The sequence below is a fragment of the Xenopus laevis genome, chromosome 1L (assembly GCF_017654675.1).
Source record: "Xenopus laevis strain J_2021 chromosome 1L, Xenopus_laevis_v10.1, whole genome shotgun sequence".
In the NCBI taxonomy this organism is placed as follows: Eukaryota; Metazoa; Chordata; class Amphibia; order Anura; family Pipidae; genus Xenopus; species Xenopus laevis.
Window position 1 is genome coordinate 231,541,621 of NC_054371.1, and position 144,179 is coordinate 231,685,799.

A 144,179-nucleotide genomic window follows, 5' to 3' on the forward strand; every position below is an offset into this window, starting at 1 on the left:
GGATTCTCTCCACCTCGAATTCTTGTTGACCCTCCACAGAGACAGCAGGAGGAGGAGATTGGACACCAGAGAAACGGTTGGAGACGGTGGGCTTCACCAGGGAGACGTGGAACACGTTGGGGATTCTCATCTCTGGTGGGAGTTGAAGTCTGATGGCTACAGGGTTAATTATCTCCAAGATGGGGAACGGACCCAGGAACTTCGGACCCAACTTGGGAGATGGCACCTTCAAGCGAATATTCCTGGAAGAGAGCCAGACACAATCACCCACCTTGTAGGGAGGAGAGGGCCTTCTACGGCGATCCGCGAAAGTCTTGTGGACTAGAGCACACTTCTCTAGATTAGACTTGGTTGCAGCCCAAATAGCAAGCATATGGGCTGCCAGATCATCTGCAGCCGGGACGTCCGACAACACGAAGTCCTGAGGAAAGGCTTGAGGGTGCTGTCCATACACCACCATAAATGGGGACCTTCCTGTGGAGGAATGACATGCATTATTATGAGCAAACTCCGCCCACGGGAGGAGGTCAGACCAATCGTCCTGGCAAAGAGACACGTGGTTCCTCAGGAACTGTTCTAAGGCTTGGTTCACACGTTCAGCTGCCCCATTCGTCTGCGGGTGGTAGGCAGACGAAAATTTAAGTGTTATTCCCAAGTCTTTACATAGAGAACGCCAGAACTTGGCGGTAAACTGGGTGCCTCTGTCGGAGACGATCTCCACCGGGAAACCATGCAGGCGGAAGATGTACTTAATAAAGAGTTGGGATAATTCCACCGCAGAGGGTAACTTCTTCAAAGGGATGAAATGGGCCATTTTGCTGAAGCGGTCAATGACAACCCAGATCACAGTATTCCCACCGGAGGGAGGAAGTTCGACAATAAAGTCCATAGAGAGGTGCGTCCACGGACGAGAGGGAACCGGCAAAGGCTGTAACAACCCACTGGGGCGGGAATGGCTAGGCTTAGAAGTGGCACAGACATTACAAGCAGCCACAAAGTCCTTTACATCCTTGCGGATATCAGGCCACCAGACTAGGCGCCTCAAGAGTTCAAGGGTCTTGGCCGGACCAGGATGTCCAGCTTGCCTGGAGCAGTGGGTTTGTTGCAGGATGGCCAGGCGAAGTTCTGGAGGGACGAAGGCCATGCCAATCGGAGTATCTTGAGGAGCCGAAGACTGCCCAGCCAGAATCTGGTTGGCAAATTGGGGATACAGAGAGGCAATGATCTTGACTGGTGGAATGATTGGTTCCTGCCTCTCAGGGTCACGGTCCACCGGAGTGAAGCTACGAGACAAGGCATCGGCCTTCAGATTCTTGGAACCTGGGCGATAAGTCAAAACAAAGTTAAATCGGGAAAAGAAAAGGGCCCACCTGGCTTGTCTGGGATTTAGCCTCTTGAGGGACTGTATAAACTCCAGATTCTTGTGATCTGTGAAAAACTGGACAGGAATTTCAGAGCCCTCCAGGAGGTGACGCCATTCTTCAAGGGCAAGCTTGACTGCTAAGAGTTCTCGATTTCCGACATCATAGTTCTGCTCTGCGGATGAGAACTTCTTGGAGAAAAACGCACAGGGGTGCAATTTTCCATCAGTGGAGTGTCTCTGAGACAGGATAGCTCCGGCTCCGACTTCAGAAGCATCAACTTCGATGCAGAAGGGTAGTGCAGGATTGGGATGTCGGAGAACAGGAGCGGACGTGAAGGCCTCTTTCAAGGACTGAAAGGCTTCTATGGCAGATGGAGGCCACAGGCTGGGTTTACCCCCTTTCCGGATGAGGGCCAGGATAGGTGCAATGCGGGAAGAGAACCCCCGGATGAACTGTCGATAATAATTAGCAAATCCGATGAATCTCTGGATTGCCTTGGTACTCAGTGGGAGAGGCCACTCCTGGATGGCCGACACTTTCACGGGGTCCATCTCAAATCCCTCTGGAGAGATAATGTATCCTAGGAAGGGGATCTTGGATACCTCGAAGACACACTTCTCCAACTTGGCGAAGAGAGAGTTCTTCCTCAAACGAGAGAGTACCTCCTTCACCTGGGAGCGATGACTTTCAAGGTCCTTGGAAAAGATCAGGATGTCGTCCAAGTATACGACTACGAACCTTCCTAGGAGATCTCGGAACACATCATTAACAAACTCCTGGAAGACGGCAGGGGCATTGCAAAGGCCGAAGGGCATAACAAGATATTCATAGTGCCCATCCCGAGTGTTGAATGCCGTCTTCCATTCGTCACCCTCCCGGATGCGAATGAGGTTGTAGGCCCCCCGGAGATCCAACTTGGAGAAAATCTTTGCCCCTTTCAGCTGGTCAAAGAGCTCGGCAATCAAGGGCAGGGGGTACCTGTTTTTCACGGTGATATTATTCAGACCCCGATAGTCTATACAAGGCCGAAGGCCTCCGTCCTTCTTCTCCACGAAGAAGAACCCAGCCCCTGCAGGAGAGGTAGAAGGGCGGATAAACCCCCGCTGGAGATTTTCTTGGATGTACTCCTTCATAGCGGTAGTCTCTGCAGGAGAGAGAGGGTAGGTGCGCCCTCTGGGGGGCATAGCTCCTGGCAGGAGTTCAACCGGACAGTCGTAGGAGCGATGTGGGGGAAGGAACTCTGCAGACTTTTTACAAAACACATCAGAAAACCCCTGGTAAGTGGAGGGCAAAGTCTTTAGTTCCGCAGTGGAGACATTCACCTTCTCGAGGGGTTTTGGCGGAAGGCAATGTTGCAGGCAAAATAAACTCCAACGAGAGATCTGCCCAGTGGACCAGTCTATGGTGGGGTTATGCAGACGTAACCACGGAAGACCCAATATTACTGGAGTAGAAGGGCAGGGAATGATGAAGAAAGAAAGTTTTTCTTGATGCAGCGCCCCAACTTGTACGGATAGTTCCGCCGTGAACATTGTGACGAATTCAAACTCCAGGGGTTTGTCATCTATGGCGGTAATTCGCAGGGGTGAAGACAATGGAAGCAGGGGAATCTTCATGCGTTCGGCAAAGAAGGCGTCCATGAAATTGCCATCCGCTCCGGAGTCGAGGAAGGCCCTTTCGAAGATAGATTTACTTGCCAGGTGAATCTGCAAAGGAAGGAGAAGTCTGCGTGAATTTTCTTGATACTTCTCCTGAGGCCCTCGAGTGATGCCCCCTACATGAGAAACCTGAGACATACCTCGGGGTACAAAACTCTTGGCTTTGGCAGGACAGGCGTTGGCAAAATGGGAATGCCCACCACAGTACAAACAGAGACCTGCCATACGTCTTCGGAGTCTTTCCTGCTCGGAGAGGCGAGCCTTTCCTACTTGCATAGGTTCCTCCAGGGGAGACGTGGACACATGAGTCACAGGGACAGCGGATGCTTGCAGAATCGGCCTTTGAAAGCGAGGGGCCAACATGGGAGAAAATCGTCTGCTGCGCTCTCTCTCCACCTGGTGTTCTCTGAGACGGGTGTCAACCTTAATGGATAGAGCGATCAGCCCTTCCAGGGTGTCAGGAGTCTCTCTGGAGACGAGATCATCTTTGATGCGGATGGATAGGCCTTGGTAGTATACGGCCTTGTAAGCGTCATCACACCAGGAAGTCTCCGCCATCAGAGTTCGGAAGTCTATAGCGTACTCATTGACACTGCGGCTTCCCTGCCGGAGCTGCAAGAGACGAGCAGGGGCGTTCGTAACCCGACCTGGAGCATCAAAGACTATGCGAAAAGCTTGGAGAAATTCTTTAACATCATAAGTCACCGGGGAATTCTTCTCCCAAAGAGACGTTGCCCACTCCAGTGGCTTGCCTTCCAATCGAGACATCACATACCCCACCTTGGAACGCTCACTTGGAAACTGTGTGGGTTGGAACTCAAATTGAATTTGGCATTGTGTGGCAAATCCCCTGCAGGCTTGTGGGTCCCCACTGAAGCGAGGGGGAGGTGGAATGCGAGGCTCACCTGTCGGGTAGCTTGCGTTCGTAGAGGCTGCCGCCATGGGGGGATCTCCAGTAGGTGGAGCAGCGGAGGGCGCAGAAGGCACTTGAGCTAACAGGACATCGAGTGCTTGCCCAATGCGAACCTGCTGGTTTTCGTAGTCCTCCATGCGGGATGCCAGACCGCGGAGCGCTCGTCCGACATGAGGTGTGGCTTCCTCAGAAGGATCCATGGCCCGAAAATAATGTCAGGGAGCCGGGAGCCCCCTCTGGGGAGTAGTCCGGATCTAGGAGGAAGCCCCTCAGGAGGGATCAGGGTCGTGGTATCCAGGGGTTAGGCAAGAGAATAATCAAAGTCCAAGCACAGGTCAGAAGGCAGGCGGAATACAACAAAGTCCAGGGCAAGGCACGGGGTAAAAGGCAGGCAGAGTAACAGCGAAGTCCAAGTCCAGGCAAGGGGTCACAACAAGGAATCAGGCAGATATAAGCAGGGAAAAACAGCAAGGGAACCCAGGAATCTCTCAGGGAACAGGATCCTATTTTCGGGCGCCATCTTGGCGTCTCAGGCGTCCTTTTATCTTTGAATTTGGCGCCCTTGCGCCAGCGTCAGCGCGCCTGCGACCGTCGCGCCGTGCTGGCGTCACAACGCCGGCGTCGGAACCCACGTGGGTTCCCTGGGCGCCGCCATCTTGGATTCTTCGCCGCCGGGAGCGGACGCGACTCCTCGCGCTCCCGGCGGTCTTGACACCAACCACCCCAGCTATTGTCCATGACTGGGAGGGCACAGGGCAGGTGGAGGATGAGGTAGATGACCTACTGCATCTGGAGGGCAGTCAAGAAGAGGTTACCTATATGCAGACTTGCCTCCAGAGTGATCCTTGGACAAGGACCATGGTACAAGGTAAAGGTTGTGGAGTTCCTTGTACCCAGCCAGAGAGAGAAGAGGGTGGGTCAATTGAAGAGGGCTCAGTGCACAAAACTGTTGGAGGCCTTCCCCCAAGCTGACTCTTCTCAGGCCTCCACTACTCCATAAATCCAGCAGTAAAGGCGATGATCTCATGGGTGTGTGGAGGATGCCATGTGCACTGATAATGACCCTATGCATTTCTGGGTGTTGTGGTTCAACCAGTGGCCAGTACTGACACTGTACACGATGGAGGTGCTGGCTTGCCCCCTTGCCAGTGTCCTGTCAGAGCATGTCTTCAGTGCTGCAGGTGGGATGGTTACTGAGAAGCGGACATGGCTATCCACTGGTAGCGTGGATTTGCTAACATTTATAAAAACGAATGAGGCATGCAGCTAAACCAACCTGTGCTCTCCATTCCATCATTCCCAACCGAGCTAAAATGCATTGAAATGTTCAAATATCTGTGAGTGTGGGTCAGTGTGAACCCATATAGATAGAGAGTGTTAAACATAGATCCGGTGTTATAGCAGCTAGTTTCTAACTTCATGCACTGGTCGAACCTTCAACTCTACTTATTGGAACGTGTCAACCTCATAAAAATGGTGGTGCTTCCCAAGATATTATATTTATTTCATAACTCCTGAATCCTACTCCCAAACAGCCTATTTACCAGACTTGATTCCATGATATGCTCGTTTGTATGGAATAATAAACAACCCCATGGAAGCCTCCAGACCCTAACAGCCCCCAAAAAGAATGGTGGTTTGGCATTACCATACTTTTTCCTATATTACCTAGCTGCCCAACTCGTGTATGTAGCCTGGTGGTTCTCTCCCTTGGCTGAAAATGCTGCCTTCTCCATCTCAGCAGAAGCAGCAGGGTTAATTGAAGCATTAGCAAATACCTCATTAAACCGAGCCCTTCTCTTCCTTTCACCATTACTATTGATAGCATGACTATTAACCTGGTTAACTCAGCACATTGCTTAGGGGTCATCTTTGACTAGTCCCTCTCCTTCTCTAACCATATTAATAATACTGCCAAAACCTGTCGTTTCTTCCTCCAGAATATAGCCAAGATACGCCCATTTTCTTTCACAAACAACAGCCAAAACACTAATCCATGCCCTTATCTTATCACATTTAGGGGCACATTTACAAAGCTCGAGTGAAGGATTCGAATTAAAAAAACGTCTAATTTCGAAGTGTTTTTTTGGCTACTTCGACCATCGAATGGGCTACTTCGACCTTCGACTACTACTTCGAATTCGAATCGAACGATTCAAACTAAAAATCGTTTGACTATTCGACCATTCGATAATCGAAGTACTGTCTCTTTAAGAAAAACTTCGACCCCCTACTTCGGCAGCTAAAAGCTACCGAAGTCAATGTTAGCCTATGGGGAAGGTCCCCATAGGCTTGCCAGCGTTTTTTTGATCGAAAGATATTCCTTCGATCGTTGGATTAAAATCCTTCGAATCGAACGATTTGAAGGATTTAATCGTTCGATCGAACGAATAATCCTTCGATCGTTCGATCGTAGGATTAGCGCTAAATCGTTCGACTTCGATATTCGAAGTCGAACGATTTTGGTTCCTAGTCGAATATCGAGGGTTAATTAACCCTCGATATTCGACCCTTAGTAAATCTGCCCCTTAGACTATTGCAATCTCCTCCTAACTGGTCTTCCTGACTCCCATCTCTCTCCCCTTAAACTCTGCTACCAGGATCCTTCTGCTCTCTCCTAAAAGGGAACCTGCTCAACCCCAACTAAAATCCTTAGTGTGGCTACCTGTTAAGCAAAGGATAGCATATAAAACCCTTCTACTAACAAAGCCCTTCACTCCTCTGCTCCTCACTACATTTCTTCTCTTGTCTCACTATACAGTATGTTACTGGTCATCTTCTCTGCTCTTCTCAGAGCCCCTTCTCTTCACACAATCCATAATAATTATTCTAATAACACATGGTTGGCATATTTCTTCTGGTTGAGACCAAACAAGGCTTCTAATAATTTTAATTCTAATACTGATGCATTCTTGACAAATTTCATCTGGTTGAGGCCTACCTCTTCTAATTTTAATAATGTTGCTTCTAATACTGCCACATGGTTGGCAAATTTCTTCTGGTTTCGCCCTACCTCTTCTAAATTTTACTTCTAATTTTACTTCTAATACTGCCACATTTTCAGGTTGGGGCCTATCAAGACTAATGATAGTGTTACTTCTACTACTGCACCATGGTTGGCAATTGTAGTCATACTATTACCCAAAGTCCTGATAAGTGCTGCCTCTATGTAAGATGTCTGTAAGTATACAAATGAGGTCTCTAAAACGAGTACTTCCAAAAGTCCTGCTACCACAAACAAAGTAATAAGGGGAAGGTAAAGTGTAAGGAAGATCGAGACCTATAAGGTAGGTTAGTCTTAGCAACATGTTGGTGCTTAGTATACATTTTAGTAAAAGGATTACTGCAATTAACCTTGAAGTATGAATCATTTCTTCCATCAGTGCTGAACTTATCTAGCACTAGTGAGGCTGATTCATAATTAAAGGCATACTGTCATGGGAAAAAAAATTTTTCAAAATGAATCAGTTAATAGTGCTGCTCCAGCAGAATTATGTACTGAGTCCATTTTCAAAAGGGCAAACCAATTTTTTTATATTCAATTTTGAAATCTGACATGGGGCTAGACATTTTGTCAATTTCCCAGCTGCCCCAAGTCATGTGACTTGTGCCTGCACTTTAGGAGAGAAATGCTTTCTGGCAGGCTGCTGTTTTTCCTTCTCAATGTAACTGAATGTGTCTCAGTGGGACCTGGATTTTACTATTGAGTGTTGTTCTTAGATCTACCAGGCAGCTGTTATCTTGTGTTAGGGAGCTGCTATCTGGTTACCTTCCCATTGTTCTGTTGTTTGGCTGCTGGGGGGGGTGATATCACTCCAACTTGCAGTACAGCAGTAAAGAGTGATTGAAGTTTATCAGAACACAAGTCACATGACTGGGGGCAGCTGGGAAATTGACAAAATGTCTAGCCCCATGTCAGATTTCAAAATTGAATATAAAAAAATATGTTTGCTCTTTTGAGAAACGGATTCCAGTGCAGAATTCTGCTGGAGCAGCACTATTAACTGATTCATTTAGGAAAAATTGTTTTTTCCCATGACAGTATCCCTTTAAGGTCCCCTGGGTATACATAATTAGCTGAAATGTTGATGCAAAGGCCATCAGAACATAAGTGTACCGACTTACCAATATCCTTGGACGACACAGTTTTATTTAAACACCCTACTGGTGGTTTACTGAATCCTGAGATGGAATAAGTGTAGTGTTATACTGGAGAAGTATAACATTACCTTGTGGCATATTAACTATATCCTGAGGGCATAGAGGCTCTGCTATGTATGGCACACTGAGCTATGAAAGGAGAGTTTGTGCATATCCAACAATCAGTAATATTGAGTGTGGATGCTGCCATAACATGCATTTTAACAACAGCATTATCATTAGGCTCAAACAGTTGTGCATATGTCTCTTTTGACAACTTTAATGTGAGCTGTTGATGAAACATTAGCCCCAGGTATTGAAGCTACTGGTGAGGCTGCTGTCATGTTGACTTGTAACTTGTCATCAACTGCAGGCTTTATGAGTGCTGTAATCAGCACAGCAATGAAGATAAGGATGTGCAGCAGGAAGACACAGATGATGTCTGTCCGGCTTTGGGCCAAAACATCTGGTCAACAAAGACATGATGCTGCTGAACATTTGTCCTGGTGCTTGATCTTCACCCGATGGGGACCTACTTTCTTTAGCACTGGATGTTAGGGTCCCTGGGACTTAGGTGGTGGTGGGAAAGAGGCATTATTATGTCCTGCAATTCCCCCACTTACACAATAGGTGGAAGTTGAGTTTCCTTACAGTGAGATGTGTGGATCCAATTCGGTCTCCTTTCAACCTTTACAGCTGTGTCTGTGATGAGGAGTACCTGGAATGGTCCTTCCTAGCGATGCTGAAGAACTTTGGCAATGTGTCTCTTGAGGACCTTATCTCCTGGGATGAGAACATGTAATGCCGGAACATCCGCTGGATCTGGTAATGAAGAATAAACTCTAGAATGCAATTTGGTCAGTTCTTTATGTAACTGAGTAACATATTGAGTCATTCTTCCATAGTTCATGCAAAGAAGATCAGCAGGAGGAAAGTACTGAGCCATGCATGTTGGTCTCCCAAACAATATTTTATTTGGGGAGAGTTTAGGTAGACTTTGGGGATTGTGCCTGACAGACATAAGCGCTATACCAAGGGCATCTGGCCATGCAAGTTTAGTTTCTGCACATACTTTACTCTGTTTTTAATAACACCATTATGTCTTTCCACTTTCCCACTAGCTTGGGGATGGTAAGGTGTGTGAAACATTTGATGTATCCCAATGTCCTTGCAGATTAATTGCATTACCTGTCCTGTGAAATGTGCACCATGATTGGAGGATAATTCCTCAGGCAGTCCATATCTATAAACAATCTCTGCAATCAGATTTTTAGCTATAGCTTCAGCTGAAGCTTTTACAATGGGCCAGGCTTCCGGCCAACCAGAGAATTGGTCAACACAAACAAGTACATATTCATAAGTACGACATTTAGGTATGTAATCTGCAATCTGCAATATCTGAAATGGGTAGTGATAGGCGAATTCGCGAAACAATTTTTGACGCCGGCGCCCGTTTTTTCCACGGCGGCGCCCGTTTTGAACGCCGGGCCCGGTTTTGCCGCGAATTTTCGTGGGCGTTTCGTGAATTTATTCGCTGGCGACGAATCGCGCAAATTTGCCGCAAATTTGCGGCTGGCGAATAAATTCGCCCATCACTAGAAATGGGTACATTGCTTTAGGAAGGTGTTTGGTAGGTGTTGGAACCATTTTACCTGGATTGTGTTGTACACAAATGAGACAAGATTGTACATATTTGGCTGTGATAGACGAGAGCCTGGGGGCAAGCCACACTCTTGATACTGCATCACACCTCCCCCTTTTTAAATGTGGGTGAGACCATGTGAGGCAGCAACCAAATATGGTAACAGAGCATGGGGTGTGACAGGGCAATCGCCTAAACGCCAAACAGAAACATTACCATCTGGAGTTTGTGAACAACCGGCTTTAAGCCAATGTTCCTTCTCTTCAGGCTCCAGTTGGTCATGAAGGGCTGATAAAACAGCACTAGAGGGAACAGGTAGAGTTGGTTTTTTTTACAAAACCTGTTTTAAACATTATATTATACAACGCTGCCTGCTTTGCAGCTACATCAGCACAGGCATTACCTTGTGCTACAGAGTTAGAGGACCCGGTATGGGCTTGGTACTTACTTGGAACTGCCTGTATCAGAGCTGCTATTTTCAGCACTGAAAGATAAATTGCCTCTTAGATGTTTGACTTTTAGGTGTTATTTCTAACTATTCTCTATTTTCTGACGTATCTCTTCCTTTAGTAGCTTTTATTGTTCTTGTCTTTTTCTTTCTAGCTTCCTCTGATTCTATGGCACTTTCCTGATACTTGTCCTCACCTTTTCTGCTGCCTTCTCTGATTCCTGCTCTTCCTTGCATTTAGTTATTATGGGAAACATTCCAGACTATGGAGCTGATGGCTATATGTATGCCTTATGAGTTACTTAACTTAAACTACTTAAATCTGTAGGGCTAGAGCATTTGCTATATGAATGGTGTACTGTTTATTTATGTACTTAGATGCTTGTACCCCTGTCTTGTGATCTCATGTACCATTTGGAGGAATAGCAAAGGACTTTCCCTGTGTAAGTTACTCCACTTAGACAGGTAAGACACTATAGGGCAAATTTACTAAAGGGCAAATTGAAAATTCACCAGTGTGATGTCATTCTGGTACTTTGCCGATTTACTAACAGTCACTGGCATAACTTTGCAAGTGAAGGAGATAGACTCTATTGGCACTTCGCTCCCTAACACCTGGTGAATTTGCGCTCTGGCGAATGGATGTAACTACGCAAATAAACTAAGATGCAGATTTTACTGAACATTATCTCTTGCGCCAGACTTGCCTTCACCACCTCAGACCAGGCGAAGTGCAATAGAGTAGATAGGACTTCCTCAAAAAAAAGTTGAAAAGGTGATAGGCTGCAAAAGATCGTAAAATTTTTTGGGGGTAATCAGCTTCCCCCCTACATTTCCTAACATATGGCACCTAAACTATACATTGGGCTCATGTGTAGGACAATATAACAACTTTATTTTATTAAGGTTTCCCGGGCTTGTGTAGTGTAATGTATTTGCTGCAACATATACGTCCATTCAACTTTAACTTCCCGCCGTATGCAAATTAGCCAATGCTAGCGCAACTTCACTTCACTTGGCACAGTAATGCTAGCACAACTTTGCCAGCGTTCTGCGCCCTGGACGCAATTTTGGATTTGAGTGAATTAGCGTTGTCCTGGCGAATCTACACTTGGTGAAGTGTTGCAATGTCAGTGAAGCCGTCGCTGGTGAATTTCCAGAGGTTAGTGAATTTGCCCCTATGCCTTTACCATACTCATCTGCTATCACCTTCCCAGTGAATGCACAGAGGTGCGAGATGCTCCTAACAGAGGCTTACTCTCTTACTGGCTAACCACCTTAATGAGTTTAGAGCCCATCTTAAAAAATGGCCTCTTCCCTCAAGTCCTTAGACTAATGTTGGGGTGCATCTGTGGTACCACTGGTTTCTTACGAGGTGGGTTAGTACAAGTCTTATAAGCCGCACAAGTATGGAAGAGTTGGAACTATTTCTCTTGGCAATTAGTTCCCAGTCACACCCACATTCATACAGGATACATGGTTAAGACAAACACAGATACCTCAAATGATCTCCTTGGGTCAGGCTGCTTGCACAGCAACACCCAGTCTGTGTGGAACCGACTCAGCAGTTGAAACTGTTCACTCCACTAAGGGGGGCCAAGCATGACCTGCAAAACTTTTCCTCCACACAGCTGAATGGATCCAAGAAAATAATGCGGCTGCAGAAGGGCCAGAGGAAGAGGCAGTAAAAACTCCAGCATCTCTGCCTCCTTCTCCAAAATAGGCTTCCCAGCTATCAGGAGAGGTCATCGGCTTGGTAGCAGCTGTAGCAGCTTATGGTACAATGCAAAAAGAGTGCCACCACCACACTGCCCTGCTATCTAGCCTGGTCCTATAGGTAACTGAAATGAGGAAAGAGTTGCAGGATATTAAAAGAGATTCTGCTTATATTGGGGCATAACCAATTTCCTCCTCCAGTCTTATAATATTATTATTAAGAACTGTTGTGCTTTTCGTTTTTTTTTAATTAAAAAAACTTCAAAACCTGTATATTTGGAGTTTCTTTTTAATTTAACTGCTTCTTAGATGGTACTTGAAGTTGTAAATTACATAGTATCATATCATTTCCCTTTAGACTACTCTATTTTCCTTATTCATCTATAGGGTTGCCACCTTTTAAAAAACAAAATTACCGGAAAGTAGTGATGGGCGAATTTGCGCCGTTTCGCCGAAAAATTCGCGAATTTTTGCCGCGAATTTTCGCGGGCGTTTCGCGAATTTATTCGCTGGCGGCAAAACGCGCAAATTCGCCGCGAATTCGCGCCTGGCGAATAAATTCGCCCATCACTACCGGAAAGTGGTGGGGGCGGGATTTAAGGGGCGGACCGTGATGCAAAAAGGGGTGGAGCCGGTGGGCCATGAAGCAAAAAGGGGAGGAGCCATGTGGTATTGCTGCAAAAGGGGTGGGGCTACATCACCCAAAGCCGAAGAAAATTTAATTTTCCAACAGCAGGAAAGGGCTTTTGTAAATGGTATTACAAATAACGGCAGCTACATTGCCGGTAAATTTGTAATATCGGCCCCGGCCCTGGCAGGTGTTTTACCGGCTAGTCCAGTAAAATACCAGCCGGGTGGCAACCCTCTTCATCTATCTGCCCCTATTTTTCTATTTTCCATGTCTTCTCTCTTACCTTCCTTTCAACTGTCTTCTATTTTCTTCATCATGTTGAAGTTTATAGAAATACAGTATATATGCAACACTATTATCCATTATACAGATTAATTTGACTAATCCAAAGGAAGTTCCATCTTTTAATTTACAGGTTTTATGCATTTGTAATTCTGTTGTAAAATGAATATGAATATATTTCCATTTTCCAAATATCACCCTTATAGAATAGATTTGTATCCAAAAGAGAGCACATGGTCAATTACTATATATGATGAGCAGCAGTATTATAAAGTTCTTTGATTTTTTTGTAGGAAAAATGTATTCTACAACTTCTGTCAATACACCACCTTCATCTAAAATACACAGAAAAAGGAAAAACATTCATGTGATTGGGAAATTGACCTAACTAAAGTGAAAGAAACAGTACAGAACGTGGACAACAAAGTGGACTTTCTGCTTCAAAAAATTGATCTCTTATTTAAGTTTCTTTTGTAGCCCAGCAAGATATGGAGCAACAGTCACAAGTTTAGAAAAAATCTATTATTGTAGTTATTACATTTTATTTTTTTTAAGATAAAGGGATAGTGGCACATTCCATGTTTTAACTAGTGATGGGCAAATAAATTTGCCTGGCACAAATTTGCAGCGAATCTCTGTGTTTCGGCGCCAGCGAATAAATTCACAAAACTCCCACAAAAATTCGCCAGTGTCAATTTCCGTTTTTTTCCGTGAAAACATACGAATTGCTCGATTTTTCAATAAAAACGTTTGAATTGCTCGATTTTTTTTGTGAAAACATTCGAATTGGTCGATTTTTTTGTGAAAATGTTAGGTTGGAGGACAATGTGGAATGCGTCACTATTCCCATAGTGATATATGTTATATAATTTACACATTTGTGACACATTGCTTAAAGAATCATAAGCAGCCATAACCCTAATTTGGTTACTGCCTCTTTAAATAGCAATTTACCCTTGGAAATCCAGGGGCCCCGAGTCCCTTTTGCATATGAAAAGTATTGGGATCTGGGAATTACAGTGCAGTGCCTCCACCTAGGGAACACTGAGGAACACACCTCAGGGGGATTCCACTACGAATAATAAAACACACAAAGTTTGCAAATGAAACAAATATAAACTTTATTTAAACTGCAGTAAACTTGGGCAAACTAATACACCATGCACTTCTACACTGGGGACATGTGGGACACTACCTAAATCACTATTAGGTGCTTAACTGTTGCTCCAACACAGTCCCAATCCTCCAGATGGGGTTAATAACCACACAGTTCAAATGAAATGTCCCTTCCCCAGAGCTCTTATTCCCCAGGTAGCGCTACCATTTCCCAAAAGTACCTTTCCCTTTGGAAGCTAGCAGCAGCTTCCAAGTAGCAGGTAAATGCACAAGACTTGTCTTCACTTTGGGGCTCCACACTCGTATCTGTGCAAGTATCCTCCCTTGGGTGGCTCACTCACCGGGGGGCTCTCAGAGGCAGTCACACTGGAGATTATAGGCAGCTCTGGAACAGAATCAATCTCATCAGTGGCACTTTCTCCTTCTGAGTCTCTAGCAGCTTGGCAGGAGATAGGCTGGGTTCAATCTGTACCTCCACGGATTCCACAGATTTAACAGCTTCTCTGTACTTGACAGTCTTACAGCTACATATAATGCAAAAATTGTAGCTAGTTAGATAGCGATCAAGCTATCTCTCTGACAAAACTGTTTTATCTAGCTCTATGTTTTATGGAGCTACATAAATTTTGCAGATTCACTAAAGGGCAAATTGTTATCAGTGACTGCTTTGCATATCTTGCACCACTTCGCCAACACCATTCACAGTGTGAGCACAGTAAAGCCCATCCAAATGGCATCCATCTCAAGAAATCTCTCTCTCATCCTGGGCAGCATCTCTCATGAATATCATGGTCCAGTTATCCCTGAGCCCACACAGGGCACCACCAAGCCTGTGGTGTCTCTCCATAGCCTGAGGTCTGCCCTGCAGCATGCCAGCCTACAGTCATACCATTGTGCATCAAAGTGAATCTAGAAAATATCAATGTGTGCACATGGCTCTGTATATATCAAATGGTTGTGCAGAAGTGACACCTTGTGACACCCTCTGGTATCTGCCAGACACACTGCATAGGGACAAGGCTCCAGTCCCTCCCAACACACTAAGTTCAACCTATAGCTGGAGAAACAGGGGATTTCTACCATGTGGTTTCAGACCATAGGGGTCCCTACAAATGCTTTACCATACCTGAGTAAACAGCTCTAGAAACTCCCTCTGTTTGTTTAGGATAGCACCAGCCATATTAGCTTGGTGTGACATCACTTCCTGCCTGAGTCTCTCCCTGCTTACTCATAGCTCTGGGCTCAGATTACAACAGGGAGGGGAGGAGGGAGGGGGGAAAAGAGAGGGAGAGAGGGAGAGAGGAGCAAACTGAGCATGCTCAAGCCCTAGCCCTGGAGTTTTAAGCTGAAACAAGGAAGTCTGATACAGAAGCCCATATGTAGACAATAGAAGGAAAGTAATTTGTTGTTTCTTTTGACAGAGGACTCAGAGCAGCATTACTTTAAGGGTATACTGGTGTATTTATATAGACCTTTCTGATAAAGCTTACTTAGTTTTAACCTTTCCTTCTCCTTTAAAGAAATTCACAAGTAAAATAAGGACATTGATCAAGGTGACTCAAGGCCACAAGTATAGAACAAGTAGCCACAATGATCCTGGTAGTGAACACCTAATAGGGGAACTATTGCCTTAGCACTAGAACCTGAGGTCCCTAGGACTTAGGTGGTGCAGGGACAGGAGTCTTACCACACACTTGTGAAACAGATGAAAGCTTGGTGTTAGTGCAATGGAGGCTAGAATCCTCTTTAAATTTCGCTACAGTCTTCAGGGTTAGCAAAACTATGTAGTCCTTCCCAATATAATGGGAAGGTCATAGCAATATGCCATGCGACAAGGACTCAATCATCTGTAGAATAGGCATGAGTTCTTGTGGCATCTGGTGAATCCAGAATGGAAAAGTAAACTCAATCCTTTTTGACACCCCTTTGGTCATGTTACAATCCGTACCTGGTACTTACTAGTGCAGTGCCTCCACCTACTGGGATCCGGGAATGCAATATACAAAAAGGGGGGTTGTGGGAGCACTCAAAGGCTAAGTTAAAACATATTTAAGTATAATGGAAGTGCTACTGATTTGGCCAATCAATCAATGCACATTCCTTGGTCCCATCTCACAAGTAATTCAGTATATATGCAAGTGCGTGTGTTTACAAAAATAGGGGTTTTTAGTTACAAAGTTATGATTATAAAGTTGATAAGCAACCATACCATGTCAAGGTAAACCCATACGTAAACCCCATAACTTGTTTACCTCCAGGAATGCACCTCTGGGTATCCCCACTAGGAACACAATAATAAAACACACACAGTATTTAGTGAACTCAATAACTTTATCTAAAATAAATGGTGAAATAATACAGGCAGCACTCCTAACCAGCGGAAATATGCCCTTACTGTCTGACTAAGTAGGAGCTAACTATCTGCCTAACCAAAGGAATTCAAAGTACTTTAATGCATTCCCAACAACACACTCTCTGAATCTTCAAGCACTCCTTTAAGGTACTTTCCCTTTAAACAGGATGCAACTCCAAAAGTCTCTTTGGATGATTCACACAGATCCTTCAGGTGAGTCTAGCACTTGCAGCTCTGAAGTGTGACTACAAGTCCCATTGGATATTGAGATGGAAATCCCCTGCTGATGCTGGTTGCTACTCCAGTCTATATTCCTTTCATACTTTCTGTCCCTCTAGGCACAGTATCTGGCTTCCCTGTGCCAGCCTGATCCAAATGCCGCTTTTGGTGGAGCCTCTCATCTCTATACCAGCAGTTCCTTTTTCTCTCTCTCTGTCCACCAAGTGGTTCTTTCTGCCAGGCTTTTCTCTTCTGCCAGGTTCTACTACTTCCTCTTCCTGCCAGCCACTCACTGTGTAATTTCCTGCTACACAGGAACATCACTGAACAGCTGGTTGCTAGGTAACAGCTTAACACAGGCTCTATGCCAGCTTCCTTACAGGGATAAGTGCAGGGATTTATCACTACTTCCCTACACAATAATGCAGTTTGCTCAGTTCCTTATGTAACCAAAATAATATTGAGAGAAAGTTATATAGAGTCCATAGTCTATAGTTCATGTGTAGTATATCAGCAGGTAACAATAAGTAGAGCAGTTATAGATTATGCAGAGCACATTATCTTACATTGTGACTGTTGGCAAATACACAGGCACATATCAATACAATGCATTCCTCAATGTAAGCAGAAAAGTCTGCTGTTTGTACCACTGGCAAAACAATGGGAACATTTGCCTTCAATAATATTTTAGCTTAGTGATCTATGTAAGAGAGAACTTATTAACAGGAAGGTATTGAAATAAACCTTGAGCTTAATGGAACAAGAATAAAATAGTTATACTAACACAAACGTTTTATCATCAGTAAGGGATCTGCAAATGGAGGAAGGTTATAAATTGTTAAACACCCATTGTGATCAGTATTTGGCTCTGCCATGGGAGGATTTCAGTGATTTAGCAGTAAATGGCAGTGGCAATAACAGGAAGGTATTGCAACAAACCATGAACTTAAGGGTAGGGACACACTTGGCGATTTGGGGAGATTTAGTCGCCTGGCGACTAATCGCAGCGACTTTTCTCCCCGAATGCTTCCCCTCGATCTGCGCCTGGCTAAAATGAAAAATCGCCTGCGCTAATCACACGCGGCGATTCGTTTTCCGAAGTCACCCTAAGTTGCCTCACGAGGAAACTTCGGGCGACTTCGGAAAACGAATCGCCGCGTGTGATTAGCGCAGGCGATTTTTCATTTTAGCCAGGCGCAGAGCGAGGGGAAGCATTTGGGGAAGATTGGTCGTGGAAAGTCGCGGCGATTAGTCGCCAGGCGACTAAATCTCCCCAAATCGCCCAGTGTGTCCCAGCCCTAATGGAACAAGGATAAAAGAGTTAAACTAACACAAACCCATTACCATCAGTATTGGATCTGACAAGGGATGATTTCAGTGATTTAGAAGTAAATGGCAGCGGCAATAAAACATTGGCAGTATATCTATCTAGGTACAGTAGTCTGAGTTAATTATAGATACAGAGACCAAACGTTATAACTCCTACTGCTACATGATCAACACTGAGTTGGTGGTACAGGAGCCATCTTGGTTATATTAACACAATAGCACCTTCAACATTTATCAAATACATTTCCTTCATGTTGCTTCTCTCTCATCCAAGTTGAATATGCTTAACCTTTATCACTTGCAACAACTTATAACCGATTTTTTGTCAAGTTTAATGATGCCCATGGGAATGCACCCATTTGACGCCCATAGACTTCAATGCATTTCAGTGAGTTTTCACCATTCTGTGAAATAACTTTCAGTACAGGCAATAAAACAGGCAGTTTTCCCTCCTCGAAAAACAGATGAGCAAAATAAAGGGGGAATGGTGGGATATTGTCCCCTGTGCAACTTATACCAACAATGTGGCACCAGTTTACAAAACTTTCCCTTGACTCTTAGGTCAGGTTATGGCAGAGTTTTGGCACTAACAGCTCTCAGTGGGGCAAATTCACTAAACGCTGAAGCGCCTAACGCTAACGTGAATACATTTTCATGAATTCACTGATTCACTAACAGACACTGGCGTAAATTTGTTAGTGTTACGTCGCACACTTACGCCTGGCGAATTTGCGCAACGGAATTCACTAACGCGCGCAGTCTACTGAACGCTACCTTTTACGCCAGACTTCCTTTGCCACCTCAGACCAGGCGAAGTGCAATAGAGTAGATAGGGATTGCTTCAAAAAAAGTTAAACATTTTTCTAAGTCCCAAAAAACGCTGGCGTTTTTTCATTTTTTATGGGTGAGAGGCTGAAAAAGATCAAAACATTTTTTGGGGCTCCCCTCCTTCCCCCCCTACATTTCCTAGCTCATTGCAACTTAACTATACAGTGGGCACATGTGTAGGGCAAAAAAAAATTTTATTTGATGTTTTGAAGGTTTCCCAGGTTTGTGTAGTGCTGCTACATATTCCTCCATTGTAACTTCAATTTGGCGCCATATGCAAATTAAGCATTACTAGCATAGCGCAACTTCGCAACCTTATGCTTTCCCTGAGCGCAACTTCAGATTTTAGTGAATTTGCATAGCGCTGGTGAAAATATGCCTGGCGAAGTGCGGTGAAGCGCGGCGAAGTGGACGCTGGCGCAATAACGATTCTTAGTGAATGTCCCACACGTGTCTCTCTATCTCTCTCTCCTGATTAATCAACTTAGGCTTCTTCCTCTCTTACACATACACTCACACACATACTCACCCACTCACACTCTCAGTAATAAATATGGGAACTGGGGGTGACAGAATATACAGGTACCTACTCCCAGCTCCCAGTCCCCAATTAATATGAATCACTTAGTCCCAACTGCAGAATAGAGAAAAGTGGCTTCAGTACAATTGTTATACTGTAAGAAGGAAGGACAAGTGATTCTCTCCCAGGAGCCAAACTCTATGTAGAAGGGGCAGAAGAGATGAGAAGTGGTGGATGGTGCAATGTTTGCAGTTCTAGTAGGTACCCCTAGTCCTGCTCATTGCCCCCCTCCCCTTCATTTTACCAACGATTTATCCAATCCAATTTATCCAGTATGTTGCCAATACTGGAGCAACTTTAACGTTCTAACCTTGAGTTAAACTATGTACTGATAAAATGAGATCCAGAGGCTGAAAAGCAATTTCAGCTTTATGTTAATTTCTGGCTGTAGCATTTGCCCCTGGGGCAGGATTAGGGGCTGAACTGTTAAAGGGGAGGAACAGCAAGTTGTGTTTTTAAAAGTAACATTTACGCTGTGGAAAAAAACGACAGCATTGTAGATAGGAAATGTCTGGCTATTAAGTTGATCTCTAAAATATTATCTTTTGGGTTCCCACTTTAGGGCAATGACTGATCCATCTCCAATTTTCTGGCTAAAGACAGATATAAGATTAACAAGCTATTTTTATTTTCAACTTTTTCTACTGAGCAAAGGGCAGGAAAGCTGGAAGACAATTCTGATAGTGTATCTAGTCCCCTGTCCTGAGGCAAATTCCCCAGCAATTCCACCATTACTTTCACTCAAGTGGTGAAAAGGAGAAACGCATAAAAGATCAGATTGTGCATTAATCCTTTCAGTGTTACATAAATAGTTAAAACAGATGTCTACTCACAAATAAAGAGACACTATAAGCGGTGAGAATATCAATCAAAAAGACACTGACTGCTCCTGACTTCTAACGCTTTTTGTCAACCTCCGCCCCCACTTCCCCAGAGAATAGGAGTGTCAGCTCATACAGCGTCTTTAATATGCAAGTACATACAATAAACCTACTGTGCTGGTTACCAGGATCTCTCAACAGCAACCACAATACATAAATAACATCTTATCAAGGGCAATTTTTTTTATAAGGAAATCTCCACAAGTCTATTGTGCGTATATGAAATTGCCTATGTACAAATAAGCCATAAAGGTATAGTAAAATTTAGACGTACCAATTAGTATTATTAATAACATGTATTTTTAGAGCACCAACATATTGCGCAGTGCTGTAAAATAAATGTGTTTATACAAGAGATATAAGCTTTACCCAATATTTGTGCTGGATCAGACTCAAGACACAGAATACACAGAGATTCTCCCAAGTTTCATTCTTTACTAGTGATGGGCGAATTTATTCGCCAGGCGCGAATTTGCGGCGAATTTGCGTGATTCGTGGCAGACGAAAAAATTCGCCGGCGGCAAAAAAATTTTTTCCGAAAAAAGGGACGCCGGCGTCAAAAACGGGTGCCGGCGTCGAAAAAAACGGGCGCCGGCGTCAAAAACGAGACGCTGGCGCCGTTTCGCTAATTTTTCGCCGTTTCACGAATTTTGCGCGAAATTCGCGAATTTTTCGTCGAAGCGAAATGGCGCAAATTCGCCCATCACTATTCTTTACCCTAAGTTCAGCTCCTGGGGGTCTCCCTAAGCATCACATAATCATATATCATGCAGTTACCTGTAGTGATGGGCAAATTTATTCGCCAGCCGCGAATTCGCTGCAAATTTGCGCGGTTCGCTGCCAGCAAATAAATTCACGAAAACGGGCGCCGGCATCAAAAATTTTTCGGCGAAGTGAAACGGCGCAAATTCGCCCATCACTAGTTGCCTGTTACCTACACCTAATCCTCCCAAGTGTGCATCTTTGTGTGTGTATATATATATTTATATGAGTGTGGATGTATGAATATGTGTGTATATATGCAGTAGCGTAACTACCCTTTGTCAGGCCCCACTGCAAAAGAAAAACTTCAGTAGGGGCTGTGGGTGAGCAAAAAATTCACCTTAACATGACAAAGATGTGAGTAGACACTATTTGGAAACATCCCATGAGTAATGTCATTTCATTTACTGAATAATATTTATAAAGGATAATTAAACGAACAGCAGGATATGAGAGAACTAGAAGCTGTGCATAATATCTCCTCCTTACAGAGATCTAATAAAGAGGTTGGTGATTGTGGAACCTAAAATGTTACTTTCTTTACACAAGGGTGACTGTGCTGGAGTTAAAGTTGTGGAAGTTAAAAAGCTGCAGCAATAAGCCACCCCAGGTCATTTACAAGAACTGATGATTTTTTTAAACTTGAAATTCAACTATTTTACTAGCTAAATGGTACGCTCCAAACTGGCAAATTTGTCTGGAGGTAAGCGTATCAGGCAGCAGTAGACCCAGGTGCTAATCTGTGGCAACGAGGTAACTGTTTATATGGGAGATATAGTGAAGGGCATCTATGGGTGAAACATTGTTTTCCCTCGGCAGCAGCAGTGCAGGCTAATAGAATACACACAAGAGCTGGGAAATGAAATACCCACCACCAGCACTGGACCAACTGTAATGGAGTGAGCTCTCTTTAAGGTCAGGGCTCCACAGACAATTCCGCCAAGAGCCAACGAGCTGCACAAAAATGTAGGCGTCACGTCGGATGCAACGGAAATAATTCTATTGTCGGATTGTGTTGAAGAGTTGATGCGACGCAACACTATTGTCGGATGCAGACGCTGCAACACATTCCAACAATAGAATTACTTACCTTATTTCATTCGCATCCGACACGACGTATGTGTTTTTGTGCAGCGCGGCGGAATCAACCGTGGAGCCCTGCCCTAAATAACAGTATTGTTTCCCTGCAGTATTGTTGCACCTCCAGTGAGGAATCAGTGTATTACTGATAAATATCCTTGAAGGAGATATTTGATAACTTTGTATAATTACTATTACTTCTTCGTCTACAAAAAAAACTGATAACTTATTCACAGTAAATCTCCTTGATGATGTTTTTGGCCAAAATATGTCCACATGCCATGTCAAGGCCCCCTATTGTACGTGAGTCCTTAACTATACTAACATTCTAAGTTTGTAGTATATTTAAAATCAAGCCCCCCAGAAAACAATGTGTTATTTGTAATAATTATTTTTTAAGGCAAATTAAAGGCAAACCATGCACTGGTACTCTTTCTTCTTCCTCTTGTGTACAAATATTGGCTTTTTATCAGTTATAGCTGCTGGTGAACTGCTGGTGGGTTAGACCGAGCGCTGGTGATATCTTCCTTTGTTTTGTGTACAGTTTGTTTATTGTATCTCTGCGTGTATATGGCAGTTGCTTGGGAGGTGTCCTAACAACTGCTTGAATTCAAAGGAACTCTATCTGCTGACACTCCTATGCCCTGGGGAAGTAGGGGCAGAGCCTCATGGAATACGTTGGAAGCCAGGAGCATTCAGCAACATTTTGATTGATATTCTCAGAACTCTCTATTATCTCTATATTTGTAGACATCTGTTTTTAACCATTTATGCAATATTAAAGGATTAATGCACAATTGGATCTTTTATGCTTTTCTCCTTTACATCACTTGAGTGAAAGTAATGGTGGAATTGCTGTGAAAACAAACTTTTATTATTGTGTCTGTGAGTTTATAGGTGAGAGGGAACACAGTGGTAGACCCTTACTAGCAAAATGTTAATTAATTAATTAATTAATAACAGCTAACTGGGAATACTTTATCTAAGAACTTATTGATACACTATGGGAATTTATTTGTGCTCTCTCTTTTTTCTTTTTAAGATGTCATTGTTTTGCTTACTGTCAATTGGAAAATACATCATGTAAAAACCCAAAACCACATACATGTTGTTATACATTACATGTAATTTCATGTTGTTTCATTGGAGGAAAAGCCCTTACTCAATCAGTTGATTGGAAGGAGCACACCTATGGCCAATGCCTTTTTAATCTATTTATTGCAGCAGAAAAAACAGCACAAGCTTTCGGGGGATACTCCCTTCCTTAGGTGCAATCCACACTCAATGGAACCATATATATACTTAAATGCATTCCTTAAAATGTAATACCATCATGTGATCCATTACCCCTTAGTGTTTTAAATTGCATAACACATTGATATTTAACACATAGTCCATAGTTCAGTCCAAAATCAATCATCATGGTACTGTATATCCAGTAGATTATTCATTTTAGTCCATTATCTAAAAAAATACCATAATAATAAGTTATCTAAAACACTGCTTAATTAATTTTGCATAACAAATCCACTCCCATTAGTGATGTGCAGGCTGGCCCAATACCCGAGGGTCTATCAGGTTTGGGCCAACCTCACACCCCCTCCTTGTGGGTGGTGGATGGGTCTGAGTCAAGCTATTCCTGTCAGATTTCAAAATTGAATATAAAAATAAATCAGTTTGCTCTTTTGAGAAATGGATTTCAGGGCAGAATTCTGCTGGAGTAGCACTATTAACTGATGGGTTTTGAAAAAAACATGTTTTCTGATGACAGGATCCCTTTAAGGGAATGACCACCAATTAGCTGTCTGGATTAATTAACTCCTACCAATAAGGTAGTTAGTAGGGAGTTAATACATTATGATGCAGATTACATCATAGACACCATCTTGGTGCTCTCAGTTAATGTTAATAAAAAGTTAACTTTAATATCAAAGGAATTTTTAGTGTCTTATCAGAATATGTGAAAAGCTACTTATAATCAAACTGGAGGGGATTCAAAAATAACAGATAACATCATATTAGTTATTCATCCCCAGGTATAGATCCATTTTGTTTCTAGATGGAGCCTTTTCTTAATTATATCACTCCCTCTCTGATTGACATACACATATCCACATGGGCATTTTATCAAGTAAATAACCGCTGAACTATTGCATGTAAAATGTCCATTGATTTCAATTGGAGTGCCCTTGGTTGGGTGTACTGTAATGTCCCCATGAATGATACCATTGCAGTGTGAGCAATCACCACAACTAAAAATACCCAATTCCAATGGTGCCATTAAACCCGTTTTCTTTTTCTTTTGCACCCAGGACATTAGGCAGACCTCCTAGGACATAAAATTCCCTTTTCACTTTCAGCCAATCCTGTCTGGTGTTGGGAAAATTGATAAATAGATGACATCTTGTAGTCGTAGAACTTGAGTCAGTGACTGAGAGAAAGTGGACAGGCTACTGAAAAAGCTCTTCTGATGACTGAAAACTGCCAGATGCCAGAAAATGACAGGTTGCTAATAACTTGGTGAAGCCGGGAACTGCCCTATTTGTATGTCTCAGAGGATCAATAACATTTTGGATAAGCTCATAGAGATTCACATGGTACTGGCTATTAAGTTGATATTTATCTATGACTTCAGTCTCCTCTAAACCAGCCAGGAAGACCCCGAATCTATATATCCTTGGAGACATTGAGGGACAACAAGCAGAGATGCAGCAGCAACTACCAGGGGATCATCTGCTGAGTGGTGAGATGCAGCAAGAAAAGCAACAGCCCTTCCAACCTGCAATCTTAAGTGAAGTTTCCTCACTCTTCTTAGTTGTTTCCTCTGCATCTGAGTGAGAAAGTAGTCCCTAAATTCTCCATTGTAGTGAAGGGTTTTTATAGTTTTATCTGGCCAAATTTAGCACTAACACTTTCAGATCTGGGTCTTAAATACAACATTGAAAATGAGCTGTAAAGGAAATACCTGGTGGTCTATGGGGCACCCACCACATCATCTTCCACACACTGAATCCTCAGCGGGTGCCGTGATTGCCACTTATGGGTTATGTTGTGGTGTGGTGCATGCTTCATCGTGCACTGGCATGAAATTCAAATATTTAAAGTGCCCTTGTCTTCTAACTCATTGCCCAATGTAAGTTCTATTTCTTAGTTCCTGGGTATGTTTATATAGTATTTCTGATCTCTTGTGACCCTACCTGTCCTTGACTTTGTCCTGATTGCTGCCTTTCCTGAATTCAGCCTTGTTTGACTATTCTATTGGAGCCTGTTCTGTACTGTGTTTTGGTGTGAGTGACCTGGCCTGTGACCCCGACTATTCCTGTTATTGAAATGTATTGTCTGACTTTTACCGACCCAGCCTGGCTTTTAACTATGCTTATTGTTCCTCGTTCTATTACTTCACACTTGGTTCCCTTGCTTGCTCAGACCACTATCCTTGGGCCTCTCACAGTAAGACCTGCTGGCATCCAAGTAGCAGAGGGCTAATCCCAAATCCAAAGGCAGCTGTTATAGGCGGGTCCGTGGGGTCTGTTCTGAGTTTGGGCTACCCTGTGTTACATGAGCTTAGCACATTAAACTTGCAATGATGAAGGGTTAAAAGTCATGTGCAAACAATTGTAGATGATTAAATGGTTTACATGGTGTATTAGTGAACAGGTAATGACATTGGTTGAAAGGCCTATTTAGGATCTGTGCGGAGATGTTTTGGTTAATATATAAGATATACATTTTTGAATCAAATCAATATCTTTTGTCTTGATACCTTTAGAATATGACCAATAACCCAGAAAATGAAATATATTGCGGTGTGAGGTAGAAGATTATAATATTATTGAAAGCTAAATAGAAATTATAGTTGATGTGAGGCTCTTTCCAAAAGGGCAAAAAGGCTTTAGTGATAGGAGGAAGAGCATTTCACCAGATCAAACTGGCGTAATAGTAATAGTAACTAGTTAGTAAGTGTTAAGCACAGGGAATTGAATTGCAAACCTACGAAAAGTAGCACTTATCATACAAAAATGACTATATTGTATTAAATCAAACCCAAAAAATGATGACTATGATAAACTGGATAATGTAAAAAAGGGAGCAAAATTTAACATTGAAACCATGTTGATACAGCTAACCATGAAAAAATTCAGTCCAGTGGGATTTGTAAGTAAACCCTTTATTTGCTTAACTATAACTAAGGGGCAGATTTATCAAGGGTTGAATTGAAAATTCAAATTTCAAATTTGAATTTTTCTAGTTTTTTTATGGTCAAAACTGTCAAATTTGACTAGGGAATTGTTAAAATTCGACCTGAGTATTTTTAAAAATTCTAATTTGATTTTTGAGATTTATCATACACTGGCCTTTAAGAACTCGAATTCAACGATCCATCACCTAAAACCTGCCGAATTGCTGTTTTAGTCAATGGAAGACGTCCTTTGATCAATTTGGTTATTTGCAGCCTTCCTGACATTCAAGTTTTTCTTGAAGAAAAGACTCTAATCGAGTTTTTAAAACTTGAATTGAATTTCTTTAAATTTTTTGGGTCGATCCTATTCACTAGAGTTTTGGAAATTAGATTTTTTAAATAAATTTTGATTGGTCAAATTTTGACTTCATGTGAGTTTTTAAAAACTCACATGAATTTGAAATTCGACCTTCAATAAATGTGCCTTTAAGTGTTATTCTACTGTTTCTTCTTCTTTATAAGTGGCATTCATGTACTTAAAATGCTATGTTGACTATATTATATAAACCTTACTGGCTGGCAGTGAGATAGTCTAACATGGGGAGAGTTATTTACTAATCCAAATTCATAACATTTTTTAAATTAAAAAACACAATCAAACTCCAAAACCCGATTTTACCTTATTTATTATAAAAAAAGCATTATTTAATTGATTCGTGTAGAAACTCAATAAAATTGAGCAAAAAACCAAATTGTACAATTTTTCAGGGTTTTTTTCCTGAATCGCTCAATTTTTTTGGGCTTTTGCTGAAAACCCCAAAATAGATGGATTTTCAGGCTAATTCCAATGCAGACCATAGAACACAGAACATATAGTCACTCAACTATATAACTAGCTATAACTTGATCGATGTCTTTTTTCACCCTTATCTACTGTTACTATAAAAACCATCAGCAGTGGGGACTTTTGTGCAATATAAGAAACTTTTCTGAGGCCATTGCATTCATTGATTGAGTATTATCTTCCAGCTGACAAAAGAAAAATGCTTAACGGGTTTGCATATCGCAGGCTTGCAAAAGAAAAAGCTAGAAGGCAATACACTTCAAGCTATTTGTGTTATTGATTTCTGTATTCCCCAGTATATACATTGGTTACATTTGATATAATTGTCTATGTTTTAATATACAATTATTTCCAGTTTATTGTCTGTTTTTATTTGGGTTATGATTTGCTTCTGGGGGGGAGAGGGTGACACAGCAGCTGGGCCTAGGGAAGCACAAAAGTTAAATCTGGCCCTGCTAATCTGATGGGTCCTGTAAATGGGCAGATCCACCCAGAGTTAATAGGAATTAAAAGGTTAACAGAAAGCTAAAGTACAAAATAATCTTACCCCACCCTTTTTGATAGATAAAACAAGTCCAACTGTTATAGAGAGAGAAAAAGAGAGAGAGAGAGGAAGGTTGTTTCATTTCTTGTTCCTGATTTCAGTGATGGCGGCTGCTGATCTGAGAGACGAGCTGAGCTGCTCCATCTGTACGAGCATTTATACTGATCCTGTATCCCTGCCGTGTGGCCATAACTTCTGCCGGGACTGTATTGAGAGAACATGGGACACCCAGGAGGGATCTGGGGCTTATTCCTGCCCTGAATGTAGAGCAGAGAATCAGGAACGCCCTGCCCTATACAGGAACAGAGCTCTGGGTAACATAGCAGAGAGATTCCGTCCAACTGAGACAGAGCCGGGGAGACTATGTTCTCTGCACAATGAGCTTCTAAATTATTACTGCTGTGCTGTCCCTATTTGTGGAGCATGTGGCCTGAGAGGAGAGCACAGGGGCCACAGGGTGGAGCTGCTGAGTGAGGCCTTTGAAAATGAGATAGACAGACTGAGGAACATTCTGGAGAACCTGAGGCCAGAGAGAGAGGAGACTGAGAGAGGAACCCAGAGGTTACTGGAGTCCAGGAGAGAAGTGGCTGATAAAGCAGCCAATGAAGCACGGAGAGTCACTGCCCTGTTTAGAAACATCAGGGAACAGCTGGAAGCCCTAGAGAGGCGACTCCTGAGTGACATCTCCAGGCAGAGAGATAATCTCTCACTCCCATTCACTAATTTAATCCAAGAACTGGAAATATATGAGGCCGAGCTGTCCAGGAACATCAGTCACTTTGAGGAGCTGAGCAACATGGCAGATCCACTCACTGTCCTACAGGAACGGGAATTACATGGAGCTGCAGATAATGAGGGGGGCAGAGAGAGACATGATATAAATGTTCCTGCTGTAGGGGATCTGGATGTGGATCTGATCTCAGAGACATTACTCACAGGCTTAGCTGCCATTGTGACTGGGGTAAAGGGAAGGGTGATCCCTGGACAGGAGGCTACAGACCTGTTACTGGATATAAACACGGCTGGGAATCATGTATTTGTATCAGGGGACAGGAAATGTGCTTCCTACTCACTCACAGACCAGCATCATCTACAAACCCCAGAGGGATTTCAGGAATATCCTCAGGTTTTAAGCAGCAGGAGTTTCCCCTCAGGGCGACATTACTGGGAAGTGGAGGCCAGTGAATTAGGAGGCTGGAGGGTAGGGGTGGCCTATCCCAGTATAGAGAGGGGAGGGTGTCAGTCCTGCATCGGGTATAATAACAAGTCCTGGTGTTTGTGCAGGTGGGATAATAATAAATATTCAGTGACACATGACAGTATAGACACACAGTTACCCCACGTCCCTTCCTGCAGGAGAATCAGGATCTCATTGGATTATGAGGCCGGACGTCTGTCCTTTTATGAGCTGAGTGAGCCAATCAGACACTTACACACCTTCACTGCCTCATTCACTGAGCCCCTTTATATAGGATTTGGGATAGGGATGGATAATACCTGGGTGAGAATCATTAGTTAGGGTATTGCCCAACAGGAAACCATTTCCATGTCTGCCTTTAGCCCTTTGATGTCAGGAAAGGAAGGAAGTGCAGGAGACATATTGATGTTGGGCAGTCTCGAGCACCATTTTAAATGTGTGACTGATTTACAAACATAGGTGCTAAATTGCATTAGTGCAGTTGCCAATAGCAACCAGTAATGTTTTTTTTTTCATTTTTCAACTTTTAGCAGAATGCTGAAATTTAATTGCTGATTGGTTTGCTCTGGCAACTGTAATTTAGCACCTTGGATTGACATTTTTTTTTTACTGTTAACACTATTTAGGATCTTGATTCTTGAACTATTTAATCTTTATTAAAACATTGCCTTTCCCCTTCTTATACAGAAGAAGGGGAAAGGCAATCTTCTAATAAAAGTGAAATAGTTGCCTTTCAAGTAACAATTCCTTGTAACTCCCAGCACAGCATACTGTTATGTTAGCTAATGATTGCATTTATTGTTTTGAGAAATGTCTGTTTAAGTTTATCCTACTTTATCATTGTAAATACAGAAAATGATCAGTATCAGCACCACCGGTATATAGTTCCCAGCTAGAGAAGCAAATCTGCAGTAACCCTTCCCCATCCAGACTTGTAGCAGCAGCATTGGTAGCTATTATTGATCCTCAGCACTGTTTTGTGATACAGCTGGTTATTTTCTGTATCTTAACTTTGTACTATTTTATAATCTGCTTATATACCACTGTTTCATGGTACCTCTATATCTTGTGGTTATAGTTTCACACAGATACCTTTTACCTTATGCACATTTATGTATAACTTTATGAGTGAACCCTCCATAGTGTATTAATGCAAATTGTAGTATATAATATGATGTACAGTTTTAGTAAGTACTTTTGTTTTCCTATATTCCTAGTTTAACCTTCTCCTTTGTTAATAAAGCTAAAGCTCTTTAATTTTATCTGAGCATAGTATATAGACATGCTTATCATAGAGGTTTATCACATGAGAGTTACAGTTGCTCCTGCACACATCCACGACAATGATTGATCATCTGTATTTTCCATCACATTTTTCACAACCTGTTTGTTTGTTCTCCTGTGCATTATCTATTACATTTTTGCAACTAACCTGATTAATAAAGAAAACTTTGTAAACCAAACATTAATCTGTGCATTTCTATCATTTTTTTTTTCTTTCCTTCCAGGGAATGGGGGTACCTTGTAGTCATTTATATTTACATACAGTAGTTACATAGTTAAGTCTATGAAGCTCAATCACTCCAAATGAAACCCAGAGCCCATCCATACACACACTCACAATGAATATGGGCATCCACAGCAAATTTTCCAGGGAGGCAAGGAAGAAAACATATTACACAAATTACTTGTACCCATATTTTGTTTTCCACAAACCTAACAACAGCTTTTCTATAAACATATAAAGTAGTAACTGTTAAACATTACCATTCTATTAGTGACACAAACTCATTGTTTACCAGGACAGCACTTGGTCTTTTCTACTTACTTTGCAGAATTACTAGCCAGTAGTTTATTGAATGTTATTCCCTAGTTGCAGCTGATACATACAGTGACACCTCCATTTTACTTACCCTAATTTTTTTTCTCTATGTGTTGTACAATTTGTTGTGGTCCCACCAATTTATAATGCATAATACATTTTCCTGACTTTACACCATTTTTTATGGTCCCATGAAAAATATAAAATGGGGGTTCTATTGTACATAAAGTAGAGTAACAACAGCAGTAAGAGATGAACATGCCACAACATGTTACTAGCATAGAATCTATGTTTATACATTATTTTTTAATCTAGGGGAAAGCTGCTTTGTTCCCAAAATGGCAGAAGAGTTAAAAGATAAGAGTCATCCAAAAAGAAACAATGAGGTGGGTACAGGACAGGAGCAGGAGAGGGGGTGAGGTGCAAAAAAAATATTATAATATTAAACATATTTCTATCTATACAGATATGTAGAAGGGAAAGGGTAAAAGAGTACAGTAAATAGAGTAAGGCCATGGATAGGTGGGAGACCCAATGAAGCAGCAGGGCAAGAAACTGTAGGGGTTAATGTGTTTTACGGCAAATGCACTTGGAGAATGGTGATAGACAAAACCAACTGCCAACCTTACCTATAAGATTGAATAAAAAATGTAGTTACACAGCTATGCACAGGTTCATTATAGTCTCTATAACTCACACAGGACCTTCTTAAAACACAGTCACCCTTACACACATTAATACTAAGGGTTAGTTTTACACAGAAATATACACACAAACACAAACATTGGCATTGACACACACACATTGACTGTCATTCACAATCTAAGCTTAAAACAACAGTTTCATACTCATCTGCCCTGGGAAAGAATCTACTTCACCAGGAGAAGATACTCTACTGTGATTCTCTCAATCCTCACACAGTTGAGGAGCAGGAAGTGTCTCACAGAGAGAAGAATAGTAGTAAAGAAAAAGCTGGCTCTCGCACACCCAGAGTAGAGATGCGAAGTCTGGTGCTCAGTGGTAGAGGTTCGGCCACCTCACAGTAGAATCCAATAGGAAAGAAATCCACGGCACACAGGCTACTGCAAGCAAGGAACCCCTTGCACGTTTAATGCGGAAGTGAGCAACGTTTCGGGGTCACGCCCCTTTGTCAAGCCTGTCAAGCCTGCCCCTTTGTCAGGCTTGACAAAGGGGCGTGACCCCGAAACGTTGCTCACTTCCGCATTAAACGTGCAAGGGGTTCCTTGGTCACAGAGAGAAGAGGCAGAGCTAAATTGGACTGCTATTCTGAGCAGTAGACTAGGCATTGGGACGGTCCATTTTTTGAAGAGGTGCTGACCATAAGATGGAAGCCTTTTATAAGCTTATTGCAGGTTTTTAATGGTAATTTTAAGAAATGTGTTCATATACAAAAATAACAAAATAATATATATTCATATGGCAAGGGAATAGCCTTTATTATGAAGTACAAGTCTAGAGAGGGGCAAGTACCCCCCTTGCCCCTATCTGTGGATGCCTATGACACTAGCCCCTCCATACCCTCACATCAACTATACATACCCATATCTATATTTATTTTAGATTTTAATACCACTGAAGTCTTGGATATTCTGCTTGTCCAAGAAATCATCCAAACCCTTCTCTAACTGAACCAGCCATCACACCGTTATCACCCAGCAGTGCATTCCCCAACCTCACTGTTCTCATTGTGAAGAACTCCCTACTCTGTTCCTATAAATTAAACTTCTGTTCCTCTAGTCTGAAGGGGGTGGGGCAATGATCCTCTTTATGGGAGAAAAAGGTCCCCTGCTATTTGTCTATAATGTCCTCTAATGTCTACCCTCATCAATTAATCATTAAACATCTCTGCACTCTCTTCAGCTCATTTATATCCCTCTTAAGGAGTGGAGCTCAAAACTACCCCTATACTCCAAGTGAGGCCTTCCCAGGAACATATAAAGAAGCAAAATGATGCTTTATCCCTTGAGTTAATGCCCTTTTTTATACATGGCAGAACTTTATTTTTTTAGTAGCCACAGAATGACACTGCCTGGAATTAGACAACTTGTTATCTACAAAGACCCCAAGATCCTTCTCATTTAAGGAAACTCCCAACACACTGCCATTTAGTGTATAACTTGCATTATTTCTGCCAAAGTGCATAACCTGCATTTATCAACATTGAAACTCATTTTCCAGTTTGCTGCCCAGTTTTCTAATTCTTGACTTGACCTTCCTTCTGTTTTCTGTCTGGATTGACCCTTGCCTGACCTGACTCTGCCTCTGTTTATGCTCGTTGATACCTCACTTGTTCCCAGAAGTGGTTGTGGTTTTTCTGGCTTTCTGATCAACTTTCTCTGAATCCTTACAAGCATGTTTGCCTCTCTGCCACTGTTACAGCCCTGTCCCCATCTCAGGACCCTCTTTTTCATGGGAAATGCAGGAGAGACTTAACCTTCAACCTACGGCTCTAAGAAAAAGGTACTTGTACCATAACAGTATCACTTTGCCACATGGAATCTGCTGTTGAAGTATCTGCTTTCAAACAGCTTACTCAGCAGTTAGCCTCTCTGACTCAGGTGGTACAAGACCTCCAGGGGGGACACCAGCAGATACAGACTCGTATTCTGAGTTTGTCCCCATCTAGAACTTTATCTGTATCCCCAAACTGAGGCAGACTCATCTGCCTCAGTCTCTTGCTTGTGGTTTGTCCCTGAACTGAAGTTTCTAATGCCTGAATGCTTCTCAGGAGACAGGAAGCTATTCTGAATTTTTGCTAATAGCTGTTATCCTCTCTTCTCCCTCAATCCATGTACTTATGCGTCTGAGCAAGTAAGAGTGGGACTTATGATTTCATTGTTGTTCAGTGAACCTCAAACCTAGGCACACCATCTCCTAGTACAACAAAGCCCTCTTCTTAACAACATGCAATGCTTTCATTGGGCCATGGCAGAGCAGTATGATGGCCCTCGAAGAACTACTACCACAGAGGCAGAACTTAGAGGGCTCCAACAGGGTCATAAATTCTATCAAGGATTACATCTTTGAATTTCATGGTTCTGACACTAAGGGGCAGATTTATTAAAGGTCGAGGTGAATTTTTGAATTAAAAAAATTCAAATTTTGAGCTATTTTCTCTGACTAGGGAATATTCCCAATTCGATTCAAATTAAAAAATTCAAATATGAAAATTTATCATGTACTGTCTCTTTAAAAATTTGACTTTGACCATTTGCCATCTAAAACCTGCCGAATTGCTGTTTTAGCCTATGGAGGACCTCCTAAAACCTATTTTGGAGTCAACTGGTTTTTGCAGTCACCTGTCCGGGCGGGGCAAGGGACAGACATCCTAAATAACTATAGTGATATCCAGGGTAGAAACTAGCAACCACCGGAAACTCATAGACTTTAAATAGTAGAACGTAAAAATACCTTATCTCCAGGATTGTAGAGTTGACTTTGCATTGAAAAATCAGCTGTATCTAATTAGTAATCCAGTAGAAGGCCTTCTCAACTTCTTTTTTCCAGCTTCCAGAGGTAATTCCCCACATAAACACTAATACATTTCTGACACAGGAGATAAGTCTCGATGCCTTTTTTTCGAAAACTGCCTCTCAACATCCAATTCCATGTCGTATATCTGATGGCCAGAACGCCCAAAACAGGAAGCACTTTCTGACCATCAAGAGAACACAAGAGAGAGCTTAGTTTTGGGTGATATCAAATTGGTCAGCTAACGGCTCTTCCACAGACAATTGTGCTTTTTCTTGGAAAGTGTGGATTTCTGAATGGAGTGCCCAAAACATAAAATGCCCAAAACAAAAAGCACTTTCTTAATAATTGAAACACAAGAGAGGGCCTAGTTTTGGGTAATGTAAAATTGGCTTTGCGTTGAAAAATTAGTTGTATCTGTCACATTATCAATCCATTGGAAGGCTTTCACAACCTTTTCATCTTCCAGGATTCATTTCCCGTATTAACCCAAATGATACATTTGTAATCTGAACCAATTCCCCTTATAAAAACCTTTGATGTATTTCTGATACATAGATCACCCAAAACAGAAAGCACTTTCTCACCATCCCTGAAGGTCAAAAGAAGAGAGCCTTGTTCTGGGTGATGCATAATCAGCAAGTAGAAATCTTCATTCCCTTTTCAATGTTGGTTCTTCTATTTTGCAGAGGATTTTTTTGCAAGGCCCTTGAAGATTTGACTCCAAACCCATTGGAGTAATATTGGAGTGTACAAGAAACATCTTGCAGAGGTCACTTGAGGAGCTTCAGTGCTTTCTGCTGGAGACTGTGGATTGCCTTCCCTAGATCTGGCACTTATATCTGTAGATCCTAGAAGACCATTAGCCAATCAATTGCCAAGCGGTATGCATATAATTAAGACACTATTGTTTTTTTTTTTCACAAATGTTTTTTTATTAGTTTTCAAAAAGCATGTAAAATAGTTTGTGATAGAATTGCAATAAACAGAAAAGAAAAATAATATAAACAGTCAGTGTCAAGTACAGATTCCTATAACAAAAAGCAGAGATAACAATAATGATCCAAGGTTATGCCAAGTGATTGTAAAAGAGAGAATTGGGTAAGCATTCCCCGAATTGCAGATATTGAAAGCTACTCACGGTTAGATAATCCGAAGACGGCAGGGTAGAGCAGTAGAGGCTTATAATTACGGCAGAGTAGTAGTAAATAATTGGTTAAGATGATGACTCCTGGGGGGTCCCCTTTTGGTCGAATGTTGTAAGTTTTCCGCAGATCTGAACAGGTGGTCCGCCTCACAGACAAGATCAGTCCCCAGCAACAGCTCCCTTTCATACCACGTGGTGTTTTGAAAGGTTTGGATAGTAAGTGATTTCGTGAGTGTCGGAAGGGTGTTTATGTAAGTCATCCAAGTGTCAAAAAACAGTTCTGTGTTTTTTTCTTTATGTGTTAGGGTTTCTATCCAATCTAGGTGGAAAATACATTGTAATTTTTGTCGTACCAGAGAGAAAGGCGGAGGGATTCGAGATAGCCAAGTGTGTAGGATGGATTTCCTGGCTGCCGCCGCCAGTCTTTCTGCCAGGGCCCGCTCCGACTTGGAGATGGGTAAGGTAGAGTGCAATTTGCTAAATATAGCCCATGAGGCAGTAACGGGTAGCGTTTTACCAGACAGGTTTTCCCAATAGCTGGCGACCTCCTTCCAGAACTGCTGTATAAGTGGGCATGACCATAAGCAATGTATTAGGTCAGCTGTGGGTGTTTCGCATTTTAGGCAGTGATCTGAGTGTGCCGTACCTATGTGAAATCTCTTTAAAGGCGTCAGGTAAGTATGGTGTAGCAGTTGTATGGACATTTCCTGGTATATGCTAGCAGGTAAAATTTTCATCATGCGAGTGTGATATCGAAGGATGTCCACATTTTCAGCTTGTGGAATAATTGATTTCCATTTCGTAAAAGCCGTAGTGGCATTATCTGTATCAAGAGTTGTCCTAATTTGTTTGTAAATGTGTGCAGTAGATTTGATAATATCACGTTTTGGCCATAGTGAATCAAGTAGGTTATTTTTGTCCCTATCCGTTAGTTTGGTCAGTCGTTGTGCAACAAAATGTAAGAGCTGAGTCAGTGAAAACTGATGGAGTTTGCAAAAAACGGGTAGTTTTGAAGCAAGTTGAGATGGGTTGCAACGTGAAAGGTAGGGGTGACGACGTCTTTAATATTTTGTAAGCCATTTGTCTGCCAAGCTTTAAAAATCAGACTGTTCAAGCCCGGGGGGAATCCCTTGTTACCAAGCCAGGTGAGGTTTATCGAATTGAAAGGGGATAGGTTTGCTTTCTTTCGAATAGAATGCCAGGTTTTATATGTGTGGATAAATAGGGGATGTTCCTGCATTTGCTTAGGGATTTCCTGCAGTGGCGTGTGTAGTAATCAGGGATGGGCGAATTTGACCCGTTTCGCTTCGACAAAAATTCGTCGCCGGCGAAATGTCGCAGACGCCCATTTAAGTCTATGGGCGTCAAAAATATTTTGTCGCGCGGCGAAACTGTTTTGACGCGCGCCTTTTTCTTTTGACGCACGCTGCCATACGAGTCTATGGGCGTCATTTTTTCGGCGAAACGAGGCAAAAAAATTCGCCCATCCCTAGTAGTAATGAATTAAGTGATATCCCTTCTGATAGGGCAGCGTCTAGAGATAGTGTGGTGTATATGTTCCTGTGGTGGAGCCAGTCACCCGCATATCTAAGGAGAGCCGCATCGTTATATTCTAATATATTTGGGAGATTGAGTCCACCTTCATGTTTCTGGTGATGGAGTGTGGTAAATTTTATTCGTGGCTGTTTCCTATTCCATATAAAAGTCCATAAAATGTGTTGGAGTCTCTTGTTATCTGTCACGGAGATGCGGTAAGGCAGCATCTGCAGTTTATAAAGTAATTTAGGGAATATAGTCATTTTTATTAGATGGATCCTTCCTGAAAACGTTAAATTCGTGTTCATCCATTTTTGAGTGTCTCGTTCAATCTGGTCTATGGTACATCTAATATTAGATTTGTACATGTCCTTGTGGTGTTGTGTCAGGTGGATTCCCAGGAATTTGATGTGGTGTTTGGCAGACACTATTGTTTTGCAGTCACCTGTCTGGGCGGGGCAAGGGACAGACTTCCTAATTAACATTAGTGATATCCAGGGTAGAAACTAGCAACCAGAGGAAACTCTTAGATGTTAAATAGTAGAAAGTAATAATACCTTAAATAAAATTATCTGCAGCTTTGTAGAGTTGGCTTTTCATTGAAAAATCAGCTGTATCTGTCACATTATCAATCCAGTGGAAGGCCTTCTCAACTTTCTTTTTTTCCAGCTCCAGAGGTAATTCCCCACATAAACACCACTAATAAATTTCTGGACACGGATGGATAAGCCTCCATGCCTTTTTTTTTCACAAGCTGCCTCTCAACATCCAATTCCATGTCGTATATCTGATGGCCCAGAACGCGCCAAAACATAAAGCACTTTCTCATCGATAATTTAGTCACAAAGAGAGCCCTGTTTTGGGTGCTACATAATCAGTCTGAAACAAATATAAATCATCCCATTGCCCTCAGAAAGTTGAATTCTCCAATCGATAACGCCCAAACAGGCAGCACTTTCTGACCATCAAGAGAACACAAGAGAGAGCTTAGTTTTGGGTGATATCAAATTGGTCAGCTAACGGCTCTACCACAGACAATTGTGCTTTTTTCTTGGAGAAGGTGGATTTCTAAATGGAGTGCCCAAAACATACAATGCCCAAAACAAAAAGCATCTTCTTAATAATTGAAACACAAGAGAGGGCCTAGTTTTGGGTAATGTAAAATTGGCTTTGCATTGAAAATTAGTTGTATCTGTCACATTATCAATCCAGTGGAAGGCTTTCAGAACTTTCTTGGATTGATTTCCCGTATAAACCCAAATGATACATTTCTAATCTGAACCAATTCCCCTTATAAAAACCTTTGATGTATTTCTGATACATAGATCACCCAAAACAGAAAGCACTTTCTCACCATTCTCTGAAGGTCAAAAGAGAGAGCTTGCTGGGTGATGCATAATCAGCACTGTAGGAATCTTCAGTCCCTTTCCACTGTTGGTCTTTTACTCTGCAGAGGATTTTTTTTTGCAAGGCCCTTGAAGATTTGACTCCAAACCCATTGGAGTAATGTTGGAGTGTACAAGAAACATCTTGCAGAGGTCACTTGAGGAGCTTCAGTGCTTTCTGCTGGAGACTGTTGATTGCCTGCCCTAGATCTGGCACTTATATCTGTAGATCCTAGAAGACCATTAGCCAATCAATTGCCAAGCGGTATGCATATAATTAAGACACTATTGTTTTGCAGTCACCTATCTGGGCGGGGCAAGTTACAGACTTCCTAATTAACATTAGTGATATCCAGGGTAGAAACTAGCAACCAGAGGAAACTCTTAACGTTAAATAGTAGAAAGTAATAATAGCTTAAATAAAATTTACTGCAGGATTGTAGAGTTGGCTTTGCATTGAAAAATCAGCTGTATCTGTCACATTATCAATCCAGTAGAAGGCCTTCTCAACTTCTTTTTTTTTCCAGCTCCCCAAGGTTATTCCCCAAATAAACACCACTAATAAATTTCTGACACGGATGAAAAGCCTCCATGCCTTTTTTTCACAAGCTGCCTCTCAACATCCAATTCCATGTCGTATATCTGATGGCCAGAACGCCAAAAACAGAAAGCACTTTCTCATCATAATTCAGTCACAAGAGAGAGCCCCGTTTTGGGTGCTACATAATCAGTCTGAAACAAATATAAATCATCCCATTGCTGCAAAGTTGAATTCTCCAATTGATAATGCCCAAAACAAGAAGCACTTTCTGACCATCAAAAGAACATAAGAGAGAGCTTAGTTTTGGGTGATATCAAATTGGTCAGCTAATGGCTCTTCCACAGACAATTGTGCTTTTTCTTGGAGAAGGTGGATTTCTAAATGGAGTGCCCAAAACATACAATGCCCAAAACAAAAAGCACTTTCTTAATAATTGAAACACAAGAGAGGGCCTAGTTTTGGGTAATGTAAAATTGGCTTTGCATTGAAAATCAGTTGTATCTGACACATTATCAATCCATTGGAAGGCTTTCACAACTTTCTAGGATTGATTTCCCGTATAAACCCAAATGATACATTTCTAATCTGAACCAATTCCCCTTATGAAAACCTTTGATGTATTTCTGATACATAGATCACCCAAAACAGAAAGCACTTTCTCACCATCCATGAAGGTCAAAAGAAGAGAGCCTTGTTCTGGGTGATGCATAATCAGCCTGTAGGAATCTTCAGTCCCTTTCCACTGTTGGTTCTTTTACTCTGCAGAGGATTTTTTTTGCAAGGCCCTTGAAGATTTGACTCCAAACCCATTGGAGTAATATTGGAGTGTACAAGAAACATCTTGCAGAGGTCACTTGAGGAGCTTCAGTGCTTTCTGCTGGAGACTGTGGATTGCCTACCCTAGATCTGGCACTTATATCTGTAGATCCTAGAAGACCATTAGCCAATCAATTGCCAAGCGGTATGCATATAATTAAGACACTATTGTTTTGCAGTCACCTGTCTGGGTGGGGCAAGGGACAGACTTCCTAATTAACATTAGTGATATCCAGGGTAGAAACTAGCAACCAGAGGAAACTCTTAGATGTTAAATAGTAGAAAGTAATAATACCTTAAATAAAATTATCTGCATCTTTGTAGAGTTGGCTTTTCATTGAAAAATCAGATGTATCTGTCACATTATCAATCCAGTAGAAGGCCTTCTCAACTTCTATTTTTTCCAGCTCCCAGAGGTACTTCCCACATAAACACCACTAATAAATTTCTGACATGGATGATAAGCCTCCATGCCTTTTTTTCACAAGCTGCCTCTCAACATCCAATTCCATGTCGTATATCTGATGGCCAGAACGCCCAAAACAGAAAGCACAAAGTAGTGCTTTTCTTGTTTTGCGGCGTTCTGGGCATCAGATATACGACGATGGACAACTTCCGGATGTTGAGAGCAGCTTATGAAAAACAAGCGACATGGAGGCTTATCATCGGCGTGGTCCAGAATTTATTAGTTGGCTCGTTATATGTATAGCGCCGAACTCTGACCTTCTGGGCACGGCTTGGAAATTTATAAGAAGAAGTGGAGGGAATAGTTAGGGCCTTTCTAGCTGGATTGATATATGGTGATACAGATACAGCTGATTTTTCACCCCCCCACCATGCAAAGCGCAACGTGCACAATCCTGTCACGATAATCTTATTTAAGGGTAATTATTATTTCTACTATTTAACATCTAGAGGAGTTTCCTCTGGTTACTCAGTTCTACCCTGGATATCACATAATGTTGAATTAGGAGTCTGTCCCTTGCCCCACCAGACAGGTGACTGCAAAACCAATAGTGTCTTTTAATTATAATGCAAACTACCGTTGGCAAATTGATTGGCTAATGGTCTCTCTACGGATCACTACACCCGATTACTAAGTGGCACAGAATCTAGGGAACGGCAATCCACAATCTCCAGCAGAAATGCACTGCAGAGGCCTCCCTCAGTGGACCTCTGCACGATGCTCTTCTTGTTAAACTCCAATAATTACTGCAATGGCGGTTCTCTGAGTCAAATCTTCAGCGCCATTGCAAAAAAAATCCTCTGTGCAGATAGCGTAGAAGAACCAAACAGTGGAAAGGGAGCTGAAATTCCTACAGGCCCTAGATCTATGGCATCACCAGAACAAGGCTCTCTTTCGCTTTTGGCACTTATCATGGATGGTGAGAAACGTGCGACTGTGTCTGTTTGGGTGATCCTCAATGTATCAGAAATACATCAAAAGGTTTTTTATACAGGGAATTAGTTCAAGATTCAGAAATGTAATCATTTCGAGGTTTTATATCAGGAATCAATCCTCAGAAAGTTGTGAAAATCTTCCAATGGATTGATAATGTGAACAGATACCAATATTTTCATGCAATGCCAATTTTACATTCCCGCAAACCTAGGCCTCTCTTGCTGTTTCAGCATTATTAAGCAAACGTGCTTTTTTGTTTTGGGCATTAGTTATGTTTTCGGGCACTCCATTTAGAAATCCACCTTCCTCCAGAAAAAGCGACAATTGTCTGTGGAACGAGCCCGTCTAGCTGACCACATTGGGATCATCACACCTCAAAACTAACGCTCGTCCTCTTGTGTTTGCTCTTTTGAGGTCAGAAAGGTGTTCCTAGTTTTGGGCTATTCGATTGGGCAATTCAACTTTGCAGCAATGGGCATGATTTTATATTTGTTTCAGACTGATGGTAGGCATCACAAAACGGGGCTCGCTCGTCCTTCGTGACTGAATTGTCGATGAAGAAAGTGCTTTTGTTTTGGGCGTTCTGGCCATCAGAATACGAACATGGAATTGGATGTTGAAGGAGGAGGGCTTGTAAAAACAGGCATGGAGGCTTATCATCACGTGTCAGAAATTTATTAGTGGTGTTTATGTAAGGGGAATTACCTCTTGGAGCTGGAAAAAAAGAAGTTTGAGAAGGCTTCTACTGGATTTTGATAAATGTGAACATGATACAGCCTGAGTTTTCAATGCAAAAGCCAACTCTACAATCCTGCAGATTAAATTTTATTTACAGTGTATTGTATTGACTTTCTACTAATTTAACATCTAAGAGTTTCCTCTGGTTGCTAGTTTCTAGCCATCTGGGATATCAACTAATGTTAGATTAGGAAGTCTGTCCAGCTTGCCCAGCCCAGACAGGGTGACATGCAAACAATAGTGTCTTAATTATACTCGCCATACACGCTTGGCAATTGGATAGTTGGCGTAATGGATCGTTCTAGGATCTACAGAATACAGTGCCGCAGTCTAGTGGAAGGCAATCGCCAACCAGTTTCCAGCAGAAAGCACTGAAAGCTCCTCAAGTGACCCTCTGCCAAAGATGTTTCTTGTAAGCACCTCCAAATATTACTCCAATGGTTTAGTAAAATCTTTCAAGGGCTTGCAAGAAAATATATCTGTACTGCAGGAGTAAAGAGAACCAACAGGTGGAAAGGGACTAGAAGATTCCTACAGGCTAATTATTGCATCACCCAGAACAAGGCTCTCTCTTTTTGACTCTTCAGGGCATGGTTGAGAAAGTCGCTTTTACTTTTGGGTGATCTATGTAATCAGAAATCATACATCAAAAGTTTTTATAGAGGGGAAATTGGTTCAGATTAGAAATGTATCATTTGGGTTTATTACAGGACCTCAATCTAGAAAGTTGTAAAGTCGTTCCAATGGATGATATGGTGAACAGATACGAACTCACTCTCTTCAATGCAAGTGCCAATTTTAACATTCTACCCAAAACTAGGTGCCCTGCTCTGTGTTCTCTCAATTATTAAGAAAGTGCTTTTTGTTTTGCGCATTGGTACTGTTTTTGGGCACTCCAATTTGAAATCCACTTCTCCAAGAAAAAGCACAAGTTGTCTGAGAAGAGCCCGCGTTAGCTGACCAATTGTTGTGATATCACCCGACAAACACCTAAGCTCTCTCTTGTGTTCTTCTTGATGGTCTGAAGTGTTCCTTGTTTTGGCGTTATTCGATTGGAAAGAATTCACTTTGCAGCATGAGGAAATGATTTATATTGCTTTCAGACTGATTATGTAGCACCGCAATACGGGGCTCTCTCTTGTGATGAATTGATGATGAGGAAAGTGCTTTCTGTTTGTGGGCGTTCTGGCCATCAATGACGTAAAGACATGGAGATGGATGTGTGAGCAGGGGATGGCCAGCTTGGTGCAGAAAGGCATGGAGGCTTATCATTCCCGTGTCAGAAATTTATTAGTGGTCGTTATGTGGGGAATTACCTCTGGAGCTGAAAAAAAAGAAGTATGACAGAAAGGCCTTCTAACTGGATTGGGATAATGGGACCAGATAATCTGATTTTCAAATGAGAGAAGGCCAACTCTACAAAGCTGCAGATTAATTTTTATTTAAGTGTATTAATTTAATTTCTACTAATTTACAATCTAAACGAGTTCCTCCTGGTTGCTATAAGCGCTCTCTTAGCCGCTGGATACAATGTTATAGGAAGTCTGTCCCTTTGCCACACCACCGGCACACGAGGGTGACTGCAAACATAGTGTCTTAAGAGTTGACATAGCGCCGCTTTGGCAATTGGATCTTGGTGCTAAATGTTCTTACCGGCTAGGATACTACAGGATATATCCAGTCTGCCAGATTAGGGAAGCGCAATCCAACAGTTCTCCAGCAGAAAGCAACTGAAGCTCCTAAGTGAATCATGCAAGATGTTTTCTTGTAGAACTACCAATATTGACTGATGTATCCAATGGGTCTTGCGACGTTCAAATCTTCAAGCGGCTTGCAAAAAAAATCCTCTGCAGAGTAAAAGAACCAAAAGTGGAAAGGGGACTCGCAAGATGTCCTACAGGCTGACTATATGCATCAGCTCCGAAAACCAAGGCCTCCTCTTCTTTTGAAACCTTCATGGATGGTGAGAAGAGTGCTTTCTGTTTTGGGTAGGATCTATGTATCAGAAATACATACATAAGGTTTATTAATAAGGGGATTAGTTCAGATTAGAAATGTATTGGGGTTTATACGGGAAATAAATCCTAGGAAAGTGCGCGAAAGCCTTCCCAATGGATTTGATAATGTGTCCAGATACAACTGATTTGTGCCAAAGTGCCAAAGCCCAATTTTACATTACCCTGTGCCAATATAATCTGGCTCCCTCTCTGTGTGTCTTCGAATTATAAGAAAGTTGCTTTTTGTTTTGGGCATTGTGTAATTGTTTTGGGCACATTCCATTTACGAATCCGACCTTTCTCACAAGGAAAAAGAGCACAATTGTCTGTGAAGAGACCGTTAGCTGACCATGTTGATGATCGCACCCAAAATAACTAAGCTCTCTCTGTTGTGTTGCTGCTTGATGGTCAGAAAGTGATTCCGTGTTTTGGGGCGTTATCGAGGTTGGAGAGATTCAACTTTGGCAGCAATGGGATGATGTTAGTATTGTTTCAGACTGATTATGTAGCACCCAAAACGGGGCTCGTCGTCTTTGTGACTTGAATAATCATGGAAGAAAGTGCTTTTGTTTTGGGCGTTCTGGCATACAAGTATTTATAGCTGAAATTGGAATGTCTGAGGAGAAGAGCATGGCTTGTGAAAAAAAAGCAACTCGCGCACGGCGTTATGCATCCGTTCAAGATAAGTTTATTAGTGTGTTTATGTAAAGGAGGTGACATTAACACTCTGGAGCTGGAAAAAGAAGAAGGTTGAGAAGGCCTTCTACTGGATGATAAATGTGACAGATGCCAGCTGCTTTTTCAATGCAAAGCCAACTCTGACAAGATGCCTTGCGAGATAATTTTATTTGGTATGTGATTCACTCTTCTAGCTATTGTGTACTATCTAAGAGTTTTCCATCTGGTTTTGCTAGTTTCTACCCTGTCGATTGCTCCCTGGATATCATTAAATCGTTAATTAGGAAGGTGGTCTGTCCCTTGCCCGTCACCCAGGAGAAGTGATGCAAAACAATAGATTGTCTTGAATTAATATGCCTGAGCCGTCTTGGCAATATGTATTGGCTAAAGGTCTTCTAGGATCTACAGATCATAAGTGCCAGATCGTAGGAAGGAATCGCACAATCGTCATTCCAGCAAGTAGAAGGCGAGCAGGAAGGCTTCCGTCAAGTGACCTCTGCAAGATGTATTTCTTGTACACATACCATATTACTCCAATGGGTTTGGAGTCAAATACTTCAATGGGCCTTGCATAAGAAAACTCTCTGCAGAGTAAAAGAACCAACAGTGGAAAGGGACTGAAGATGGCTTTCAGATTAGAATTATCATTCTGGGTTTCATCCGGGCAAATCAAGTTCCTGAGAAGTTGTGAGAAGCCTTCCACTGGATTGATAATGTGACAGATACAACTAATTTTCAATGCAAAGCCAATTTTTACATTACCCAAAACTAGGCCCTCTCTTGTGTTTCAATTATTAAGAAAGTGCTTTTTGTTTTGGGCATTGTATGTTTTGGGCACTCCATTTAGAAATCCACCTTCTCCAAGAAAAAGCACAATTGTCTGTGGAAGAGCCGTTAGCTGACCAATTTGATATCACCCAAAACTAAGCTCTCTCTTGTGTTCTCTTGATGGTCAGAAAGTGCTTCCTGTTTTGGGCGTTATCGATTGGAGAATTCAACTTTGCAGCAATGGGATGATTTATATTTGTTTCAGACTGATTATGTAGCACCCAAAACGGGGCTCTCTCTTGTGACTGAATTATGATGAGAAAGTGCTTTCTGTTTTGGGCGTTCTGGCCATCAGATATACGACATGGAATTGGATGTTGAGAGGCAGCTTGTGAAAAAAAGGCATGGAGGCTTATCATCCGTGTCAGAAATTTATTAGTGGTGTTTATGTGGGGAATTACCTCTGGGAGCTGGAAAAAAGAAGTTGAGAAGGCCTTCTACTGGATTGATAATGTGACAGATACATCTGATTTTTCAATGCAAAGCCAACTCTACAAAGCTGCAGATAATTTTATTTAATGTATTATTACTTTCTACTATTTAACATCTAAGAGTTTCCTCTGGTTGCTAGTTTCTACCCTGGATATCACTAATGTTAATTAGGAAGTCTGTCCCTTGCCCCACCCAGACAGGTGACTGCAAAACAATAGTGTCCTAATTATATGCATACCGCTTGGCAATTGATTGGCTAATGGTCTTCTAGGATCTACAGATATAAGTGCCAGATCTAGGGAAGGCAATCCACAGTCTCCAGCAGAAAGCACTGAAGCTCCTCAAGTGACCTCTGCAAGATGTTTCTTGTACACTCCAATATTACTCCAATGGGTTTGGAGTCAAATCTTCAAGGGCCTTGCAAAAAAAATCCTCTGCAGAGTAAAAGAACCAACAGTGGAAAGGGACTGAAGATTCCTACAGGCTGATTATGCATCACCCAGAACAAGGCTCTCTTCTTTTGACCTTCATGGATGGTGAGAAAGTGCTTTCTGTTTTGGGTGATCTATGTATCAGAAATACATCAAAGGTTTTTATAAGGGGAATTGGTTCAGATTAGAAATGTATCATTTGGGTTTATACGGGAAATCAATCCTAGAAAGTTGTGAAAGCCTTCCAATGGATTGATAATGTGTCGGATACAACTGATTTTCAATGCAAAGCCAATTTTACATTACCCAAAACTAGGCCCTCTCTTGTGTTTCAATTATTAAGAAAGTGCTTTTTGTTTTGGGCATTGTATGTTTTGGGCACTCCATTTAGAAATCCACCTTCTCCAAGAAAAAGCACAATTGTCTGTGGAAGAGCCGTTAGCTGACCAATTTGATATCACCCAAAACTAAGCTCTCTCTTGTGTTCTCTTGATGGTCAGAAAGTGCTTCCTGTTTTGGGCGTTATCGATTGGAGAATTCAACTTTGCAGCAATGGGATGATTTATATTTGTTTCAGACTGATTATGTAGCACCCAAAACGGGGCTCTCTCTTGTGACTGAATTATGATGAGAAAGTGCTTTCTGTTTTGGGCGTTCTGGCCATCAGATATACGACATGGAATTGGATGTTGAGAGGCAGCTTGTGAAAAAAAGGCATGGAGGCTTATCATCCGTGTCAGAAATTTATTAGTGGTGTTTATGTAAGGGGAATTACCTCTGGGAGCTGGAAAAAAAGAAGTTGAGAAGGCCTTCTACTGGATTGATAATGTGACAGATACAGCTGATTTTTCAATGCAAAGCCAACTCTACAAAGCCTGCAGATAATTTTATTTAAGGTATTATTACTTTCTACTATTTAACATCTAAGAGTTTCCTCTGGTTGCTAGTTTCTACCCTGGATATCACTAATGTTAATTAGGAAGTCTGTCCCTTGCCCCGCCCAGACAGGTGACTGCAAAACAATAGTGTCTTAATTATATGCATACCGCTTGGCAATTGATTGGCTAATGGTCTTCTAGGATCTACAGATATAAGTGCCAGATCTAGGGAAGGCAATCCACAGTCTCCAGCAGAAAGCACTGAAGCTCCTCAAGTGACCTCTGCAAGATGTTTCTTGTACACTCCAATATTACTCCAATGGGTTTGGAGTCAAATCTTCAAGGGCCTTGCAAAAAAAATCCTCTGCAGAGTAAAAGAACCAACAGTGGAAAGGGACTGAAGATTCCTACAGGCTGATTATGCATCACCCAGAACAAGGCTCTCTTCTTTTGACCTTCATGGATGGTGAGAAAGTGCTTTCTGTTTTGGGTGATCTATGTATCAGAAATACATCAAAGGTTTTTATAAGGGGAATTGGTTCAGATTAGAAATGTATCATTTGGGTTTATACGGGAAATCAATCCTAGAAAGTTGTGAAAGCCTTCCAATGGATTGATAATGTGTCAGATACAACTGATTTTCAATGCAAAGCCAATTTTACATTACCCAAAACTAGGCCCTCTCTTGTGTTTCAATTATTAAGAAAGTGCTTTTTGTTTTGGGCATTGTATGTTTTGGGCACTCCATTTAGAAATCCACCTTCTCCAAGAAAAAGCACAATTGTCTGTGGAAGAGCCGTTAGCTGACCAATTTGATATCACCCAAAACTAAGCTCTCTCTTGTGTTCTCTTGATGGTCAGAAAGTGCTTCCTGTTTTGGGCGTTATCGATTGGAGAATTCAACTTTGCAGCAATGGGATGATTTATATTTGTTTCAGACTGATTATGTAGCACCCAAAACGGGGCTCTCTCTTGTGACTGAATTATGATGAGAAAGTGCTTTCTGTTTTGGGCGTTCTGGCCATCAGATATACGACATGGAATTGGATGTTGAGAGGCAGCTTGTGAAAAAAAGGCATGGAGGCTTATCATCCGTGTCAGAAATTTATTAGTGGTGTTTATGTAGGGGAATTACCTCTGGGAGCTGGAAAAAAAGAAGTTGAGAAGGCCTTCTACTGGATTGATAATGTGACAGATACATCTGATTTTTCAATGCAAAGCCAACTCTACAAAGCTGCAGATAATTTTATTTAAGGTATTATTACTTTCTACTATTTAACATCTAAGAGTTTCCTCTGGTTGCTAGTTTCTACCCTGGATATCACTAATGTTAATTAGGAAGTCTGTCCCTTGCCCCACCCAGACAGGTGACTGCAAAACAATAGTGTCTTAATTATATGCATACCGCTTGGCAATTGATTGGCTAATGGTCTTCTAGGATCTACAGATATAAGTGCCAGATCTAGGGAAGGCAATCCACAGTCTCCAGCAGAAAGCACTGAAGCTCCTCAAGTGACCTCTGCAAGATGTTTCTTGTACACTCCAATATTACTCCAATGGGTTTGGAGTCAAATCTTCAAGGGCCTTGCAAAAAAAATCCTCTGCAGAGTAAAAGAACCAACAGTGGAAAGGGACTGAAGATTCCTACAGGCTGATTATGCATCACCCAGAACAAGGCTCTCTTCTTTTGACCTTCATGGATGGTGAGAAAGTGCTTTCTGTTTTGGGTGATCTATGTATCAGAAATACATCAAAGGTTTTTATAAGGGGAATTGGTTCAGATTAGAAATGTATCATTTGGGTTTATACGGGAAATCAATCCTAGAAAGTTGTGAAAGCCTTCCAATGGATTGATAATGTGTCAGATACAACTGATTTTCAATGCAAAGCCAATTTTACATTACCCAAAACTAGGCCCTCTCTTGTGTTTCAATTATTAAGAAAGTGCTTTTTGTTTTGGGCATTGTATGTTTTGGGCACTCCATTTAGAAATCCACCTTCTCCAAGAAAAAGCACAATTGTCTGTGGAAGAGCCGTTAGCTGACCAATTTGATATCACCCAAAACTAAGCTCTCTCTTGTGTTCTCTTGATGGTCAGAAAGTGCTTCCTGTTTTGGGCGTTATCGATTGGAGAATTCAACTTTGCAGCAATGGGATGATTTATATTTGTTTCAGACTGATTATGTAGCACCCAAAACGGGGCTCTCTCTTGTGACTGAATTATGATGAGAAAGTGCTTTCTGTTTTGGGCGTTCTGGCCATCAGATATACGACATGGAATTGGATGTTGAGAGGCAGCTTGTGAAAAAAAGGCATGGAGGCTTATCATCCGTGTCAGAAATTTATTAGTGGTGTTTATGTAAGGGGAATTACCTCTGGGAGCTGGAAAAAAAGAAGTTGAGAAGGCCTTCTACTGGATTGATAATGTGACAGATACAGCTGATTTTTCAATGCAAAGCCAACTCTACAAAGCTGCAGATAATTTTATTTAAGGTATTATTACTTTCTACTATTTAACATCTAAGAGTTTCCTCTGGTTGCTAGTTTCTACCCTGGATATCACTAATGTTAATTAGGAAGTCTGTCCCTTGCCCCGCCCAGACAGGTGACTGCAAAACAATAGTGTCTTAATTATATGCATACCGCTTGGCAATTGATTGGCTAATGGTCTTCTAGGATCTACAGATATAAGTGCCAGATCTAGGGAAGGCAATCCACAGTCTCCAGCAGAAAGCACTGAAGCTCCTCAAGTGACCTCTGCAAGATGTTTCTTGTACACTCCAATATTACTCCAATGGGTTTGGAGTCAAATCTTCAAGGGCCTTGCAAAAAAAATCCTCTGCAGAGTAAAAGAACCAACAGTGGAAAGGGACTGAAGATTCCTACAGGCTGATTATGCATCACCCAGAACAAGGCTCTCTTCTTTTGACCTTCATGGATGGTGAGAAAGTGCTTTCTGTTTTGGGTGATCTATGTATCAGAAATACATCAAAGGTTTTTATAAGGGGAATTGGTTCAGATTAGAAATGTATCATTTGGGTTTATACGGGAAATCAATCCTAGAAAGTTGTGAAAGCCTTCCAATGGATTGATAATGTGACAGATACAACTAATTTTCAATGCAAAGCCAATTTTACATTACCCAAAACTAGGCCCTCTCTTGTGTTTCAATTATTAAGAAAGTGCTTTTTGTTTTGGGCATTGTATGTTTTGGGCACTCCATTTAGAAATCCACCTTCTCCAAGAAAAAGCACAATTGTCTGTGGAAGAGCCGTTAGCTGACCAATTTGATATCACCCAAAACTAAGCTCTCTCTTGTGTTCTCTTGATGGTCAGAAAGTGCTTCCTGTTTTGGGCGTTATCGATTGGAGAATTCAACTTTGCAGCAATGGGATGATTTATATTTGTTTCAGACTGATTATGTAGCACCCAAAACGGGGCTCTCTCTTGTGACTGAATTATGATGAGAAAGTGCTTTCTGTTTTGGGCGTTCTGGCCATCAGATATACGACATGGAATTGGATGTTGAGAGGCAGCTTGTGAAAAAAAGGCATGGAGGCTTATCATCCGTGTCAGAAATTTATTAGTGGTGTTTATGTAGGGGAATTACCTCTGGGAGCTGGAAAAAAAGAAGTTGAGAAGGCCTTCTACTGGATTGATAATGTGACAGATACAGCTGATTTTTCAATGCAAAGCCAACTCTACAAAGCTGCAGATAATTTTATTTAAGGTATTATTACTTTCTACTATTTAACATCTAAGAGTTTCCTCTGGTTGCTAGTTTCTACCCTGGATATCACTAATGTTAATTAGGAAGTCTGTCCCTTGCCCCACCCAGACAGGTGACTGCAAAACAATAGTGTCTTAATTATATGCATACCGCTTGGCAATTGATTGGCTAATGGTCTTCTAGGATCTACAGATATAAGTGCCAGATCTAGGGAAGGCAATCCACAGTCTCCAGCAGAAAGCACTGAAGCTCCTCAAGTGACCTCTGCAAGATGTTTCTTGTACACTCCAATATTACTCCAATGGGTTTGGAGTCAAATCTTCAAGGGCCTTGCAAAAAAAATCCTCTGCAGAGTAAAAGAACCAACAGTGGAAAGGGACTGAAGATTCCTACAGGCTGATTATGCATCACCCAGAACAAGGCTCTCTTCTTTTGACCTTCATGGATGGTGAGAAAGTGCTTTCTGTTTTGGGTGATCTATGTATCAGAAATACATCAAAGGTTTTTATAAGGGGAATTGGTTCAGATTAGAAATGTATCATTTGGGTTTATACGGGAAATCAATCCTAGAAAGTTGTGAAAGCCTTCCAATGGATTGATAATGTGTCAGATACAACTGATTTTCAATGCAAAGCCAATTTTACATTACCCAAAACTAGGCCCTCTCTTGTGTTTCAATTATTAAGAAAGTGCTTTTTGTTTTGGGCATTGTATGTTTTGGGCACTCCATTTAGAAATCCACCTTCTCCAAGAAAAAGCACAATTGTCTGTGGAAGAGCCGTTAGCTGACCAATTTGATATCACCCAAAACTAAGCTCTCTCTTGTGTTCTCTTGATGGTCAGAAAGTGCTTCCTGTTTTGGGCGTTATCGATTGGAGAATTCAACTTTGCAGCAATGGGATGATTTATATTTGTTTCAGACTGATTATGTAGCACCCAAAACGGGGCTCTCTCTTGTGACTGAATTATGATGAGAAAGTGCTTTCTGTTTTGGGCGTTCTGGCCATCAGATATACGACATGGAATTGGATGTTGAGAGGCAGCTTGTGAAAAAAAGGCATGGAGGCTTATCATCCGTGTCAGAAATTTATTAGTGGTGTTTATGTAGGGGAATTACCTCTGGGAGCTGGAAAAAAAGAAGTTGAGAAGGCCTTCTACTGGATTGATAATGTGACAGATACAGCTGATTTTTCAATGCAAAGCCAACTCTACAAAGCTGCAGATAATTTTATTTAAGGTATTATTACTTTCTACTATTTAACATCTAAGAGTTTCCTCTGGTTGCTAGTTTCTACCCTGGATATCACTAATGTTAATTAGGAAGTCTGTCCCTTGCCCCGCCCAGACAGGTGACTGCAAAACAATAGTGTCTTAATTATATGCATACCGCTTGGCAATTGATTGGCTAATGGTCTTCTAGGATCTACAGATATAAGTGCCAGATCTAGGGAAGGCAATCCACAGTCTCCAGCAGAAAGCACTGAAGCTCCTCAAGTGACCTCTGCAAGATGTTTCTTGTACACTCCAATATTACTCCAATGGGTTTGGAGTCAAATCTTCAAGGGCCTTGCAAAAAAAATCCTCTGCAGAGTAAAAGAACCAACAGTGGAAAGGGACTGAAGATTCCTACAGGCTGATTATGCATCACCCAGAACAAGGCTCTCTTCTTTTGACCTTCATGGATGGTGAGAAAGTGCTTTCTGTTTTGGGTGATCTATGTATCAGAAATACATCAAAGGTTTTTATAAGGGGAATTGGTTCAGATTAGAAATGTATCATTTGGGTTTATACGGGAAATCAATCCTAGAAAGTTGTGAAAGCCTTCCAATGGATTGATAATGTGTCAGATACAACTGATTTTCAATGCAAAGCCAATTTTACATTACCCAAAACTAGGCCCTCTCTTGTGTTTCAATTATTAAGAAAGTGCTTTTTGTTTTGGGCATTGTATGTTTTGGGCACTCCATTTAGAAATCCACCTTCTCCAAGAAAAAGCACAATTGTCTGTGGAAGAGCCGTTAGCTGACCAATTTGATATCACCCAAAACTAAGCTCTCTCTTGTGTTCTCTTGATGGTCAGAAAGTGCTTCCTGTTTTGGGCGTTATCGATTGGAGAATTCAACTTTGCAGCAATGGGATGATTTATATTTGTTTCAGACTGATTATGTAGCACCCAAAACGGGGCTCTCTCTTGTGACTGAATTATGATGAGAAAGTGCTTTCTGTTTTGGGCGTTCTGGCCATCAGATATACGACATGGAATTGGATGTTGAGAGGCAGCTTGTGAAAAAAAGGCATGGAGGCTTATCATCCGTGTCAGAAATTTATTAGTGGTGTTTATGTAAGGGGAATTACCTCTGGGAGCTGGAAAAAAAGAAGTTGAGAAGGCCTTCTACTGGATTGATAATGTGACAGATACAGCTGATTTTTCAATGCAAAGCCAACTCTACAAAGCTGCAGATAATTTTATTTAAGGTATTATTACTTTCTACTATTTAACATCTAAGAGTTTCCTCTGGTTGCTAGTTTCTACCCTGGATATCACTAATGTTAATTAGGAAGTCTGTCCCTTGCCCCACCCAGACAGGTGACTGCAAAACAATAGTGTCTTAATTATATGCATACCGCTTGGCAATTGATTGGCTAATGGTCTTCTAGGATCTACAGATATAAGTGCCAGATCTAGGGAAGGCAATCCACAGTCTCCAGCAGAAAGCACTGAAGCTCCTCAAGTGACCTCTGCAAGATGTTTCTTGTACACTCCAATATTACTCCAATGGGTTTGGAGTCAAATCTTCAAGGGCCTTGCAAAAAAAATCCTCTGCAGAGTAAAAGAACCAACAGTGGAAAGGGACTGAAGATTCCTACAGGCTGATTATGCATCACCCAGAACAAGGCTCTCTTCTTTTGACCTTCATGGATGGTGAGAAAGTGCTTTCTGTTTTGGGTGATCTATGTATCAGAAATACATCAAAGGTTTTTATAAGGGGAATTGGTTCAGATTAGAAATGTATCATTTGGGTTTATACGGGAAATCAATCCTAGAAAGTTGTGAAAGCCTTCCAATGGATTGATAATGTGTCAGATACAACTGATTTTCAATGCAAAGCCAATTTTACATTACCCAAAACTAGGCCCTCTCTTGTGTTTCAATTATTAAGAAAGTGCTTTTTGTTTTGGGCATTGTATGTTTTGGGCACTCCATTTAGAAATCCACCTTCTCCAAGAAAAAGCACAATTGTCTGTGGAAGAGCCGTTAGCTGACCAATTTGATATCACCCAAAACTAAGCTCTCTCTTGTGTTCTCTTGATGGTCAGAAAGTGCTTCCTGTTTTGGGCGTTATCGATTGGAGAATTCAACTTTGCAGCAATGGGATGATTTATATTTGTTTCAGACTGATTATGTAGCACCCAAAACGGGGCTCTCTCTTGTGACTGAATTATGATGAGAAAGTGCTTTCTGTTTTGGGCGTTCTGGCCATCAGATATACGACATGGAATTGGATGTTGAGAGGCAGCTTGTGAAAAAAAGGCATGGAGGCTTATCATCCGTGTCAGAAATTTATTAGTGGTGTTTATGTAGGGGAATTACCTCTGGGAGCTGGAAAAAAAGAAGTTGAGAAGGCCTTCTACTGGATTGATAATGTGACAGATACAGCTGATTTTTCAATGCAAAGCCAACTCTACAAAGCCTGCAGATAATTTTATTTAAGGTATTATTACTTTCTACTATTTAACATCTAAGAGTTTCCTCTGGTTGCTAGTTTCTACCCTGGATATCACTAATGTTAATTAGGAAGTCTGTCCCTTGCCCCGCCCAGACAGGTGACTGCAAAACAATAGTGTCTTAATTATATGCATACCGCTTGGCAATTGATTGGCTAATGGTCTTCTAGGATCTACAGATATAAGTGCCAGATCTAGGGAAGGCAATCCACAGTCTCCAGCAGAAAGCACTGAAGCTCCTCAAGTGACCTCTGCAAGATGTTTCTTGTACACTCCAATATTACTCCAATGGGTTTGGAGTCAAATCTTCAAGGGCCTTGCAAAAAAAATCCTCTGCAGAGTAAAAGAACCAACAGTGGAAAGGGACTGAAGATTCCTACAGGCTGATTATGCATCACCCAGAACAAGGCTCTCTTCTTTTGACCTTCATGGATGGTGAGAAAGTGCTTTCTGTTTTGGGTGATCTATGTATCAGAAATACATCAAAGGTTTTTATAAGGGGAATTGGTTCAGATTAGAAATGTATCATTTGGGTTTATACGGGAAATCAATCCTAGAAAGTTGTGAAAGCCTTCCAATGGATTGATAATGTGTCAGATACAACTGATTTTCAATGCAAAGCCAATTTTACATTACCCAAAACTAGGCCCTCTCTTGTGTTTCAATTATTAAGAAAGTGCTTTTTGTTTTGGGCATTGTATGTTTTGGGCACTCCATTTAGAAATCCACCTTCTCCAAGAAAAAGCACAATTGTCTGTGGAAGAGCCGTTAGCTGACCAATTTGATATCACCCAAAACTAAGCTCTCTCTTGTGTTCTCTTGATGGTCAGAAAGTGCTTCCTGTTTTGGGCGTTATCGATTGGAGAATTCAACTTTGCAGCAATGGGATGATTTATATTTGTTTCAGACTGATTATGTAGCACCCAAAACGGGGCTCTCTCTTGTGACTGAATTATGATGAGAAAGTGCTTTCTGTTTTGGGCGTTCTGGCCATCAGATATACGACATGGAATTGGATGTTGAGAGGCAGCTTGTGAAAAAAAGGCATGGAGGCTTATCATCCGTGTCAGAAATTTATTAGTGGTGTTTATGTAAGGGGAATTACCTCTGGGAGCTGGAAAAAAAGAAGTTGAGAAGGCCTTCTACTGGATTGATAATGTGACAGATACAGCTGATTTTTCAATGCAAAGCCAACTCTACAAAGCCTGCAGATAATTTTATTTAAGGTATTATTACTTTCTACTATTTAACATCTAAGAGTTTCCTCTGGTTGCTAGTTTCTACCCTGGATATCACTAATGTTAATTAGGAAGTCTGTCCCTTGCCCCGCCCAGACAGGTGACTGCAAAACAATAGTGTCTTAATTATATGCATACCGCTTGGCAATTGATTGGCTAATGGTCTTCTAGGATCTACAGATATAAGTGCCAGATCTAGGGAAGGCAATCCACAGTCTCCAGCAGAAAGCACTGAAGCTCCTCAAGTGACCTCTGCAAGATGTTTCTTGTACACTCCAATATTACTCCAATGGGTTTGGAGTCAAATCTTCAAGGGCCTTGCAAAAAAAATCCTCTGCAGAGTAAAAGAACCAACAGTGGAAAGGGACTGAAGATTCCTACAGGCTGATTATGCATCACCCAGAACAAGGCTCTCTTCTTTTGACCTTCATGGATGGTGAGAAAGTGCTTTCTGTTTTGGGTGATCTATGTATCAGAAATACATCAAAGGTTTTTATAAGGGGAATTGGTTCAGATTAGAAATGTATCATTTGGGTTTATACGGGAAATCAATCCTAGAAAGTTGTGAAAGCCTTCCAATGGATTGATAATGTGTCAGATACAACTGATTTTCAATGCAAAGCCAATTTTACATTACCCAAAACTAGGCCCTCTCTTGTGTTTCAATTATTAAGAAAGTGCTTTTTGTTTTGGGCATTGTATGTTTTGGGCACTCCATTTAGAAATCCACCTTCTCCAAGAAAAAGCACAATTGTCTGTGGAAGAGCCGTTAGCTGACCAATTTGATATCACCCAAAACTAAGCTCTCTCTTGTGTTCTCTTGATGGTCAGAAAGTGCTTCCTGTTTTGGGCGTTATCGATTGGAGAATTCAACTTTGCAGCAATGGGATGATTTATATTTGTTTCAGACTGATTATGTAGCACCCAAAACGGGGCTCTCTCTTGTGACTGAATTATGATGAGAAAGTGCTTTCTGTTTTGGGCGTTCTGGCCATCAGATATACGACATGGAATTGGATGTTGAGAGGCAGCTTGTGAAAAAAAGGCATGGAGGCTTATCATCCGTGTCAGAAATTTATTAGTGGTGTTTATGTGGGGAATTACCTCTGGGAGCTGGAAAAAAAGAAGTTGAGAAGGCCTTCTACTGGATTGATAATGTGACAGATACAGCTGATTTTTCAATGCAAAGCCAACTCTACAAAGCTGCAGATAATTTTATTTAAGGTATTATTACTTTCTACTATTTAACATCTAAGAGTTTCCTCTGGTTGCTAGTTTCTACCCTGGATATCACTAATGTTAATTAGGAAGTCTGTCCCTTGCCCCACCCAGACAGGTGACTGCAAAACAATAGTGTCTTAATTATATGCATACCGCTTGGCAATTGATTGGCTAATGGTCTTCTAGGATCTACAGATATAAGTGCCAGATCTAGGGAAGGCAATCCACAGTCTCCAGCAGAAAGCACTGAAGCTCCTCAAGTGACCTCTGCAAGATGTTTCTTGTACACTCCAATATTACTCCAATGGGTTTGGAGTCAAATCTTCAAGGGCCTTGCAAAAAAAATCCTCTGCAGAGTAAAAGAACCAACAGTGGAAAGGGACTGAAGATTCCTACAGGCTGATTATGCATCACCCAGAACAAGGCTCTCTTCTTTTGACCTTCATGGATGGTGAGAAAGTGCTTTCTGTTTTGGGTGATCTATGTATCAGAAATACATCAAAGGTTTTTATAAGGGGAATTGGTTCAGATTAGAAATGTATCATTTGGGTTTATACGGGAAATCAATCCTAGAAAGTTGTGAAAGCCTTCCAATGGATTGATAATGTGTCAGATACAACTGATTTTCAATGCAAAGCCAATTTTACATTACCCAAAACTAGGCCCTCTCTTGTGTTTCAATTATTAAGAAAGTGCTTTTTGTTTTGGGCATTGTATGTTTTGGGCACTCCATTTAGAAATCCACCTTCTCCAAGAAAAAGCACAATTGTCTGTGGAAGAGCCGTTAGCTGACCAATTTGATATCACCCAAAACTAAGCTCTCTCTTGTGTTCTCTTGATGGTCAGAAAGTGCTTCCTGTTTTGGGCGTTATCGATTGGAGAATTCAACTTTGCAGCAATGGGATGATTTATATTTGTTTCAGACTGATTATGTAGCACCCAAAACGGGGCTCTCTCTTGTGACTGAATTATGATGAGAAAGTGCTTTCTGTTTTGGGCGTTCTGGCCATCAGATATACGACATGGAATTGGATGTTGAGAGGCAGCTTGTGAAAAAAAGGCATGGAGGCTTATCATCCGTGTCAGAAATTTATTAGTGGTGTTTATGTAGGGGAATTACCTCTGGGAGCTGGAAAAAAAGAAGTTGAGAAGGCCTTCTACTGGATTGATAATGTGACAGATACAGCTGATTTTTCAATGCAAAGCCAACTCTACAAAGCTGCAGATAATTTTATTTAAGGTATTATTACTTTCTACTATTTAACATCTAAGAGTTTCCTCTGGTTGCTAGTTTCTACCCTGGATATCACTAATGTTAATTAGGAAGTCTGTCCCTTGCCCCACCCAGACAGGTGACTGCAAAACAATAGTGTCTTAATTATATGCATACCGCTTGGCAATTGATTGGCTAATGGTCTTCTAGGATCTACAGATATAAGTGCCAGATCTAGGGAAGGCAATCCACAGTCTCCAGCAGAAAGCACTGAAGCTCCTCAAGTGACCTCTGCAAGATGTTTCTTGTACACTCCAATATTACTCCAATGGGTTTGGAGTCAAATCTTCAAGGGCCTTGCAAAAAAAATCCTCTGCAGAGTAAAAGAACCAACAGTGGAAAGGGACTGAAGATTCCTACAGGCTGATTATGCATCACCCAGAACAAGGCTCTCTTCTTTTGACCTTCATGGATGGTGAGAAAGTGCTTTCTGTTTTGGGTGATCTATGTATCAGAAATACATCAAAGGTTTTTATAAGGGGAATTGGTTCAGATTAGAAATGTATCATTTGGGTTTATACGGGAAATCAATCCTAGAAAGTTGTGAAAGCCTTCCAATGGATTGATAATGTGTCAGATACAACTGATTTTCAATGCAAAGCCAATTTTACATTACCCAAAACTAGGCCCTCTCTTGTGTTTCAATTATTAAGAAAGTGCTTTTTGTTTTGGGCATTGTATGTTTTGGGCACTCCATTTAGAAATCCACCTTCTCCAAGAAAAAGCACAATTGTCTGTGGAAGAGCCGTTAGCTGACCAATTTGATATCACCCAAAACTAAGCTCTCTCTTGTGTTCTCTTGATGGTCAGAAAGTGCTTCCTGTTTTGGGCGTTATCGATTGGAGAATTCAACTTTGCAGCAATGGGATGATTTATATTTGTTTCAGACTGATTATGTAGCACCCAAAACGGGGCTCTCTCTTGTGACTGAATTATGATGAGAAAGTGCTTTCTGTTTTGGGCGTTCTGGCCATCAGATATACGACATGGAATTGGATGTTGAGAGGCAGCTTGTGAAAAAAAGGCATGGAGGCTTATCATCCGTGTCAGAAATTTATTAGTGGTGTTTATGTAAGGGGAATTACCTCTGGGAGCTGGAAAAAAAGAAGTTGAGAAGGCCTTCTACTGGATTGATAATGTGACAGATACAGCTGATTTTTCAATGCAAAGCCAACTCTACAAACCTGCAGATAATTTTATTTAAGGTATTATTACTTTCTACTATTTAACATCTAAGAGTTTCCTCTGGTTGCTAGTTTCTACCCTGGATATCACTAATGTTAATTAGGAAGTCTGTCCCTTGCCCCGCCCAGACAGGTGACTGCAAAACAATAGTGTCTTAATTATATGCATACCGCTTGGCAATTGATTGGCTAATGGTCTTCTAGGATCTACAGATATAAGTGCCAGATCTAGGGAAGGCAATCCACAGTCTCCAGCAGAAAGCACTGAAGCTCCTCAAGTGACCTCTGCAAGATGTTTCTTGTACACTCCAATATTACTCCAATGGGTTTGGAGTCAAATCTTCAAGGGCCTTGCAAAAAAAATCCTCTGCAGAGTAAAAGAACCAACAGTGGAAAGGGACTGAAGATTCCTACAGGCTGATTATGCATCACCCAGAACAAGGCTCTCTTCTTTTGACCTTCATGGATGGTGAGAAAGTGCTTTCTGTTTTGGGTGATCTATGTATCAGAAATACATCAAAGGTTTTTATAAGGGGAATTGGTTCAGATTAGAAATGTATCATTTGGGTTTATACGGGAAATCAATCCTAGAAAGTTGTGAAAGCCTTCCAATGGATTGATAATGTGTCAGATACAACTGATTTTCAATGCAAAGCCAATTTTACATTACCCAAAACTAGGCCCTCTCTTGTGTTTCAATTATTAAGAAAGTGCTTTTTGTTTTGGGCATTGTATGTTTTGGGCACTCCATTTAGAAATCCACCTTCTCCAAGAAAAAGCACAATTGTCTGTGGAAGAGCCGTTAGCTGACCAATTTGATATCACCCAAAACTAAGCTCTCTCTTGTGTTCTCTTGATGGTCAGAAAGTGCTTCCTGTTTTGGGCGTTATCGATTGGAGAATTCAACTTTGCAGCAATGGGATGATTTATATTTGTTTCAGACTGATTATGTAGCACCCAAAACGGGGCTCTCTCTTGTGACTGAATTATGATGAGAAAGTGCTTTCTGTTTTGGGCGTTCTGGCCATCAGATATACGACATGGAATTGGATGTTGAGAGGCAGCTTGTGAAAAAAAGGCATGGAGGCTTATCATCCGTGTCAGAAATTTATTAGTGGTGTTTATGTAGGGGAATTACCTCTGGGAGCTGGAAAAAAAGAAGTTGAGAAGGCCTTCTACTGGATTGATAATGTGACAGATACAGCTGATTTTTCAATGCAAAGCCAACTCTACAAAGCTGCAGATAATTTTATTTAAGGTATTATTACTTTCTACTATTTAACATCTAAGAGTTTCCTCTGGTTGCTAGTTTCTACCCTGGATATCACTAATGTTAATTAGGAAGTCTGTCCCTTGCCCCACCCAGACAGGTGACTGCAAAACAATAGTGTCTTAATTATATGCATACCGCTTGGCAATTGATTGGCTAATGGTCTTCTAGGATCTACAGATATAAGTGCCAGATCTAGGGAAGGCAATCCACAGTCTCCAGCAGAAAGCACTGAAGCTCCTCAAGTGACCTCTGCAAGATGTTTCTTGTACACTCCAATATTACTCCAATGGGTTTGGAGTCAAATCTTCAAGGGCCTTGCAAAAAAAATCCTCTGCAGAGTAAAAGAACCAACAGTGGAAAGGGACTGAAGATTCCTACAGGCTGATTATGCATCACCCAGAACAAGGCTCTCTTCTTTTGACCTTCATGGATGGTGAGAAAGTGCTTTCTGTTTTGGGTGATCTATGTATCAGAAATACATCAAAGGTTTTTATAAGGGGAATTGGTTCAGATTAGAAATGTATCATTTGGGTTTATACGGGAAATCAATCCTAGAAAGTTGTGAAAGCCTTCCAATGGATTGATAATGTGTCAGATACAACTGATTTTCAATGCAAAGCCAATTTTACATTACCCAAAACTAGGCCCTCTCTTGTGTTTCAATTATTAAGAAAGTGCTTTTTGTTTTGGGCATTGTATGTTTTGGGCACTCCATTTAGAAATCCACCTTCTCCAAGAAAAAGCACAATTGTCTGTGGAAGAGCCGTTAGCTGACCAATTTGATATCACCCAAAACTAAGCTCTCTCTTGTGTTCTCTTGATGGTCAGAAAGTGCTTCCTGTTTTGGGCGTTATCGATTGGAGAATTCAACTTTGCAGCAATGGGATGATTTATATTTGTTTCAGACTGATTATGTAGCACCCAAAACGGGGCTCTCTCTTGTGACTGAATTATGATGAGAAAGTGCTTTCTGTTTTGGGCGTTCTGGCCATCAGATATACGACATGGAATTGGATGTTGAGAGGCAGCTTGTGAAAAAAAGGCATGGAGGCTTATCATCCGTGTCAGAAATTTATTAGTGGTGTTTATGTGGGGAATTACCTCTGGGAGCTGGAAAAAAAGAAGTTGAGAAGGCCTTCTACTGGATTGATAATGTGACAGATACAGCTGATTTTTCAATGCAAAGCCAACTCTACAAAGCTGCAGATAATTTTATTTAAGGTATTATTACTTTCTACTATTTAACATCTAAGAGTTTCCTCTGGTTGCTAGTTTCTACCCTGGATATCACTAATGTTAATTAGGAAGTCTGTCCCTTGCCCCGCCCAGACAGGTGACTGCAAAACAATAGTGTCTTAATTATATGCATACCGCTTGGCAATTGATTGGCTAATGGTCTTCTAGGATCTACAGATATAAGTGCCAGATCTAGGGAAGGCAATCCACAGTCTCCAGCAGAAAGCACTGAAGCTCCTCAAGTGACCTCTGCAAGATGTTTCTTGTACACTCCAATATTACTCCAATGGGTTTGGAGTCAAATCTTCAAGGGCCTTGCAAAAAAAATCCTCTGCAGAGTAAAAGAACCAACAGTGGAAAGGGACTGAAGATTCCTACAGGCTGATTATGCATCACCCAGAACAAGGCTCTCTTCTTTTGACCTTCATGGATGGTGAGAAAGTGCTTTCTGTTTTGGGTGATCTATGTATCAGAAATACATCAAAGGTTTTTATAAGGGGAATTGGTTCAGATTAGAAATGTATCATTTGGGTTTATACGGGAAATCAATCCTAGAAAGTTGTGAAAGCCTTCCAATGGATTGATAATGTGTCAGATACAACTGATTTTCAATGCAAAGCCAATTTTACATTACCCAAAACTAGGCCCTCTCTTGTGTTTCAATTATTAAGAAAGTGCTTTTTGTTTTGGGCATTGTATGTTTTGGGCACTCCATTTAGAAATCCACCTTCTCCAAGAAAAAGCACAATTGTCTGTGGAAGAGCCGTTAGCTGACCAATTTGATATCACCCAAAACTAAGCTCTCTCTTGTGTTCTCTTGATGGTCAGAAAGTGCTTCCTGTTTTGGGCGTTATCGATTGGAGAATTCAACTTTGCAGCAATGGGATGATTTATATTTGTTTCAGACTGATTATGTAGCACCCAAAACGGGGCTCTCTCTTGTGACTGAATTATGATGAGAAAGTGCTTTCTGTTTTGGGCGTTCTGGCCATCAGATATACGACATGGAATTGGATGTTGAGAGGCAGCTTGTGAAAAAAAGGCATGGAGGCTTATCATCCGTGTCAGAAATTTATTAGTGGTGTTTATGTAGGGGAATTACCTCTGGGAGCTGGAAAAAAAGAAGTTGAGAAGGCCTTCTACTGGATTGATAATGTGACAGATACAGCTGATTTTTCAATGCAAAGCCAACTCTACAAAGCTGCAGATAATTTTATTTAAGGTATTATTACTTTCTACTATTTAACATCTAAGAGTTTCCTCTGGTTGCTAGTTTCTACCCTGGATATCACTAATGTTAATTAGGAAGTCTGTCCCTTGCCCCGCCCAGACAGGTGACTGCAAAACAATAGTGTCTTAATTATATGCATACCGCTTGGCAATTGATTGGCTAATGGTCTTCTAGGATCTACAGATATAAGTGCCAGATCTAGGGAAGGCAATCCACAGTCTCCAGCAGAAAGCACTGAAGCTCCTCAAGTGACCTCTGCAAGATGTTTCTTGTACACTCCAATATTACTCCAATGGGTTTGGAGTCAAATCTTCAAGGGCCTTGCAAAAAAAATCCTCTGCAGAGTAAAAGAACCAACAGTGGAAAGGGACTGAAGATTCCTACAGGCTGATTATGCATCACCCAGAACAAGGCTCTCTTCTTTTGACCTTCATGGATGGTGAGAAAGTGCTTTCTGTTTTGGGTGATCTATGTATCAGAAATACATCAAAGGTTTTTATAAGGGGAATTGGTTCAGATTAGAAATGTATCATTTGGGTTTATACGGGAAATCAATCCTAGAAAGTTGTGAAAGCCTTCCAATGGATTGATAATGTGTCAGATACAACTGATTTTCAATGCAAAGCCAATTTTACATTACCCAAAACTAGGCCCTCTCTTGTGTTTCAATTATTAAGAAAGTGCTTTTTGTTTTGGGCATTGTATGTTTTGGGCACTCCATTTAGAAATCCACCTTCTCCAAGAAAAAGCACAATTGTCTGTGGAAGAGCCGTTAGCTGACCAATTTGATATCACCCAAAACTAAGCTCTCTCTTGTGTTCTCTTGATGGTCAGAAAGTGCTTCCTGTTTTGGGCGTTATCGATTGGAGAATTCAACTTTGCAGCAATGGGATGATTTATATTTGTTTCAGACTGATTATGTAGCACCCAAAACGGGGCTCTCTCTTGTGACTGAATTATGATGAGAAAGTGCTTTCTGTTTTGGGCGTTCTGGCCATCAGATATACGACATGGAATTGGATGTTGAGAGGCAGCTTGTGAAAAAAAGGCATGGAGGCTTATCATCCGTGTCAGAAATTTATTAGTGGTGTTTATGTAAGGGGAATTACCTCTGGGAGCTGGAAAAAAAGAAGTTGAGAAGGCCTTCTACTGGATTGATAATGTGACAGATACAGCTGATTTTTCAATGCAAAGCCAACTCTACAAACCTGCAGATAATTTTATTTAAGGTATTATTACTTTCTACTATTTAACATCTAAGAGTTTCCTCTGGTTGCTAGTTTCTACCCTGGATATCACTAATGTTAATTAGGAAGTCTGTCCCTTGCCCCGCCCAGACAGGTGACTGCAAAACAATAGTGTCTTAATTATATGCATACCGCTTGGCAATTGATTGGCTAATGGTCTTCTAGGATCTACAGATATAAGTGCCAGATCTAGGGAAGGCAATCCACAGTCTCCAGCAGAAAGCACTGAAGCTCCTCAAGTGACCTCTGCAAGATGTTTCTTGTACACTCCAATATTACTCCAATGGGTTTGGAGTCAAATCTTCAAGGGCCTTGCAAAAAAAATCCTCTGCAGAGTAAAAGAACCAACAGTGGAAAGGGACTGAAGATTCCTACAGGCTGATTATGCATCACCCAGAACAAGGCTCTCTTCTTTTGACCTTCATGGATGGTGAGAAAGTGCTTTCTGTTTTGGGTGATCTATGTATCAGAAATACATCAAAGGTTTTTATAAGGGGAATTGGTTCAGATTAGAAATGTATCATTTGGGTTTATACGGGAAATCAATCCTAGAAAGTTGTGAAAGCCTTCCAATGGATTGATAATGTGTCAGATACAACTGATTTTCAATGCAAAGCCAATTTTACATTACCCAAAACTAGGCCCTCTCTTGTGTTTCAATTATTAAGAAAGTGCTTTTTGTTTTGGGCATTGTATGTTTTGGGCACTCCATTTAGAAATCCACCTTCTCCAAGAAAAAGCACAATTGTCTGTGGAAGAGCCGTTAGCTGACCAATTTGATATCACCCAAAACTAAGCTCTCTCTTGTGTTCTCTTGATGGTCAGAAAGTGCTTCCTGTTTTGGGCGTTATCGATTGGAGAATTCAACTTTGCAGCAATGGGATGATTTATATTTGTTTCAGACTGATTATGTAGCACCCAAAACGGGGCTCTCTCTTGTGACTGAATTATGATGAGAAAGTGCTTTCTGTTTTGGGCGTTCTGGCCATCAGATATACGACATGGAATTGGATGTTGAGAGGCAGCTTGTGAAAAAAAGGCATGGAGGCTTATCATCCGTGTCAGAAATTTATTAGTGGTGTTTATGTGGGGAATTACCTCTGGGAGCTGGAAAAAAAGAAGTTGAGAAGGCCTTCTACTGGATTGATAATGTGACAGATACAGCTGATTTTTCAATGCAAAGCCAACTCTACAAAGCTGCAGATAATTTTATTTAAGGTATTATTACTTTCTACTATTTAACATCTAAGAGTTTCCTCTGGTTGCTAGTTTCTACCCTGGATATCACTAATGTTAATTAGGAAGTCTGTCCCTTGCCCCACCCAGACAGGTGACTGCAAAACAATAGTGTCTTAATTATATGCATACCGCTTGGCAATTGATTGGCTAATGGTCTTCTAGGATCTACAGATATAAGTGCCAGATCTAGGGAAGGCAATCCACAGTCTCCAGCAGAAAGCACTGAAGCTCCTCAAGTGACCTCTGCAAGATGTTTCTTGTACACTCCAATATTACTCCAATGGGTTTGGAGTCAAATCTTCAAGGGCCTTGCAAAAAAAATCCTCTGCAGAGTAAAAGAACCAACAGTGGAAAGGGACTGAAGATTCCTACAGGCTGATTATGCATCACCCAGAACAAGGCTCTCTTCTTTTGACCTTCATGGATGGTGAGAAAGTGCTTTCTGTTTTGGGTGATCTATGTATCAGAAATACATCAAAGGTTTTTATAAGGGGAATTGGTTCAGATTAGAAATGTATCATTTGGGTTTATACGGGAAATCAATCCTAGAAAGTTGTGAAAGCCTTCCAATGGATTGATAATGTGTCAGATACAACTGATTTTCAATGCAAAGCCAATTTTACATTACCCAAAACTAGGCCCTCTCTTGTGTTTCAATTATTAAGAAAGTGCTTTTTGTTTTGGGCATTGTATGTTTTGGGCACTCCATTTAGAAATCCACCTTCTCCAAGAAAAAGCACAATTGTCTGTGGAAGAGCCGTTAGCTGACCAATTTGATATCACCCAAAACTAAGCTCTCTCTTGTGTTCTCTTGATGGTCAGAAAGTGCTTCCTGTTTTGGGCGTTATCGATTGGAGAATTCAACTTTGCAGCAATGGGATGATTTATATTTGTTTCAGACTGATTATGTAGCACCCAAAACGGGGCTCTCTCTTGTGACTGAATTATGATGAGAAAGTGCTTTCTGTTTTGGGCGTTCTGGCCATCAGATATACGACATGGAATTGGATGTTGAGAGGCAGCTTGTGAAAAAAAGGCATGGAGGCTTATCATCCGTGTCAGAAATTTATTAGTGGTGTTTATGTAGGGGAATTACCTCTGGGAGCTGGAAAAAAAGAAGTTGAGAAGGCCTTCTACTGGATTGATAATGTGACAGATACAGCTGATTTTTCAATGCAAAGCCAACTCTACAAAGCTGCAGATAATTTTATTTAAGGTATTATTACTTTCTACTATTTAACATCTAAGAGTTTCCTCTGGTTGCTAGTTTCTACCCTGGATATCACTAATGTTAATTAGGAAGTCTGTCCCTTGCCCCGCCCAGACAGGTGACTGCAAAACAATAGTGTCTTAATTATATGCATACCGCTTGGCAATTGATTGGCTAATGGTCTTCTAGGATCTACAGATATAAGTGCCAGATCTAGGGAAGGCAATCCACAGTCTCCAGCAGAAAGCACTGAAGCTCCTCAAGTGACCTCTGCAAGATGTTTCTTGTACACTCCAATATTACTCCAATGGGTTTGGAGTCAAATCTTCAAGGGCCTTGCAAAAAAAATCCTCTGCAGAGTAAAAGAACCAACAGTGGAAAGGGACTGAAGATTCCTACAGGCTGATTATGCATCACCCAGAACAAGGCTCTCTTCTTTTGACCTTCATGGATGGTGAGAAAGTGCTTTCTGTTTTGGGTGATCTATGTATCAGAAATACATCAAAGGTTTTTATAAGGGGAATTGGTTCAGATTAGAAATGTATCATTTGGGTTTATACGGGAAATCAATCCTAGAAAGTTGTGAAAGCCTTCCAATGGATTGATAATGTGTCAGATACAACTGATTTTCAATGCAAAGCCAATTTTACATTACCCAAAACTAGGCCCTCTCTTGTGTTTCAATTATTAAGAAAGTGCTTTTTGTTTTGGGCATTGTATGTTTTGGGCACTCCATTTAGAAATCCACCTTCTCCAAGAAAAAGCACAATTGTCTGTGGAAGAGCCGTTAGCTGACCAATTTGATATCACCCAAAACTAAGCTCTCTCTTGTGTTCTCTTGATGGTCAGAAAGTGCTTCCTGTTTTGGGCGTTATCGATTGGAGAATTCAACTTTGCAGCAATGGGATGATTTATATTTGTTTCAGACTGATTATGTAGCACCCAAAACGGGGCTCTCTCTTGTGACTGAATTATGATGAGAAAGTGCTTTCTGTTTTGGGCGTTCTGGCCATCAGATATACGACATGGAATTGGATGTTGAGAGGCAGCTTGTGAAAAAAAGGCATGGAGGCTTATCATCCGTGTCAGAAATTTATTAGTGGTGTTTATGTAGGGGAATTACCTCTGGGAGCTGGAAAAAAAGAAGTTGAGAAGGCCTTCTACTGGATTGATAATGTGACAGATACAGCTGATTTTTCAATGCAAAGCCAACTCTACAAACCTGCAGATAATTTTATTTAAGGTATTATTACTTTCTACTATTTAACATCTAAGAGTTTCCTCTGGTTGCTAGTTTCTACCCTGGATATCACTAATGTTAATTAGGAAGTCTGTCCCTTGCCCCACCCAGACAGGTGACTGCAAAACAATAGTGTCTTAATTATATGCATACCGCTTGGCAATTGATTGGCTAATGGTCTTCTAGGATCTACAGATATAAGTGCCAGATCTAGGGAAGGCAATCCACAGTCTCCAGCAGAAAGCACTGAAGCTCCTCAAGTGACCTCTGCAAGATGTTTCTTGTACACTCCAATATTACTCCAATGGGTTTGGAGTCAAATCTTCAAGGGCCTTGCAAAAAAAATCCTCTGCAGAGTAAAAGAACCAACAGTGGAAAGGGACTGAAGATTCCTACAGGCTGATTATGCATCACCCAGAACAAGGCTCTCTTCTTTTGACCTTCATGGATGGTGAGAAAGTGCTTTCTGTTTTGGGTGATCTATGTATCAGAAATACATCAAAGGTTTTTATAAGGGGAATTGGTTCAGATTAGAAATGTATCATTTGGGTTTATACGGGAAATCAATCCTAGAAAGTTGTGAAAGCCTTCCAATGGATTGATAATGTGTCAGATACAACTGATTTTCAATGCAAAGCCAATTTTACATTACCCAAAACTAGGCCCTCTCTTGTGTTTCAATTATTAAGAAAGTGCTTTTTGTTTTGGGCATTGTATGTTTTGGGCACTCCATTTAGAAATCCACCTTCTCCAAGAAAAAGCACAATTGTCTGTGGAAGAGCCGTTAGCTGACCAATTTGATATCACCCAAAACTAAGCTCTCTCTTGTGTTCTCTTGATGGTCAGAAAGTGCTTCCTGTTTTGGGCGTTATCGATTGGAGAATTCAACTTTGCAGCAATGGGATGATTTATATTTGTTTCAGACTGATTATGTAGCACCCAAAACGGGGCTCTCTCTTGTGACTGAATTATGATGAGAAAGTGCTTTCTGTTTTGGGCGTTCTGGCCATCAGATATACGACATGGAATTGGATGTTGAGAGGCAGCTTGTGAAAAAAAGGCATGGAGGCTTATCATCCGTGTCAGAAATTTATTAGTGGTGTTTATGTAGGGGAATTACCTCTGGGAGCTGGAAAAAAAGAAGTTGAGAAGGCCTTCTACTGGATTGATAATGTGACAGATACAGCTGATTTTTCAATGCAAAGCCAACTCTACAAACCTGCAGATAATTTTATTTAAGGTATTATTACTTTCTACTATTTAACATCTAAGAGTTTCCTCTGGTTGCTAGTTTCTACCCTGGATATCACTAATGTTAATTAGGAAGTCTGTCCCTTGCCCCGCCCAGACAGGTGACTGCAAAACAATAGTGTCTTAATTATATGCATACCGCTTGGCAATTGATTGGCTAATGGTCTTCTAGGATCTACAGATATAAGTGCCAGATCTAGGGAAGGCAATCCACAGTCTCCAGCAGAAAGCACTGAAGCTCCTCAAGTGACCTCTGCAAGATGTTTCTTGTACACTCCAATATTACTCCAATGGGTTTGGAGTCAAATCTTCAAGGGCCTTGCAAAAAAAATCCTCTGCAGAGTAAAAGAACCAACAGTGGAAAGGGACTGAAGATTCCTACAGGCTGATTATGCATCACCCAGAACAAGGCTCTCTTCTTTTGACCTTCATGGATGGTGAGAAAGTGCTTTCTGTTTTGGGTGATCTATGTATCAGAAATACATCAAAGGTTTTTATAAGGGGAATTGGTTCAGATTAGAAATGTATCATTTGGGTTTATACGGGAAATCAATCCTAGAAAGTTGTGAAAGCCTTCCAATGGATTGATAATGTGTCAGATACAACTGATTTTCAATGCAAAGCCAATTTTACATTACCCAAAACTAGGCCCTCTCTTGTGTTTCAATTATTAAGAAAGTGCTTTTTGTTTTGGGCATTGTATGTTTTGGGCACTCCATTTAGAAATCCACCTTCTCCAAGAAAAAGCACAATTGTCTGTGGAAGAGCCGTTAGCTGACCAATTTGATATCACCCAAAACTAAGCTCTCTCTTGTGTTCTCTTGATGGTCAGAAAGTGCTTCCTGTTTTGGGCGTTATCGATTGGAGAATTCAACTTTGCAGCAATGGGATGATTTATATTTGTTTCAGACTGATTATGTAGCACCCAAAACGGGGCTCTCTCTTGTGACTGAATTATGATGAGAAAGTGCTTTCTGTTTTGGGCGTTCTGGCCATCAGATATACGACATGGAATTGGATGTTGAGAGGCAGCTTGTGAAAAAAAGGCATGGAGGCTTATCATCCGTGTCAGAAATTTATTAGTGGTGTTTATGTAAGGGGAATTACCTCTGGGAGCTGGAAAAAAAGAAGTTGAGAAGGCCTTCTACTGGATTGATAATGTGACAGATACAGCTGATTTTTCAATGCAAAGCCAACTCTACAAAGCTGCAGATAATTTTATTTAAGGTATTATTACTTTCTACTATTTAACATCTAAGAGTTTCCTCTGGTTGCTAGTTTCTACCCTGGATATCACTAATGTTAATTAGGAAGTCTGTCCCTTGCCCCGCCCAGACAGGTGACTGCAAAACAATAGTGTCTTAATTATATGCATACCGCTTGGCAATTGATTGGCTAATGGTCTTCTAGGATCTACAGATATAAGTGCCAGATCTAGGGAAGGCAATCCACAGTCTCCAGCAGAAAGCACTGAAGCTCCTCAAGTGACCTCTGCAAGATGTTTCTTGTACACTCCAATATTACTCCAATGGGTTTGGAGTCAAATCTTCAAGGGCCTTGCAAAAAAAATCCTCTGCAGAGTAAAAGAACCAACAGTGGAAAGGGACTGAAGATTCCTACAGGCTGATTATGCATCACCCAGAACAAGGCTCTCTTCTTTTGACCTTCATGGATGGTGAGAAAGTGCTTTCTGTTTTGGGTGATCTATGTATCAGAAATACATCAAAGGTTTTTATAAGGGGAATTGGTTCAGATTAGAAATGTATCATTTGGGTTTATACGGGAAATCAATCCTAGAAAGTTGTGAAAGCCTTCCAATGGATTGATAATGTGTCAGATACAACTGATTTTCAATGCAAAGCCAATTTTACATTACCCAAAACTAGGCCCTCTCTTGTGTTTCAATTATTAAGAAAGTGCTTTTTGTTTTGGGCATTGTATGTTTTGGGCCTCCATTTAGAAATCCACCTTCTCCAAGAAAAGCACAATTGTCTGTGGAAGGCCGTTAGCTGAACAATTTGATATCACCCAAAACTAAGCCCTCAAAAAGCACTTTCTTAATAATTGAAACACAAGAGAGGGCCTAGTTTTGGGTAATGTAAAATTGGCTTTGCATTGAAAATCAGTTGTATCTGACACATTATCAATCCATTGGAAGGCTTTCACAACTTTCTAGGATTGATTTCCTGTATAAACCCAAATGATACATTTCTAATCTGAACCAATTCCCCTTATAAAAACCTTTGATGTATTTCTGATACATAGATCACCCAAAACAGAAAGCACTTTCTCACCATCCATGAAGGTCAAAAGAAGAGAGCCTTGTTCTGGTGATGCATAATCAGCCTGTAGGAATCTTCAGTCCCTTTCCACTGTTGGTTCTTTTACTCTGCAGAGGATTTTTTTTGCAAGGCCCTTGAAGATTTGACTCCAAACCCATTGGAGTAATATTGGAGTGTACAAGAAACATCTTGCAGAGGTCACTTGAGGAGCTTCAGTGCTTTCTGCTGGAGACTGTGGATTGCCTTCCCTAGATCTGGCACTTATATCTGTAGATCCTAGAAGACCATTAGCCAATCAATTGCCAAGCGGTATGCATATAATTAAGACACTATTGTTTTGCAGTCACCTGTCTGGGCGGGGCAAGGGACAGACTTCCTAATTAACATTAGTGATATCCAGGGTAGAAACTAGCAACCAGAGGAAACTCTTAGATGTTAAATAGTAGAAAGTAATAATACCTTAAATAAAATTATCTGCAGCTTTGTAGAGTTGGCTTTGCATTGAAAAATCAGCTGTATCTGTCACATTATCAATCCAGTAGAAGGCCTTCTCAACTTCTTTTTTTCCAGCTCCCAGAGGTAATTCCCCACATAAACACCACTAATAAATTTCTGACACGGATGATAAGCCTCCATGCCTTTTTTTCACAAGCTGCCTCTCAACATCCAATTCCATGTCGTATATCTGATGGCCAGAACGCCCAAAACAGAAAGCACTTTCTCATCATAATTCAGTCACAAGAGAGAGCCCCGTTTTGGGTGCTACATAATCAGTCTGAAACAAATATAAATCATCCCATTGCTGCAAAGTTGAATTCTCCAATCGATAACGCCCAAAACAGGAAGCACTTTCTGACCATCAAGAGAACACAAGAGAGAGCTTAGTTTTGGGTGATATCAAATTGGTCAGCTAACGGCTCTTCCACAGACAATTGTGCTTTTTCTTGGAGAAGGTGGATTTCTAAATGGAGTGCCCAAAACATACAATGCCCAAAACAAAAAGCACTTTCTTAATAATTGAAACACAAGAGAGGGCCTAGTTTTGGGTAATGTAAAATTGGCTTTGCATTGAAAATCAGTTGTATCTGACACATTATCAATCCATTGGAAGGCTTTCACAACTTTCTAGGATTGATTTCCCGTATAAACCCAAATGATACATTTCTAATCTGAACCAATTCCCCTTATAAAAACCTTTGATGTATTTCTGATACATAGATCACCCAAAACAGAAAGCACTTTCTCACCATCCATGAAGGTCAAAAGAAGAGAGCCTTGTTCTGGGTGATGCATAATCAGCCTGTAGGAATCTTCAGTCCCTTTCCACTGTTGGTTCTTTTACTCTGCAGAGGATTTTTTTTGCAAGGCCCTTGAAGATTTGACTCCAAACCCATTGGAGTAATATTGGAGTGTACAAGAAACATCTTGCAGAGGTCACTTGAGGAGCTTCAGTGCTTTCTGCTGGAGACTGTGGATTGCCTTCCCTAGATCTGGCACTTATATCTGTAGATCCTAGAAGACCATTAGCCAATCAATTGCCAAGCGGTATGCATATAATTAAGACACTATTGTTTTGCAGTCACCTGTCTGGGCGGGGCAAGGGACAGACTTCCTAATTAACATTAGTGATATCCAGGGTAGAAACTAGCAACCAGAGGAAACTCTTAGATGTTAAATAGTAGAAAGTAATAATACCTTAAATAAAATTATCTGCAGGTTTGTAGAGTTGGCTTTGCATTGAAAAATCAGCTGTATCTGTCACATTATCAATCCAGTAGAAGGCCTTCTCAACTTCTTTTTTTCCAGCTCCCAGAGGTAATTCCCCTTACATAAACACCACTAATAAATTTCTGACACGGATGATAAGCCTCCATGCCTTTTTTTCACAAGCTGCCTCTCAACATCCAATTCCATGTCGTATATCTGATGGCCAGAACGCCCAAAACAGAAAGCACTTTCTCATCATAATTCAGTCACAAGAGAGAGCCCCGTTTTGGGTGCTACATAATCAGTCTGAAACAAATATAAATCATCCCATTGCTGCAAAGTTGAATTCTCCAATCGATAACGCCCAAAACAGGAAGCACTTTCTGACCATCAAGAGAACACAAGAGAGAGCTTAGTTTTGGGTGATATCAAATTGGTCAGCTAACGGCTCTTCCACAGACAATTGTGCTTTTTCTTGGAGAAGGTGGATTTCTAAATGGAGTGCCCAAAACATACAATGCCCAAAACAAAAAGCACTTTCTTAATAATTGAAACACAAGAGAGGGCCTAGTTTTGGGTAATGTAAAATTGGCTTTGCATTGAAAATCAGTTGTATCTGACACATTATCAATCCATTGGAAGGCTTTCACAACTTTCTAGGATTGATTTCCCGTATAAACCCAAATGATACATTTCTAATCTGAACCAATTCCCCTTATAAAAACCTTTGATGTATTTCTGATACATAGATCACCCAAAACAGAAAGCACTTTCTCACCATCCATGAAGGTCAAAAGAAGAGAGCCTTGTTCTGGGTGATGCATAATCAGCTTGTAGGAATCTTCAGTCCCTTTCCACTGTTGGTTCTTTTACTCTGCAGAGGATTTTTTTTGCAAGGCCCTTGAAGATTTGACTCCAAACCCATTGGAGTAATATTGGAGTGTACAAGAAACATCTTGCAGAGGTCACTTGAGGAGCTTCAGTGCTTTCTGCTGGAGACTGTGGATTGCCTTCCCTAGATCTGGCACTTATATCTGTAGATCCTAGAAGACCATTAGCCAATCAATTGCCAAGCGGTATGCATATAATTAAGACACTATTGTTTTGCAGTCACCTGTCTGGGTGGGGCAAGGGACAGACTTCCTAATTAACATTAGTGATATCCAGGGTAGAAACTAGCAACCAGAGGAAACTCTTAGATGTTAAATAGTAGAAAGTAATAATACCTTAAATAAAATTATCTGCAGGTTTGTAGAGATGGCTTTGCATTGAAAAATCAGCTGTATCTGTCACATTATCAATCCAGTAGAAGGCCTTCTCAACTTCTTTTTTTCCAGCTCCCAGAGGCAATTCCCCTTACATAAACACCACTAATAAATTTCTGACACGGATGATAAGCCTCCATGCCTTTTTTTCACAAGCTGCCTCTCAACATCCAATTCCATGTCGTATATCTGATGGCCAGAACGCCCAAAACAGAAAGCACTTTCTCATCATAATTCAGTCACAAGAGAGAGCCCCGTTTTGGGTGCTACATAATCAGTCTGAAACAAATATAAATCATCCCATTGCTGCAAAGTTGAATTCTCCAATCGATAACGCCCAAAACAGGAAGCACTTTCTGACCATCAAGAGAAAACAAGAGAGAGCTTAGTTTTGGGTGATATCAAATTGGTCAGCTAACGCCTCTTCCACAGACAATTGTGCTTTTTCTTGGAGAAGGTGGATTTCTAAATGGAGTGCCCAAAACATCCAATGCCCAAAACAAAAAGCACTTTCTTAATAATTGAAACACAAGAGAGGGCCTAGTTTTGGGTAATGTAAAATTGGCTTTGCATTGAAAATCAGTTGTATCTGACACATTATCAATCCATTGGAAGGCTTTCACAACTTTCTAGGATTGATTTCCCGTATAAACCCAAATGATACATTTCTAATCTGAACCAATTCCCCTTATAAAAACCTTTGATGTATTTCTGATACATAGATCACCCAAAACAGAAAGCACTTTCTCACCATCCATGAAGGTCAAAAGAAGAGAGCCTTGTTCTGGGTGATGCATAATCAGCTTGTAGGAATCTTCAGTCCCTTTCCCCTGTTGGTTCTTTTACTCTGCAGAGGATTTTTTTTGCAAGGCCCTTGAAGATTTGACTCCAAACCCATTGGAGTAATATTGGAGTGTACAAGAAACATCTTGCAGAGGTCACTTGAGGAGCTTCAGTGCTTTCTGCTGGAGACTGTGGATTGCCTTCCCTAGATCTGGCACTTATATCTGTAGATCCTAGAAGACCATTAGCCAATCAATTGCCAAGCGGTATGCATATAATTAAGACACTATTGTTTTGCAGTCACCTGTCTGGGCGGGGCAAGGGACAGACTTCCTAATTAACATTAGTGATATCCAGGGTAGAAACTAGCAACCAGAGGAAACTCTTAGATGTTAAATAGTAGAAAGTAATAATACCTTAAATAAAATTATCTGCAGGTTTGTAGAGATGGCTTTGCATTGAAAAATCAGCTGTATCTGTCACATTATCAATCCAGTAGAAGGCCTTCTCAACTTCTTTTTTTCCAGCTCCCAGAGGCAATTCCCCTTACATAAACACCACTAATAAATTTCTGACACGGATGATAAGCCTCCATGCCTTTTTTTCACAAGCTGCCTCTCAACATCCAATTCCATGTCGTATATCTGATGGCCAGAACGCCCAAAACAGAAAGCACTTTCTCATCATAATTCAGTCACAAGAGAGAGCCCCGTTTTGGGTGCTACATAATCAGTCTGAAACAAATATAAATCATCCCATTGCTGCAAAGTTGAATTCTCCAATCGATAACGCCCAAAACAGGAAGCACTTTCTGACCATCAAGAGAAAACAAGAGAGAGCTTAGTTTTGGGTGATATCAAATTGGTCAGCTAACGCCTCTTCCACAGACAATTGTGCTTTTTCTTGGAGAAGGTGGATTTCTAAATGGCCCAAAACATCCAATGCCCAAAACAAAAAGCACTTTCTTAATAATTGAAACACAAGAGAGGGCCTAGTTTTGGGTAATGTAAAATTGGCTTTGCATTGAAAATCAGTTGTATCTGACACATTATCAATCCATTGGAAGGCTTTCACAACTTTCTAGGATTGATTTCCCGTATAAACCCAAATGATACATTTCTAATCTGAACCAATTCCCCTTATAAAAACCTTTGATGTATTTCTGATACATAGATCACCCAAAACAGAAAGCACTTTCTCACCATCCATGAAGGTCAAAAGAAGAGAGCCTTGTTCTGGGTGATGCATAATCAGCTTGTAGGAATCTTCAGTCCCTTTCCCCTGTTGGTTCTTTTACTCTGCAGAGGATTTTTTTTGCAAGGCCCTTGAAGATTTGACTCCAAACCCATTGGAGTAATATTGGAGTGTACAAGAAACATCTTGCAGAGGTCACTTGAGGAGCTTCAGTGCTTTCTGCTGGAGACTGTGGATTGCCTTCCCTAGATCTGGCACTTATATCTGTAGATCCTAGAAGACCATTAGCCAATCAATTGCCAAGCGGTATGCATATAATTAAGACACTATTGTTTTGCAGTCACCTGTCTGGGCGGGGCAAGGGACAGACTTCCTAATTAACATTAGTGATATCCAGGGTAGAAACTAGCAACCAGAGGAAACTCTTAGATGTTAAATAGTAGAAAGTAATAATACCTTAAATAAAATTATCTGCAGCTTTGTAGAGTTGGCTTTGCATTGAAAAATCAGCTGTATCTGTCACATTATCAATCCAGTAGAAGGCCTTCTCAACTTCTTTTTTTCCAGCTCCCAGAGGTAATTCCCCTACATAAACACCACTAATAAATTTCTGACACGGATGATAAGCCTCCATGCCTTTTTTTCACAAGCTGCCTCTCAACATCCAATTCCATGTCGTATATCTGATGGCCAGAACGCCCAAAACAGAAAGCACTTTCTCATCATAATTCAGTCACAAGAGAGAGCCCCGTTTTGGGTGCTACATAATCAGTCTGAAACAAATATAAATCATCCCATTGCTGCAAAGTTGAATTCTCCAATCGATAACGCCCAAAAAGGAAGCACTTTCTGACCATCAAGAGAACACAAGAGAGAGCTTAGTTTTGGGTGATATCAAATTGGTCAGCTAACGGCTCTTCCACAGACAATTGTGCTTTTTCTTGGAGAAGGTGGATTTCTAAATGGAGTGCCCAAAACATACAATGCCCAAAACAAAAAGCACTTTCTTAATAATTGAAACACAAGAGAGGGCCTAGTTTTGGGTAATGTAAAATTGGCTTTGCATTGAAAATCAGTTGTATCTGACACATTATCAATCCATTGGAAGGCTTTCACAACTTTCTAGGATTGATTTCCCGTATAAACCCAAATGATACATTTCTAATCTGAACCAATTCCCCTTATAAAAACCTTTGATGTATTTCTGATACATAGATCACCCAAAACAGAAAGCACTTTCTCACCATCCATGAAGGTCAAAAGAAGAGAGCCTTGTTCTGGGTGATGCATAATCAGCCTGTAGGAATCTTCAGTCCCTTTCCACTGTTGGTTCTTTTACTCTGCAGAGGATTTTTTTTGCAAGGCCCTTGAAGATTTGACTCCAAACCCATTGGAGTAATATTGGAGTGTACAAGAAACATCTTGCAGAGGTCACTTGAGGAGCTTCAGTGCTTTCTGCTGGAGACTGTGGATTGCCTTCCCTAGATCTGGCACTTATATCTGTAGATCCTAGAAGACCATTAGCCAATCAATTGCCAAGCGGTATGCATATAATTAAGACACTATTGTTTTGCAGTCACCTGTCTGGGTGGGGCAAGGGACAGACTTCCTAATTAACATTAGTGATATCCAGGGTAGAAACTAGCAACCAGAGGAAACTCTTAGATGTTAAATAGTAGAAAGTAATAATACCTTAAATAAAATTATCTGCAGGTTTGTAGAGTTGGCTTTGCATTGAAAAATCAGCTGTATCTGTCACATTATCAATCCAGTAGAAGGCCTTCTCAACTTCTTTTTTTCCAGCTCCCAGAGGCAATTCCCCTTACATAAACACCACTAATAAATTTCTGACACGGATGATAAGCCTCCATGCCTTTTTTTCACAAGCTGCCTCTCAACATCCAATTCCATGTCGTATATCTGATGGCCAGAACGCCCAAAACAGAAAGCACTTTCTCATCATAATTCAGTCACAAGAGAGAGCCCCGTTTTGGGTGCTACATAATCAGTCTGAAACAAATATAAATCATCCCATTGCTGCAAAGTTGAATTCTCCAATCGATAACGCCCAAAACAGGAAGCACTTTCTGACCATCAAGAGAAAACAAGAGAGAGCTTAGTTTTGGGTGATATCAAATTGGTCAGCTAACGCCTCTTCCACAGACAATTGTGCTTTTTCTTGGAGAAGGTGGATTTCTAAATGGAGTGCCCAAAACATACAATGCCCAAAACAAAAAGCACTTTCTTAATAATTGAAACACAAGAGAGGGCCTAGTTTTGGGTAATGTAAAATTGGCTTTGCATTGAAAATCAGTTGTATCTGACACATTATCAATCCATTGGAAGGCTTTCACAACTTTCTAGGATTGATTTCCCGTATAAACCCAAATGATACATTTCTAATCTGAACCAATTCCCCTTATAAAAACCTTTGATGTATTTCTGATACATAGATCACCCAAAACAGAAAGCACTTTCTCACCATCCATGAAGGTCAAAAGAAGAGAGCCTTGTTCTGGGTGATGCATAATCAGCTTGTAGGAATCTTCAGTCCCTTTCCCCTGTTGGTTCTTTTACTCTGCAGAGGATTTTTTTTGCAAGGCCCTTGAAGATTTGACTCCAAACCCATTGGAGTAATATTGGAGTGTACAAGAAACATCTTGCAGAGGTCACTTGAGGAGCTTCAGTGCTTTCTGCTGGAGACTGTGGATTGCCTTCCCTAGATCTGGCACTTATATCTGTAGATCCTAGAAGACCATTAGCCAATCAATTGCCAAGCGGTATGCATATAATTAAGACACTATTGTTTTGCAGTCACCTGTCTGGGCGGGGCAAGGGACAGACTTCCTAATTAACATTAGTGATATCCAGGGTAGAAACTAGCAACCAGAGGAAACTCTTAGATGTTAAATAGTAGAAAGTAATAATACCTTAAATAAAATTATCTGCAGGTTTGTAGAGATGGCTTTGCATTGAAAAATCAGCTGTATCTGTCACATTATCAATCCAGTAGAAGGCCTTCTCAACTTCTTTTTTTCCAGCTCCCAGAGGCAATTCCCCTTACATAAACACCACTAATAAATTTCTGACACGGATGATAAGCCTCCATGCCTTTTTTTCACAAGCTGCCTCTCAACATCCAATTCCATGTCGTATATCTGATGGCCAGAACGCCCAAAACAGAAAGCACTTTCTCATCATAATTCAGTCACAAGAGAGAGCCCCGTTTTGGGTGCTACATAATCAGTCTGAAACAAATATAAATCATCCCATTGCTGCAAAGTTGAATTCTCCAATCGATAACGCCCAAAACAGGAAGCACTTTCTGACCATCAAGAGAAAACAAGAGAGAGCTTAGTTTTGGGTGATATCAAATTGGTCAGCTAACGCCTCTTCCACAGACAATTGTGCTTTTTCTTGGAGAAGGTGGATTTCTAAATGGAGTGCCCAAAACATCCAATGCCCAAAACAAAAAGCACTTTCTTAATAATTGAAACACAAGAGAGGGCCTAGTTTTGGGTAATGTAAAATTGGCTTTGCATTGAAAATCAGTTGTATCTGACACATTATCAATCCATTGGAAGGCTTTCACAACTTTCTAGGATTGATTTCCCGTATAAACCCAAATGATACATTTCTAATCTGAACCAATTCCCCTTATAAAAACCTTTGATGTATTTCTGATACATAGATCACCCAAAACAGAAAGCACTTTCTCACCATCCATGAAGGTCAAAAGAAGAGAGCCTTGTTCTGGGTGATGCATAATCAGCCTGTAGGAATCTTCAGTCCCTTTCCCCTGTTGGTTCTTTTACTCTGCAGAGGATTTTTTTTGCAAGGCCCTTGAAGATTTGACTCCAAACCCATTGGAGTAATATTGGAGTGTACAAGAAACATCTTGCAGAGGTCACTTGAGGAGCTTCAGTGCTTTCTGCTGGAGACTGTGGATTGCCTTCCCTAGATCTGGCACTTATATCTGTAGATCCTAGAAGACCATTAGCCAATCAATTGCCAAGCGGTATGCATATAATTAAGACACTATTGTTTTGCAGTCACCTGTCTGGGCGGGGCAAGGGACAGACTTCCTAATTAACATTAGTGATATCCAGGGTAGAAACTAGCAACCAGAGGAAACTCTTAGATGTTAAATAGTAGAAAGTAATAATACCTTAAATAAAATTATCTGCAGGTTTGTAGAGTTGGCTTTGCATTGAAAAATCAGCTGTATCTGTCACATTATCAATCCAGTAGAAGGCCTTCTCAACTTCTTTTTTTCCAGCTCCCAGAGGTAATTCCCCTTACATAAACACCACTAATAAATTTCTGACACGGATGATAAGCCTCCATGCCTTTTTTTCACAAGCTGCCTCTCAACATCCAATTCCATGTCGTATATCTGATGGCCAGAACGCCCAAAACAGAAAGCACTTTCTCATCATAATTCAGTCACAAGAGAGAGCCCCGTTTTGGGTGCTACATAATCAGTCTGAAACAAATATAAATCATCCCATTGCTGCAAAGTTGAATTCTCCAATCGATAACGCCCAAAACAGGAAGCACTTTCTGACCATCAAGAGAACACAAGAGAGAGCTTAGTTTTGGGTGATATCAAATTGGTCAGCTAACGGCTCTTCCACAGACAATTGTGCTTTTTCTTGGAGAAGGTGGATTTCTAAATGGAGTGCCCAAAACATACAATGCCCAAAACAAAAAGCACTTTCTTAATAATTGAAACACAAGAGAGGGCCTAGTTTTGGGTAATGTAAAATTGGCTTTGCATTGAAAATCAGTTGTATCTGACACATTATCAATCCATTGGAAGGCTTTCACAACTTTCTAGGATTGATTTCCCGTATAAACCCAAATGATACATTTCTAATCTGAACCAATTCCCCTTATAAAAACCTTTGATGTATTTCTGATACATAGATCACCCAAAACAGAAAGCACTTTCTCACCATCCATGAAGGTCAAAAGAAGAGAGCCTTGTTCTGGGTGATGCATAATCAGCTTGTAGGAATCTTCAGTCCCTTTCCACTGTTGGTTCTTTTACTCTGCAGAGGATTTTTTTTGCAAGGCCCTTGAAGATTTGACTCCAAACCCATTGGAGTAATATTGGAGTGTACAAGAAACATCTTGCAGAGGTCACTTGAGGAGCTTCAGTGCTTTCTGCTGGAGACTGTGGATTGCCTTCCCTAGATCTGGCACTTATATCTGTAGATCCTAGAAGACCATTAGCCAATCAATTGCCAAGCGGTATGCATATAATTAAGACACTATTGTTTTGCAGTCACCTGTCTGGGTGGGGCAAGGGACAGACTTCCTAATTAACATTAGTGATATCCAGGGTAGAAACTAGCAACCAGAGGAAACTCTTAGATGTTAAATAGTAGAAAGTAATAATACCTTAAATAAAATTATCTGCAGGTTTGTAGAGATGGCTTTGCATTGAAAAATCAGCTGTATCTGTCACATTATCAATCCAGTAGAAGGCCTTCTCAACTTCTTTTTTTCCAGCTCCCAGAGGTAATTCCCCTACATAAACACCACTAATAAATTTCTGACACGGATGATAAGCCTCCATGCCTTTTTTTCACAAGCTGCCTCTCAACATCCAATTCCATGTCGTATATCTGATGGCCAGAACGCCCAAAACAGAAAGCACTTTCTCATCATAATTCAGTCACAAGAGAGAGCCCCGTTTTGGGTGCTACATAATCAGTCTGAAACAAATATAAATCATCCCATTGCTGCAAAGTTGAATTCTCCAATCGATAACGCCCAAAACAGGAAGCACTTTCTGACCATCAAGAGAAAACAAGAGAGAGCTTAGTTTTGGGTGATATCAAATTGGTCAGCTAACGCCTCTTCCACAGACAATTGTGCTTTTTCTTGGAGAAGGTGGATTTCTAAATGGAGTGCCCAAAACATCCAATGCCCAAAACAAAAAGCACTTTCTTAATAATTGAAACACAAGAGAGGGCCTAGTTTTGGGTAATGTAAAATTGGCTTTGCATTGAAAATCAGTTGTATCTGACACATTATCAATCCATTGGAAGGCTTTCACAACTTTCTAGGATTGATTTCCCGTATAAACCCAAATGATACATTTCTAATCTGAACCAATTCCCCTTATAAAAACCTTTGATGTATTTCTGATACATAGATCACCCAAAACAGAAAGCACTTTCTCACCATCCATGAAGGTCAAAAGAAGAGAGCCTTGTTCTGGGTGATGCATAATCAGCTTGTAGGAATCTTCAGTCCCTTTCCCCTGTTGGTTCTTTTACTCTGCAGAGGATTTTTTTTGCAAGGCCCTTGAAGATTTGACTCCAAACCCATTGGAGTAATATTGGAGTGTACAAGAAACATCTTGCAGAGGTCACTTGAGGAGCTTCAGTGCTTTCTGCTGGAGACTGTGGATTGCCTTCCCTAGATCTGGCACTTATATCTGTAGATCCTAGAAGACCATTAGCCAATCAATTGCCAAGCGGTATGCATATAATTAAGACACTATTGTTTTGCAGTCACCTGTCTGGGCGGGGCAAGGGACAGACTTCCTAATTAACATTAGTGATATCCAGGGTAGAAACTAGCAACCAGAGGAAACTCTTAGATGTTAAATAGTAGAAAGTAATAATACCTTAAATAAAATTATCTGCAGGTTTGTAGAGTTGGCTTTGCATTGAAAAATCAGCTGTATCTGTCACATTATCAATCCAGTAGAAGGCCTTCTCAACTTCTTTTTTTCCAGCTCCCAGAGGCAATTCCCCTTACATAAACACCACTAATAAATTTCTGACACGGATGATAAGCCTCCATGCCTTTTTTTCACAAGCTGCCTCTCAACATCCAATTCCATGTCGTATATCTGATGGCCAGAACGCCCAAAACAGAAAGCACTTTCTCATCATAATTCAGTCACAAGAGAGAGCCCCGTTTTGGGTGCTACATAATCAGTCTGAAACAAATATAAATCATCCCATTGCTGCAAAGTTGAATTCTCCAATCGATAACGCCCAAAACAGGAAGCACTTTCTGACCATCAAGAGAAAACAAGAGAGAGCTTAGTTTTGGGTGATATCAAATTGGTCAGCTAACGCCTCTTCCACAGACAATTGTGCTTTTTCTTGGAGAAGGTGGATTTCTAAATGGAGTGCCCAAAACATCCAATGCCCAAAACAAAAAGCACTTTCTTAATAATTGAAACACAAGAGAGGGCCTAGTTTTGGGTAATGTAAAATTGGCTTTGCATTGAAAATCAGTTGTATCTGACACATTATCAATCCATTGGAAGGCTTTCACAACTTTCTAGGATTGATTTCCCGTATAAACCCAAATGATACATTTCTAATCTGAACCAATTCCCCTTATAAAAACCTTTGATGTATTTCTGATACATAGATCACCCAAAACAGAAAGCACTTTCTCACCATCCATGAAGGTCAAAAGAAGAGAGCCTTGTTCTGGGTGATGCATAATCAGCTTGTAGGAATCTTCAGTCCCTTTCCCCTGTTGGTTCTTTTACTCTGCAGAGGATTTTTTTTGCAAGGCCCTTGAAGATTTGACTCCAAACCCATTGGAGTAATATTGGAGTGTACAAGAAACATCTTGCAGAGGTCACTTGAGGAGCTTCAGTGCTTTCTGCTGGAGACTGTGGATTGCCTTCCCTAGATCTGGCACTTATATCTGTAGATCCTAGAAGACCATTAGCCAATCAATTGCCAAGCGGTATGCATATAATTAAGACACTATTGTTTTGCAGTCACCTGTCTGGGCGGGGCAAGGGACAGACTTCCTAATTAACATTAGTGATATCCAGGGTAGAAACTAGCAACCAGAGGAAACTCTTAGATGTTAAATAGTAGAAAGTAATAATACCTTAAATAAAATTATCTGCAGCTTTGTAGAGTTGGCTTTGCATTGAAAAATCAGCTGTATCTGTCACATTATCAATCCAGTAGAAGGCCTTCTCAACTTCTTTTTTTCCAGCTCCCAGAGGTAATTCCCCTACATAAACACCACTAATAAATTTCTGACACGGATGATAAGCCTCCATGCCTTTTTTTCACAAGCTGCCTCTCAACATCCAATTCCATGTCGTATATCTGATGGCCAGAACGCCCAAAACAGAAAGCACTTTCTCATCATAATTCAGTCACAAGAGAGAGCCCCGTTTTGGGTGCTACATAATCAGTCTGAAACAAATATAAATCATCCCATTGCTGCAAAGTTGAATTCTCCAATCGATAACGCCCAAAACAGGAAGCACTTTCTGACCATCAAGAGAACACAAGAGAGAGCTTAGTTTTGGGTGATATCAAATTGGTCAGCTAACGGCTCTTCCACAGACAATTGTGCTTTTTCTTGGAGAAGGTGGATTTCTAAATGGAGTGCCCAAAACATACAATGCCCAAAACAAAAAGCACTTTCTTAATAATTGAAACACAAGAGAGGGCCTAGTTTTGGGTAATGTAAAATTGGCTTTGCATTGAAAATCAGTTGTATCTGACACATTATCAATCCATTGGAAGGCTTTCACAACTTTCTAGGATTGATTTCCCGTATAAACCCAAATGATACATTTCTAATCTGAACCAATTCCCCTTATAAAAACCTTTGATGTATTTCTGATACATAGATCACCCAAAACAGAAAGCACTTTCTCACCATCCATGAAGGTCAAAAGAAGAGAGCCTTGTTCTGGGTGATGCATAATCAGCCTGTAGGAATCTTCAGTCCCTTTCCACTGTTGGTTCTTTTACTCTGCAGAGGATTTTTTTTGCAAGGCCCTTGAAGATTTGACTCCAAACCCATTGGAGTAATATTGGAGTGTACAAGAAACATCTTGCAGAGGTCACTTGAGGAGCTTCAGTGCTTTCTGCTGGAGACTGTGGATTGCCTTCCCTAGATCTGGCACTTATATCTGTAGATCCTAGAAGACCATTAGCCAATCAATTGCCAAGCGGTATGCATATAATTAAGACACTATTGTTTTGCAGTCACCTGTCTGGGTGGGGCAAGGGACAGACTTCCTAATTAACATTAGTGATATCCAGGGTAGAAACTAGCAACCAGAGGAAACTCTTAGATGTTAAATAGTAGAAAGTAATAATACCTTAAATAAAATTATCTGCAGCTTTGTAGAGTTGGCTTTGCATTGAAAAATCAGCTGTATCTGTCACATTATCAATCCAGTAGAAGGCCTTCTCAACTTCTTTTTTTCCAGCTCCCAGAGGTAATTCCCCACATAAACACCACTAATAAATTTCTGACACGGATGATAAGCCTCCATGCCTTTTTTTCACAAGCTGCCTCTCAACATCCAATTCCATGTCGTATATCTGATGGCCAGAACGCCCAAAACAGAAAGCACTTTCTCATCATAATTCAGTCACAAGAGAGAGCCCCGTTTTGGGTGCTACATAATCAGTCTGAAACAAATATAAATCATCCCATTGCTGCAAAGTTGAATTCTCCAATCGATAACGCCCAAAACAGGAAGCACTTTCTGACCATCAAGAGAACACAAGAGAGAGCTTAGTTTTGGGTGATATCAAATTGGTCAGCTAACGGCTCTTCCACAGACAATTGTGCTTTTTCTTGGAGAAGGTGGATTTCTAAATGGAGTGCCCAAAACATACAATGCCCAAAACAAAAAGCACTTTCTTAATAATTGAAACACAAGAGAGGGCCTAGTTTTGGGTAATGTAAAATTGGCTTTGCATTGAAAATCAGTTGTATCTGACACATTATCAATCCATTGGAAGGCTTTCACAACTTTCTAGGATTGATTTCCCGTATAAACCCAAATGATACATTTCTAATCTGAACCAATTCCCCTTATAAAAACCTTTGATGTATTTCTGATACATAGATCACCCAAAACAGAAAGCACTTTCTCACCATCCATGAAGGTCAAAAGAAGAGAGCCTTGTTCTGGGTGATGCATAATCAGCTTGTAGGAATCTTCAGTCCCTTTCCACTGTTGGTTCTTTTACTCTGCAGAGGATTTTTTTTGCAAGGCCCTTGAAGATTTGACTCCAAACCCATTGGAGTAATATTGGAGTGTACAAGAAACATCTTGCAGAGGTCACTTGAGGAGCTTCAGTGCTTTCTGCTGGAGACTGTGGATTGCCTTCCCTAGATCTGGCACTTATATCTGTAGATCCTAGAAGACCATTAGCCAATCAATTGCCAAGCGGTATGCATATAATTAAGACACTATTGTTTTGCAGTCACCTGTCTGGGCGGGGCAAGGGACAGACTTCCTAATTAACATTAGTGATATCCAGGGTAGAAACTAGCAACCAGAGGAAACTCTTAGATGTTAAATAGTAGAAAGTAATAATACCTTAAATAAAATTATCTGCAGGTTTGTAGAGTTGGCTTTGCATTGAAAAATCAGCTGTATCTGTCACATTATCAATCCAGTAGAAGGCCTTCTCAACTTCTTTTTTTCCAGCTCCCAGAGGTAATTCCCCTTACATAAACACCACTAATAAATTTCTGACACGGATGATAAGCCTCCATGCCTTTTTTTCACAAGCTGCCTCTCAACATCCAATTCCATGTCGTATATCTGATGGCCAGAACGCCCAAAACAGAAAGCACTTTCTCATCATAATTCAGTCACAAGAGAGAGCCCCGTTTGGGTGCTACATAATCAGTCTGAAACAAATATAAATCATCCCATTGCTGCAAAGTTGAATTCTCCAATCGATAACGCCCAAAACAGGAAGCACTTTCTGACCATCAAGAGAACACAAGAGAGAGCTTAGTTTTGGGTGATATCAAATTGGTCAGCTAACGGCTCTTCCACAGACAATTGTGCTTTTTCTTGGAGAAGGTGGATTTCTAAATGGAGTGCCCAAAACATACAATGCCCAAAACAAAAAGCACTTTCTTAATAATTGAAACACAAGAGAGGGCCTAGTTTTGGGTAATGTAAAATTGGCTTTGCATTGAAAATCAGTTGTATCTGACACATTATCAATCCATTGGAAGGCTTTCACAACTTTCTAGGATTGATTTCCCGTATAAACCCAAATGATACATTTCTAATCTGAACCAATTCCCCTTATAAAAACCTTTGATGTATTTCTGATACATAGATCACCCAAAACAGAAAGCACTTTCTCACCATCCATGAAGGTCAAAAGAAGAGAGCCTTGTTCTGGGTGATGCATAATCAGCCTGTAGGAATCTTCAGTCCCTTTCCACTGTTGGTTCTTTTACTCTGCAGAGGATTTTTTTTGCAAGGCCCTTGAAGATTTGACTCCAAACCCATTGGAGTAATATTGGAGTGTACAAGAAACATCTTGCAGAGGTCACTTGAGGAGCTTCAGTGCTTTCTGCTGGAGACTGTGGATTGCCTTCCCTAGATCTGGCACTTATATCTGTAGATCCTAGAAGACCATTAGCCAATCAATTGCCAAGCGGTATGCATATAATTAAGACACTATTGTTTTGCAGTCACCTGTCTGGGTGGGGCAAGGGACAGACTTCCTAATTAACATTAGTGATATCCAGGGTAGAAACTAGCAACCAGAGGAAACTCTTAGATGTTAAATAGTAGAAAGTAATAATACCTTAAATAAAATTATCTGCAGCTTTGTAGAGTTGGCTTTCATTGAAAAATCAGATGTATCTGTCACATTATCAATCCAGTAGAAGGCCTTCTCAACTTCTTTTTTTCCAGCTCCCACAGGTAATTCCCCCACATAAACACCACTAATAAATTTCTGACACGGATGATAAGCCTCCATGCCTTTTTTTCACAAGCTGCCTCTCAACATCCAATTTCCATGTCGTATATCTGATGGCCAGAACGCCCAAAACAGAAAGCACTTTCTCATCATAATTCAGTCACAAGAGAGAGCCCCGTTTTGGGTGCTACATAATCAGTCTGAAACAAATATAAATCATCCCATTGCTGCAAAGTTTGAATTCTCCAATCGATAACGCCCAAAACAGGAAGCACTTTCTGACCATCAAGAGAACACAAGAGAGAGCTTAGTTTTGGGTGATATCAAATTGGTCAGCTAACGGCTCTTCCACAGACAATTGTGCTTTTTCTTGGAGAAGGTGGATTTCTAAATGGAGTGCCCAAAACATACCAATGCCCAAAACAAAAAGCACTTCTTAATAATTGAAACACAAGAGAGGGCCTAGTTTTGGGTAATGTAAAATTGGCTTTGCATTGAAAATCAGTTGTATCTGACACATTATCAATCCATTGGAAGGCTTTCACAACTTTCTAGGATTGATTTCCCGTATAAACCCAAATGATACATTTCTAATCTGAACCAATTCCCCTTATAAAAACCTTTGATGTATTTCTGATACATAGATCACCCAAAACAGAAAGCACTTTCTCACCATCCATGAAGGTCAAAAGAAGAGAGCCTTGTTCTGGGTGATGCATAATCAGCCTGTAGGAATCTTCAGTCCCTTTCCACTGTTGGTTCTTTTACTCTGCAGAGGATTTTTTTTTGCAAGGCCCTTGAAGATTTGACTCCAAACCCATTGGAGTAATATTGGAGTGTACAAGAAACATCTTGCAGAGGTCACTTGAGGAGCTTCAGTGCTTTCTGCTGGAGACTGTGGATTGCCTTCCCTAGATCTGGCACTTATATCTGTAGATCCTAGAAGACCATTAGCCAATCAATTGCCAAGCGGTATGCATATAATTAAGACACTATTGTTTTGCAGTCACCTGTCTGGGCGGGGCAAGGGACAGACTTCCTAATTAACATTAGTGATATCCAGGGTAGAAACTAGCAACCAGAGGAAACTCTTAGATGTTAAATAGTAGAAAGTAATAATACCTTAAATAAAATTATCTGCAGCTTTGTAGAGTTGGCTTTCCATTGAAAAATCAGATGTATCTGTCACATTATCAATCCAGTAGAAGGCCTTCTCAACTTCTTTTTTTCCAGCTCCCAGAGGTAATTCCCCACATAAACACCACTAATAAATTTCTGACACGGATGATAAGCCTCCATGCCTTTTTTTCACAAGCTGCCTCTCAACATCCAATTCCATGTCGTTTATCTGATGGCCAGAACGCCCAAAACAGAAAAGCACTTTCTCATCATAATTCAGTCACAAGAGAGAGCCCCGTTTTGGGTGCTACATAATCAGTCTGAAACAAATATAAATCATCCCATTGCTGCAAAGTTGAATTCTCCAATCGATAACGCCCAAAACAGGAAGCACTTTCTGACCATCAAGAGAACACAAGAGAGAGCTAGTTTTGGGTGATATCAAATTGGTCAGCTAACGGCTCTTCCACAGACAATTGTGCTTTTTCTTGGAGAAGGTGGATTTCTAAATGGAGTGCCCAAAACATACAATGCCCAAAACAAAAAGCACTTTCTTAATAATTTGAAACACCAAGAGATGGGGCCTAGTTTGGGTAATGTAAAATTGGCTTTGCGTTTGAAAAATTAGCTGTATCTGTCACATTATCAAGCCAGTGGAAGGCCTTCTCAACTTCTTTTTTTCCAGCTCCCAGAAGCAATTCCCCTTACATAAACACCACTAATAAATTTCTGACACGGATGATAAGGCCTCCATGCCTTTTTTTCACAAGCTGCCTCTCAACATCCAATTCCATGTCGTATATCTGATGGCCAGAACGCCCAAAACAGAAAGCACTTTCTCATCATAATTCAGTCACAAGAGAGAGCCCCGTTTTGGGTGCTACATAATCAGTCTGGAAACAAATATAAATCATCCCATTGCTGCAAAGTTGAATTCTCCAATCGATAACGCCCAAAACAGGAAGCACTTTCTGACCATCAAGAGAACACAAGAGGGAGCTTAGTTTTGGGTGATATCAAATTGGTCAGCTAACGGCTCTTCCACAGACAATTGTGCTTTTCTTGGAAAGTGTGGATTTCTTAAATGGAGTGCCCAAAACATACAATGCCCAAAACAAAAAGCACTTTCTTAATAATTGAAACACAAGAGAGGGCCTAGTTTTGGGTAATGTAAAATTGGCTTTGCATTGAAAATCAGTTGTATCTGACACATTATCAATCCATTGGAAGGCTTTCACAACTTTCTAGGATTGATTTCCCATATAAACCCAAATGATACATTTCTAATCTGAACCAATTCCCCTTATAAAAACCTTTGATGTAATTCTGATACATAGATCAACCAAAACAGAAAGCACTTTCTCACCATCCCTGAAGGTCAAAAGAAGAGAGCCTTGTTCTGGGTGATGCATAACTAGCCTGTATGAATCTTCAGTCCCTTTCCACTGTTGGTTCTTTTACTCTGCAGAGGATTTTTTTTTGCAAGGCCCTTGAAGATTTGACTCCAAACCCATTGGAGTAATATTGGAGTGTACAAGAAACATCTTTGCAGAGGTTACTTGAGGAGCTTCAGTGCTTTCTGCTGGAGACTGTGGATTGCCTTCCCTAGATCTGGCACTTATATCTGTAGATCCTAGAAGACTATTAGCCAATCAATTGCCAAGCGGTATGCATATAATTAAGACACTATTGTTTTGCAGTCACCTGTCTGGGCGGGGCAAGGGACAGACTTCCTAATTAACATTAGTGATATCCAGGGTAGAAACTAGCAACCAGAGGAAACTCTTAGATGTTAAATAGTAGAAAGTAATAATACCTTAAATAAAATTATCTGCAGCTTTGTAGAGTTGGCTTTTCATTGAAAAATCAGATGTATCTGTCACATTATCAATCCAGTAGAAGGCCTTCTCAACTTCTTTTTTTCCAGCTCCCAGAGGTAATTCCCCACATAAACACCACTAATAAATTTCTGACATGGATGATAAGCCTCCATGCCTTTTTTTCACAAGCTGCCTCTCAACATCCAATTCCATGTCGTATATCTGATGGCCAGAACGCTCAAAACAGAAAGCACTTTCTCATCATAATTCAGTCACAAGAGAGAGCCCCGTTTTGGGTGCTACATAATCAGTCTGAAACAAATATAAATCATCCCATTGCTGCAAAGTTGAATTCTCCAATCGATAACGCCCAAAACAGGAAGCACTTTCTGACCATCAAGAGAACACAAGAGAGAGCTTAGTTTTGGGTGATATCAAATTGGTCAGCTAACGGCTCTACCACAGACAATTGTGCTTTTTCTTGGAGAAGGTGGATTTCTAAATGGAGTGCCCAAAACATACAATACCCAAAACAAAAAGCACTTTCTTAATAATTGAAACACAAGAGAGGGCCTAGTTTTGAGTAATGTAAAATTGGCATTGCATTTAAAACTAGAGAGGTACATTTCCTGAAGAAAATGTGAGTGCTGCTTGCCGTGGCAAAACTCAGGCCCAAATCTGATTGGCTGTTGTTGCCCCGCCCCTTTTTTTCCTAATTGTGAACCACAGTCACTCAGTGACTAACATACCAAAGTTTGGGAATGCTGTCATTTAATGTGTAAAAATGGCAGCATTTCTATTTTTTTCTATTGAAAATCAATGAATGAAAATTGATTGGTTGTTGGTGGCTCCGCCCACTTTTTCTAAACTTGAAGTGGAAACCCCCAGCGACCACATTTGTGATATTCAAGGTCCCTGACATCAATACTGAGAGAATGGCAGCCTTCTTAATTTTTCCCATTAAAACCAATCAAAGAAATCTGATTGGTTGGTTTTGGCTCCACCCACTTTCTTAATTTTAATCCCAGTCCCCCAGTGACCAACTGTGCCAACTTTGAGGAGGCTGCCATTAACCGTCTAAGAGCGGCAGCAGTTTAAAATTTCCTATTTAATTGAATGGCTGAAATTTGATTGGCTGTTGTAGACTCCGCCCACTTTTTGTAAGTTTTGGCCGCAGTCACCCAGTGACCCACGGTGCCAAGTTTGGGAGCTCTGGCTTTATTACTGTGAGAATTACAGCTGTTTACATTTTCTCATTGAAGTCAATAGGGAAAATCTGATTGGTTGTTTGCGGCTCCGCTCACTTTTTTGGGTCCCCAAAATAGGACAGAAAAGTCACAACACCCATTCCCGAATAAGCTGAACGGTTTGACACCTCATTCATGGGTCTGCGACAAACTAATTATTCGATAAATTCCCCCATTATAAGTCAATGGGGCAAATTTGGGGACCTCTCCTGCCCCGGGGGTAAAACTTATACCCTCGTGTGGGGTATCATCTGACACAGGTCGCAAACCTCTTCAAATGTGGTAAATTTAACGTTTCTACAAGATTCCCTCTCTGTGCTAGAATCCGTCAAAATTTGGCCTCAATGTTAATCTATGGGACTTTTCGGGGTGGTTAATTGCCCCCACAAGGGGCAATTAACCACCCACCCCTTAGAAAAGTCATACCACCCCATTCCCGATTAAGCCGCACGATTTGACACCTCATTCATGGGTCTAGGACAAACGGTGCGGGACTAGTTACGCGCCAAACTTTCATACGGAAGAAGAATAAAAATAAGTTTGCAAGATAACAGTAGTGATGCTTTGCTTCGCAAGCACCACTAATAAGTTGTATCTGTCACATTATCAATCCATTGGAAGGCTTTCACAACTTTCTAGGATTGATGTCAAATATAAACCCAAATGATACATTTCTAATCTGAACCAATTCCCCTTATAAAAACCTTTGATGTAATTCTGATGCATAGATCACCCAAAACAGAAAGCACTTTCTCACCATCCATGAAGGTCAAAAGAAGAGAGCCTTGTTCTGGGTGATGCATAACTAGCCTGTAGGAATCTTCAGTCCCTTTCCACTGTTGGTTCTTTTACTCTGCAGAGGATTTTTTTTGCAAGGCCCTTGAAGATTTGACTCCAAACCCATTGGAGTAATATTGGAGTGTACAAGAAACATCTTGCAGAGGGTCACTTGAGGAGCTTCAGTGCTTTCTGCTGGAGACTGTGGATTGCCTTCCCTAGATCTGGCACTTATATCTGTAGATCCTAGAAGACCATTAGCCAATCAATTGCCAAGCGGTATGCATATAATTAAGACACTATTGTTTTGCAGTCACCTGTCTGGGTGGGGCAAGGGACAGACTTCCTAATTAACATTAGTGATATCCAGGGTAGAAACTAGCAACCAGAGGAAACTCTTAGATGTTAAATAGTAGAAAGTAATAATACCTTAAATAAAATTATCTGCAGCTTTGTAGAGTTGGCTTTTCATTGAAAAATCAGCTGTATCTGTCACATTATCAATCCAGTGGAAGGCCTTCTCAACTTCTTTTTTTCCAGCTCCCAGAGGTAATTCCCCACATAAACACCACTAATAAATTTCTGACACGGATGATAAGCCTCCATGCCTTTTTTTCACAAGCTGCCTCTCAACATCCAATTCCATGTCGTATATCTGATGGCCAGAATGCCCAAAACAGAAAGCACTTTCTCATCATAATTCAGTCACAAGAGAGAGCCCCGTTTTGGGTGCTACATAATCAGTCTGAAACAAATATAAATCATCCCTTTGCTGCAAAGTTGAATTCTCCAATCGATAACACCCAAAACAGGAAGCACTTTCTGACCATCAAGAGAACACAAGAGAGAGCTTAGTTTTGGGTGATATCAAATTGGTCAGCTAATGGCTCTTCCACAGACAATTGTGCTTTTTCTTGGAGAAGGTGGATTTCTAAATGGAGTGCCCAAAACATACAATGCCCAAAACAAAAAGCACTTTCTTAATAATTGAAACACAAGAGAGGGCCTAGTTTTGGGTAATGTAAAATTGGCTTTGCATTGAAAAATTAGCTGTATCTGTCACATTATCAATCCAGTGGAAGGCTTTCACAACTTTCTAGGATTGATTTCCCGTATAAACCCAAATGATACATTTCTAATCTGAACCAATTCCCCTTATAAAAACCTTTGATGTATTTCTGATACATAGATCACCCAAAACAGAAAGCACTTTCTCATCTGCAGCTTTGTAGAGTTGGCTTTGCATTGAAAAATTAGCTGTATCTATCACATTATCAATCCAGTAGAAGGCCTTCTCAACTTCTTTTTTTCCAGCTCCCAGAGGCAATTCCCCACATAAACACCACTAATAAATTTCTGACACGGGTGAGAAGCCTCCATGCCTCCAGGCTAAGTCACACATTTGCCCACTTTCAGGCTATGGGTTCTAAGGGCATACAACTAAATAATCACAAACTTTTTTGTATGGGGTGAAAAATTAAAACTGGTCCTCCGGTAAATCCAAATACTTAGTCAGAAGAGCCGACTGTAAGTAGAGACAGGACCAACAATATAATGGCATAACTTCTTACAGAAATAAACGAGAAGCATGACATTATATCCATTGGTAATTAGTAATGAGTGAACTTGTCTCATTTCGCTTAATCAAAGTCAGTGGGTATTTTTCTTGTGGCACCTTTTTTTTGTCTGGGTGACTTTTTTATCCAAATGCACTAAAGTCAATGTCTTTGTCAAAGTCAATTTATTGTGACTTTTGTCTCAGTGACACTGTTTTGTCCCGGGTGAATTTTTGCTGTAGTTTTGAGAATAAAATTGTAGATGGTAAAATTCTGCATTTTTAGGCAGGAGGTGTCAAAAAGTTACCACAGTGATAAATGAGATGCAGCTACAAACTGGGATTATGACAGAATGCCTCTAATCAGAATCACCCCTAAAAGTAACAACAGTCCTTGGTTGGCCTCAGATGGCTGGTGCCCCTGGTTTCCAGTGGCCGCTAGGACTGGAGTGAGTAAAAAAGGGGGCTACCTCTCTCCCAGAGTGCACCTCATGTTTTTTTGGAACCTGGTGCTAAATCACTTGTAGAGAATCTGATTCTGGATGAGGGTTTTGTGTAAAGCAGTTTGCTTCTATTGATTGAAGGTCATCCTTTGAGTCAAGCTTTTGTCGACCATGAGAGGGGCTGGAAAACCATTCTGCCTTTTGTAGTGGGACATAGGGGGATGCAGGGACTTGGCTTGACTATCCTCTGTATAATCAATATAACAACCTTTAGATATAACAGATACCTATGTTACTATCTTAACATATCAAAACTCAGTTAATCTCAGTTCATAAGAATCGTGGAATTAAAGGACAACTTAATTGTGTCTTAATTGTTATTGATTAAATTAGCTAAATAAATGTCGGCTTGAAAACAAATCCATGATCACCAAGTAGGAGATTTACTTTCTTAATTTCCCTATGGAATCACACTGATTTAATATCAGAATTATTTTGTCATATGAGAGCAGGTGGAAAGAATAATGATCAACAGTAACTTTTTTTTGTCATTAAATGTTTATGAATTTCCCAGTAGCAGATTACAAACAGATACAGAAAACAATGTTTAAAACATGTATTGTAAACCCACAGAGATCATTATTTGGGGTCTAGTGGTAATTGAATAATAAGGTGGATGCAAAAGACAAAGGCCCATATTTATGTAATTATACCGTGTTCCACACACTGATAGGATATCACACTGGTGGCTAGGGATGTAGCGAACCGCCGATAATGTGTTCGCGAACGCCGTTCGCGAACACCGGCAAAAAATGCGAACAGTTCGCGAACAGTTCGCGAACTTCGAACATCCGAAAATCGTTCGATTCGAACGATCGGAGGATTTTAATCGTTCGATCGAACAATTTTCGTTCGAATCGAACGAAAATCGTTCGATTTTAGCGATCGAATGGTCGAATGGTCGAACGATTTTGACGCGAACGCCTATTGGCGAACGTCGCGCGACGTTCGCAAACTTGCGGCGGACGCGAACAGCCGATGTTCGCGCGAACAAGTTCGCCGCCGAACAGTCTGCGACATCCCTACTGGTGGCATATAATGCAGGAGGGATACAAATTATATACACACATACAGACTGATACAAGAGGGGGGCGGACATATCATGACTGGGTAAAGACTAGCAGAACTGGCATACAACTCCGGGTTCTAAGAGAGCTTAGTTCAGTTTTAGACCAGCCCTTATTTCTGATTTTCTCAGATTCACTTACATCTGGTATGGTGCCTATGGATTGGAGAGAAGCTGATGTCATTCCAATTTTTAAAAAGGGATTACGATCTCAGCCTGGCAATTATAGGCCAGTAAGCTTGACATCTGTGGTGGGCAAGTTATTTGAAGGCTTGTTAAGGGATCACATTCAAAATATTGTCCTAGTGAATGGCATTATGAGCAGCAATCAGCATGGCTTTATGAAGGATAGGTCATGTCAGACAAATGTAATTGCTTTTTATGATGAGGTAAGTAAGATGCTGGACAGTGGGGGGACAGTAGATGTGATCCATTTGGTACCGTTTAATACCGTGCCCCACAAACGACTGCTTTCTAAACTAAGGTCTGTTGGGCTTAATGAAGTCGTTTGCACATGGATAGGAAACTGGCTACAGGATCGGGTACAGAGGGTGGTTGTTAATGGGACATTCTCTACTTGGAGTAGAGTTCTTAGTGGGGTCCCTCAGGGCTCAGTATTGGGGCCACTTTTATTTAACTTGTTCATTAATGACTTAGGGGAGGGTAAGTAATGTATCAGTGTTTGCAGATGACACAAAATTATCAGCCCAATTAATTCCATCCAGGATGTGGCACTTGCAACAGGATCTTGACAAACTGGCAATCTGGGCAGCTAAGTGGCAAATGAGATTCAATGTTGATAAATGTAAAGTCCTGCACCTGGGATGTAACAATATCCACTTATACCCTTAATGGGACTGCACTAGGCAAATCCATTATGGAGACGGAGCTTGGATTCCTTGTAGATAATAAACTTGTCTGTAGCAAGCAATGCCAGTCAGCAGCATCAAGGGCAAAGAGTTGTATTAAATGGGGCAGAGAGTCACGGGAGGAGGGGGTCCCACTGTATAGAGCACTGGTAAGGCCCCATCTAGAATATGCCCTACAGTTTTGGTCTCCATCACTCAAACAGGACATTATTGTATTAGAGAGGGTACAGAGAAGGGCAACTAAGCTGGTCAAGGGAAAATCTTAGCTATGAGGAAAGACTGGCCAAATTGGGGATGTTCATGCTGGAGAAGAGGCGTTTAAGCGGGTTGTTACAGTGAGAGCTGTGAAGATTTGGAATTGTCTCCCTGAATCAGGGGTACAGGCTGATACATTAGATAGGTATAAGAAGGGGTTGGATGGTGTTTAGCAAGTGAGAGAATACAGGGATATGGGAGATAGCTCATAGTACAAGTTGATCCAGGGACTGGTCCCATTGCCATTTTGGAGTCAGGAAGGAATTTTTCCGCCTCTGACAGCAATATGCAATAAAGTATATCAACAGGGGACCTACACCTGATATACTGTAAGCAGACCAGGTAATATAAATGCCCCTGTACTATTTAAGTTTGTTTTACAAATTCTAATCTGATCTTGTAAATGGGCACTTGGCCTCTCTTGGGAGTGAATTCAAATGGAAGGGTTAACAGGAAGCTAAAGCCCAAACTCAACCCAACCTGTGTGAGAGTGGGAAATAAAACAAGTTTCACTGGTTATAGAGAGAGGGAGAAAGAGAGAGAAAGAGAGAGAGAGAGAAAGAGAGAAAGAGAGAAAGAGAGAAAGAGAGAAAGAGAGAAAGAGAGAAAGAAAGAGAGAGAAAGAGAGAGAGAGAGAAAGGTTCAGTTTCATTTCTTGTTCCTGATTTCAGTGATGGCGACTGCTGATGTGAGAGCTGAGCTGAGCTGCTCCATCTGCCTGAGCATTTATACTGATCCTGTATCCCTGCCTTGTGGCCATAACTTCTGCCGGGGCTGTATTGGGACAACATGGGACACCCAGGAGGGATCTGGGGCTTATTCCTGCCCTGAATGTAGAGCAGAGTATCAGGAGCACCCTGCCCTGCTCAGGAACAGAACTCTGGGTAACATAGCAGAGAGATTCCGTCCAACTGAGACAGAGCCGGGGGAGACTGGGATCTTCTGCACCTACTGTGTCCTCTCTCCTGTACCTGCTGCTAAATCCTGTCTCCTGTGTGAGGCTTCTCTGTGTGATACCCACCTGAGGGGCACAGCAAGTCAGCAGAACATGTACTGACCCAACCCACCGACTCCTTTATGGAGAGAAAATGTTCTGTACATCACAAGGTTCTGGAGTATTTCTGCTGTGAGGAGTCTGTCTGTGTTTGTGTGTCCTGCTGTCTGGCCGGAGAGCACAGGGGCCACAGGGTGGAGCTGCTGAGTGAGGCCTCTGAGAGGAAGAAAGAAAGACTGAGGAATGTTCTGGAGAAACTGAGGCCAAAGAAAGAGAAGACTGAGAGAGGAGCCCAGAGGCTGCAGGAGAGCAGGAGAGAAGTGACAGAAAAAGCAGCCGGTGAGACAGAGAGAGCCATTGCCCTGTTTAGGGACATCAGGGAAAAGATAGAAGAACTAGAGAAAAGACTCCTGAGTGACATCTCCGGGCAGAAAGTAAAAATTTTCCTCCAACTCTCTGGTCTAATCCAGCATTTTGAAATAAAGAAGGACAAGCTGTCCAGGAAGATCTGTCAGGTTGAGGATCTGTGCAACATGGCAGATCCACTCACTCAGAGGGCAGATAATGAAGAGTATTATGATACTGAGATTGATGATACTGAGGGGGCAGATAATGAGGGGGACAGAGAAAAAGATGATATAAATGTTCCTGCTGTAGGGGATCTGGATGTGGATCTGATCTCAGAGACATTACTCACAGGCTTAGCTGCCATTGTGACTGGGGTAGAGGGAAGGATCTATGGGCAGGAGGCTACAGACCTGTTACTGGATATAAACACGGCTGGGAATCATGTATCTGTATCAGGGGACAGGAAATCTGCTTCCTACTCAAGCCACCCACAAACCCCAGAGAGACTTCAGGATTATCCTCAGGCTTTAAGCACCAGGAATTTCTCCTCAGGGCAACATTAGTGGGAATTGGAGGTCAGTGAATCAGGGAACTGCAGGTTAGGGGTGACTTATCCCAGTATAGAGATGGGAGGGGATATGTCCTGGATTGGGAATAATAACAAGTCCTGGTGTTTGTGGAGATGGAATAAAAACTATCAGGTGAGACATGACAGAATAAACACACAGTTACTTCATATTCCTTCCTGTAGTAGAATGAGGATCTCATTAGATTATGAGGCCGGACGTCTGTCCTTTTATGAGCTGAGTGAGCCAATCAGACACTTACACACCTTCACTGCCACATTCACTGAGCCCCTTCATGCTGCATTCTGGGTAGGATTGGATACTTGTGTGAGAATCAATAGTAAAGGCACCACCCACTGCCCAGCAGGAAACCCATTCCTGGAGCTGCTCTTATGCTTGTGATGTCAGGAAAGGAAGGAAATACAGGAGCAATTTTTGGTCAGTGCTTGGGAAGCCAAGTGGTACTGGTTTACAATAAGAGATGCTAAATCGCACATTTGCAGTTGTTGATAACAACCAATACGATTTTTGTTTTTTAAAAATAAAGTGCAAAATAAAGTCAATGTAGCACCTGTGTTTGTAAATACGCCCCAGGAACTAATATCTACCTCATCAGGATTATATGTATTGGTTATTTACAGTTAACACTGGAACTGGATTGTATAACATTTCTCAAATACACTTCATTTTCCACATACAGATATAGATTGAATAAGAGACGGGGAATTAAATGTGATCAAGGTGAGGTTATTAAAGGGGTTGTTCACCTGTAAATTAACTTTTAGCACAATGTAGACATTTCTATTGTAAGACAGCCTGCAATTTATCTTCATTTTTTATTCACGGTTTTAAGTTATTTAGCTTTTTGTTCAGCAATTGTTTTATTTAATATTAATAGTTTTGGCTGCTGGGGTCAGTGACCCCCATTTGAAAACTGGAAAGACTCAAAAGAGGAAGGCAAACATTTCAAAAATGATAAAAAAATAAATGAAAAACAACTGCTAATTTGCTAGGCATTGGCCATTGTATAACTCACTAAAAGTTAATTAAAAGGCGAACCACCCCCTTTAAAGGGTTTCTGTCACGATTTTTATGGTTTTGTTTTTATTTTCATATTGCACTGTTTACATTGCAAATAAATTACTCTACAATTTAAAACTTCCCTTCCCATTGTACTTCATTGTGACCCAAGCAATTCTTCCAGCTCGGGTGCTATTCTCAAGTCTACCACATGGTTTAGGGCCCCTGGGATACGGACATCATGTTTAGCCCCATGCCAACTTTTAAAATTAAATATTCAAAAACTGCTTGCTCTTTTATGAAAAGGATTTCAGTGCAGATGGAAGGACTAAGTGCATTAGACTGATATTTTTAATGATCTCCTTATATATTTATATATAGTGATCATATCCCCCTTATATATTTATATATAGTGACCATATCCCCTTATATATTTATATAGAGTGATCATATCCCCTTATATATTTAAATATAGTGATCATATCCCTTTATATATTTATATATAGTGGTCATATCTACTTATATATTTATATATAGTGATCATATCCCCTTATATATTTATATATAGTGATCACATCCCCCTTAACTGTCTCTTCTCCAGTGTAACCAATCCAAACTTTTCTTTCCCCATAACTGATCCCTTCCATTAGTGACTGTGCTACTGCTTTTGAGTAAATTTAACCCACAAATGAGGACATTAATTAAAAAAAAACTTTGTGCCATAGACCTAAATGTTACCTTAATTAAATTAGTAAATGAGAGAAACAATATTGTAACTCCTGGGTGTCTGTCACAGATCAGGTTGATTTGGTTGTTATTATTTTTGGATCGCCTTTTAAGGTTTGTTAATTTCTACAAGATCTGAGGAGTCACTGGAGAATGTGTCCAATGATATAATTAGTCAGAGCTGCTCCCACACCCACCAGTGTCCTCTCTCCTCCAGTGTCTCTCCTGCTTCTCTCCTATGTGGTTGCCCACTGGCTTTTCTCTAGTAGAAGGGACAGCAAACAATACAGCAGATCCTGTGATGGTCTGACATCCCACAAGGACTATGCAGTCATACGATTTGCTGAATGGTAGTTATTCCACTGGCTGTCAAGCTCCAATCAGCAGGACTTCTACACTCATTTACTACCAATCACAAGAGGACTTTCCAATCCATGTTAAAGACTGCCTGTCAAACAACATAGCCTTTTGCCTACTATAGATTCCTCCTTGCCATACAAAGAATTGGAAGACCCACAGCCTTCCATGACAAAAGCTGTCAGTCTCATATCCCTTTGCCTAGGCTCTATGGCAAAATAACCATTGCCTAAGCACTCCCATTATAAAATCTAACATTGCAACACATAGCAATGTGTTGACCAGTGCCTAGTAAGCCTCAACTTCCCTATCCCGTAATACCATAGGGAGAGAAAAAAACGGCAAAGTCTTCTTCATTTCCATATCTGTCAAAGTTGACCAATCACAAGAGGACTTTCCAATCCTTGTTAAAGACTGCCTGTCAAACAACATAGCCTTTTGCCTACTATAGATTCCTCCTTGCCATACAAAGAATAGGAAGACCCACAGCCTTCTATGACAAGAGCTGTCAGTCGCATATCCCTTTGCCTAGGCTCTATGGCAAATTAGCCATTGCCTAAGCACTCAAATGATAAAATCTAACATTCCAACACATAGCCATGTGTTGACCTGTGCCTAGTAAGCCTCAACTTCCCTATCCCGTAATGCCATAGTGAGAGAAAAAAACGGCAAAGTCTTCTTCATTTCCATATCGGTCAAAGTTGACCAATCACAAGAGGACTTTCCAATCCCGGACAATGACTGCCTGTCAACAACATAACCCTAGACTCTATGACAATTTGACATTGCCGCTATCCCGTAATACCATAGGGAGAGAAAAAAACGGCAAAGTCTTCTTCATTTCCATATCGGTCAAAGTTGACCAATCACAAGAGGACTTTCCAATCCAGGTCAATGACTGCCTGTCAACAACTTAACCCTTTGCCTAGACTCTATGACAATTTGACATTGCCGCTATCCCGTAATACCATAGGGAGAGAAAAAAACGGCAAAGTCTTCTTCATTTCCATATTGGTCAAAGTTGACCAATCACAAGAGGACTTTCCAATCAATGTTAAAGACTGCCTGTCAAATAACATAGCCTTTTGCCTACTATAGATTCCTCCCTGCCATGCAAAGAATAGGAAGACCCACAGCCTTCTATGACAAGAGCTGTCAGTCCCATATCCCTTTGCCTAGGCTCTATGGCAAATTAGCTATTGCCTAAGCACTCCCATGATAAAATCTAACATTCAACACATAGCCATGTGTTGACCTGTTCCTAGTAAGCCTCAACTTCCCTATCCCGTAATACCATAGGGAGAGAAAAAAACGGCAAAGTCTTCTTCATTTCCATATCGGTCAAAGTTGACCAATCACAAGAGGACTTTCCAATCCATGTTAAAGACTGCCTGTCAAACAACATAGCCTTTTGCCTACTATAGATTCCTCCCTGCCATACAAAGAATAGGAAGACCCACAGCCTTCTATGACAAGAGCTGTCAGTCTCATATCCCTTTGCCTAGGCTCTATGGCAAATTAGCCATTGCCTAAGCACTCCCATGATAAAATCTAACATTCCAAAACATTACCATGTGTTGACCTGTGCCTAGTAATCCTCAACTTCCCTATCCCGTAATACCATAGGGAGAGAAAAAAACGGCCAAGTCTTCATCATTTCCATATCGGTCAAAGTTGACCAATCACAAGAGGACTTTGCAATCCAGGTCAATGACTGCCTGTCAACAACATAACCCTTTGCCTAGACTCTATGACAATTTGACATTGCCGCTATACCGTAATACCATAGAGAGAGAAAAAAACTGCAAAGTCTTCTTCATTTCCATATCGGTCAAATTTGACCAATCACAAGAGGACTTTCCAATCCATGTTAAAGACTGCCTGTCAAACAACATTGCCTTTTGCCTACTATAGATTCCTCCTTGCCATACAAAGAATAGGAAGACCCACAGCCTTCTATGACAAGAGCTGTCAGTCCCATATCCCTTTGCCTAAGCTCTATGGCAAATTAGCTATTGCCTAAGCACTACCATGATAAAATCTAACATTCCAATACATTGCCATGTGTTGACCTGTGCCTAGTAAGCCTCAACTTCCCTATCCCGTAATACCATAGGGAGAGAAAAAACGGCAAAGTCTTCTTCATTTCCATATCGGTCAAAGTTGACCAATCACAAGTAGACTTTCAAATCCAGGTGAAGGACTGCCTGTCAACAACATAGCCCTTTGCCTAGACTCTATGACAATTTGACATTGCCGCTATCCCGTAATACCATAGGGAGAGAAAAAAACGGCAAAGTCTTCTTCATTTCCATATCAGTCAAAGTTGACCAATCACAAGAGGACTTTCCAATCCAGGTCAATGACTGACTGACAACAACAAAGCCCTTTGCCTAGACTCTATGACAAGCTGACATTGCCGCTATCCCGTAATACTATAGGGAGAGAAAAAACGGCAAAGTCTTCTTCATTTCCATATCGGTCAAAGTTGACCAATCACAAGAGGACTTTCCAATCCATGTTAAAGACTGCCTGTCAAACAACATAGCCTTTTGCCTACTATAGATTCCTCCTTGCCATACAAAGAATAGGAAGACCCACAGCCTTCTATGACAAGAGCTGTCAGTCTCATATCCCTTTGCCTAGGCTCTATGGCAAATTAGCCATTGCCTAAGCACTCCCATGATAAAATCTAACATTCCAACACATAGCCATGTGTTGGCCTGTGCCTAGTAAGCCTCAACTTCCCTATCCCGTAATACCATAGGGAGAGAAAAAACGGCAAAGTCTTCTTCATTTCCATATCGGTCAAAGTTGACCAATCACAAGAGGACTTTCCAATCCATGTTAAATACTGCCTGTCAAACAACATAGCCTTTTGCCTACTATAGATTCCTCCTTGCCATGCAAAGAATAGGAAGGCCCACAACCTTCTATGACAAGAGCTGTCAGTCCCATATCCCTTTGCCTAGGCTCTATGGCAAATTAGCCATTGCCTAAGCACTCCCATGATAAAATCTAACATAACAACACATAAACATGTGTTGACCTGTGCCTAGTAAGCCTCAACTTCCCTATCAGTAATACCATAGGGAGAGAAAAAAACGGCAAAGTCTTCTTCATTTCCATATCGGTCAAAGTTGACCAATCACAAGAGGACTTTCAAATCCAGGTCAAGGACTGCCTGTCAACAACATAGCCCTTTGCCTAGACTCTATGACAATTTGACATTGCCGCTATCCCGTAATACCATAGGGAGAGACAAAAACGGCAAAGTCTTCTTCATTTCCATATCGGTCAAAGTTGACCAATCACAAGAGGACTTTCCAATCCAGGTCAATGACTGCCTGTCAACAACATAGCCCTTTGCCTAGACTCTATGACAATTTGACATTGCCGCTATCCCGTAATACCATATGGAGAGAAAAAACGGCAAAGTCTTCTTCATTTCCATATCGGTCAAAGTTGACCAATCACAAGAGGACTTTTCAATCCAGGTCAATGACTGACTGACAACAACATAGCTCTTTGCCTAGACTCTATGACAATTTGACATTGCCGCTATCCCGTAATACCATAGGGAGAGAAAAAACGGCAAAGTCTTCTTCATTTCCATATCGGTCAAAGTTGACCAATCACAAGAGGACTTTTCAATCCATGTTTAAGACTGCTTGTCAAACAACATAGCCTTCTGCCTACTTTAGATTCCTCCTTGCCATACAAAGAATTGGAAGACCAACAGCCTTCGATGACAAGAGCTGTCAGTCTCATATACCTTTGCCTAGGCTCTATGGCAAATTAGCCATTGCCTAAGCACTCCCATGACAAAATCTAACATTCCAACACATAGCCATGTGTTGACCAGTGCCTAGTGAGCCTCAACTTCCCTATCCCGTAATACCATAGGGAGAGAAAAAAACGGCAAAGTCTTCTTCATTTCCATATCGGTCAAAGTTGACCAATCACAAGAGGACTTTCAAATTCAGGTCAAGGACTGCCTGTCAACAATATAGCCCTTTGCCTAGACTCCATGACAATTTGACATTGCCGCTATCCCGTAATACCATAGGGAAAGAAAAAAACGGCAAAGTCTTCTTCATTTCCATATCTGTCAAAGTTGACCAATCACAAGAGGACTTTCCAATCCAGGTCAATGACTGCCTGTCAACAACATAGCCCTTTGCCTAGACTCTATGACAATTTGACATTGCCGCTATCCCGTAATACCATATGGAGAGAAAAAACGGCAAAGTCTTCTTCATTTCCATATCGGTCAAAGTTGACCAATCACAAGAGGACTTTCCAATCCAGGTCAATGACTGACTGACAACAACATAGCCCTTTGCCTAGACTCTATGACAATTTGACATTGCCGCTATCCCGTAATACCATAGGGAGAGAAAAAACGGCAAAGTCTTTTTCATTTCCATATCGGTCAAAGTTGACCAATCACAAGAGGACTTTCCAATCCATGTTAAAGACTGCCTGTCAAACAACATAGCCTTTTGCCTACTATAGATTCCTCCTTGCCATACAAAGAATTGGAAGACCCACAGCCTTCCATGACAAGAGCTGTCAGTCTCATACCCCTTTGCCTAGGCTCTATGGCAAATTAGCCATTGCCTAAGCACTCCCATGATAAAATCTAACATTCCAACACATAGCCATGTGTTGACCAGTGCCTAGTAAGCCTCAAATTCCCTATCCCGTAATACCATAGGGAGAGAAAAAAACGGCAAAGTCTTCTTCATTTCCATATCGGTCAAAGTTGACCAATCACAAGAGGACTTTCCAATCCAGGTCAATGACTGCTTGTCAACAACATAACCCTTTGCCTATACTCTATGACAATTTGACATTGCCACTATCCCGTAATACCATAGGGAGAGAAAAAAACGGCAAAGTCTTCTTCATTTCCATATCAGTCAAAGTTGACCAATCACAAGAGGACTTTCCAATCCATGTTAAAGACTGCCTGTCAAACAACATAGCCTTTTGCCTACTATAGATTCCTCCTTGCCATACAAAGAATAGGAAGACCCACAGCCTTCTATGACAAGAGCTGTCAGTCCCATATCCCTTTGCCTAGGCTCTATGGCAAAATAGCCATTGCCTAAGCACTCCCATGATAAAATCTAACATTGCAACACATAGCCATTTGTTGACCAGTGCCTAGTAAGCCTCAACTTCCCTATCCCGTAATACCATAGGGAGATAAAAAAAACGACAAAGTCTTCTTCATTTCCATATCTGTCAAAGTTGACCAATCACAAGAGGACTTTCCAATCCAGGTCAATGACTGCCTGTCAACAACATAACCCTTTGCCTAGACTCTATGACAATTTGACATTGCCACTATCCCGTAATACCATAGGGAGAGAAAAAAACGGCAAAGTCTTCTTCCTTTCCATATCTGTCAAAGTTGACCAATCACAAGAGGACTTTCCAATCCATGTTAAAGACTGCCTGTCAAACAACATAGCCTTTTGCCTACTATAGATTCCTCCTTGCCATACAAAGAATAGGAAGACCCACAGCCTTCTATGACAAGAGCTGTCAGTCGCATATCCCTTTGCCTAGGCTCTATGGCAAATTAGCCATTGCCTAAGCACTCAAATGATAAAATCTAACATTCCAACACATAGCCATGTGTTGACCTGTGCCTAGTAAGCCTCAACTTCCCTATCCCGTATTGCCATAGGGAGAGAAAAAAACGGCAAAATCTTCTTCATTTCCATATCGGTCAAAGTTGACCAATCACAAGAGGACTTTCCAATCCAGGACAATGACTGCCTGTCAACAACATAACCCTAGACTCTATGACAATTTGACATTGCCGCTATCCCGTAATACCATAGGGAGAGAAAAAAACGGCAAAGATTTCTTCATTTCCATATCGGTCAAAGTTGACCAATCACAAGAGGACTTTCCAATCCAGGTCAATGACTGCCTGTCAACAACATAACCCTTTGCCTAGGCTCTATGACAATTTGACATTGCCGCTATCCCTTAATACCATAGGGAGAGAAAAAAACGGCAAAGTCTTCTTCATTTCCATATCGGTCAAAGTTGACCAATCACAAGAGGACTTACCAAACAATGTTAAAGACTGCCTGTCAAATAACATAGCCTTTTGCCTACTATAGATTCCTCCCTGCCATACAAAGAATAGGAAGACCCACAGCCTTCTATGACAAGAGCTGTCAGTCCCATATCCCTTTGCCTAGGCACTATGGCAAATTAGCCATTGCCTAAGCACTCCCTTGATAAAATCTAACATTCCAACACATTACCAGGTTTTGAACTGTGCCTAGTAAGCCTCAACTTCCCTATCCCGTAATACCATAGGGAGAGAAAAAACGGCAAAGTCTTCTTCATTTCCATATCGGTCAAAGTTGACCAATCACAAGAGGACTTTCCAATCCATGTTAAAGACTGCCTGTCAAACAACATAGCCTTTTGCCTACTATAGATTCCTCCTTGCCATACAAAGAATAGGAAGGCCCACAGCCTTCTATGACAAGAGCTGTCAGTCCCATATCCCTTTGCCTGGTCTCTATGGCAAATTAGCCATTGCCTAAGCACTCCCATGATAAAATCTAACATTCCAACAAATAGCCATGTGTTGACCTGTGCCTAGTAAGCCTCAACTTCTCTATCCCGTAATACCATAGGGAGAGAAAAAACCGGCAAAGTCTTCTTCATTTCCATATCGGTCAAAGTTGACCAATCACAACAGGACTTTCAAATCCAGGTCAATGACTGCCTGTCAACAACATAGCCCTTTGCCTAGACTCTATGACAATTTGACATTGCCGCTATCCCGTAATATCATAGGGAGAGAAAAAACGGCAAAGTCTTCTTCATTTCCATATCGGTCAAAGTTGACCAATCACAAGAGGACTTTCCAATCCAGGTCAATGACTGACTGACAACAACATAGCCCTTTGCCTAGACTCTATGACAATTTGACATTGCCGCTATCCCGTAAACCATAGGGAGAGAAAAAAATGGCAAAGTCTTCTTCATTTCCATATCGGTCAAAGTTGACCAATCACAAGAGGACTTTCCAATTCATGTTAAAGACTGCCTGTCAAACAGCATAGCCTTTTGCCTACTATAGATTCTTCCTTGCCATACAAAGAATAGGAAGACCCACAGCCTTCTATGACAAGAGCTGTCAGTCCCATATTCCTTTGCCTAGGCTCTATGGCAAATTAGCCATTGCCTAAGCACTCCCATGATAAAATGTAACATTCCAACACATTGTCATGTGTTGACCTGTGCCTAGTAAGCCTCAACTTCCCTATCAGCAATACCATAGGGAGAGAAAAAAACGGCAAAGTCTTCTTCATTTCCATATCGGTCAAAGTTGACCAATCACAAGAGGACTTTCAAATCCAGGTCAAGGACTGCCTGTCAACAATATAGCCCTTTGCCAAGACTCCATGACAATTTGACATTGCCGCTATCCGAATACCATAGGGGAGAGGAAAAAAACGGCAAAGTCTTCTTCTTTCCATATCGGTCAAAGTTGACCAATCACAAGAGGACTTTCCAATCCAGGTCAATGACTGCCTGTCACAACATAACCCTTTGCCTAGACTCCTATGACAATTTGACATTGCCGCTATCCCGTAATACCATATGGAGAGAAAAAACGGCAAAGTCTTCTTCATTTCCATATCGGTCCAAAGTTGACCAATCACAAGAGGGACTTTTCCAATCCAGGTCAATGACTGAATGACAACAACATAGCCCTTTGCCTAGACTCTATAACAATTTGACATTGCCGCTATCCCGTAACACCATAGGGAGAGAAAAAACGGCAAAGTCTTCTTCATTTCCATATCGGTCAAAGTTGACCAATCACAAGAGGAATTTCAAATCCAGGTCAAGGACTGCCTGTCAACAATATAGCCCTTTGCCAAGACTCCATGACAATTTGACATTGCCGCTATCCCGTAATACCATAGGGAGAGAAAAAAACGGCAAAGTCTTCTTCTTTTCCATATCGGTCAAAGTTGACCAATCACAAGAGGACTTTCCAATCCAGGTCAATGACTGCCTGTCAACAACATAACCCTTTGCCTAGACTCTATGACAATTTGACATTGCCGCTATCCCGTAATACCATATGGAGAGAAAAAACGGCAAAGTCTTCTTCATTTCCATATCGGTCAAAGTTGACCAATCACAAGAGGACTTTCCAATCCAGGTCAATGACTGAATGACAACAACATAGCCCTTTGCCTAGACTCTATAACAATTTGACATTGCCGCTATCCCGTAACACCATAGGGAGAGAAAAAACGGCAAAGTCTTCTTCATTTCCATATCGGTCAAAAGTTGACCAATCATCTAAAGGACTTTCTCCAATCGATCTCTGCCTGTCAAAGCGAGCTAAGCCTTTTGCCTACTATAGATTCTTCCTTGCACAAGTACAAAGAATAAGAAGACCCCACAGCCTTCTATGAACAAGAGCTCAGTCCCTATATTTCCTTTGCCTAGGCTCTATGGCCCAGAATTAGCCATTGGCCTAAGCCACTCACCCATGGCAAGATCTAACATTCCAACACATAGCAATGTTTGACCTGTGCACTAGTAAGCCTCAACTTCCTATCAGTAATACCATAGGTGAGAGAAAAAAAACGGCCAAAAAGTCTTCTTCATTTCCATATCAGTCAAAGTTGAACAATCACACGAGGACTTCAAATCCAGCGTCAAGGAACTGCCTGTTCAACAATATAGCCCATTGCCTAGACTTCCATTGACAATTTGAAATTGCCGCTATTCCTCGTAATACCAATACTGGAGAGAAAAAAACGGCAAAGTTATTCATCATTTCCATATCGAGTACAAAGTGACCAATCACAAAGGACTTTTTCCAATCCAGGTCAATCATGACTGGCCCTGACAAAACACATAGCCCTTTGCTAGGCTCTAGACAAGTTGGCATTCCGCTATCCCGTTAATACCATAGGAGAGAAAAACGGCAAAGTCTTCTTCATTCCAATCGGGTCAAAGTGGCACAATCACAAGAGCGACTTTTCCAATCCATGTTAAAAGGACTGCCTGTCAAACAACCATAGCCTTTTTGCCTGACTATAAGATTCCTCCTGTTGCCCATTACAAAGAATAGGACAACCCCACAGCTTCCTATACAAACACAAAAATGGGTGGATTTGTCAGTCACAATCCCTTTGAATAGGCTCTATGGCAAAATTAGCCAATTGCCCTAGAGCCACTCCCATGATAAAATCTAACATTCCGAACACATAGCCATGTGATTGGACCAGCGGCTAGAAGCTCAACTCTCCATCCACGTAATTACCATAGGGAGAGAAAAAACGGCAAAGTCTTCTTCATTATTCATATCGGTCAAAGGTGACCAATCACATAGCAGGACCTTTCCAATCCAGGTCAATGACTGGCCGTCAACAACGAGTAACCCTTTGCCTAGCTCTATTTGACAATTTGACATTTGCCACTATCCCGTTAATACCATGGAGAGAGAAAAAAACCGGCAAAGTCTTCTTCATTTTCCATATCAGTCAAAGTTGACCAATCACCAAGAGGACTTTCCAATCCATGCTCTCTTCTCTCAAACGACATACGCCTTTTGCCTACTATAGATTTCCTCCTGCCATACAAAGAATAGGAAGACCACAGCCTTCTTATGACAAGAGCTTGTCCAGTCCATATCCCTTTGCCTAGGCTCTATGGCACAAATAGCCATTGCCTAAGCATCCATTGATAAAATCTAACATTCCAACACTAAACCATGTGTTGACCAGTGCCTAAGTAAACGCCTCAACTTCCCTATCCCGTTCAAATAGATGCGGTTGAAAAACAGGGTGCAAATAATGCCTACAAGGCCAACGTATACACTACTACAGCGGTGGATACGGATTACGTAAAATATATTATGGCTGCTTGAAAAAAGTGACTCCGGTGTTTTTTCTGGAGACGGTAATATTATGGATATTTAGACAGAATGTGAACAAGGTCACACAGCCTCGATGGCGGGTTGAAGAAAACAGTGTGCAAATAATGCCTACAGGGCAAATAATGCCTAAAAGGTCAACTTATACACTACTACAGCGGTAGTAAAATAAAAAAAAGTAAAATAAAAAAAAATGAATATTAAAAAAAAAAAATTAAAGTTGGTGCTGCTGAACTACTAGGAGCAGCAGATTAGCACACCAGTCCCACTCCCCAACACTGCTAGACTAATAGCACTGGGCTCTTATAGTAGTAGTAGTAGTAGTAGTAGTAAAACAACAAAAAAATAAATAAAAGCAGTCCTTACAAGGACTACTGTTATTGCAGCAGTCAGCAGATGAGATCAGAAGCAGGACAGCTGCCCACTGCAGCTACATACAGAGCACTGCAGTAGAAGGTAGATTACTAGCCAGCAAAGCTACCTAAGCTAAAATGTCCCTCAAACCCCTGCAGACTTCTGTCCCTCCAATAACAGAGCAGTATCAAAACGATTACTAGCCAGCAAACTTTCAACTGTCCCTGAAATCACTAACAGGCAGCAGCTCTCTCCCTACACTATCTCTTCAGCACACACAGGCAGAGTGAAAAAACGCTGCAGGGCTTCGGTTTTTATAGGGAAGGGGAGTGGTCCAGGGGAGAGCTTCCTGATTGGCTGCCATGTACCTGCTGGTCTGGGGTGAGAGGGCAAAAAAAAGCGCCAACAATGGCGAACCCAAAATGGCGAACGTCGTGCGACGTTCGCGAACTTCCGGCGAGCGCGAACACCCGATGTTCGCGCGAACAAGTTCGCCAGCGAACAGTTCGCGACATCTCTATCCCGTAATACCATAGGGAGAGAAAAAAACGGCAAATTCTTCTTCATTTCCATATCTGTCAAAGTTGACCACTCACAAGAGGAATTTCCAATCCATGTTAAAGACTGCCTGTCAAACAACATAGCCTTTTGCCTACTATAGATTCCTCCTTGCCATACAAAGAATAGGAAGACCCACAGCCTTCTATGACAAGAGCTGTCAGTCGCATATCCCTTTGCCTAGGCTCTATGGCAAATTAGCCATTGCCTAAGCACTCAAATGATAAAATCTAACATTCCAACACATAGCCATGTGTTGACCTGTGCCTAGTAAGCCTCAACTTCCCTATCCCGTAATACCATAGGGAGAGAAAAAAACGGCAAAGTCTTCTTCATTTCCATATCGGTCAAAGTTGACCAATCACAAGAGAACTTTCCAATCCAGGACAATGACTGCCTGTCAACAACATAACCCTTTGCCTACACTCTATGACAATTTGACATTGCCGCTATCCCGTAATACCATAGGGAGAGAAAAAAACGGCAAAGTCTTCTTCATTTCCATATCGGTCAAAGTTGACCAATCACAAGAGGACTTTCCAATCCATGTTAAAGACTGCCTGTCAAACAACATAGCCTTTTGCCTACTATAGATTCCTCCTTGCCATACAAAGAATAGGAAGACCCACAGCTTCCTATGACAAGAGCTGTCAGTCACATATCCCTTTGAATAGGCTCGATGGCAAAATAGCCATTGCCTAAGCACTCCCATGATAAAATCTAACATTCCAACACATAGCCATGTGTTGACCAGTGGCTAGTAAGCCTCAACTTCCCTATCCCGTAATACCATAGGGAGAGAAAAAAACGGCAAAGTCTTCTTCATTTTCATATCGGTCAAAGTTGACCAATCACAAGAGGACTTTCCAATCCAGGTCAATGACTGCCTGTCAACAACATAACCCTTTGCCTAGGCTCTATGACAATTTGACATTGCCACTATCCCGTAATACCATAGGGAGAGAAAAAAAACGGCAAAGTCTTCTTCATTTCCATATCAGTCAAAGTTGACCAATCACAAGAGGACTTTCCAATCCATGTTAAAGACTGCCTGTCAAACGACATAGCCTTTTGCCTACTATAGATTCCTCCTTGCCATACAAAGAATAGGAAGACCCACAGCCTTCTATGACAAGAGCTGTCAGTCCCATATCCCTTTGCCTAGGCTCTATGGCAAAATAGCCATTGCCTAAGCACTCCCATGATAAAATCTAACATTCCAACACATAGCCATGTGTTGACCAGTGCCTAGTAAGCCTCAACTTCCCTATCCCGTAATACCATAGGGAGAGAAAAAAACTGCAAAGTCTTCTTCATTTCCATATCAGTCAAAGTTGACCAATCACAAGAGGACTTTCCAATCCAGGTCAATGACTGCCTGTCAACAACATAACCCTTTGCCTAGACTCTATGACAATTTGACATTGCCACTATCCCGTAATACCATAGGGAGAGAAAAAAACGGCAAATTCTTCTTCATTTCCATATCTGTCAAAGTTGACCAATCACAAGAGGACTTTCCAATCCATGTTAAAGACTGCCTGTCAAACAACATAGCCTTTTGCCTACTATAGATTCCTCCTTGCCATACAAAGAATAGGAAGACCCACAGCCTTCTATGACAAGAGCTGTCAGTCGCATATCCCTTTGCCTAGGCTCTATGGCAAATTAGCCATTGCCTAAGCACTCAAATGATAAAATCTAACATTCCAACACATAGCCATGTGTTGACCTGTGCCTAGTAAGCCTCAACTTCCCTATCCCGTAATACCATAGGGAGAGAAAAAAACGGCAAAGTCTTCTTCATTTCCATATCGGTCAAAGTTGACCAATCACAAGAAGACTTTCAAATCCAGGTCAAGGACTGCCTGTCAACAACATAGGCCTTTGCCTACACTCTATGTCAATTTGACATTGCCGTATCCCGTAAAACCATAGGGAGAGAAAAAAACGGCAAAGTCTTCTTCATTTCCATATCGGTCAAAGTTGACCAATCACAAGAGGACTTTCCAATCCAGGTCAATGACTGCCTGTCAACAACATAACCCTTTACCTAGACTCTATGACAATTTGACATTGCTGCTATCCCGTAATACCATAGGGAGAGACAAAACGGCAAAGTCTTCTTCATTTCCATATCGGTCAAAGTTGACCAATGACAAGAGGACTTTCCAATCCAGGTCAATGACTGCCTGACAACAACATAGCCCTTTGCCTAGACTCTATGACAATTTGACATTGCCGCTATCCCGTTCTACCATAGGGAGAGAAAAAAACGGCAACGTCTTCTTCATTTCCATATCGTTCAAAGTTGACCAATCACAAGAGGACTTTTAAATCCAGGTCAAGGACTGCCAGTCAACAACATAGCCCTTTGCCTAGACTCCATGACAATTTGACATTGCCGCTATCCCGTTCTACCATAGGGAGAGAAAAAAACGGCAAAGATTTCTTCATTTCCATATCGGTCAAAGTTGACCAATCACAAGAGGACTTTCCAATCCATGTTAAAGACTGCCTGTCAAACAACATAGCCTTTTGCCTACTATAGATTCCTCCTTGCCATACAAAGAATAGGAAGACCCACAGCCTTCTATGACAAGAGCTGTCAGTCGCCTATCCCTTTGCCTAGGCTCTATGGCAAATTAGCCATTGCCTAAGCACTCAAATGATAAAATCTAACATTCCAACACATGGCCATGTGTTGACCTGTGCCTAGTAAGCCTCAACTTCCCTATCCCGTAATACCATAGGGAGAGAAAAAAACGGCAAAGTCTTCTTCATTTCCATATCGGTGAAAGTTGACCAATCACAAGAGGACTTTCAAATCCAGGCCAATGACTGCCTGTCAACAACATAGCCCTTTGCCTAGACTCTATGACAATTTGACATTGCCGCTATCCCATAATACCATAGGGAGAGAAAAAAATGGTAAAGTCTTCTTCATTTCCATATCGGTCAAAGTTGAGCAATCACAAGAGGACTTTCCAATTCATGTTAAAGACTGCCTGTCAAACAGCATAGCCTTTTGCCTACTATAGATTCTTCCTTGCCATACAAAGAATAGGAAGACCCACAGCCTTCTATGACAAGAGCTGTCAGTCCCATATTCCTTTGCCTAGGCTCTATGGCAAATTAGCCATTGCCTAAGCACTCCCATGATAAAATTTAACATTCCAACACATTATCATGTGTTGACCTGTGCCTAGTAAGCCTCAACTTCCCTATCAGCAATACCATAGGGAGAGAAAAAAACGGCAAAGTCTTCTTCATTTCCATATCGGTCAAAGTTGACCAATCACAAGAGGACTTTCCAATCCAGGTCAATGACTGCCTGTCAACAACATAACCTAATTTGATGCTCAAGAGAAGAGACAAAAGCGGAGTATATAGCGTCGCACAATCCCAAAGCAACCATGTACAAACTAATGTGTCTTCTTGCTTAGTGATCAACTCGGACTGAATTGAGTATTTGTGATTAAAGTGATTTAATGAACTTCTCTTCTGTGATCATAGAATAAATAATTAATTAATTAAAGTGAAAATCTTGTCAGTTCATGGTGACTGTAATCTTTAAAGTGCAAGTGCTTAATTCGTGAACATAGAGTTGTGCTTAAAACTGTGGCTTGAACTCATTAAGGAAACCTGATAAAAAGTAACTTTTATTCGATTGCTAAAATTCATGGACTGAAAAGGGAATTAATTGATAAACCACTAAAAACAATTAAAAGAAAGGGTGGAAATAGATCAAATATGTGAGTGAAAAGGGGTAACAGTGTAATTAATTCATTAGACTGTTCCCTTAAAGATCTTGCGTCACCCGTTTCCCTATACTGGCTGAATAGTAGTCAGGGAGTGTATTGAGGACTGGGTTAGTAATACAGCAGTGTTCCCGAGAGAGGATGAGCGTGGGGTGAACGTATGACGAGGGTTGTTCAGGGGTACCCCCAAACAGTTAACTTGAAAAACAATTATAATGAGGAAGAGGGTTAAATGTGTTGTCCTCAAGCGTGATGTCACTTATCCCTTCTATTCGAAGGGTGGACCAATCAGCCTCTGTACAGTATGGTGTGCACGAAGTTAACTAACACTGTGTCCTCTCAGAGGCACCTAAGATCATTGGCCTATTCCCTAGACGCTACACAGGCAACACCTTTTACTGACAAGTAGGCTGCACTTTGCGCATATGGGATCCGAGTCCCTACAAAAAGTTATGCCCTCCGTTCTCCCCCCTTCCGTTTCTCTGCCCCACTGCACGTTAACCTCCGATTCCTCCTATTCCCTGTTTAAAGCCACTACACAAGCGGCAAAGTTACAGTGCCTGATAGGGATGTAGCGAACTGGCGATTTGATGTTCGCGAACGCCGTTCGCGAACACCGGCAAAAAATGCGAACATTCGCGAACAGTTTGCGAACTTCGAACACCCGCTAAAATCGTTCGATTCGAACGATCGAAGGATTTTAATCGTTCGATCGAACGATTTTCATTCGAATCAAACGATCGAAGCATTCGAATCGAACGATCGAAGCATTCGATCGAATGCTTTTCATTCGATCGAATGCTTACAATCGTTCGAACGAATGGAAATCGTTCGATTTTTAGCGGTCGAAGGAATTTGAATGGTCGAATGGTCGAACGATTTGTATTCGAATCGAACGCGAACTCAAAATGCGAACGTCGCGCGACGTTCGCGAACATTCGGCGGACGCGAACGGTCGAAGTTCACGCGAACAAGTTCGCCGGCGAACAGTTCGCTACATCCCTAGTGCCTGACGCACGTTTCGCCGGTTAGGCTTTTTCAATGTCTGTCAACAACATAACCCTTTGCCTAGACTCTATGAAAATTTGACATTGCCGCTATCCCGTAATACCATAGGGAGAGAAAAAAAAACGGCAAAGTCTTCTTCATTTCCATATCGGTCAAATTGACCAATCACAAGAGGACTTTCCAATCCATGTTAAAGACTGCCTGTCAAACAACATAGCCTTTTGCCTACTATAGATTCCTCCTTGCCATACAAAGAATAGGAAGACCCACAGCCTTCTATGACAAGAGCTGTCAATCCCATATCCCTTTGCCTAGTCTCTATGGCAAATTAGCCATTGCCTAAGCACTCCCATGATAAAATCTAACATTCCAACACATAACCATGTGTTGACCTGTGCCTAGTAAGCCTCAACTTCCCTATCCCGTAACACCATAGGGAGAGAAAAAACGGCAAAGTCTTCTTCATTTCCATATCGGTCAAAGTTGACCAATCACAAGAGGACTTTCCAATCCATGTTAAAGACTGCCTGTCAAACAACATAGCCTTTTGCCTACTATAGATTCATCCTTGCCATACAAAGAATAGGAAGACCCACAGCCTTCTATGACAAGAGCTGTCAGTCCCATATCCCTTTGCCTAGGCTCTATGGCAAATTATCCATTGCCTAAGCACTCCCATGATAAAATCTAACATTCCAACACATAGCCATGTGTTGACCTGTGCCTAGTAAGCCTCAACTTCCCTATCCCGTAATACCATAGGGAGAGAAAAAAACGGCAAAGTCTTCTTCGTTTCCATATCGGTCAAAGTTGACCAATCACAAGAGGACTTTCCAATCCATGTTAAAGACTGCCTGTCAAACAACATAGCCTTTTGCCTACTCATTATTTGAATGTTATCTTTGGTTTGGGATGAATATGATAAAATAATAAATAATAAAACTTTTTAATGTATAGCACTGCAGAATAAACGTGTGCTTTAGTAAATGCTTGTTAGTAATTTTCAATGATTTAATATAAAAATGATTGCCTTTACACATTTATATAGTCATGGAACACTTTTTGTCACTTTTATATAGACATAAAAGATTGAAATTGATGGCCCTGTGTCTTTTTTTTAACCCAACTTACTATGTAGCATGAGTGCTGGGGATGGGGCTTCTGTGCTGGAACTATTTGGGGTTATATGTTCTGTCACTCGCGGGTGGGGGTGCTAATTCATGTATGTTGTGATTATTTGGTTATAACTGATGTGCTGCCTGTGATTGTTTTGTGTGATTTCTTTACAAAATATATCAAATGCAGAAAAATGTGTGTAATATTTCTTTATTGAAAACTAAAAAGGTAAAATGGTAAGGTGAGAAGTGACAATCTGGCACCGGGGGAGGGGGCACTGATTGAAGCACTTGCCTAAGGTTCCAAAATACCTTGGGCCGGCCCTGTTCCCGACCTCTGCTTTCAGCCTGATATGATCTGCTTGTAGTGAGTGACAGGTTCTGTAGAGACATCTCAAAGGGACATGTGTAATACCTACAAATGTCTGGGGGAAAATGTTAACCCAAAAAAGTTTAATAGTTAGGACTTTTGCAGGCAATCCCGCTTAATAAAAGGAAAAGTCGCCATTGTTTTTACAGCTTTAATGCGTTTTCGTCAGACAGGATATGATGTAAGTGACAGAAGATTGAGGAGGATCTAACTTCAGTTTAGCAGTTTTTCTGGTCTGAGGTGGTGAAGTCAACTCTGGCATTAGCCACTCTGTCCTTTAGTAAATCTACCCCTAAGTCTTCATATGAGCAAAAACAACTCCATTCTCACAGAAAACCATAGTAAATCTCCCTGGCACTGGAGGAAAGTTCTATGACTGTGCATATGGAACAAAGACAGATTTATGGCTGTACAGAATGGAGCCTTCTGAGTGCAAGCGCTCCTCTACTGACCTGCTACTCAACTCTTCTCTCATTACCTCCTCACATGCTCGCATTCAAGACTTTGCAAGGGCTGCACCCCTCCTCTGGAACTCTCTCACACGGTCTGTCCCACTTTCTCCCAACCTTTCTGCTTTCAACAAATCTCTGAAAACGCACTTCTTTCGAGAAGCCTCCCCTCACTCTGCTTAACTACCAAATGCAACACCACATACAGTACTACATCTCTCACTCATTTAATTCTGATCCTGCCCACTCCCACATCTTTTGCACAGGGCCTTTCTTACCTCTTGTACCAGTATTGGTTGTGATGTATGTAACTCCATGTTCTATATATATGTAATTAATGTGATGTAATTTCTCCTGCATTACCTTCCTTTCCTGACATCACAGGGCTAAGGGCAATGTCAGACTAATCCAGAGGAAGGCAAAAAAAAACCATTTGAAGCCTCTCTAATTTGCCTCAGAGGGGAAAAAAATTATTTCCTAACTAGAAATGCCAATCGGACCAGTCTCTGGATCAACTTATACTATGCGCTATCTTCCATATCCCTATATTCCCTCACTTGCTAAACACCATCCAACCCCTTCTTATACCTATCTAATGTATCAGCCTGTACCACTGATTCACTTCCCAGCTCTCCCTGTAACACCCCTTTCCCTCCTCTAATCTCATTGGCTCCCTCCTGTCTGCTGGGAGGAGCTACTGGTGAATAAAGCATCCGACCCTTCCTTGTACCTATCTAATGTATCAGCCTGTACCCCTGATTCCCTTCCCAGCTCTCCCTGTAACACCCCTTTCCCTCCTCTAATATCATTGGCTCCCTCCTGTCTGCTGGGAGGAGCTACTGGTGAATAAAGCATCAGACCCTTCCTTGTACCTATCTAATGTATCAGCCTGTACCCCTGATTCACTTCCCAGCTCTCCCTGTAACACCCCTTTCCCTCCTCTAATCTCATTGGCTCCCTCCTGTCTGCTGGGAGGAGCTACTGGTGAATAAAGCATCCGACCCTTCCTTATACCTATCTAATGTATCAGCCTGTACCCCCGATTCACTTCCCAGCTCTCCCTGTAACACCCCTTTCCCTCCTCTAATCTCATTGGCTCCCTCCTGTCTGCTGGGAGGAGCTACTGGTGAATAAAGCATCTGACCCTTCCTTGTACCTATGTAATGTATCAGCCTGTACCACTGATTCACTTCCCAGCTCTCCCTGTAACACCCCTTTCCCTCCTCTAATCTCATTGGCTCCCTCCTATCTGCTGGGAGGAGCTACTGGTGAATAAAGCATCCGACACTTCCTTGTACCTATCTAATGTATCAGCCTGTACCACTGATTCACTTCTCAACTCTCCCTGTAACACCCCTTTCCCTCCTCTAATCTCATTGGCTCCCTCCTGTCTGCTGGGATGAGCTACTGGTGAATAACGCATCCGACCGTTCCTTGTACCTATCTAATGTATCAGCCTGTACCCCTGATTCACTTCCCAGCTCTCCCTATAACACCCCTTTCCCTCCTCTAATCTCATTGGCTCCCTCCTGTCTGCTGGGAGGAGCTACTGGTGAATAAAGCATCCGACCCTTCCTTGTACCTATCTAATGTATCAGCCTGTACCACTGATTCAGGGAGACAATTTCTTCACAGCTCTCACTGTAACAAACCCCTTCCGAATATTTTGCTGGAACCTCTTTTCTTCTATTCGGAATGGGTGACTTTGTGTCAGCTGGAAAGACTTACTGGTAAATAAATCATTAGAGAGATTATTATATGATCCCCTTATATATTTATACATAGTCATCATATCTCCCCTTAAGCCCCTCTTCTCCAGCGTGAACATCCCCAATTTGGCCAGTCTTTCCTCATAGCTAAGATTTTCCCTTTACCAGCTTAGTTGCCATTCTCTGTACCCTCTTATTCAATAATGACCTGTTTGAGCACTGGAGACTAAAAGTGTAAGACAAAATTCTAAATGGGGACTAACCAATGCTCTATATAGTGGAAAAATGACCACGAATCATATCCTGAGTCAGCCACTGACTAGATTGAGCTGAGCCATCAGTGCAGCTATGAAGTGAGCCTGGAAACTCTGACTCCTCATTTGCCTTTTCCATATCTGTTACAACCATACTGGTACTATTATGTAAAGGAGCAACACACTCAACCCACATCTCTTTACAATTACTATACTTTTTGAGGTTAGTCTTAGCCTCAAGTATAATGCACTTCTCATTTCCTATCTTTGCCTTCCAGATTGCTGTTTTATAACATTAATTATAGCGTCTAGATTCATTAAATAAATGGCATAACTCTTTACAGAAACAAAGGAGATCCATAACATTATATTCATTGGTCATTAGTGATGAGCAAATTTGTCCTGTCAATTCACCAAAGTCAATGGGCATTTTTTATTGTGGAACCTTTTTTTGTCTTTGCAACTTTTTTGCCCAAATGCATTAAAGTCAAAAGGCTTATGATGAGTTTTTTGTCACTGCAATACTCTTTTGTTCCGTGGTGAACGTTTGCCCCATTTTTGCGAAAAAAAATTGCATATGGCAAAATTCAGAATTTTTAGGCAGGAGGTTTTATGGAGGAGGTGTCAAGAAAGTTACCACAGTGATAACTGGGGTGAAGCTACAATCTCTGGGATTATGTCCAAATGCCTCTGTTCAGAATCACCCCTAAAAGTGACAATACTACAGCACTTGATAAGCCTCAGATAATTACCACCCCTGGGTGCTGGTGGCAAGAGCCACTCATTCTGGGGCTGGAGTAAGGACAAAAGGGGCTACCTCTCTCCCAGAGTAAACCTCATGTTTATGGGGAACCTGGTGCTAAATCATTTGTAGACAACCTGATTCTGGGTCAGGGCTTTGTGCAAAGCAGATGTGATTAATTGAATTGCACCAAAGCTTTTGTCAACCATGAGAGGGGCTGGATCCCTATTTTCTCTTCTGCAGAAGGAACAAGAAATTACAAGTTGATATGATTGAACTGATGTTTTGGTACCTGGCTCAGCTCTGATATGTTTTAGACTTCTGCTTAGGCACATGAAGGTATTAAGCCATTGAAAAATGGGATGAAGAATTCACAGTCAACCACAATGAAAAGGTTTTGAGATCAAATCTTTAGAGGACAATGATTATGGCTCTATCCAGAAGAAAATAAAGTTTTGTCTGGAGTTGAGAGTTATTCTTAGGGATCGTTAGACTAGATCTTGTATCGTTTTACTGTTTATCAACTTATTACACAATAATATAATTATTACATTTTATTTACATCATGAAAATTAACAGATTCCAGGAGATGTTTGAAGATCTGAGATGTTTCGTCCCAATGACTTTATTTTACTTAAATTCTAATTGAAATTGTAACTCCGAAGTAGGGTCACACTCTCACATTTGGCTATCTTGCCCTATTTTGGAAAGGTTCTGGAAGGCTATATTGGAAGCTGTTAATAGAGTAACAGGAGAGAACATTTTACTGGAAAATCGCTCACTGATCCTCCTGAATCTACCAGAGAATCAGGTGGATAAACCTCTCAGCCCTCTAACATTGCACCTTCTTCAAGCGGCAAAAGCCCTCATACCAGTGAAATGGAAGGACGTCACTCCCCCCACTTTTAGAGAATGGGTCTCTAGGGTTGAGGAGATTAGGAAGCTAGAGGAACTGACATATATTATACAGAATAATAGCTCTAAATTGGAAAGTCTGGTCACCCTGGATAATAGATCTCAACCAACTAGTCAAGTCAAGTTAGTTCCACTTTCCCTTTCCTCTGTAACCTTGCATTTACAGTTTGGTTCCCTTTCTATTGCTAAACTCTACTAGACAATGCTCCTGATCCTGGTTCACGGTTCACGGTTTACGAACTCTCACATCCATGATGAAGGAATGACCATGCCTTTATTCCTGTTCCATAGACAACTCACGTATAGGGTATTATTGTTCTAGATATGACTCGTTTTCTTTGCTTGCTTGATGATTCTGTATGTGACATGACCATATATGCTTGCATTTCCCTCCTCCCCTCCCCTCTTCTTTCTGTACCCCTACCTTCCTCCCCCTTTGTTTGAAAATCAATAAACAGAGAATTTACAAAAAAATTCTAATTGAAATTGTGATATGTTTAATAATGTATGTACACCTGTCTTACTCATTCGCTCACCCATGTAAGTAATTTAGAAGGGACTGGGCCTTGGAACATTTAAACACCATTAAATGGGGGTTGGGAGAGCAAGCATTAAGGAGAGAGCCACCTCCCCATACTATAAAATAAAACACAATAAACTGCAGCTCATCCCTTTTTTTTAATTTAATGGTGTTTTTGGAAGAGATCATGCTAAATAAAGAGAAAAGCAGGTATGGTCTTTCTCCCCCCAAAAATAACTTTTTTCACTTAGGTAGGACTGACGCATGGACACTACCTTGACGGGGCGCATCAGCTTATGCATACTTTGTACAAACTTTGTAACTAAAAGTGTCTTTTTTACTAGTTACAGTTCAGCTGTGCCAAAATAGGTTTCTCTTGGGGTTCTATATTGGAGTGCTGGGGTTAAACTTTGTGTAATTTGTATAGAGATATATATATATATATATATATATATGATATTTTACAGGGGTGCAGTGATGTTTAACCAAAGATGTAACCTTGAGTTATCTGTACTAATAAAATGAAATCCAGAGGCTGAAAAACAACTTCAGGAATCTAAAGCAGCTTCATGTGACTTCCTGATGACGGCTTAAGTGAATAGCCGAAACGTTGAAATAAACATCATTTTTGATTTTGCACCTTCAAAGAGTCCTGTGAGTGCGGTTTTTTTTGCTTTATAATTGATTTATTATAACCAGCACCTAGGCAGTAGCGCTTGTTTTGTGTGCACCAGAATTTGGACTGTATATATATACATACATACATATATATATATATATATATATATATATATATATATATATATATATATATATATATATATATATATATATATATGATATTTTACAGGGGTACAGTGATGTTTAACCAAAGACGTAACCTTGAGTTATCTGTACTAATAAAATGAAATCCAGAGGCTGAAAAACAACTTCAGGAATCTAAAGCAGCTTCATGTGAATAACCAGAATAGATCCCCTCTGACTTCAAGCAGTAAATGAAGGTACCAGCATGTTCCTCTGGGGCTGAACTGTCACAGGCAATTAATAGGGAGGAACAACCAGTTGTGTTTGAGCCTTAAATGTACTTTTTTTGAGAAAAGCATTCTAAAGAAGGGCTGTCTGGCCATTAATTTGACCCTTAAAACTGTAAAATATTATCCGTTGAGTTCCCAATTGACTGATCAATCTCCAATTTCCTGGCTAAAGACAAATTTCAGGAGAAACCATGTGTATTTTTTTCTGTACAAAATATCAATTTCCTACTGAACATAGGGCAGGGAAGCTGGAGGAGAATTCTGACACTGTATCTAGTCCCTGTCCTGTTGCAGAAGTCCCTCTCCACTGGTTTGAACAGAGGGGCTCATGTTACTTATTGGGAAACTGGGGGAAAGCTTTAAAAAAGATTGCACAAGGGAAACTCCCATAGTGTATCAATAAGTTATTAGATAAATGACTCCCAATAAGAAATTACCAATTAGCCAGGAAAGTAACCAGAATTTTGCAAGTAAGGGTCCACCACTGTAACCCCCTCTCACCTATAAACTCACAGACACAATGTTAAAAACCGCTCATTAACAACCGACTTGTTTCTTCTTGTTCATAAGGAACTTTCATATATCACACTGTAGTTACCAAAAAGCACCAACCATATCAAATCACCTGATGTGTTATTTAAAGAGACAGCAGACACAACCATGACAATTTGACCATGGCAAACATGAATAATGTGCATAAGAGAGTAAAATTTACCACTGAAACCATGTTGATGGATCTAACCATTGAAAGATTCAGTTCAGTGGGATATGCAAGGAAAACCCCTTTATTTGCTTCACTTTGACTAAGTGTTATGTTACTGTTTCTTCTACTTTATGGGGCACATTTATTATTGGTTGATTATCGAGGGTTAATTAATCGAAAATCGAAGTCGAAGGATTTACTACAAATGCTTCGATCGAATGATCAAAGGAAAAATCGTTTGAACGATTAAATCTTTCGAAGCGCATGATTCAAAGTATTTTAATCCATCGATCAAATGATTTTCCTTTGATCAGAAATTTCTTACAAAGCTTATGGGGAAGGTCCCATAGTCTAACATTGGTGCTCTGTAGGTTTTAGGTGGCAAAGTAGGTAGTCAAAGTTTTTTTAAAGAGACAGTACTTCGACTATCGAATGGTCGAATAGTCGAACGATTTTTAGTTCGATTCGAAGTCGAAATCGTAGTTGAAGGTCGAAGTAGCCAATTCGAAGGTCGAAGTAGCCAATTCGAAGGTCGAAGTAGCCAATTCGATGGTCGAGGTAGCCAATTCGATGGTCGAAGTAGCCAATTCGATGGTCGAAGTAGCCAAAAAAAACTTCGAAATTCGCAGTTTTTTTCGTTCTAATCCTTCACTCGAGCTAAGTAAATGTGCCCCTAAGTGTGATCAATGTACTTACAAACACTATGTTGTAAGTAAAGCAAAAATGCTTTTTTTGAACTGTGAAAATTCATGTCCAAAGTGTCATTATATTTATTTATTTTTATTTTTAAAGAATGCTTTTAATTGTTTTCCCACAATAGCCTATATAATAAAGAAGAAAGGAAAGAAGGAAGGGAAAGAAACAGGGCTGGAGAGTATAAAGTTGTTCACATTGATGTTGCAGGTGAGTCCACCCAAGGAGACCAGATGTCGTCGAACTTTTTCGGGCATCCTCTTGCCAGGAAAGTTTGTATATTCCAGCTGTGAGTTAACAAGTATGATCCATTTATACATAGTTGGTAGCGATGGGCCCATACAGTGCAGCGCAATGTTTTTTTCCCCAGAAAACATAAGCAGTACCATTAAGTGCCTAGTATTTGTTCTGGGCACCATGGAATCCAGGAGGCCCAACAAACATGTGGCCGTGTTAACTACTTGCAGTAGGGCCAGTTCTGTACCCATAAAGTGACCTGTTGCCAAAACCTGTGCACCTCAAGGCAGTTCCACATTAAGTGCATGAAGTCAGCCGTTTGTGCCTTGCACCTCGGGCAGCTTGGAGAGCAGCATTTACCCATAACATGTCATTTTTGTGGTGTAAGATAAGTTTGATGAATAATTTTAAACTGTATGAGTTTATCTCTGGTGCTTAAAAAGAGTTGATACAGACTGTCAGTAATTTCTTCCGAGTCATCATGATCTAAGCGGATCCCACTAGCTTCCCATTTGTATTTCACCCTAGGCCATGGGTCATATTGCCTGGCAATTAGTAGTTTGTATATATTCAAAAGAATATAAGGGCTATACAATTTTGTAGATCTCAGTATTGTATTTGCGGCGTAGCTGGAAATTGAGTTACACAGAGATGAGTTATATGTATGTATCTGAATTCAGACAGGCCAGCTTGTTGCAAACGTGGGTAGCGGCGCCGGCGCGATGACGTCACCATGGCGCCAAATTTGAAAATAAAAACGCTACCTAGACGCCAGAATGGCGCCCAAGTATAGGAAACATTTCCTGTGTGTATCCTGGGTTCCCTGTGACTTTATATTGCTAAATCTTGTTCCTGATTTATATCCTGACCCTTTGCCTGGACTTTGAACTTTGCTGATATCTGCCTGCCTGTGAACTCTTGCCTGGATTCTGACTACTCCTTTGATTAACCCTTTGGACACCGCGACCTTGCTCCCTCAAGAGGGCTTCCTCCTCGATCCTGACTACCTCCCTGGAGGGAGCTCCCGGCTCCCTGACACCTTAATGGTGGCTTTAAGCTTGCTGTACATCAGCTGGATCCATTTAACAAATGAGGGGCCAAAGCCCATATCAAGTGATACCACAAATCTGGATCCTGCATTCTCATATAATAATTGTAAATTGAGAAATAGCCTTCTGAAGTTAAAGTCTGTAGATTTAGCAGGCATGAATCCAGATTGGTCTGGTTCAACTAATGTAGAGACTACTTTGGCCAATCATTTTGCTAGAACTTTGGCTAGAATTTTGATCTCCATGTTGAGTAAAGAGATCGGCCAATACGAGGAGCACACTGTTGCATCTTTCCCTGATTTGGGGATAAGTACTATTGTTGCTTCTGCAAATGATTTGTGTAGAGAAAAATCCCAAAATGCATGGGAGAGTGTTTCATGTAACCTGGGAACGATTTCTTTAATATGGATCCTGTACCGCTCTATGGTAAAACCATCTGGTCCTGGAAATTTTCCTGCCGGGAAAGATAGTATAGCTTCTGATATTTCAAGTTGAGAAATAGGAAAATTCATAAATTTAGCTTGGTGATGTGAAAGTTTTGGTAAGGGTATTGAGTTTAGATATGTGTGTAGTTCTGCATTTGTATCATGAGCTGTGGATATATAAAGTGATTTGTAGAATTTGCTGAACTCCATAGATATATCTTAGTGTTTCTCCAGTAGATGACATAATCCTGGGGGTGACCATGGTGCTCTCAGGGGGTTTAGCAAGGAATGCCAAGGCCTTTCCATTTTTGTCTCCAGGCCCGGATTTAGGGAGAGGCCCCCTAGGCCCGGGCATAGGGCGGCAAGATGTTTAGGGCGGCAAGCAGGCGCCCCTAACATCTTCTATATACTGTCTGTAGCTTAAAGTAAAATGTTCCCACTCCCAAAACAGAGTAGAGCACTGCCCCCCACATTGACCTGCCGCAGCTGAGCTCAGCATGAATGTGTATAATAGCAAGGCTGCCGTGTAGCCACCCCAACCGGGCTCCTCTCCTGCTGTGTGCTTGTTCTTCTTCTCTTCTTCCGGCTGCACGCTGTGCGCAGTGCCGCGTGACGTCATCACGTCACTGCGCATGCGTGCCTCATAGTTACGTCACTCGGCGTGGGCGCGCCAGCCTAATCAGAAGGGAGCAGCCTGGCCAGTGCTAGTTCTCATAAGGAGTGAGCACGCTGCCCGCCTTGACCATGAGCTGTCTGCGCACAGTGGAAGTGCAATAGCACACACAGAGCCGCCCCAAAAAGTGCATGTCTGTCAGTGACTGATGGCCTACAACTGAAATCATTCAATCAGGAATAGGATTCAGCTACAAGTGGCTGCAGTCACTGTACTTTTTCATTAGCAATTTGCAATTCTTACAGTGGAACTTGGTAGGTTATTAAACAGTTAATTAATGAATGAATTAATATATTAATAATTATAATACTCTGCTGACTGTCTGCTGAAAAATATGAACTAAATAGATTGTATGCTGCTGGCAAAATTTAAAAAGGGACTTTTTAAACTGCTCCCCAGTGCTCCAGCGCTTGTGTGCGTGTGCCCATGCGCCCTCTGGGGTAGTGCGGGCAGGTGCTACAGTCGCGTGGCCTAGGAGCTCCTGCCTGGAAAATCTGGCACTGACTGTTAAATGACCAACAGGACTAACCTGTGTCTAAGAACAAATGACAATGTGCAGAAGAGTTCCTTAATGGTATTTATTGCACAAACTTATTTTTCCCCTAATGGTAAGAAACTTACCAATGAATAAAGAATTTAAGAGAGATATTTAGGCTACCAGTCATCATGTAACTGCTGTGTTCTATGAGACAAGAAACTAAAGAGTCATAGAGTACAAAATATCTATGGATATATAATAAACAACAATACATCAGAATTATTAAAAACAAAAAGTTACTTTTCTTTTCTCTTTTTAAATTAATTAAATACAAAAAGTATTCTGTCTATGAAATGTCTCACTGTATAACACACCAATTTATACACTTGTGCAATATCCTAATGCAGCCGTTGCCCTGATAACACTCAGGTACAGTAAGTAAGTGCAGAACTGTTCCTGCTGGAGGTTATGAAAGAACTGGAATCATTTTAGGAAAACAAGAGTTTTGTTAAAGGGCAAAAACTATTGTCTACCACTCCTTTAGCCATCAACTGCATCTTTCCCAAATATAAAAATATAAATAGGTACGGGCAGGCCCCTTGATGCACACAATGGAGGCAGGGCAGCTTGGATAACTGAGTCAGTCTATGGCACAGGAGCAGGGCCATCATCAGGGGGGACAGGGCATGAAGGGGGGGCCCGACAGTGCTGCAGTTTTGAAAAGATCCGAGCTGTGCATGCGGCCATCCAGAATAGCCAAGGGGGGCCGTGGCACCAGTGTTTTTAAAAACATAAATAAAAAAAGAATCCAGAGGCTGAAAAACAATTTCAGGAATCTAAAGCAGCTTCATGTGAATAACCACAATAGATTGCCTCTGACTTCAAGCAGTAAATGACGGTACCAGCATGTTCCTCTGGGGCTGAACTGTCACAGGTAATTAATAGGGAGGAACAACCAGTTGAGTTTTTGAGCCTTAAATTATTTTTTTTTTGGAGAAAAACTACAGTATTGTAGAGAGGTAATGTCTGGCTATTAAGCTGACCCTGAAATCTCTGAAAATATTATCTGTTGGGTTCCCACTTTAGGGCAATGACTGATCAATCTCCACTTTCCTGGCTAAAGAAAGGTATAAGAGAAACAAGGTGCTTATTTTCCAAAAAAAAATCAACTTTCTACTGACCATAGAACAGGAAAGCTGGTGGAGAATTCTGACACTGTATGTGGTTCCCTGTCTTGTGTCAAACAGCTTCCCACTCCACTGTCTCATGTTACTGAGAGGGAAACTGGGGGAAATCTTAAAAAATAAAAGATAGAGCACAAGGAAAAACAATTGTGTCAACTTTTTGTATAGAAATAAACATTACTTTTTATCACTCATTTTATTTTAATTAATTTAAAATCTGTTTCACATTGTGTTTCTCTCAAGATCCTCTTCCTATTTTGTTCTGATATTAATTATTTTTACACACCGTTAAATATATTTCAAATATTTTTCAAATGAATTGCTTCTACATTTTCTTTTGTTTCATATTAATTTTTTTATTTTATGTATGTGTTTTTAAAAAAATCAAATTAAATTACAAATCAACAGAGAGTAGGCTAGGTTTGTGGTTTTTCATGTAAACAGTGCCCAACAGCTCTTGGCTCCCTGGCTATTTACAGGCCCAGTCAAAGGGTGGTTTGAATATTCCTATAATCTCTCTATAAAATCTAGATAGGAGTTTAGCTGGCAATGGAGAGTGGAGGGTATGCTCTATAGCAGGGATCCCCAACATTTTGAACACGAGCAACATTCAGAAGTAAAAGGAATTGGGGAGCAACACCAGCATAAAAAATGTTCTTCAGATGCCAAATAAGTGCTGTGATTGGCCATTTAGTAGCCCCTATGTGGATTTTCAACCTACATTGAGACTCTATTTGGCAGTGCACCTGGTTTTTATGCAGCCAAAACTTGCCTCCAAGCCTGGAATTCAAAAATAATCACCTGCTTTGAGGCCACTGGAAGCAACATCCAAGAGGTTGGAGAGCAACATGTTACTCATGAGCTACTGGTTGGGCATCACTGGTCTAGAGCTACTGTGGTCACTGTAGGGGAAAGAGTATGGAACCTGCAAGATCTTTGTGTGTCGGAATCTGAAAACAATGTATAAGGGCAGATTTTCTTTTAAAGCAGAGCCCTGACCAGTAAATAAAATCTTCATGACCATGTTTTAGTTTATGTAGGTGGGGATAGCAGTGAGTTAGTCCAAAGTGGGAGGTGGGGTGAGAGAAGTGGCCATGGGAGTTTCAGTATTTTCAATAATGCTTGAAGGATGGATGCTTGGAGTGCTGTGTTAGGATTGTAGGGGTTGGGATAAAGACACCAGTATATATAGTATATTTGGTAGGTTAGGTTGTAAAGTGTGGAAGGCCAGGTATCCTTTTTCAATTGCTGTTGTTAGTCTTTCCCAGGAAATGCAAGAAATGCTGTCATCCCAGATGAATGGAATTTTGTTTTTTTAAATTTTTTAAATAAGAATTGAAAGATAGTGAATGGAGTGCTGTGGAATATATAAATGGACTTGGGCAGTTATATCATTTTAATAATATCCACTCTTCTCCATAGTGTAAGCAGTAGCTTGGCCCATTTCTTGAGGGTTTGAGACAAAGAGTTAATTATAACATATAGATTTGAGTTTGTAGGAAAAGATGGGGGTCTGAGTGCACCCCAAAACCAGCCAATACCCACAAAATCCTCACAAATTGCTACCACCACTCATAAGCCTTAGGTCATGAAAGACACCTCAGATTCATACCAGCAGTCAAATGATTAATCGGCATACATCATGCAGAGGACTAAGTCACACAGTTACACACTTTCAGGCTATGGATCCTCTTAGAACAACAAGGGAAAAGTTTTTAATTACACTGTTAATATAAAAAGTACAACAGTGCTTGAATACAAAGAGATGCTACAAAAGGACATACATTAAAATAATCACAACCATTTTTTTTAATTAAAACCTATACTGACTTGGGTGAACAATCAAAACTGATCCTCAAATAAATCCAAATTCTTAGTCAGAAGAGCTGACTGTTTATCATGGATTTTAGGGGCATCAGGTAACTGGACACTCCCCCATTCTTATAAATGGAGAAGGGGAGTGATTTAAAGACACAGTTCAGGTTTTTTTAAATTAACCTCCTGTAAGTAGGGACATGACCAAGAATATAATGGCATAACTTCTTATAGAAACACATGACATTATATCCATTGGTCATTAGTGAATGAGTGAATTTGTCCTGTTTCGCTTCCCCAAAGTCAATGGGTGTTTTTCCTTGTGGCACCTTTTTTTATCCAAATGCACTAAATCAATGGGCATTTTTATTTATGGTGACATTTTTGTCCCAGTTACACTTTTTTGTTCCACGGTGAATTTTTGTCACAGTTTTGCTAAAAATTTGCAGATGGTGAAGTTTTGCATTTTTAGGCAGGAGGTTTTATGCAGGAGGTGTCAGAAAAGTTCCCACAGTGATAACTGGGATGAAGCTTCAATCTCTGGGATTATGACTCAATGGGGCAGATTTGCTAAAGGGGCGAAGTGACTAACGTTAGCGAAAATTCGCCAGCGTGACGTCATTTCGTTACATCGCGATTTACTTACGGGCGCGGGCATAACTTTGCTAGCGTAGGAGATATACCCTAGAGGTAATTCACTCCCTAATGCAGTTGCGCTCTGGCGAAGGGACGTAACTACACAAATTAACTAAGATGGGCATTTTACTGAACGTTACCTCTTGCGCCAGACTTGCCTTCGCCACCTCAGACCAGGCGAAGTGCAATAAAGTAGATAGGACTACATCAAAAAATAGTTGAAAATTTTTCTAAGTCCCAAAAAAGCTGGCAACTTGATTTTTCAGGGTGAAAGGCTGCAAAAAATCGTAAATTTTTTCCTGGGTACCCGGCTTCTCCCCTACATTTCTTAACATGTGTAGGGCAATATAACAACTCTATTTTATTTTATTAAGGTTCCCTGGGCTTGTGTAGTGTAATGTATTGGCTGCAACATATACGCCCATTCAACTTTAACTTCCCGCCTTATGCAAATTAGCCAACGCAAGCGCAACTTCACTTCGCTTGCCGCAGTAACACGAGCGCAACTTCCCAAGCGTTCAGTGCCCTGGACACAACTTCAGATTTTAGTGAATTAGCGTTGTCCTGGCGAATTTACGGCTGGCGAAGTGTGGCGCTGTGAGCAAAGTTGCCGCAAGAGCAAATTTGGCACTTAGTGAATCTGCCCCAGTGCCTCTAAATCAGAGTAAACCCCTAAAAGTGACAACAGTCCTTGTTTGGCCTCAGATAGCTAGCCCCCCTGGTTGGCCAGAGCCGCTCACTCTAGGAATGGAGTGAGGACAAAAGGGGGTTATCTCTCTCTTACCCACACTTCATGTTTATGGGGAACCTGCTGCTAAATCATTTGTAGAAAACCTGATTCTGGGTCAGGGTTTTGTGCAAAGCAGTTTGATTGATTGAAGGTCATCCTTTTAGTCCAGCTTTTGTCAACCATGAGAGGGGCTTGAACCCCATTTTCCCATCTGCAGAGGGACATAGGGGGGTGTAGGCACTTGGCTTGACTATCCTCTGTATATTCAATACCACAACCTGTAAATATAGCAGATACATATGTTACATCTAAACATATCAAAACTCAGTTTATCTCGGTTTATAAGAATCATGGAATTAAAGGACAAATTTATATATGTATGTGATAAATAAATAAGCTAAAGCAATGTTGGTCCATGATCACTGAGCAGTAGATTTATTTTCTTAATTTTCCTATGGAATCCCACTGATTTCATATCAGAATTATTTTGTCACATGAGAGCAGGTGAAAAGAATAATGATCAAAAGTAACTGTTATTGTTATTAAAAGATTTTGAATTTCCCAGTAGCAGATTACAAACAAGTACAGAAAACAATGTTTAAAACATTTACTGTATTGTAAACCCACAGAGATCATTATTTGGGGTCTAGTGGTAATTGAATAATAAGGTGAATGCAGCACACAAAGGCCCAGATTTATGTAATTATACCGTGTTCCACACACTGATAGGAACCCACAGTCATTCATTGTTATGGCTTTTATTCTGAAAATGTGCCCTCCGCATTCATCTAATTCACAAAAGTAACTAGGAAATACTGGCATTGTATTCTGTTTCCCAATTATTTATCTCTTCTCCAGGACTTGACAGAAAAGGGAAACTATTTAAAGTACTGATACACTTATATATACAGTAATACCAGAGGAGGAGGAATGAACATGAGACAGGAATATACAGTACAGAGTTATATATGAGTATGAGGAGTATGAGACAGGAATATACAGTACAGTTATATATGAGTATGAGACAGGAATATACAGTACAGAGTTATATATGAGTATGAGGAGTATGAGACAGGAATATACAGTACAGAGTTATATATGAGTATGAGGAGTATGAGACAGGAATATACAGTACAGTTATATATGAGTATGAGGAGTATGAGACAGGAATATACAGTACAGTTATATATGAGTATGAGGAGTATGAGACAGGAATATACAGTACAGTTATATATGAGTATGAGGAGTATCAGACAGGAATATACAGTACAGAGTTATATATGAGTATGAGGAGTATGAGACAGGAATATACAGTACAGAGTTATATATGAGTATGAGACAGGAATATACAGTACAGAGTTATATATGAGTATGAGGAGTATGAGACAGGAATATACAGTACAGTTATATATGAGTATGAGGAGTATGAGACAGGAATATACAGTACAGTTATATATGAGTATGAGGAGTATGAGACAGGAATATACAGTACAGAGTTATATATGAGTATGAGGAGTATGAGACAGGAATATACAGTACAGAGTTATATATGAGTATGAGGAGTATGAGACAGGAATATACAGTACAGTTATATATGAGTATGAGGAGTATGAGACAGGAATATACAGTACAGAGTTATATATGAGTATGAGGAGTATGAGACAGGAATATACAGTACAGAGTTATATATGAGTATGAGGAGTATGAGACAGGAATATACAGTACAGAGTTATATATGAGTATGAGGAGTATGAGACAGGAATATACAGTACAGAGTTATATATGAATATGAGGAGTATGAGACAGGAATATACAGTACAGAGTTATATATGAGTATGAGGAGTATAAGACAGGAATATACAGTACAGAGTTATATATGAGTATGAGGAGTATGAGACAGGAATATACAGTACAGAGTTATATATGAGTATGAGGAGTATGAGACAGGAATATACAGTACAGAGTTATATATGAGTATGAGACAGGAATATACAGTACAGAGTTATATATGAGTATGAGACAGGAATATACAGTACAGAGTTATATATGAGTATGAGGAGTATGAGACAGGAATATACAGTACAGAGTTATATATGAGTATGAGGAGTAGGAGACAGGAATATACAGTACAGAGTTATATATGAGTATGAGACAGGAATATACAGTACAGAGTTATATATGAGTATGAGACAGGAATATACAGTACAGAGTTATATATGAGTATGAGGAGTATGAGACAGGAATATACAGTACAGAGTTATATATGAGTATGAGACAGGAATTTACAGTACAGAGTTATATATGAGTATGAGGAGTATGAGACAGGAATATACAGTACAGAGTTATATATGAGTATGAGGAGTATGAGACAGGAATATACAGTACAGAGTTATATATGAGTATGAGGAGTATGAGACAGGAATATACAGTACAGAGTTATATATGAGTATGAGGAGTATGAGACAGGAATATACAGTACAGAGTTATATATGAGTATGAGACAGGAATTTACAGTACAGAGTTATATATGAGTATGAGGAGTATGAGACAGGAATATACAGTACAGAGTTATATATGAGTATGAGGAGTATGAGACAGGAATATACAGTACAGAGTTATATATGAGTATGAGACAGGAATATACAGTACAGTTATATATGAGTATGAGGCAGGAATATACAGTACAGAGTTATATATGAGTATGAGGAGTATGAGACAGGAATATACAGTACAGAGTTATATATGAGTATGAGGAGTATGAGACAGGAATATACAGTACAGAGATATATATGAGTATGAGGAGTATGAGACAGGAATATACAGTACAGAGTTATATATGAGTATGAGGAGTATGAGACAGGAATATACAGTACAGAGTTATATATGAGTATGAAACAGGAATATACAGTACAGAGTTATATATGAGTATGAGGAGTATGAGACAGGAATATACAGTACAGAGTTATATATGAGTATGAGGAGTATGAGACAGGAATATACAGTACAGAGTTATATATGAGTATGAGGAGTATGAGACAGGAATATACAGTACAGAGTAATATATGAGTATGAGGAGTATGAGACAGGAATATACAGTACAGTTATATATGAGTATGAGGAGTATGAGACAGGAATATACAGTACAGAGTTATATATGAGTATGAGGAGTATGAGACAGGAATATACAGTACAGAGTTATATATGAGTATGAGGAGTATGAGACAGGAATATACAGTACAGAGTTATATATGAGTATGAGGAGTATGAGACAGGAATATACAGTACAGAGTTATATATGAGTATGAGGAGTATGAGACAGGAATATACAGTACAGAGTAATATATGAGTATGAGGAGTATGAGACAGGAATATACAGTACAGAGTATATATGAGTATGAGGAGTATGAGACAGGAATATACAGTACAGAGTTATATATGAGTATGAGGAGTATAAGACAGGAATATACAGTACAGAGTTATATATGAGTATGAGGAGTATGAGACAGGAATATACAGTACAGAGTTATATATGAGTATGAGACAGGAATATACAGTACAGAGTTATATATGAGTATGAGGAGTATGAGACAGGAATATACAGTACAGAGTTATATATGAGTATGAGGAGTATAAGACAGGAATATACAGTACAGAGTTATATATAAGTATGAGGAGTATGAGACAGGAATATACAGTACAGAGTTATATATGAGTATGAGACAGGAATATACAGTACAGAGTTATATATGAGTATGAGGAGTATGAGACAGGAATATACAGTACAGAGTTATATATGAGTATGAGGAGTATGAGACAGGAATATACAGTACAGAGTTATATATGAGTATGAGGAGTATGAGACAGGAATATACAGTACAGAGTTATATATGAGTATGAGGAGTATGAGACAGGAATATACAGTACAGAGCTGTAGGATATAATACAGGAGAGATACAAACTATACATACACATACAGACTGATACAAGAGGGGGGACAGATCATGACTGGTACAGACTGGCACAACTGTCAGTTTATTATCCACCACTAACATATTTCTCTCTTATCCGTTATAGGAACCTGTTCTTTTAAGAAGACAAACTATCATTACATTACATGTTTAAATTATTGGGGACAGTAATGAACACAACTTAATTATTTCCAGTTTTAGAAACATCAGGGATCCCACTCCCCTCTTACCCCTGTACACTGTCATCAATTATTTAAACAGCACTGGCAAGTAAAACAGCAATTTGCAATAATGTATATCCAACAAGGTCCTACACCTGATATATAGTAAGCAGACCAGGGAATATAAATGCCCCTGTAGTATTTGAGTTTGTTTACAAATCCTAATCTGATCTTGTAAATGGGCACTTGGCCTCTCTTGGGAGTGAATTCAAATGGAAGGGTTAACAGGAAGCTAAAGCCCAAACTCAACCCAACCTGTGTGAGAGTGGGAAATAAAACAAGTTCCACTGGTTATAGAGAGAAAAGAGCTTTCAGTTTCATTTCTTGTTCCTGATTTCAGTGATGGCGGCTGCTGATCTGAGAGACGAGCTGAGCTGCTCCATCTGCCTGAGCATTTATACTGATCCTGTATCCCTGCCGTGTGGCCATAACTTCTGCCGGGACTGTATTGGGACAACATGGGACACCCAGGAGGGATCTGGGGCTTATTCCTGCCCTGAATGTAGAGCAGAGTATCAGGAGCGCCCTGCCCTGTACAGGAACAGAACTCTGGGTAACATAGCAAAGAGATTCCATCCAACTGAGACAGAGCCGGGGGAGACTGGGATCTTCTGCACCTACTGTGTCCTCTCTCCTGTACCTGCTGCTAAATCCTGTCTCCTGTGTGAGGCTTCTCTGTGTGATACCCACCTGAGGGGGCACAGCCAGTCAGCAGAACATGTACTGACCCAACCCACTGCTTCCTGCTGCCTGGCCGGAGAACACAGCGGCTACAGGGTGCAGAAACTGAAAAAAGTTCTTAAAAAACTGAGCACAAAGAGAGAGAAGACTAAGAGAGTAGCCAAGAGGCTGCAAAAGAGCAGGAGAGAAGTGGCAGAAAAAGAAGCAGGAGAAACAGAGAGAGTCACTGCCCTGTTTAGAGACATCAGGGAACAGCTGGAAGAACTAGAGGAGCGACTCCTGAGTGACATCTCCAGGCAGAAAGAAGAGATTTCCATCCAACTCTCTGGTCTAATCCAGCATTTTGAAATAAAGAAGGACAAGCTGTCCAGTAAGATCCGTCAAATTGAGGAGCTGTGCAATATGGCAGATCCACTCACTGTCCTACAGGAATGGGAATCACATGGAGCTGCCTTTTGTGGGGCAGAGGGGGCAGATAATGAAGAGGAATGTGATACTGAGGAGGATGAAGATGAGGAGGAAGAGGATGAAGATGAGGAATATGATACTGAGGAGGATGAAGATGAGGAGGAGGATGAAGATGAGGAATATGATACTGAGGAGGATGATACTAAGGGGGAAGATAATGAGGGGGGCAGAGAGAGAGATGATATAAAGGTCCCTGCTGTAGGGGATCTGGATGTGGATCTGATCTCAGAGACATTACTCACAGGCTTAGCTGCCATTGTGACTGGGGTAAAGGGAAGGATCTATGGGCAGGAGGCTACAGACCTTTTACTGGATGTAAACACAACTGGGAATCAGGTATCTGTATCAGGGAGGTGAACCAACCCTTTAAAGGGATTTTTATGTTTTTTTTTTATATTCAAATTACACTGTTTTAGTTGCAGATAATTTACTCTACCATAAAAACATTATTCTTGAACCAACAAATGTATTTTTTAAGCTGCTCTTTTGGGCCCCACTGGCCCAGACCTTACCTCCCTGAACCTGGTCGCTCTGACTTACTGATGCACTGGAAAGAGGTACCTGCATGCGCGTGTGCCCCGGGGGGAGGGGGAACCACTTTGGTTTGCTGAATGACTAAACACATTTAACCCACTTATCCCATTTAACACAGAAAATTGCATCACATCATCACATCTATTTAAAGAGCTCATCAACTAATGAAAAGGATAAATGCATTAAATGAATTTAGATGACTTTAGATAACACAGTCCAAGTGGCTTCATCTGTATGTGCTCCTCCTTGGGTGTCTGTCACAGATCAGGTTCATTTGGTTGTTATTGTTGTTGTTGGATCCTTTTTAAGGTTTGCTCATTTCTACAAGATCTGAGGAGTCACTGGAGAATGTGTCCAATGATATAATTAGTCAGAGCTGCTCCCACACCCACCAGTGTCCTCTCTCCTCCAGTGTCTCTTCTTCTTCTCTCCTATGTGGTTGCCCACTGGCTTCTCTCTAGTGGAAGGGACAGCAAACAATTTGCTAAATGGTAGTTATTCCTCTGGCTGTCACTGTTCTCAGATTATAAACTCCAATCAGCAGGACTTCTATACTCATTTAATGGTCATTATTTGATTGTTATCTTTGGTTTGGGATAAATATATTTTTAATGCACAGCACTGCAGAATAAACTTGTGCTTTAGTAAACGCTTGTTAGTAATTTTCAATGATTTAATATAAAAATGATTGCCTTTTGCCTTTATAGAGTCACAGAACATGTTTAATTTTGTCAATTTTATATAAACATAAAAGATTAAAATTGATGTCCCTGTGTCTTTTTTTAACACTATGTTGCTTCCGTGCTGGAACTATTTGGGGTTATATGTTCTGTCACTGGGGAGTGGGGGTGCTAATTCATGTAGGTTGTGATTATTTGGTTATAAGTTTGGACTGATGTGCTGCCTGTGACTGTTTTGTGTGATTTCTTTAAAAAAATACATAAAAATGCAGAAAAAAGGTGTTGTAATATTTCTTTATTGAAAACTGAAAAGGTAAAATGGTAAGATCGAAAGTGATAATCTGGGACTGGGGGAGGGGCACCAATTGAAGCACTTGCATAAGGTGCCACAATACCTTGGTCCAAACTTGCTTCCGACCTCTGCTTTCAGCCTGATATGATCTGATTGTAGTGAGTGACAGGTTCTGTAGAGGCATCTCTAAGTCTTCATATAAGCAAAAACAACTCACAGAAGACCATTGTAAATCTCCCTGGCACAGGAGGAAAGGTCTATGACTGCGCATATGGAACAAAGAGAGATTTATGGCTGTACAGACTGGAGCCTTTCGAGGGTTGAGAGTCCATGGAGTCCATATGTTTCAGTGTATAAGCCCCAATACAGTCTCTGAACTGGAAGTCAGTGAGAAGAAATTTACAGGTTTATTAAAAATACATGTCGCCAAATCACCCCACTTTGGTAGCTCCTATGGAGTTATCAGGCATTTTATAAATATATTTTTTCATGAACAAAGTACACTAGAGAAGTAGATTTATGACAGACTTGGTAATGGAGATCAGTGTCGGACTGGCCCACAGGGATACCAGGAAAAGTCCCGGTGGGACCAGGTATCAGTGGCCCTTGTGCTGCTAAACATTTGGCCTATTTCATGGTCATTTCATATTTCTATGAGAAAAAGAGGATAAATAGATGGAATAATCAATTATAGTATGTAAAGAAAAGAGACTAGGAGTATAGAGGTTGGGTGAGGAGAGGAAGAATAATAGTACTTAGAGTGGGCCCCTGGTCTAAGGTTTTTGGGTGGCCCCTGGTGTCCCAGTCCAACACTGATGGAGATACTTGGATGTAAAATCTAATTTTTTTAGTGTTAGTGTCCCTTTAACAAAGGAAGAGGCGTGAGCATGAGACAAGAATATCTAGTACTACAGACATAGGCGCAGGGTGATGTGTTTTGTTTGGGAAGGATAAAGATGGTCATACACTGACTGAATTAAAGCTAATGTCACATGTAATGGGTTCTTTGTGTAAAAATGTCCACCCCCAACTACCACCTGTGCCTCTCACTGAATTCAATGAAAACCACACAAATCTAAAAAGCTCAGGGTGGAAATATGATCATATCAGGCAAATTGTATGAAATCAGTGGGAGGGTAATGGATCCTAAACCACATTATATACAGTGGGTACTGGCACCCCAAACACATTATATACAGTGGGCACTGGCACCCCAAGCACATTATATATAGTGGGTACTGACACCCCAAGCACATTATATACAGTGAGTCCTGGCAAAATGTTGGTATACCCTAATTGAACCAATTGGACTAATGAATTTGGTATATTGGACTGCTTGTTTGCTTTTGGTGCTAAAACACTCCCTGGATTGCATGATGGGAAATGGAGGCGGGGTTTGTTGGGTTTAAATGGGTCTGTACACTGAGAATTGTACCTGATGAAGGGAGGGTTCACCCAGGGTTCCCCCCGCGAAACATTGAATTCCCGGTGGCATAATAAAAGGGGTCAATCCCCAACTGCATAATTCTGTGTGCGTGCAGATCTGTTTCCAAATGATTGTTGTTGCTAGGGTACCTGGCCAGGTCAACAGAGGACCAGCATCACCATTGCAGAATAAGTAAATTAGAGGTGTGCAGTGGAATAAATACATTTCATTCAACTAGTATGGTTGTAACAGATACAGAAAAGGCAAATGTGCTAAATCAGTTCTTTTCTTCAGTGTATACAATAGAGGAGTCTGAGTTCACAGGCTCACTTCTTAGCTGCACTGATGGCTATGTGATAATCTCTGTGTGTTGGCTGTGTGGTGGACTATATTCACTGCCAGTCAAACCACTTCCTAATCCTCCCCACCTTGTCCTAAACCAACATTTTATAGCCATCATAAAAACAGTTTGTTATTTATATACTGTACCCATACACATCCTGCCCATTCCAATTGCATCAGAGATAGGCAGGTTGTCACATGATGGGTTAGGGGGAGTTATGTTTGGCGGGACATTAGGGCTTATTTTGGACTGCAAGAACAGAATTCCCATTCACTAAAAGTATTTGCTCCTTAAACTTCCATGTAGTTGCACTTGGCACTACTGCCTTCTGTTATGAATTTTGAGTAAAAGCGGCAAATTGGATTCATCACTTAAAGTTGTGTACATGTACTAGCCCAGCAGACATTTATAAACTGAGCAAACATGGAGGCTGAGAGGCTTATATCAACAAAGTCAAATTTTTGTGGAGGTTATAGATAAGCCTTTTTTGTAAGTGAAGTGAGATAAAAGATTGCATGGATTTGTAGTTTATAGAATCGGATAAACCTATGGAGTACACCATCCTACCAGGCAGAGCATTAGGATGACACCTAATTGTCAGGCAGTGCATAGTGTCGACACCATCCTAACAGGCAGCTCTAAGGAAAGCCATCCTACCAGGGAGCTCATATGAAAACCATCCTACCAGGCAGCTCATAGGATAACCATCCTTCCAGGCAGCTCATATGAAAACCATCCTATCAGGCAGCTCATAGGAAAACCATCCTACCAGGCAGCTCATAGGAAAACCATCCTTCCAGGCAGCTCATAGGAAAACCATCCTACCAGGCAGCTCATAGGAAAACCATCCTTTCAGGCAGCTCATAGGATAACCATCCTTCCAGGCAGCTCATATGAAAACCATCCTTCCAGGCAGCTCATAGGAAAACCATCCTACCAGGCAGCTCATAGGAATATCATCCTACAGGCAGCTCACATTTACAACACAGTGACAACACCATCCTACAAGACAGCACATAAATGAGATCATCCTGAAAGGCAGTGAGCACATGGTTACAACTTACTATTTTATTGTAGTACTGCCTGGAAGGTGACTTTCATATTCCTCATTATTCCTATTTCCTCTAATCAGTTATAAGGACCAATTGGTTTCAGGAGCCAAACTATCATTATATTACATGTTTAGGGTATAGGGGAATAATAATTAATAAATAATAATTTGCAATCATGTATAACCAACAGGGGTTTTATCAGGGAATATAAATGCCACCTGTTACTCCAGTCTGATGGTTTGTTTCCCATAACAAAGGCTAATCTAAAGCGTCCTGTAAATGGGTAGAGCTGGAATTTAAGATTTAAGAGGAACTTAAGGTTTACCATGAAGCCAATATCCTCTACACAATACATTTGTCCCACCCTGTGTGAAGGGGGAGATAAAACAAGTCCCCACTGGTTATAGAAAGAGAGGAAAGTTCACTTTTGTTTTGTTGCCCCTGATTTCAGTGATGATGGCTGCTGATCTGAGAGCTGCCTCCCAGGAGGAATCACAGAGTTATTTCTGCCCCAAATGCAGAAAGAGGTTTTAGAAGCACCATGTCCAACACAGGAACAGAACTCTGGGTAACATAGCAAAGAAGTTCCATCATTCTGAGACAGAGCCAGGGAGACTGGGATCTTCTGCACCTACTGTGTCCTCTCTCCTGTACCTGCTGCTAAATCCTGTCTCCTGTGTGAGGCTTCTCTGTGTGATACTGTAATGGAAATCGGTGATTCTTCCCAAGATGGCGTCCAAGATGGCGACCGCCTGGATCCTGCTGGGCACAACATTATGACGTCAGCGTCTTCTTGCTCCCGGATTGGTCACCGGCGTCGGAATGGACGCCGGCGTCAGAATGTGCGCCGGCGTCAGGACGTCGGCGTCAGTGCGTCGGCGTCCGCGTCATGACGTCAGGGCGTCCAAATTTGGCGCCAAACCCAGGGCTATTTAAAGCAACTTCAGACTGTCCTCAATGCCCAATTATAGGTTTTCACTTGCTGATTCCTGGGTGTGCTTCTTGTTGAATATCTTGTGTACCGACCTTGCCTGAAACCTCGTATTTGAACCTCGTCTGCCTGAACTGATTCTACTGCCTGTTTACGACTATTCTATTGCCTACTCCCTTTGTACTGCGAACTCGGACTTTTGCTACCTCCTCCTTGGTCCTTACTACCTCGGGGCCCTCGGGCCTTACATTATAATTGGGCCATGGACCCTTCTGAGGAGCCTCAAGTTCCTACGGATGTCGGCAGAGCCGTTTGTGGTTTGGCTTCCCGCATGCAGACCTACGAAGCCCAACAAACCCACTTCGGCCAGGCACTAGAAGCAATCCTGGAGAAATTGTTTGCCTTGTCTCCAGCGGTTTCGGCTCGTCCACCTGTTCCAGCTACCCCGCTCCAGATTTCCGAACCTCGCATCCCTGCACCTCCTCTGTACAGTGGTGATCCGGAATCATGCCGTGGTTTCATTAATCAGTGTGAGATCCAGTTCACCTTGCTTCCTGGGTCCATGCCTCCTAGGGGCCGCACTTACCCGCTTTCGCCTTCCGAAACCTCTGCTATGAAGGAATACATCCAGGAGAATCTTCAAAGGGGTTTTATTCGTCCTTCCTCCTCTCCGGCCGGGGCTGGATTCTTCTTTGTGGAAAAGAAGGACGGCGGTTTGCGGCCCTGCATTGACTACAGGGGTCTGAACAAAATCACGGTGAAAAACCGTTACCCTCTTCCTCTCATCTCTGAATTGTTTGACCAGCTCAAGGGTGCAAGCCTCTTCACCAAATTAGATCTGCGTGGGGCCTACAATCTTATCCGGATCAGAGAAGGAGACGAATGGAAGACCGCATTCAATACTCGTGACGGGCATTATGAGTATTTGGTTATG

The 144,179-nt window shown here is 41.0% G+C and overlaps 4 long non-coding RNA genes across 50 annotated transcripts; 1 reads left to right on the forward strand and 3 right to left on the reverse strand.

The window, feature by feature from the left end:
- Window positions 1-32,999: 32,999 nt before the first annotated feature.
- LOC108719063 lies at window positions 33,000-37,376 on the reverse strand. Its single transcript, XR_001936152.2, has 2 exons — window positions 37,263-37,376; window positions 33,000-34,873 (listed from the first exon to the last, which is right to left on the reverse strand). It is a non-coding gene; the product is annotated as an uncharacterized LOC108719063 (long non-coding RNA).
- Window positions 37,377-37,752: 376 nt separating this feature from the next.
- LOC121396065 lies at window positions 37,753-94,239 on the reverse strand. 11 transcript variants are annotated; one of them, XR_005962801.1, is made up of 14 exons: window positions 93,013-94,239; window positions 91,005-91,230; window positions 90,555-90,812; window positions 86,268-89,008; window positions 83,795-85,296; window positions 82,557-82,821; window positions 81,320-81,584; window positions 80,082-80,346; window positions 78,844-79,108; window positions 76,370-77,870; window positions 75,136-75,400; window positions 73,898-74,162; window positions 71,184-72,924; window positions 37,753-37,818 (listed from the first exon to the last, which is right to left on the reverse strand). It is a non-coding gene; the product is annotated as an uncharacterized LOC121396065 (long non-coding RNA). The 11 variants fall into 11 exon arrangements; XR_005962805.1 differs by lacking the exons at window positions 90,555-90,812; window positions 91,005-91,230; window positions 93,013-94,239 and adding an exon at window positions 89,192-89,764 and having other exon boundaries at window positions 37,755-37,818; XR_005962802.1 differs by lacking the exons at window positions 90,555-90,812; window positions 91,005-91,230; window positions 93,013-94,239 and having other exon boundaries at window positions 37,755-37,818; window positions 71,184-71,688; window positions 72,660-72,924; window positions 86,268-88,042.
- On the reverse strand, window positions 38,323-39,994 carry LOC121396092. The gene is made up of 2 exons (XR_005962811.1): window positions 39,295-39,994; window positions 38,323-38,732 (listed from the first exon to the last, which is right to left on the reverse strand). It is a non-coding gene; the product is annotated as an uncharacterized LOC121396092 (long non-coding RNA).
- Window positions 44,996-71,005, forward strand: LOC121396014. Of its 37 annotated transcripts, none has more exons than XR_005962765.1 (4): window positions 44,996-46,058; window positions 47,033-53,484; window positions 54,458-54,722; window positions 55,697-71,005. It is a non-coding gene; the product is annotated as an uncharacterized LOC121396014 (long non-coding RNA). The 37 variants fall into 37 exon arrangements; XR_005962771.1 differs by lacking the exon at window positions 44,996-46,058 and adding an exon at window positions 46,825-46,849; XR_005962779.1 differs by lacking the exon at window positions 44,996-46,058 and having other exon boundaries at window positions 46,856-53,484; window positions 55,697-70,357; window positions 70,541-71,005.
- Window positions 94,240-144,179: the final 49,940 nt, after the last annotated feature.